The 144,179-nt window shown below is 37.3% G+C and overlaps 1 long non-coding RNA gene across 1 annotated transcript; it reads left to right on the top strand.

Annotated features, from left to right (window-relative positions):
* The first annotated feature begins 49,668 nt into the window (after positions 1–49,668).
* Positions 49,669–139,395, top strand: LOC121662530. The gene is made up of 5 exons (XR_006015318.1): positions 49,669–49,750; positions 118,343–118,391; positions 118,736–118,794; positions 130,289–130,320; positions 138,659–139,395. It is a non-coding gene; the product is annotated as an uncharacterized LOC121662530 (long non-coding RNA).
* Positions 139,396–144,179: the final 4,784 nt, after the last annotated feature.

Raw genomic sequence — 144,179 nt, 5'->3', positions numbered from 1 at the left:
CATCCAATATCTCAGGAAATGTCCCCACTAGAGCACCTCAGCATGTTTGATTTTACTAGTCACACCAGTAGAAGATAAATGCTGAATCTCTAAATCATCATTCAAGGAGCCAGTTCTACTGTTACATTATATTTAAACATATATTTATTTTACAGCAAATTCAGTGAATACCAAAAAAAAAACTTATTCAGCTTCAGGATGAGGTTACGAAAGAGAAAACAATTAAGTGCCTCATTAAGATGCTGCCCCAAATCACAGTCATTTGTATTCTCTTTGTAGGTATTTCAGTCCTAACTTAAAATTAACACTTTTTTTTTTTTTTCCTTTTTATTTTCCAGTGGATGCTTTCTTCTTTTTATTTCCCCTTCGTCTGGTGCTGCATAAGAGATTGATTAAAGGCTCTAATTTTCGCTATACAGAACATCCCTCTTTTGCCTTCTACGAGGTGGTGTTTCTTTGTGATGGGATATTGCATCGTCATCCAGGGCTGTACCATGGTACTTTCGAGGTTTGTATCACTTCTTTACATCCCTTTTCTCAAGTTCTTTAATTACAAATATTAATTAGCACCTTCCTGGCTTCTGGTATCTTCTCCTTCTTATAGGCTTCTGAAGATATAGGAACATAAGAATGGCTGTAAATGGCCAGATTAAAGGTCCACTTGGCCCAATATTTGCTTTCCCTAACTACCAGTAACACCTAACACATGTCCTAGAAAAAAATATGAAGATGATAAGCAAACAGAGGTGCTCTCTTCTTCTTCTTCCCTCCACAAACACCAGGTTATATGCTACTATGGACTATCTGAACCAACAGTTACATCTTTATTTTTAATTGCCTTTGATGAATCTTACTTCCAGGAATCTTGTAAAATATTCTGCATCTTATTCTGAGATCAGTAAATGCATAGATGTCTTATTAACCACTTTCTCTTTTTGTTTTTTCCTCCTGGAACCTTATGTATAGATTAACTAGTCCAGAAATACAATACATTGTAATATCACAACTAATTAGGAATGAGTTGGTTAGATAGCAAAAATCCCTTCTTCCTTTCTCTCTGCTTTTCATATTTTTAGCTTTATGAGGATAATATGTACCTGTGTATAATCCCCTTTCTCATACAGTAATGGATGTCTACCTGCATTAGCAGCAGAGTCATCAGTCCATGTGAGCTTTGTTAATGGAGCCCTGAAACAATGACAATGAAGTGAGATATATCATATATTTGAGGCCACTCAATACACTCAGAATTGGAGTTTACCTCTAAATTTTGCTGTATATTCTTCTGTAGCAATATGCAGCCAGAATGACTGTAAAACTGCAAGATCATTAAAATCACTTATTTTTCAAGCATGTATCAGGAAAAAAATTTGAGTATTTCCTCCTTGCTTTCCTCCTTCATATTTTATTAATGTAGCTCTAGTTCTTTCTTGCTGAAGCAGTTTCCTAGTTAAATTTAAAAATCAGGAAATTAGTCTTTAATTTGCCTTTCATTTACATTCCTGTGTTGCTTGATACATGGTTACAGAGTTCCGGAAAGAAATAGCCTTGATGTTCTTAAACTCCCTTCAGTGTGAACATTGAAAAGATTCATTTCAAGAAGCATATGAAAATAATTTCCAGTTAGAATCTAGGTACATGTTAAAATAAAGATTATTTATCCATTGGTCTTGGTTCCAATACTGATACTTACAGGCCACGAAAAGTGGTATTTTAGACAAATCTGTTGCTCTCTGGGTTCCTTTTGTGCCTCTGTGGGTGATTTTAACGAGTTTGGAGGGGAAAATACCAGGAATAAAAATGGAAAAGCAAAAAAAAACTTCAGGTCATTTTTAAATATGCTTAAATATACATAAAAGGTAATCTATAGAGTCTTTGGATGAACATGGAGACAATCTGTCTAGCTCCAGAAAGGGAGAAGACAAAGTCAATCTTTCCGTAACCCTTTCTCCAAAACTGACTGAGAATTTCAAGATAAAGACAAAACAAAAATCACAGTAGTTCAAAACTAGAATCATCAAGATACGATGCTCTCTGCTTCCAGACTCAAGGTTGAAGAGGAACCAATAAACCTCTCTCTTCCCCTTCTATCCTTCTCTTCAGCTCTTACCCCATGGGAAAGATGCAAACTTTTCGGAACATTGTTTCTTTCTGGCTTGGGGTTTGGCTGGTTTTGGTTTTTTGTTTGTTTGTGGTTTTTGGGGGTTTTTTTGTTCCTGTTGGGAATTTTATAAAAACATTAATGACATATGAGAGGGACCGGTCTGATTTTTATTTATGCCTCGCCATACGCTATTCCTGTAAGAGCTGTACACGTGCTGGCAGCCCTGTCCCGGGAAGGCTTTGCCTGGCCGCCCACCAGGGCAGAGAAAGCTTCCACGCTCGGGCTGTGAGCGGCTCCTCACCAGCCAGGGAGACACAAACCCCGGATGCCGGGAAACCGGGCTGGGGCAGGAGCCTTAGCACACAAACGCAGTTACCTGCAGCACAATGACAGCCACTTGCTTTCGGCTTTTTTGGAGGGAGCTGGGGCTCGTCTGTAGGGCCAGCTCGGCCCCGCTCCCCCCTTCCCTTTTTTCCTCCCTGCGGTCCTGCTTCCCTACCCGTATTTGCTGTGCCCCGCTTCAGCGTTCCTCCGAACCAGCTCGTCACCGCGGCGCCTTCGTGCTCCGCTGCCTCCGCGGCGAGCGGGCCCCGCCGCACCCGGCCGAGCCCGCAGCCGCAGCCGCCGTCCGCCACACGAGCCCGCCGCACCCGGCCGAGCCCGCAGCCGCAGCCGCTTGTTCCCAGCCGGTTCCCCGCCGACGGGAGGGACACGCTGCCCGGGGCCGCTTGGAAATGGCACCCAGGCCGCCACGGGAGCTACGCAGGCGCGGCGCGGTGCACAGCACGCTCCGGCTGCTGACGAAGCGCCCGAGGCTCCTGTGGGAGCGTCGTCGCTGTCTTCTGTTTCTTTCTGTTCGTCTCTCTGCTCTCTGTGTCTACTCTCTTTTCTATCCCCCTTCGGTAGGAACACGGAGCCTTTTCTATCAATAAACGGTTCTCGGATATAATATTGCCGCGCTTGCGCTTTATTTTCGTCCGAGAAACCTGTCAAAAAGAATCCTTCCCGACTCCCCCTTTTATAGTGGAACGGGGCAACATAACAAAATACGTCTACATTGCATGAAACATTACAGCTCCATGAGAAAATTAGCGGGGTTGAGTATTACAGAAAAAAAAAAGTTTTCATATTTATCTAAAGATTTGCTTTAGTTTTATTTTAGTAGAAAAACTACTGTTTTTTCCGTACTTTAATACTTGCCTTTTAGATCTGAAGAAATTTTTTTCCCCTCCTTGTGATACATATTTTTTTTCATTTAGAAGTGCAGAAGCTTAGCAAAAAAATAATGCTTTCTTCATTCTTTGAAATGCCTTGTTAAATGAATTTTGCTTTTTTCTTCAGCAGTCGTGCTGTGACAGCAGATTCTGTAAATCAAAGGATTACAGAAGCTATTAGATAGACTTCAACAATTCTTACTTTACAAGTCCTGGTCTCACCTTTGGTGCACAGATTCAGAATCTGACAACACTTTGTACCCCACGCTCTGCACCTGTTGAGTGTGATGATGTGCTTCCTGCCCCCCAACCAGACCTTTATTTCCCATAACCCTGCTCAAGTGATAACTACCAGTGGCAGTCCTAATGGATGTGACTGGTCATAATGGCTGCATCCCTCTTGAAGTGGATTTGGCGGAGATGGAAAACACAATAGCCAAGGGCTAATTTGGCATGTGCCAAATAAAATATGGCTTGTATGCAACTATAAGACAATCATCTTACTCCATAAATAGTAAGGCCCCAGGGCCCATTTAACTCTCCTTCATGGCTGCAGGCTGCATGCCAGGATCTTCCCTGGAGCAGGGGCACCTCTCAAGGTTATTCCCTCAGTGTGATAGATTCCTTATCGCGTCAGATACTTGTTATGTGAATTGGGAACAAGCAAGCTGGAATTTTGAAATCTTTGCTAAGTGATGTAAAGGACAGATTGTGCATATATCATCCTTTACACAAAAAAACATTGCAAGTCTAGGACTCAGAGTGAATCCAGCTGCACCTAGGCTCTCCACTGAAAAGGAGTTTAGAATGTAAGGGGGTCCTTTTTGAACCTCATGACTCAACAGGAGGATCCCTCTCACAGTTTTGTCTCGCCTTGTCTTCTGTGCAGTAAATACTTGTGTAACTTGCCATCAAATCTCATGACACCACCATTGCATTTACTAATGAGCTTTGTTATAACAATAATGTATATTGTTGCTTCTCTCTCACAAGTGAAGTGCATGACTCCATCTGTGACACTGAGAAAACATTACTTAAATATCTCTCCAAAAGATTCGAGTTCTCTCTGCTTTTCTTCATCTTGAAACTTATCTGGAGCACGGTAAGAAATTACAACCTGTACTAAAAGGTTTTTTAATTCTACGTGTAATATCTAATTCAAAATACACAAGAGTGCTGAGAGTACTACTAAAATAAAATAATCAATGTAAAAGATAAATGAATTTTTGAATACAGTAAAGCTGAAACAATCTGTTCCTCAGGAAAAATCAAAGGAGTGTGAGGAAAACAGACCTGTAAAAAGACAAACAACCCCCGCCCCCCACAACAATGAATGCAGGATAAAGGTCTTACATAAAACAATTAGGAAAAGGCACAATGTATTACTAATAACAGGTGGATTAGGAGTGGGACTTAATTACAGAGAAAATGTTTAATGTCGTTTAGAAAGATCTTCTACTGTACAATGTAGACTGAGACGGGAAATTTTCTCTCAGAAAATAAGTTAAATTTCATTATCTAACTTTTCCAAGTCCTTGTGATAATTTTTACTTTTACCTTAAATTAAATTCTGTACTTACACAAGTTACCACCCTGAATAGAAGATCAAGACTGAAAACAGAAAGTTTAGTGAGGAAAAGCACACACATTCTGATTTCAAAAGCCATCTTCTGGCATGCTTATCTGAGCACTCTACTTTTCTTAAATTCATTGGAAAAATATCCATCTGTAGGAGAATGGATCACAACCATTTAATTTCCCAGATCACTGCTCTAACCACTAGAATTGGGATAATCTTTAGTTGTATTAGTTGTGATAATCTTTACTTCTTTTTCCCCTTTATAAGAATGGTCTCCTTCCTACATCACAGACACTGAGAATAATTTTTTCAACTAAATTGCATTCCCATTCTTTAAGGTTTATACAGTTATATTTCTTTTGACAATATTTCAACATGTTCACCAATATTTCATTATTTAAGCAGATTTTTGGGACTAAGGTGGATGAGTGTCTACAGCAATGGAAAAGGATCACTTTTGTTATTATATCCCTGCTGCAACAGTCAAGACACTTCTTAAAAACGCTGTTTCTTCTGGAAAAGGATTGAATATGTCTCTTAATCCTGATAAAGTGCCCTCAATAACAAGAATTTCTTCTACTTCTTAACACATCTTGCACTTTTCTGTTTATTTCAAAGTAGATTTGTTTGACTTACAAATATTTTTTTGTTGCATTATTTGTGGGGAGTTCGGGTTCCACAGAAAAACAAATAAAGTAAAATATTTCTCCTAGAGCCCTTTTTGGGATAGTTCAGCCATATGTGTGTCTGTGTGCATGTGGACAAATATGGCAGATAAGCAGACACACCTATTTTTGTACATTCCAGGAACTCAAAGATACTTGAATTGTAAAACACTGGATTACTAGTTTGGAGGTAGCTAGACTATTTCAGGCAGCCAGTTAAGCTGTCAAAGAGAAGTATAAAAAAGAAAGCAAAATGAATTCTAGTTCAATTATACATAAAAAGATAGGAGATTGGTTTTTAAATTCTTTGTATCTTGTAGGAGGGCAAGTGTGTGTTCTCTTGTACCCAAACACATCATTAACAAGAAAAAACACATTATGAGGGGAAAGTGTGTGCTAATAAAAAGGAGCTGTATGTTTTTCAAAGACATAGAGCAGAAAAAAAGTGTGAAAAAAAATTATTGAATATTTGCAAGTATTTTAATTAATGAAGATATAATATTTCTTCACGGCATTTCCTGATGTTATTCTCAGTCTGTTTCTCATCTTGAATAAAACTTCATGTTCTCCTTCCTGATAACTTGTTCTGAATCTGGCAATGTGATAATATCCACTGCTTATAACATTTTCCTGAATTAGTAGAAAGATTTCACTTTCTTAATCTAGTCCTCATGGTTAGAAAATCAAATTCATAACTTTCCCTAAATCTGTAAGAATAAGGCTATGAAATGTAGAACTTTGGTACATCCTGAGCATTCAACTGGAATTTCAGGTTTCTATACAGACTTTGTGCATGGAGTTGTATGACCACTGTGAACTGTCTTCCCCATTTAGCTAAAAAATATTTTGATCTGTACTGTCCTGCCTTTATGCAGTGAGGTAATCTCAGGTAAAATTAAATCAAACACATTTCAAGGATTCATTTGATCCCATCTATATCTCCATTTCTAGTTTGGTCAGTGATGAGAAATAAGCACTTCTAGATCGTGATTTGTCTCGACCTAAAACAGACAGCTAAAATAGGTCAGATGAGTCATACTCTGAAAAATGCTGCTCTTTTCCCATTGATTATAAAGAGAGCCTAGAGGAAAAACCATAGATAAAGTTGTTTCTGTGATAGATTTCTAATGTTATATGTGATTAATCCAGTCTTTTATATTTTCTAACAAGCAACACTGACAGCAGGCATGACTGCAAAAGCTTGTCATGTTTTCAAAGAAATCGACATGGAAAAATGAATTTGAAGGAAAATTGCTGATCAGTTCATGATTGTAATCAAGATGTCATGGATTAATCTCAGTGTAAGTCAAGATAAAATTATACCTCATTATTTGAATTATTTGGATATGAAAACAGGACAAGACCAAATGCTATCTGAATATTCAGCAGTTTAAATCTACGTATTTGATTTTGATTCACAGTCCTTCTCTAGCCATTAGGCATCACAACATCCCTTGTGAGCTCTATTCTAATGCTACCGGTTTGTAAGAAAAAACACAACTGCTGCTGCTCTCAACTTTAGCACTTTGATTTTCATAGTTTTAAAAAAAAGAAGAAAATTATTGTCACTTCAGTAGATTTTAAATAGAACATTATGGAACTTCAGTAAATCACATCTATTGAAACGCCACACAGAACAGTACAACAGATGCAAAGTGACTGATACTTGCAAAAGTAAAGCTATTTGCTAAATATTATCTGAAATAGTTTCACTAAACCAATGTAGAGGAACTAGTACATTAAACTCCAATAAACTACTGTAGTGGAGCATTACTAATTTGCTGCTTCTGTGCAAATGAGTTGTACAAGTAGCTAAACTTGAAAGATGATGGAGAATCAACAACATCTGCAGCATTAGGATAAAGATATTAGGCCTGAAGTAGTTGGGTGAAATTATTAATAACAAGGAGCTGAGAAGAATAGCAATTAAAATATAAGATCCTTGCAGAAGAAATAGTGACATCAGCCATGACCTTTTGCTAGTTTGCTAAATGGGGAACTTCACAAGAGAATCAACCTGAATCAGAGTTTCAAAGCTGCTTTTTTTTCATAGCTAATGCTGTCCTTGGGTCTGATAGTTATTACTCTCTTTTTGTCTTCTATCTTATTTACTCTGAGTGGTTCTTCTGTTGCAGCAACTGCCTCCAGAGTATGAAGTCTTACATGGGACTTAAGTGAAAAGATAATGCTCATTGGGCATTTTTGCTAACAAAAAAAATCAAAGAAGTTAATAACATAATGCCAGTACATAAGTGAGTCTTCCAAGTAAATCACTGGTCTGTAAGGCAAGCTTGTTTTGCAATAGTATATATACTATTCTATATATATAGAATAGTATGTTTTGCAATAGTGGTGTAAAATATAGGATAAAGAAAACAGTCCTACTGTATAAAAGGCGTTGGAAACTATGACTTTTTAAAGTGAACAGGAAATTCCTCCCAACCACAGTATTTTCAATACCCTAAATATTAGACAACTAGAAATATTTGTGTATAGAATCACTGGGTGGCTGAGGTTACCAGGTACCTCTGGAGACTGTCTAGTTCAACCACCTTGGTCAGTCAGGGTCACCTACAGCAGGTTGGCTGGGGCCATGTCCAGTCAGGTTTTCATTGTCTTCAAGGATGGAGACACCAAGCAGCCTGGGAAACCTGCTCCAGTACTCAAGCACCCTCTCATGAAAAAAATAGAAAGCTTTTTCTCATGCTTAAATGCATTTCCTGTGTTTTAATTTATGCCCATTGCCTCTGGTCTTGTCACTGTGCATCATGAAACATGCCTGATCCCTTCTTCTTTACCCCCCACTGCCATCAAGTATTTGAACACAGTGTTAAGATCCCTCTGAGCCTTCTCTTCTCCAGGCTGACCACTCCCAGCTCTCTCAGCCTCTCCTGTGTGTTAGGTGTTTCAAGATCTTAGTCATCTTTTCGGTGCTGTGCTAGACTTGCTTCAGTAAGGAACAGAATCACAGAAGATTCTGTTCCTTACTGAATCACAGAATCACGTCCAGCACTGGATGCAGCAGTGCAAATGTTTCTCACTGCAGATGTTTTTTACCAGGGCTGAGTAAAGCAACAGGGCAAGAGAAGTTCACCTCCCTCAACCTGCTGGCAGCAATCTGCCTGAAGCAGCTCTAGAGGCTGTGAGCCTTTTTTGCTGCAAGTGCACATTGCTGGCTCACGGTCAGCTTGCTGGCAGCCCTGACTTCCAGGTCCTCCCCTGCCAAGCTGCTTTTCAGCTGATTGACCCTAGCCTGTCCTGGTGTTTGGAATTGTTCTACCTCTGATGTACTTCCCTTTGTTGAATTTCATGAGATTCCTGGGTGTAACCTCTGGAGGTTCCAGTGAATGTCATCACACTGCTCTGATAGATCAGACACTCCTCATGTAGATGTATCATCTACAAACATGCTGAGGGTGCAGTCTGTCCCGTTATCCAGGTGATCAATGAAGGTGTTAAACACTGCTGGCTACAATATCAACCCTTGGGACAAAGCATTAGTAACTGGCGTCCAGCTGGACCTTGTGTTTCATCACTACCCTTAGAGTCAACATTTTTCTACCCTTAGGTGCCCAACCTACTGCCAGTTCTTTACTGAAAATCTATGTTTTTTGTGTTGTACCCTTTCCAAATATTTGTATTGTGCAAAAATTCTTTCAACATACAAACTTAAAACAATGGCTGGATCAACCAAAAAAGAAACAAACCTGCATTGAGTTTAATTGTTTAGGAACAAATCAAAACAAAACCACATAGGACTTGAAGGCAGAGAATAATTAGGTGACATCACAGTGAAAGCAAAACTGAAGAAACAGATACACAAAAGCATGAATGTCCTACTACCCCAGGCTCCACCACAAAGAAAAGAGACAATTGAAGGTCAAATTCCATCCAGTAGAAAATAGTTTTACTTAGCACAGAAACTAGAGGTTAAATAGCAAAAAGATTAAAATCTATCTGATCTAAGGCATAGAGACTGTACACGCATTTCTGATAGCAGCAGCTGAAATCATATGGGAAAAACATCATTATACCTTTTTAAATGTATCCAGAAACAGGCCAGAAACCAGGATACTGTTTATGATGTTCAGGTAAATAAGCTCACTGGTTTTACAGTGAAGAGTATATGTAGGTTTAAAACAATTCCCTTTTAGTGGTTTTGTGTGGCAAGGTTTTGGTAGCCAGGAGGCTGCAGGGGTGGCTTCTGTGAGAAAAGACCAGGGACTGCCCTGTGCCCCACACAGACCTTTCAGATGGCTCCAAACCACACCCGCTGCTGGCCAGAGCTGAGCCCATCAGTGATGCTGGTGGCCCCTCTGTGACAACATATTTAAGAAATTATAAAAAATGTTGTGCAGGAGCTGAGAAAGGAGTAAGAAAAAATATGGAAAACAGCCCTGCAGATCTCAAGGTCTGTGAAGAAGGAAAGGAGGAGGTGCTCCAGGTGCAAGGGCAGCAATTCTTCTGTAGCCTGTGGGGAAATCTGTGGTGATGAGGTTGTCTTCCAGCCCATGGAAGACCATGTCTGAGCAAATATTCACATTTCAGCCCATGAAGGACCCCAAAACAGAGCAGATTGACTTGCCTTCTATATTCTCAATAGCCTTGAGTGAATGAGCAGATAGAAGTGTAATGCAAGAGTAGCGGAGAACCACAGTATCATTGAATGTTTGATGTTGGAATGGACCTCTGGACGCCCTTTAGTCCAACCCCCATGACTGAGCAGAGTAAACTAGAGCAGGTTGCCTATAATACAGACAGCTTTTGAATATGTAGGCTCCACAATATCTCTCGTTAACTTGTTCCAGTGTTCGCCAAGGATGATAAAAACAGCAAAGGGTGAAAATACTGTTGCTTGTGAGTGATGCCGGACTTCTGCACGAGAAAAAAAAAACAATTCTTGAACCAGATATGCTCAGACAACTCGAACTGCTATGATATCATATAAATCACACTTGTTTTCAGTGTATTCAACAGTGGAAAAAGCCCCATGGGTCAATATGGAAACTGCCTTGCAAATGCTCAAATGTGGAATTACAATACAGAGGCATAACATGTTTCTTAGACTGTACCACAAGTACAGAACATTGTTAATTATCTTATCTTGAGGGACAGGATATGACCTTTTAATGCCCCTTGCAATTTAGACTTGCATAATTTAAAATGGGACTCATTATTCTCTGCAGTTGAAAATAGATAATTGTACATTCAGAGAAATATGTTCACAGGGAACTTTCTCAGGTCTGCATGTGCAAGGTCAAGAGATGTGTATTTTCTTTGGGTACAAAATAGACCAAAGAAACATATTTGGTTCAGATGCTTTTGTATTCTTTAACTTGTATAATCCCTTTGGCCAAGGGAATCAAAGCACTTACATTGTGAGAACTTGCATTCACATTTAAATTGAAACAATAATTCCAGTATTCCATAGAAAAGGGTTGCTACAGAGCTTTATTTCCTTTTACAGTCAACATCCAGACTGTGCACAGCCTTTGCTTTTGAATTATTAAGCTGCCTTTACCTTGACCCACAAAGTTCTTTTCCCCTTATGTTCTGCCCCCCTCTTCTGCTGAGGAGGCAAAGTGATAGAGCAGCTTGGTGGGCACCTGGTGTCTAGACAATGTCAGCACACCACAGTTCTTTTTGGTGCACAATACAGGGCACGAGGAGTTTGAGATAAGGATAGTAATTGGGAGAGCCAATGGGTAAAACATGGACTGGACACAGCTAGACAGTAAACAGTGAAATGATGATGGGGAATTTTGGTTGTTGTCATTGTGGTGAAGAAATGAGTGGATTGTGCGTCAATTCGTCAATTTTCCACTTTCAGTTGGTGATGTGATAATGCTGTTTTGATTTTGGTGTGGGAGATTATTTTTTTTTTATGTGAGTGAAATTCATTAAAATGGTGATGATTGTGTAATAAATGTGGATTGTAATGGTAATTCCTAGATATGTGATTCACAGAGATGGAAGTGGAATGTATTGGCTTACATGGCAAGATTTTGGTAATGTGAGGGCTGCAGGGGTGGAGTGTGTTTAAGAACTTGAAGACAAATGGTTTGGGGCTTATTTATTTTGGGGGGTTTTGTTGCCTTGATGTTTTTGGTTTAGTTTTTTGTTTGTTTTTGGTTTTTTGTTTCGTTTTTGTTGTTGCTTTTGTTTATGTTGGTTGTTTGTTTTTTTCCTGACTCTCTAACAGTGCCATAGGAGCTCTGCCTCAAAGACTTTAGAACAGAATAAACAGAAATTTATTTCTTCTGCATTATAGAAGAGGACAAAATCCTAATGTCAGTAATTTGCATACTTAATCAATTTGTGTAGTCTTACACAAATCATTCCTAGAGATTGTCTAGAGAGGCTCTTAGAACAAACTCCTGTGATAGGTGTCGTCCAAAATCAAAATTGCACAGGATCACCATACAAATAATTTAGTTTCTCCATAGTTATTATGTAGTAATACTTCACTGTATGCCGTCATCTTATAATATATTTCCATGTAAATCATGACATCAGTTGTAACTTTAGTTTCATTACCAGGCTCTGTATAAATAGACTGAGATTTTCTGCACCATTTTGCTAGTAAGCCGTGATTTTATAGTACGCTCTTAATTGTACAAGGTGAAGTAGAATTTGAAGGTCTTTTTGATGTTTAAGATGGGAACATGGAACAATAAATATGAAATCTTTGCACTTTTTTCAGCTTCAAATGGGAACTTTGCAGCTACAGGGAAAGAAAAATGTTTTTCCCCCAAAATGGATTTTCTTAAGATTGAATATCAGCATGAACTCAGAGCTATCTTTTATCTCATGTGAAAAGAGTCTTTAGATTCCAACACACTAGGTGCTTGACACTGTCCTAGTACACTAAAATACGAACTGTGGATGTAACAGAACAGCAGAATTCTGCAGAAGCCTGTTAGATGTTTAGGGAAAGCTCCATCCAGAGAGCATTGAGCAATTTGTAGTGCATGAAGCAGAAGATCTAGCTACAGATTTAGGTAAGACAGTGCTTTTTGACAACTGTGGAGTTTTAAATACAATTTCTTAAGATCATCATACAGGAAAGGGTCAAAGGGAAAAGGAGTATACGTTAATAGATAAGGATCAAATAATTTTTTAAAACTTGTACACTGCCACACAGTGTGAGACTTCATGTATTCAGGCACAGCAGCAGTCCAAAATAAATGTACCTTCTTTCCTTTGTACAGGCTGTCTGGAAACATTTGTTTAAGAAATATTTCCAGGATTTTCTTTGCCTGCTTGTATTGCTTGATCCATTGTGTAACATAATCCATGGAACCCTTGATTTACAGATCTTTAAGCACACTTACATTAAATATCTAGTGACACAATAAGAGGTAGTTGGCACAAACTGAAATACAGGAAATTCCATGTAAACTTAAGCAGAAAAAAAACATGCTCTGAGGGGGATTGAACGATGGAAGAGTTTGCCCAGAATGGTTGTGGATCCTCCATCCTTGCAGACACTCAAAACTGGGCTTCGAGTAACCTACTCTAGATGATTCTTCTTTTAACAGAAAGTTTGACTAGACACCAGAGGGGATATGTACCATCTTTTTCTAGCTTTCAATTTAAGTCTACTGCCAGGTCATTCGAGGGAACCAGGAATATGCTTGTCTTTCTCAATTACTCAACAACAAATATGGTTAAAAGACAAGCTATCACAAGATTGTCAAGGCTGGAAAAGTTTAAAAGACAAAAAAACCCAAACGAGCAACATCCACACAGACACACACAGACACACGCACCCTCCCTTGTGATCCACATCCAGGAAAGAAAGAAGCAGACAGATGGATGACAGTTAGGAGGGTAATGACAGGGCAAGAAAATGAAAATTCTCTCCATATTAATAAGAAATAGGCTTCCTTTTAAGTTTAAAGTTATGCAGCTAAATTTAATCTAATTTTCAGATGTAGTAAGTACTGTTGCTTCATTAGCTTCAATATGGGTGCTCAGCCTCCTGTGAGAGTAAAGTCACCTTTCGTTAGGTACTTAAGTATGTGTTTCATAGAGATGTTACACACCCATAACACCCACTGAACTCAGGAATTCCAACACATGTGAAAAACAGGATGTTTATGTCTACTTCTAAGCATGGAACTTTGTGATTGATGCTGATTAAAAAAATTACTCACACAGTTGTGAAAGAGTTGATTATATGCAAGAGCAGCTTTTCGAGCAAATTTTATATTCTCATTATTCTGTGAAAACAAAAACCAACAATGTTTAAGGTCATTTTTCATTTCAAGTGACATTAAATCTTTCTGATTAGTCATACTTCTTCCAAAAAACTTTGTGAAGAGTATTTTCAACCTAGCATAATATACTGCAGAAAGATTGAAAATAGGTGTTACTCATTTTGGACTTAAAGGAGGACTATTTATGCTTGCACAAATTACTGAAGTTCATAAATTTTCTTTAATGGGAAGGACTTTATTTGAACTGAGGGAGCTCTACTAACCCTGAGTGGAAAATAAATTGGAGAGAGAGTGATTTTGGGTAATCATTTTACCATTCGTGATCATGTGTTGCCATGCTGAATATAATTCCAAATATAGTTATTCCTTTGGATAGGATGAACATCTTCAAGGTTCTGTATATTTCATGTAGACCATTAAAAATACTTATACTTAAATTGGCAGACAAAAAATCAAAGTATAAAAAGTTGGAAATTTATGCCAGTCTTATTTATGGACTGCTATAGGAGTTCATTGAATTTTGAGTATGCGTCATAAAGAACTTAGCATATCTATCATACTATAAATTATCACACAATAGATATTGTCAAGGGGAAAAATAGGAGATCAAGTTTAAATTCTCTTTCATTGTTCAAATGCTACTTACTTCTGGACTAAGAAACATATGTATATGAGTGTCAATATATTTAAAAAGGAGTGTAATTTCCCATAATGTAGGCAATGGAGATGAAGCTAATTCTGAGCTGGAGCTAGAATGAAGATACGGGATGATTTGACTCATGTTAAAGCACATTGTTGGGAATATATCCACTTGCTAACATACCTGTTCAGTGCTTGTATGGAGAATTTGGAAAGGAATTTTTAATTTTAAAGACCACACAAGAAATTTGAAAGATCCTGTGCAATTCTAGACCATAAGCTGAAGACCAGATAGGATGCCCCTAGAAATTAAAATGTCTCTGCTGAATCAAGATTTTTTTTCCAGGAGAGAATTTAGTTACCTTAGCATAGGTGTCTAACATGTAAGGCATAATTCCTGCACTGCATCTACTAGTCAGTCATGAGCAGATGTTTCAGATACCAGGGCACTACTCAACTTATTCACAAGAAATTAAATTTTCTCCCAGGTACATGGTCAGTTGAATAGCCAAGAAGGCACCAGTGAATATGTTGACTAAATCTTTTTGGCTGTAGACCTAGATTTTACTCTCTTCATCTGAAAGTTGGCCATGCCTTCTGTTCTGAGAATTGTTCAAATTCACTGACATAGGTGTAAAACAACATAGATTTTAATTAAAAAGTTAAACAAAAAGGAATATTTATGAGATTTATGATGTAACAATATATGCGTGCAACTGATCATTAAATAACTTTTCTTATTGCTTATAAGGCATAGAAATGCAATTCCTAACAGAAGTTCTACGAAGTTCTAATCATTTTACATTAATACTGAAGGCCATTAGTAGTTCCTATGATATGGAGCTCTAGAGGATCTTTAAAGTCCCTTCCAACCCAAACCATTCTTTATAAAGATGCACACTCTGACAGAATTGTGTTAAACCTAATGTTATGTTCAATACCATTTTTTCCCCAAGTGACACCACGTTTTTCCCAGGTGATCTTAGTTTTGCCTTAGAAATTTTTTTCACAAGACTCTTCAGCAATAGTCTTGAAAGGATATTTCTTAATACTTTGCAATGGTAAATCAGTAGCTGCACCAACATTTCGCTCTCAAGTCTGCAATGCTGTCTTAGTTATTGACTATTCATGCATTTAGCATTTGTCATTAATGCTTACTTTTAAAGAAACAGAATTGTTTTTAAAGGAAAGCTGTTCAAGACAATGAAGTTCTGCAGTGATCAATGCCCAGAACACTTAGCTTTCTTCAGCAGAGTAATAAATATATTGTCATAAGCAGAGAGCTTGCATGCAATAGCATTTATTTCATTAGATATGCAGTACTTATTGCATGCACTTTTACAAATACATTTTAGCATTGGCATAATTCTGCAGTAATTTATGTGTGACTCTTATTAAGACTACTTCTTTATGATTGAGTTTCCAAGAAAATGCTCTGACCTTTTCTTGTAATTCCTGAAATGGCTTATGGCTTCCTATTCCTGTATAGTATAGAACTGGGACTCTTTATTTAGACAAATTATTTATCTTTCTTTAATGGCCTTTATAGGAAATGGAAGCTAGAAAGCAAATAACTTTAGGAAAGCAATATTCTTCTTGATATATATCATAGCAGATAGACAAAGAACAGAAATCCACCAAAAGTTCTTCCTTAATGCACTATTTCCCCTAGTTATTGTTTAGTGGTTGTTGTGGCTTATTTCACTGTTGGTCTTTTGGGGTTTTGTGGGTTTTTTTGTTTGTTTGTTTGTTTGTTTTTTTTAAATTTCTTTTGGGGTTTAATTTCTTTTTTTTTTTTTAATCTTACTCAAGCACAAATGGTGTTAAAGCAGAAACTTAAGAAAAGATTTTGAACAAAGTGATTTATTAAAACTGAATAGTTGCCAGGGGGTCTATATTTTTGTATAAAAATAACTTCTTAAGGCAGACATACAAGCTCTGTGGTTGTCAGGATCCATAGACAAAAAGAGGAAGTTTAAATACTGCCACCTCTTCTAAAAATAACTGACCTGTAGCCCTTATATACAGCTAGAGTAACAGCTCTATTAGATGCCAACTGAAAAGATTTTGTAGACCAGCTGTCTTCAGAAGGGGACTGAAAATATCCTCATGGTGTACAGGGCAGTTGTGAACACACACAGGAAACTTCCATTTACATGGTACCATGATACTGAGATTATTTGTATCTATCAGCCTCTCATGGCACAAATGAGTTCCAGTCTTGAATGACCTGCAGCTGCTTATGTTGCAACCTTACAAGAGACAAGTTCTTATTCCTGCAAATGAACAGTCTATTAACTTAAAAAAAAAAAAAAATTACAAAGAAAGAAAAGTATGTGTGGACAAGGAAAGTATTACCACCACCATATGTTCATAAACTGAGAGTAATCAGCATAGTTTAAGAAAAGATTTGATGTAGATGAATATTTTTTTATGAGTTTGTTTTTATAGTGTTTCTTTATAGTTCCTTTTGGGAAGTATCTCCAAAATCCTGTGAGCAGGACAGGAGGAGCTGTTCAAGAACAGTGCTGGACTAAGCAGTGGTAGATTCTGACTCCAAGGGCTCATGCTGTATTATAACTGTCCACAGGAAGAATAGTGCTATAAAAGAAGGCTGTATCTAGTGATTGCTTCAGGAAATTCATGGCCAATGCTAGACCAAAAGTAGGATACAAGCCAAAGAGATACCACTTGTAATGTTGATAGCAGGGCTGCCTAACTCATGGGCTTTTAACCACCTCATATCTAAATTGTCAGAGCTGCTAAGCGCCTTGACTCCAACCTTCATGTGTATCAACTTTGTGTCTGAGGTGACTTTTTTTTACATTCTAGCTTTAAAAGTATATTTGCTAAGGTTAAATTTGCAGGCTCCATACTGGGGGAAGTCATAAATTTTTTCTGTATCTCTTTTTGTTTCAGATGGGAAAAAAGACATGTCAGTTTCCCATATTAAAATTACATCCTTGTATTTTCGTCTAATGGAAAGGCACACAGCACACCTTTCTAGCTTATGTAGAGTTCTACATTTCCACTCAAACCACATTCCTTTCTCCATCAAATGATCTCAGGAAAAAACCCTACAAATATAAGTAGAGCTTGATTTAGAAGAACTTGATCTAAATCTAAACTTTGGAGCTTTACTTCATGTATAGCCTACACATTCCCAGATATTTAAGACCTAACTGAGCCTGACTGGAAAAGGATTCAGAGAATAAATCCTGTGACTGTTGCTGGAGGTTGTCTGTCTGAAATTTTAGGTCAAAGAGTGAGGCATGGTACTTGCACTCAGCCATGGACATGAAGATGATTGCTGTGGTTTACATAAAGCAGAAAAAAAACTCAGCAAAACAAAACACTATGAATCACATTCAGACGTAAAATTATTTTAAGAATACAAAATTATTGATTGTGTACCTGTGACATTAGAATCTTTTATCCAATATTTCTGCTGCTTAAATTATTCTATTAAGGACATAATTATTCAGAATATTCCTTTGATGTTGAGAAGACACTGCAAAAAATGTGGTTATTTTTTAATGATCGATAGGAACATTTAATCATGTTAGCTCTATCTACAATATGTTGTATTTAAATTTGCAGTGTATTGTTTTAGTCAAATTTACTGGTATTATAGCCTAGGGTTGGGAGATATTTTCCCAGTCCCAAAAGGGAAAAAGCTGTAAAATTCATCATTAAAATGTTGAAATCTCATCTTCAAGGCAGACAACTTAAATTAGTTGTCCAAATCTTCTGATTAGTTAAGTAAAACTTGTGTCGTTTAGAGCAGTTCTGTACAGTTTATTTTAAAGTAAATTCCAGTACTTGGGAGATATATTTTTAAAAAATCATTGTTTATTTTAAAACAAATTACATATTTTCAAGGAAGTGTGCATATATCTTTTTTTCCCCCAGACACTCCTGACGTTAAAGAGCCCAAACTTTTTTTCTATTTTGGACTGCAGTTTCATTTCCTTGAATAATGGTTCCATCCATAAAACAGAAATTGTAATGCCTTCTGAAACTTCAAACACATCCACTCACACATAGACAGAGTCTTTCGCTCAGCGCTTTGAATAAACAGTCCTGTGATGAATTTTACACCTTGGTTTACAAGAAACAGAAAAAAGTTGGAATAAAATTTACTTAGAAATATTTTTTGCATATAAAAATGTCATAGAAAAGTGCTCATTAATAGGAGAAGTCAGGAAGATTTCACACTGTAACTTCTTTTTTGTAACATTGCTCATTTATCCCAGAAGTCCTGGGAAAATGTTTGGTGTAAATGTTTCAGTTATCTCCACTGAAGAAATTCAGAACCAAGCATCAGTTATTATATATATATTCCCAGAGCTCTTATTCAAAAATGGTAACTCCAAAGTGAAAAAAATAAAAGGAAGAGAAGAAAAAGAGACCAGGCTTGGAAACATGATTGGTCGAGCAATTGACTCTCTTCATTAATTAAAAAGAAAGGTTACATTAAATATTCTTAATTCAAGTTCACCATTCTTCAAAATATCCTACTGAATAATCTTCAGCAGTGAATGATTCGAACCTGAATGATATTTGTAGAAAAACCTGGCATTTTTGTTTATCCCCATTGAGGTCTAGTTAATTTGCTTCTGTAGTGTATAGTGGATTTGTGCTATAGATGAAGGAAATTCAAAATACTTTGATGTCAGCTTTGAAATGACCCTTAGTTTCTACATGACAGAGAGCAGGAGACAATGATTCCATACTGTAAATTCTTTATTTGTATAAATTTGGGATAATCAGGTCAAATTTAATGGCTTTTCCTGACTTGTTAAATTAAAAGAAAATTCAAAATCTGATTAGTACTATATATGCATTAATACTAGGAGAAACAACTCTTAGAGGTTTTGCTTTTCCGCCCTTCCTTTATACTCTATAAACATTGTTTGGGTAGATAGTGTAATGTGACTTCAGATCATTAAGCATAATTTTTGTGTTTCTTCAGGCTTAAGAAAAAAAAAATTCTACAATAGGGCCCAAAACATTTGAATTCTATGTGTTTTCTGCGTTCAGTACATTGTTAGAAACATCACCTTTCCCTGATGCCAGTATTCATGTTGACTGAATCTTATTTTGAATCCTAAGTGACAATAGGTATAAGTGACAATATTTTTTCTGCTTAAATGTGCTTAAGAAAACCTCAGAATCCAAGAAGATGTCTTAGAAAAAGATAAAGATTCAGATTAAGATTTTTAAATTTGCATTATTTTTTCTCAGTAAGGTTGTCATGATTTCATTATAAGGTCAGAGCCATTACCTATGACACTGAAAAATATCTAGCATATCTGGATCACAGAATCACTGATTCACAGAATATGCTGAGTTGGAAAACAGATATTTGCTAAATCTTTTCTGCATTTTCTGTGTATGTACTGGTTTCAGAGTATAGGAAATTGGAGGACAACAACATCTCTGAGGAAAGGGCTGTCAGAAATGCTTAAATCCTTTCTGATTTCTGTGAAGTTCCAGGCTCCATTCAGGAGCATTTATGACAGTGCAAACCTGAAAGTTTGAAGTTTTGAGGACAAGGAATCTGTGATTGGATTACTGTGACTCTTCCTTTCAGAAACAGCATTAAATATACAACAGGAAGTCCTAAAACTAAGTCTGTGGAATTGCTCTGTAGCTGTCTAAGTCTAAGTTTTAAAATATAAATATTTTGACATTTTTCATTTTAATGGAAAACATTTTAAAATATCCTCCCCAAAAATACTTTGTGTACATCTAGATGAAAAACATATTTGGTTACTGAATTCTAACCTCCTCAAGGAAATCTTAACAATATTATGAGCAGAAAACAAATAAATTTGGGGGTTCACACACTTGTACCATTTTTTGAGCACAGAAATGGAAGACATCAGAGCTTTTGAGAATGCTGTTGCTGGCTATGAGGAGTGCATCAGCCACAGAGTTGAAAAAAGCAGAGTCATTTATAAGTGCTATGACAATGATAGCAAATATGAATGCTTGATGAACTGTTTAAAAGGGAATCAGTACAAAAGATAATTTCTAAATAGCATCCTAAATAAATAACCTGGTTGTCAGAAATGTTTAACATCCAGAAAGTCTTAAATAATTCCTTTCAAAATCCACATGAGGGGGTGGATCTTTTTTGAAAAATCAACATGACTATACAAACTTTATTGTTCATTTTTTGCATTCATTTTATTAATTCTGTTCCCTGTAAGACTCTGCCTTCATTAGGAATATTTGTGCGGTCAATTACAAAAGAACTTTCAAGCTTTGTTTTTAATGGGTATATAGTACTGATATAATTATTGTCCCTGTGTATATCTCTTTATTTGCCACATGCAAATCTGTTTGCTGCTTTGAATCAAAGAGTTAGCTAATTTTAGGGCCTTTTTTTGTGGGTGTTTTTTTATATCTGTGAGGTTTTTTGGTTTGTTTTTGTTTCTTTTTTTGTTGTTGTTGGTTTTTTTTTCCCTTTTCTGAAAAGCCAGAATAGCTTATACAATCAGGTAAAACAGAAGATTGACAAAGGCAATGTAAGCTAATAACTGCAAAGAAGTGGAGTGGTGCTGTTTTCCCAGCATTCTGGAGCTCTCATCAGGGACCTTATGGCAGTGCAAAGTTTTAAGTATGTGACATTCTGCTCATCTAACTATAGATACTGAAATAAAATAGATCGTATCCAGAAAGAACATACTTTATTTATTTTAAGGAAATATAAAATATATTGCTCAAGTAATATGCCTGCATGATTCATACCAATTTTGTAGATATTATTTTATTTAAGTATTTATTTCTTGTAGTGAACTAAATATAGTCTAGCAGAAAAAAAAAAAACAAACCCATGTGTATTGCTTTTGGTGCTCTTTGCAGTTTCCAGGAGCTTCAAACACAAACAGCTGAAGAAACTAATTTTTAGAGCCATTTTACAAATATAAAACTCTTTCTACAAATGGAATGGAACATGTGATACCATTCCAAGACATGCAGGTGCCAGACATGTTAATTACTTGGAAGGATACTCAAAAAGACACAGACAGAAGCTGAAGATATCACTGAACCTGGAATTGTGCCATTTTTCCTTGAGAATGTTTCTCATATTTCCCTGCCACACAGACTGCACTTTTTCCTTCAACAGTAAATATGATTATCAATTACCTTCCCAATTTCCCTCAGTGCCCTTCCCAGTCCTTTTAATAATAACAAGTGCTATATTAATCGTATGTTCCCTCTTTCAGGAATGAATGAGCTTGATTTGTCTCCTGATGTCCCTCTGCATATTCCTCTGATGTTAAGTATGGACATGAAAACTCAAAAATATGATACCCGACCATGATAGCTTGTACATTAACTATTGCAGAAAGCCACTGAAAATTACAAATACTAATGAAGAGTTTTATTTCCTTGAAGTATTAAATGAAACACGACTCTTTCTGTTTTACCTTTGCTATATTCTAAATACAACAATTGCATTTGCAATTCCATTTCTCAAGATGCTCTCATCTGAGGGCAAAACTCTACCTGATGTAAGTTTTAGTGAAGACAATGATGCACTTATTTTATTGATCTGGTCTGTAACATCAAAAGAATCCTTCCTAGGTGTTTGCAGTGTTTTAACTGCTGAAGTTTACAGTCAGTAGTGTATTTTTAAATTTTCATATATCCTCTAAGATTGAAAAAGAAGATGTTTCTGTACTTCACATTTATTTAGAAGGTTCTCAAAACAAAACATAAATAGGTCACAGAATTTGCATTAAATCTGTAAATTCTCAGTTTGAATTAGGAGCTGACTCCTGCGGTAATGTTCAGTTACTTACATTTAAACACATACTGCCATGTGAAATATTTGATTATAGCAAAAATATCTTCAAGGGTACAGAAGATATGACAGATCTTCTGGAGACCTGCAACCTTTTGAACTGGTCACAGAAAGTAAAGAAGATGTAAGTCCAAATGCATGTGAAGGGCACTAAGCTGCTCAGGTTTAGGCAACTGAGTAAATTTGGAATGTATTCTTTTTAGTCAGGCTTGAGGTTTCTCTATTTAGACAATTGAATCGAGCATATGGTACATTAAATTTCTAGTGGGGACTATATTCCATGGACGATCTTTCCATATCTAAGTGGTATCATGAGAGGAAAAACAATGTTGCAATATTATGTGGCCCTAGAATTTCCCATAACACACTAAGATGTACAATCAGTCACCGTGGAAAAGAAAAATTATTTAACATAAAAAGGGGCACTGAGAAACCTTGGATATTAGATTTTCTCCATGTTCTATCTGTAGACAATGAATAGGCCAAGAACTACTTTTTTTTTCCAAAACTTGAAAATGATTGCAATCTTAGCTCTAGTCCCAAATGAGGATTATAAAGGAAGAGTAGTTTTTTGAAAACTCAAGGCAGGGGTGTATCAGTTAAAGCTGTCCTGTGATATTGTGTAAAAATTACAAATTTTGTGGGAAAGTCACAACATAATTTGTGAAAAATGAAATGTGATTCATTTAAACTATTGACACCTTAAATCAATTAAAGTTCCTACGAATAAATTGAAGGAAAGGTTAATAATTAGATGTCTTAGTTTCTAAAAAAATTTGCAATGTAACAGATACAAACATAACATTTGTTTTCTCACCCAGTTTTAGAGGTCCCAGAAAGCTGAAACTAACCCATACTGGAAGACTTTTTCTTTCAATAGAGGATGATTGAAGAGACAGGCTTTACAGGACTAATCAAAACTGAAACTACAGAAGTTTCTATACTTTGGGGGTTTTTATGACTTAAGCACATAAATCCACATGCAATTAATGTTGTTCTTCTGCTGAGAAGTGACCTGGTGGCAATACTGTATGGTTTCCCAATTGCCTACTGGGAGCACTAAGGCCAAAGGTTTTTGTCAAGTGCTTCCATGTGTGAATCCAGTTTGAAATAAGATCTTGGAAGTATGACAGCACCTGCTTTCAGTCACTGCAGGTCATTGGAAAACCCTAAAATTGCATAGTGTAGGTGCATCTGATTTGTGATGTAATGTTTTCATTTCCCAGGAGTAAAACTGACTGTAATCGAACTGCAACTGGAGAAAAAGCTTTGGATGGAGGAAAAAGCAGTGAGGAAAAATGGTAGTTATTCTTTCAGAGATAACAGGCTTATACTGATTTGAATAGAAGCATTGCTATCTCTTAATATTTTGTTTCTTTCCTATTATCCTTTTTTAATATTATTATTTATTTATTTTTATTTTGCAACCCCATGTTTACGAAGCTTGCTGTTTTAGAAAGTATGCCAGACCTCATAATAGGAATGAAGAAAAGCTATGAAATATGAGGCTGAGATCCTCAAAACTACCATGAAATGGAACAAAGTGACCTAATCCAAGTGACCTTTCTTTAATGTGTGGATTTTATGAAAGCAATCTGCTCCTTTGGAGAGTTCAGAGTGTGCTCCTGAAATATGGCACACATCAATTAACACATCATATTATTTAGCCAATGCACAGTAGATATCTTTGTGCTGGCTAAGTGGAATTTAAAGATGAAGTGTAGATTTCACCCATGATCATGTTACGTGGTGGCTTCCATTTTGTTTTCTCCTGCAAATTCAGGTGCTGATTTTAATGTTAAGTACTGCATGGTCTAATATAAGTATTTGTTTGGTTTTACCTTTGTACTTTAGCAAAGGATTAGCTGATATATTAAGAGTGGCTGTCCCTGAATTTTCATATGGAGATTTGTTTATTTCTTTATGATCTACATCATGGGGGAATTTAGGTTGAGGTAGTAGCAAAAAATAGAGTAACTTCACTAACTGGTATGAATTTTAGGTTTTTGTTTAGTAAAGATCATAAATACAGAAGGTGGATAACTTTCTATTTCAAAGTAGAGTTGGGCAGGTGTAGTTAGATGCCTCAGTCATCTCAGCAATACTTTCAGTCAGACTCCGTGGCAAAGTACTATATATAGGGAAACTTGGTTGAAGCTAGACTTTTACCTTAACAAAATTCAAGAGGGAACTCTATACCATCTCACCATTTATTAGATCAGAATATTTGAGTGTATTTGTATGTTGAACTTTAGATTTTTTTTATTGAAATGTCAAACTTGAATTTCAGGCACTATGAGTAAATCACAATGATTAGACCCCAAATGAAAAACTAAATCTTTTCAATGAAGGGTGCTGATTTCTGACTAGCCATCCAGAAGCCTTCCAAAAGGAAATAACACCATCTTTAAATTTTAGTACAAAAACTTGGACAGGTGGATCAATATTTTTACATTTTCACACATCTAACATCCATTTCTAGGGACTGCTTAAAAAAACCCAGGCAACCCTGTCAGCATGGCATTACTAGCAGGATAATGTTTATTTACGGATAAAAAATTCTCTAGTGTAATAAGCAGAACCATCTTTTGCTCTCTTTCTTAGGAATACCTTTAGCTTTGTTCTATCCACAACACAGCTCTTAATCACTTGCCAGTGCAACGGGAATTCTGTGTTTTAATGACACCCTGTTTTCCTTGTACTGTTTTCAGCATTATATAGCTGACTACAATGCTTTCATATATGTTGATTATTTCACTTTCTCACTAACAGTAGGGGAAATCAATAACAGAGAGCATTGTATTGGGTCCATCTGAGATGGAGTTCATTTTCCCCACAGCAGCCCCCACCGTGCTGTGCTTTGCACTGGTACCTGAAAGGAGCTGATAACACCCCACTGTTCTGGCTCCTGCTGAGCAGTGCTGGCAAAGCTTCAGGGCTGTGTCTCCAACATTCCCTCACCAGCAGGCTGGGAGCTGGGGGTAGGAAGGTGTTGGGCAGTGAATTAGGCAAGATAACTGACCTAAACTGACCAAAGAGATATTCCATACCATATGATGTCTGCTCAGCAATAAAAGTTATGAGAAAGGAGGAGAAAGCAGGGGTATTTGTTATTACATTGTTTGTCTTTTGGGGCAACTTCTATATGTCCTAAAGCTCTGCATCCTGGGAAGTGGCCAAACATTGCCTGCTGATTGGAAGTAACAAATAAAATATTTTGTTTTCCTTTGCTTTTACGTGTGACCTTTTTCTTTGCTTTATTAAACTGCCTTTATCTTGCCCTTTATGAAGGTTTTTTTCCATCTTATTTTCTCCCTTCCCTGTCCTGCTGAGTGATAGAGTGGCTTGTGTTGCCAGGGTCCAGCCAAGTCAAGACACAAGTATGAAAAGAACAGAGTAGGTATTAGAAAACTCAGTCAATTAAAAAGAACTTAAATTTGTAGATACTGTGACTCCCTTATGGTCTTGTGACCATTGTAACATTTGAACTATTGAAACTATAAGCCACATGATATGCATCAGTAATATTAAAGTTAGTATTGATGCACACCTGAAAATATTTCTGAAAAAGTAATAATGATCTAGTGCTTTCTCAAAACCTCTATATATTCAAACCTGATCTTTATGTACAAAATAGATTTCACATGTTCTAGAAATATAGGGATCTTTGTGCATGCAAAGAGAATAATTGTAGCTAAAGTTCAAGTATATGTGTGACAGTGACATATTTTCCTGGAATCATGGATTATGCTTGGGTTTATGACATTCAAAATTCATAAACAGGAGTTGTGCTTAGCCTGATGATTTACCTATGACAGCAGTAGGATTGTTGAAAAGACAGACTTGAAAATCTTTGTTTATAGTTTCATGAAAAAACATGGATATCACACTGTGTGTTATCATAGGCTGACTATTAAGAGAGAGCAGCTGTTTAATAACAGTCCCATCACTTGCATTATTGACTAGTCGAGTGCTTTTATTGAGTCAGGTTTGATACAGGTGGTTTTGAAAATCCAGATAGTTCTATACCCTAGGGGAAGGTAAAGGGGCATATGGAAAAGGTGAAGAACTTGTTTTGGAGTCTCATTCGATATTTAGTATAAGAGGTCTCTTGGGATGTTAATAGGGATACAAGATAAATTCCATCCTTTCTTGTTGGGGTTGGAAGATCATCAGATAAATAATCATAGACAAAGTTATTCCTTTCATTTCATTTTTTTTTCTTTTTTTCTTTAAACAGAGATGTGATTGGACTCATTAATGTCCCCTCATTTTCAAAATAAATTTAGATTAACATTCAGTTCATCCAGTAGGTCAATATCTTCTAATCAGTTTTTCTATAAAACGTTATTGTAGTATGAGTTTTCTGTATTACCAGCATCATAAACATCATCAGTATTGAGTCATTTCCTTGCTTACACATGTAAAAAATATTGCATTGAGGTCTCTTAACAGCTACTGATTACTGGTATTACATTTGGTTATGATATGCAATAAAGAAATGATTAGAGGGTGTTCATGTGAACACCTTGCTAATATGTTATTCTCTTTCCCTCTTCAGTCTTAGTAGAGTATGTCTGAAACACTCCAAGATCAATTAAGCACTCCAAAACAGGCCTTACAACCTGTTCATAAGTATACTCTTCAAAATATTGCTTTCTGTAAATAAACCGGGGGGGTTGAGCAGCTTGATTCTAAATTCGCAACAGAAACTTTCATGAAAGGGAAAATAGTGACTGACTACTCAACATGTGGCATGTTCCAGGTAATTCATTTAGCTAATTGGTTTGGACAGTGGCCTCTTTCTTTTGATTTTTGTGTTAAAATAAATTTATTTTGTGCAGGAGAAGGTGACAATACCCTACATATTTAAAAAGAGAAATCTTTGGGGTTGCTAGGGATCCCAGTAATCTTTAGTTCAACCTGCCTGTCCAAAATTGTTTCAGGTGAAGCTGTCTGCTCAGGGCCAAGTCCAGTGAGATTTTGGGTATCACTAATGATGGAGAAATCATCATATTTCTGGGAAACTTGTTCCAGTGTTTAACTACTCTCACAGTCAAGAAGATTTTTGTATATTTAAATGTAATTTCCACTGTTAATAATATTCTATTCTATTCTACTCTATTCTATTCTGTTCTATTCTATTCTACTCTATTTATTCTATTAATTAAATTACATTATATTATATTTATACAATATATATATTTATTATATATCATATTTATTATATTATGATATCAATTACTACATATTTTTCTTATATTGCTATTTTACCATAGATATTAACATAACTAAGCTGATGTACACCAATTAACCACTATGGAAAAGTGATGAGATGTTATTCTGGTAGTTTCAGTGATGAGATATTCAGCCTGATGAAAACATTAGATCTACAATGAAAGTACTATATATTAGTTAATAAAAACTCTTTGTATACACTATTAACCTTCAGCTGGAAAGATTTAGAAGGGCTTATGTCATTGCCTGAATCTGAATTCTTAGTGAATAGCATAAAGCTGACTCTTCATTAAAATTCATATGTGAAACTTATACATCTAAAGATACAGCTCTATGTGCAGTACAGGGAGTGTTGATCGCCAAGGAATAATAAAAACCTGTTTGAATTTTGTACTAAAAACTTATACCAAGATACCAAGACACCCATAAAAATTGATTTCACTTTCTTAATATGGCTGATTGTGAAAAAAATTCCATCCCTAACACCTGAACTGAGTCCTCCATCTCTTCAGTTGTAGTAGGCACATATGTAATTCTTCCAATGTGTAGCTGAAGTTTAACTTTACAGATGCTAAATTATGATTGTATGCTGAGAGAATATGTGACGTCCCTATAAACGTCAAATGAATTCTTTATGATCAGTGCTATTGAAATGAATACCAAACAATTCTGTCATAATTAGTGCTCTTATAATGAATACCAAATGAATTCATGATAATTAGCTGCTGTAACTGAATAAGAAATGAGCTCAAAATGGGAGATTGGAGAAATCTCTTGAAAAGAAGCTTTAAGCTTCCTGTGAATTAGCACAATTTTATACTTGCCTAATAACAAAAGGATGACCACACTGCAAATGCTGTCTTCAAAGCAATGTGATCTGTTTCACCCAGGCAATCTCAAGAGATGGACAGATTTTTGCACAGGACAGATTTTTGGTGATTTTTGTGGGACAGGACATAAACAGATGACAAGAGAGGTCCTTCAGGTGTCTCTATGGCCTCACTATGTCACACACCACACTGAAGTTTGGAAAGAAATCAGTTTTTTTCTAAGACATTAAAGTTGTGTAGGATCACTGACTAGATTATTGGTATTTGACAAAGAAATTTAACAAGACTTCTGAAAGAATTTCCCTCCGTGGTGTTCTATGTTTTTATTTAAGTGGTGCTTAATCTTCGCATTTTCTTCTGTGGATGTCATTTTTCTAAAGGCTTCTGAAAATGCTTTCCATGTTCCCATTAGTTTAGCTACAGCAGTGAGAATAATTATTGTGAATGATTGTTCTGTGTAGTTATGGTGGCTATTCATTAGCTGCAGTTATTATTATTTTATAAAATTATTGACTTTCATGGTACCTGGGCAAAAATGGCACATTTTCATAGATCCTGGAGAGAATTAAATTTCCATACAAACCAGTGTTTGTTCATCCAATGCTTGTTTGTTCCACATGTTCATTCTATGGTTCTTCAAAATCTGTGTAACTGCTATTCTTTGTTCAAGCAACAGTGACAAAAGTTTATAACAGAAACAAATTAGCATGTCTTTCATTTTATAAAACAAGAAAAGATTTCAGAAACCAGACTGGAAAAGTCAAAGGCAAATGGATTAAAGTTGGATTGTTTTTTTAAAGAAATCCCATGTGTCTGCATTTATGTTTGCATCTTCACTATTCCAGCTGGCTTTTCTGAGAATTGATGTGGGAATGAAACTTTTAAAACAGAATCAGAATTTTCCTTCCTCACACACACTTTATTTGAAATCTTTCATTCTTAAAGGAAATCAGATAAATAAAGAGGATCACGATGAATTTGTAAGATATAATTTATAGGATTGCATGAACCCTATAAATAGCCCCTTGATCAAGACCTTAATTGAGGAAGCATAATGCATCCCTCTTGGCAGTATAAAATGAAGGAAAACATCATGAGCAAAGTGAACTGAGCAGGCAAGACCTTTAGATTGACTTTTATCAAACAGAAGGTTTAATCTGCACTGTGACATGTCTTAACAATTACCCTGAGATTCATCACATGAATCCAAAGGCCTAATTTTCCCTCTGAAAGAGAATATGTCATCTCTGCCAAAACAGAAAAACAAAAGAAATTGAAATATAGATAGAGCAAGAAGTGGTCTTTTTTGTGTAAAAGTCAGTTACCACAGCCCTTGTACTTTTAACTTGTGCCAGAATAGGAGCAAAGCAAAATCTAACTGATAAAAACCAAACCAAGAAAAACCACAAACCCCCGCAATGTTAAAAACCAAAACAAGAGCTATGAGGTATTTGACTAATGTGAGGTATAGTTACATCCCTTGTGGAGGAAATAAAGGAATGATAATAGCTTTCAGTAAAATTGTTGTCAGAAATTATACCCTAAGTTTTTATGGAATTTATAGCATTGCAGGATTTTTGGAGGCTAGAACTAACGCTAGCATTAAATACTGCTTGATGATTGCTTCTTTGTAAGGTAACTCACAGGAAAAATTATAAGCTAATGTTGAAGGAAGCTAAAGAACTTGCACATTTAGGTGTTGAAGTATTTTGCTACACAGTGTGGAGGAGAACATATTGCAAACTTTTAACTGATCAGATAGGAGTAGCTGTATGTGGGAAGTGAAATAGTCTAAGATAAAAATGATTGGGAATGTTCTTATATCTTGGGAAATTTAGGATTCTTTCATGTAGATTAAAAAAAAACCAACCCTGCTAAATGACAGTATCTCTGAAGCAAGGAAATGGCTTCCATAGTAAACCTGTGCCTTGTGTTCTGGTTCCTTCTGTATTTCTGTTGCTCCACCCAAGTTTAAAAATTGCCACATAGCCTCTTTTTTCCTACCATTTTCTGTGGTAAATGAAAAGGTGCTTAGAGAGACGTGTTTCCATCCTCCTTCTTCAATCAATGGAATTTATATCAAGACAGGCAGAAATATCAAAACATTTATGCTACTCTGTGCTTCTTTTACTGAATCTTCCACCATGGGATGACAGTTTCTTAGGGCTGGCTCACTCTAAGGAAAAATGGAACTGATCTCATTGAATACAGAAATATAGGTGAAGTGTAACTCCTTACAATGTGCAGGATTCCTCAGGGAGTTCAAGGTTTGGAGCAGAAACACAGCTGTCTGTCCAGTGAGATACAGCACTCAAAGTAAGACAATCTGTTTTCTACAATGTGAGAGATTAAAGTTTTATATCTGTGCTGCTAGATAGGACGGGAAAAGGACTGTTTTAGCTATTGTTCTGTCTTGTGTAGTAAAGACATATCCATTATTTGGACAGTGCGAGTAACACTTCTAAGCAGTCATCAAGACAGACACATTTCTGTTCGTGGACATTTAAATGTGTTTTATTTTAATTTTTTTTCTCAGTAGTACAGGTACTAGTCTTAGACTCCATGCATGTGTAACATTGCAGGAGTTGTAGGATTGGTTAAGCGTCCAACATAATTCTTTTTTCTCATGGCATGAAAGTGATATCTCCAAGTAAAAAGACACCCTACCATGTGTACTGTTGGTCTTTTAGCAAAAGACTGGGAATGCTGGTGACTCTTCATAACACCAGTCCCTATTCTGATCCCTAAATTAAATAGTTCTGAGTAAGACTGTTAGTATGACTCTTAGTATGACTCTTAGTATTTAAAATAATGCTAAGTTATTTTTACATCTTGATTAGTTATACAGACTTTTTCTACATTAACAATAAATTCTTGCCTTCATAGAATCACAGAATCACAGAAATGTAGACATTAGGAAAGACCTTCGGAGTTTATTTAACCCAGTCCCTGTGAACACAACATTTCCTTTATTTTCCTTTTATTCTGAAGACAATGTCATTTGATTCTTCTTCCTGATCATGTGAGCTGTAGTGGAAACCAACCATAATGTTGCCATGTTACGCTAATCTTAACCCGTAAAATCTGTTTTGGTTCTGCATTCATCCGTAGCAGAGCTCCATGCATTCCGTGCATACAAACACCTAATTCCTCCTGATTGTCTTCACGCTCTGTGCATTAGCACACAGACACTTCAGAGAGATACTCAGTAGTGCACATTTCCAGGAACAAAAAGCATGAGAGCCAGCACCACCATGTTTTTTGTCATTTCCATATTTGTGCATACACTTGAGATGGGTCTTGTTTCATCAATTATGAGTTTTCTCCTGTCCACATTACCCAGTATCCTGTGCTTTCCAAGTTGGGTCACCACTTCCTCACTTGACTGTAGGTCATATACTCCCTCCTCTACTGTTCTTATTTTAAAGTTCTTTTTACCAATTTGACCTTCCTGCTTGCAAAGAAGCTTTTGCCCCTCCTGATCAAGAGGATCTTGTTGCTACCTAACAACCCTCAGTCTTTAAAGGAGGTCCTGTGGCTATAAGAACCAAATCTTTGGGTTTGATACCTGTTTCACTACCAATGTTGACCATCAAAATCTATCCACTCCATCTCAAGCCCTTTACCCTAACAAGAACAACTGAGTTAAAAAACACCTGAGCCCCCAAGCCCTTGACCATCATCCTGGGCACCTGTATTCACACTTGATATGCTGCAGGTATTCCCTGACGGTGTCCCGAGGAAATCATTATGTGTGTTTCTTTTCTCACATTAAAAGGTTTTGAATGTAATGAACAAATAGCAGGGTTTAGATTTAGTTGTTCATGTGTAGGCACATCAGTCTGCCATGGCCTGAGATTGTGTGTTTTATCTGGCCTTTGCTACTTTAAGAAGCACCTCTGTTTCTCATAGATTTGATTCCATCTGCTGCATCTGTCAATTTGTAGGTCAAAAGTATCAGCCTACTCCAGATATTTCAGATACCCCAGAGTACCAAAAATGGCATTCCAGCCACGAAAGTTTAGAAAATGAATCAGTTCCCAGACCACTGAATAGCTGTCCTGTCTCCCCTGATGGTAGAGACTTGATTCAGTGGCTTAAATATGGCATCTAGTAGCATTCTGGATGCCTCATGCTGACCTCCATCTGCCAGCCATAGAAGATGCAGGTCTCATATGTTCTGGGTCTCACTAGGGTGTTGCAGATACACGTAGTTCTCTCATATGATACTAGGAAAATTAATAAATTCCTGGATCTCTACCGCCTATACAGGGAATTAAGAAACATAGCACACAAACTTATTTTATTTTACAGTTCTAAACCTAAGCTTGAATCCTATCCCTGCGGTGTGTGTGAGATATACTTGGTGTTGCACATTCACAGTGTGAGGAATTGGGTATCTTGCATGTCAAAGTAGACACAATATGAATGCACACCATCTGAGGCAGCCTTAGGTTTTAATAGTGTAGATGTTGTCCAAGATGCGCTCATGGGGTCAGTAAGCAGTGCTCAAGTTCTGACACAAAAATAATACAGATATAGCCACTAAACTGAGTGGGAACTGTGCCAAAATTTCACCTCAGAGGGAATGTCGTAATCTTCTGTAAAATATGTGCTTTTTTCGGATTGCAGCCAAAAGGGTAGAACTGAGCTTGTAATGTGTGACAGTTTTATGTAGTTACACCTGTCAGAAATGTATGTAATAAATTGATTAGTTTACTAATATCACAAGGGGAATTTAAGTAGAGCAGGAGAGTGCATTATTTTTCTTTGTCTGCTATTTAAAAAATATATTCTGAGTGAGTCTGCTTGGGATGAAGTTAATTTTCTGCATAGCAGCCTCAATTGTGCTGTGTTTTCGATTTGTGACTAAAACAGTGTAGAGAACTCAACAGTGTTTTGGTTAATGTTGCAGTGCTTTCACAGCATCAAGGCTTTTTTTATTCCTCACTCCACCCTGCCTCCCACTTCTCCCTGATAGGTCAGCTGGGAGTGAGCAAAAAATTACAAGGAGGCATGGCCAAAAGAGATGACCTGAGATGACCAAAGAAATATTCCATATGGTATGACATCGAGCTCAGCAAGAAGTAGTTTGGGAGAGGAAAAGGCATGGGGGATATTTTTGGTTGTGGTGTTTGCCTTCCCAGCCATTGTCACATGTGCCAAGGTCCCACTTGCCAGGAAGTGGCTGGACATGCACCTGTTGATGGGAAGTAGTAAATTTATTACTTTTTTTTTTTTTTTTTGCTTTGCTTTGCTTTGCTTTGCTTTGCTTTGCTTTGCTGTGCTTTGCTTTGCTTTGCTGTGAACTCAGCTTTTCTTTGTCTAATAAATTTTCTTTATCTCAGTCCACGAGTTTTCTTGTCTTTGTTCCATTTTCTCACTGTCCTCCAAACAAGAGTCCGTGTGGGTGCTTGGCTGCTGATTGGGTAAACCCACTACAGTTTGAGACTTCTTGCCATAGTCATAGAAGCATAGAATGGTTTGGGTTAGAAGGAACCTTAAAGATCAAGTAGCTCCAACCCCCTGCCATGGGCAGGGATGCCACCCTCTAGATCAGGCTGCTTAGAGCCCCATCCAGCTTAGCACTGAACACTTCCAGGGATGGGGCATCCAACAGCTTCCCTGCACAACTTGTTCTGTGCCTCACCACCATCACAAAGAATTTCTTCTTATTATCCAATCTAAATCTCTCCACTTTAGTTTAAAACAATCCTCACTTGTCCTATCACTATCTGCCTATGTAAAAGGTTCCTCTACACCTTTTCTGTAAGGCCCCTTTAGGAACTGAAATGCTGCAATGAGGCTTCCCCAGAATCTCTTCTCCAGGCTAAACAACCCCAGCTCTCTCAGCCTGTGTCCACAGGAGAGGTTCTCCAGCCCTCTGATCATCTTTTTGGCCCTCCTCTGAACCCACTCCAACAGGTCTATGTCTTTCCTGGGCTGAGGACCCCAGACCTGGATGCAGTAATCCAGTTGGGTTCTCACAAGGGCAGAATAGAGGAGAGTCATGTCCCTCAACCTGCTGACCACCCTTATTTTTATGCAGCCCAGGATAGCACTGGCTTTCTGGGCTAGGAGAACACACTGTTGGCTCGTGTCCAGTCTTTCATCCACCAGAACCCTCAAGTCCTTCTCCTCAGGGCTGTTCTCAGTGAGTTCATGACCCAGTCTGTACTCATCTCTGGGATTTTCCCAACCCAGGTGCAGGACCTTGCACTTGGCCTTGTTGAACTTCATGAGGTTCCCACGGGCCCACTTCTCAAGCTTGTCCAGGTTCCCCTGGATGGCATCCCATCCTTCTGCTGTGTCGACTGCACTGCTCAGCTTGGTGTCATCTGAAAACTTGCTGAGGGTGCACTCAATAACACTGTGTACTTGATCCAATTGTTTGTGACATTGATATTAATCAAGGATATGTCAAAGGATATTAAAGAGCACTGACTCCAAGACAGAGCCCTGAGGGACACTACTCATCACTGGTTTCCACCAGAACATAGAGCCATTGGCCACAACTATCTGGCTGCATGCATGTAGACAATGTCTCATCCTATCCTTAGTTTGACTTCTGTCAGGAACAGTAATTATATTTTACTTTAGTCTGTTCTCAGCAGAAAGTGATTTTACAGAACAAGCATACACTAACATGACTTTAGCTGAGTAGCTGGCAAGAAATATTTAATACAGTTCTTTATTTTTATTAACTAATTATGATTTCACCGACAGCTTTTATTGCCCTATCCTTGAGCTCAGCAAAGTAACTCTCACCTTGGTAAGAGCAAATATGAAGTTCTTCCTAGTAGCTATTTTTCTCCTTGCAAACATTTCCCCCATGACATCTCTTGGAATTGTGAAACATGCTCACATGGTCTGTCTTTGCACTTCTATACTCATAACACTAGCAATGACACTTTCAGAAATCAGTAACTGAATTAGTTTGAGAAGTGTGGGATCAGCTGCAGAAGCATGTAGGGAAAATAGTCCAATTCTCCTTCCTTTGCCTTCAATCCCTCATCTTCTCAGGACGGATTCCAAATGTGAACACTGAGAGCTGCTGAATTCCTGCCAGCTGGAGTACAGCAGAAGACAATATTTGCAAAGTGTGAAAGGAAACCAGGGAAAGGCAGTCCAGATATCAGTGGGAGTGAGGATGGAGGGACGGGGAAAGAATAAAAAAATAAAAATAGTCACTTCAGACTTGGATATGGCACTTCAAAGACTTTTTCTGAGCTAAGCTAAATACGCGTTTAAAAATGAATTGTAGCTGTGAAAACAATTCGTAGGTCATAAAGTCTTTCTTGTTGGAATGAGTTTTGAAATCAGCCTAGTTCAATTCATTAGCCTCATGTCACATTTAAGCTGTCACAAATCCTTCCATTATGTAGGAAATTAGTTTACCCACTGGTCAACCAGAGGGATGAAACATAGGAATTGTATAACTAGAAGTTGGACTCTGCAGAAAAACTGACAGGATTTCTTGATAAAGTAGGTGAACTTCTCTGGGGATTTGTAAATCCTTCATTCAGTCCATGCCCCTGAGCAGGAGCAGGTGCACTGTTCTGACATGAAGCAAAATTTCAAAGGTTTAGTGCCTGAATGGGAGATCAGGCCTCAGTACATTTCAAACCCAATGAAGCTGCATCACTAATCATCTCCCCTCTAGAATACTTTGACATTGGCTTTGACAATGACTAGAAAGAAGGATATTCCCTGAAGTCTGATTAGCATAGCAGGCAATTGATGTAATGGAGGACCACCCAGAAAATAATTAGTAAATTATCATGATGGAATTTTGAAACATAAATCAGTATGTAGTAGAAAGGTAAAAAAGATAAAAAGATAAAATTAAATATTGACTTTGCCTCACAGAGCACAGCAATAGGTACTAAAAGCATGAATATGTTGAAGATACTGCTTTTCGTGACAATTGCAATTTCAATTAAAAGCTGTTCAATTGCTAGAGCTAGTAATACATGAAGGGCCTTGAATATTAATCACATCTTGGTGAGTAGAAAGCTGACATACATCTGCTGATATGTGATTACTTACTCGGTAGATGCAACTCAGCCCAAAACAAATACGATGTAATTCAAGCTAACATAGCTGCTAATAGCAAAAAATACTCTGAATTCAATTATCTTGTATTTGCCATTAACTAGGAGCACAAATATTTATTATTTATGTATTATGGATATTTATTGCAGATTAGTAAATCTCTGCTCTTAGGATAACTTGGTCATGTTCTCCAGTATTAAGTTGCATTTGTGGTGTAGTATTCAGAATTTATTTATAGTCAGTCTCATTTTATCTTTCTTTTCTTTTCTTTTTTTATTTAAAGCAATATGAAACTGAGTCAAAACTCTTAACCATATGTATTAAAATATTTAAAGTTTTTAGATTCTCTCATTACTAAATGTTGATTTTTATCAGAAATGGCTGCTTTTATTCTTTATGCAACCATCTTAAACGATTGTTTGGGGTTTTTTTGTGAAAATCAAAATATCCATTCAAATTATTTTACATAATTACTAATATGTTTTTCTGCTGAGAACAATAAAATAGCCAATAATACTAGCAAAATATTTTTATATGCCCAGCCTAATGTGGTCTAACGTGCCATTAGAAATGGTCCCCCCATCATGAATGAAGGTGAGGTATGACATCACCTAAGGGATCTGAACATACATAAGTCCATGAGACTAGATGAGATGCATCCCAGGATCCTGAAGGAATGGGATGATGTAGTTCCTGAATCACTTTACATCATATTTCAAAAACTGTGGCATTCAAGTCCCTAGTGACTAGAGAAGACAGACTATTGCCCCCATTCTTAAAAAAGGTAAAAAGGGATACCAGAAAATTACTGACTAGTCAGCCTTTCCTCTCTGCCTGGTAAGATTATGGAACATCCTCCTTGAGATATGTCAAAACATATGAAAGACAGGGAGGTGATTAGAGACTGCCATAATGCCTTCACCAAGGGCAAATTGTGCCTGATGAATCTAGTGGCCTACAATGGAGTCACTGCTTCTCTTGAGAAGGGAACAGCTTTGGATGTCATCTACCTGGATTTGTGTAAGATCTTTAATGCAGTCCATCACAATATACTTACCTTTAAATTGGAGAGTTATGATTTTGATATAATGTGCTGGTTGATCATTCTTCAAAGTAGCTAGTATGGATCAATGTTTTGGATTGTGCTGAAAAGAGTGTTGATAATATAGAAACAATTTTGTTAGTGCTGAGCAGCACTTGAACAGCATCAAGGACTTTTCTACTTGTACTGCCCCACCAGCAAGGAGGCTGGGGTGCTTAAGAAGTTGGGAGGACAGGTGACCCCAAATGACCACAGGGATATTTCAAACCATGTGACATCATGCTCAGTACATAAAGCTGGGGAGAAGAAGGAGGAAGGGAGTGATGTTCAGAGTGGTTGGCGTTGTTTTCCTAAGTCAGTATTGTGTGTGATGGAGCTCTGCTGTGCTGGAGATGACTGAACATCTGCCTGCCCATGGGAAGGGGTGAATGAATTCCCTGCTTTGCTTTCCTTGTGTGTGTGGCTTTAGCTTTACCTACTGAACTGTCTTTACCTCAGTCTAAGAGTTTTCTCACTTTTACCCTTCCAGTTGTCTCTCCCATCCCAGTGGTGGAGATAGCGAGTGGCTGCATGGGGCTTAATTGCTGACTCTGGCTACACCACAACATGTATGAACTACTTGCTGGGCTAGGAATTGTCTGGATGGCTGTGTCCAAAGAGTTACAGTCAACAGCCTCATATATGGGTGGAAATCAGTAACAAGTGCTGTCCCCCCAGGGTCTGTACAGGAACCAACACTATTTAATATCTTCACCAGTGGCACAGTGGGATCAAGTGCACCCTGAGCAAGTTTGCAGATGATACCAAGATGAGTAGTGCAGCTGATTTTCTAGATGGGTGGGGAGTCATTCAGAGGAACCTTCAGAGGCTTGCAACAAAACCAAGTGCAAGGTCCTGCACATGGGTCAGGGCAATCTTCAGTACTGTTACAGACTGGGGAATGAAATGATTGGAACAGCCCTGTAAAGAAACTTAAGGGTACCCGTCAGTGAAAAGCTGTTCATGAGCTGGCAATGTGTGCTTGTACCCACATCCTGGGCTGCATGAGAGAAGTGTCAGCATGATGAGGGAGGTGATGCTTCCCCTCTAGTCCACTCTTGGAGACCCCACCTGAAGTTCTGTATCCAGTTTTGAGGTTCCAACACAAGAAAGAGGTGGACCTGTTGGAGTGGATCCAGAGGAGGGCCACAGGGATGATCAAAGGGCAGAATACCTCTCCAGTGAAGTCAGGCTTAGAGAGATCTGGTTCTGTTCAGCCTGGATTAGAGAAGGCTCTGAAGAGACCTTATTGTGACTATTTGATACTTAAAGGGGACTTACAAGAAATATGAAGGAAACCTTTTCATCAGGACCTGTAATGATGGGACAAAGGGCAATGGTTTAAAACTGAAAGAAAGTCGATTTAGGTTGGATATAAGAAAGAATGGGTTTTTTTATGATGACACTGGAACAGTTTTCCCAGACAACTTGTGGATGTCCTATCACTGGAAGTGTTCAAGATGAGGTTGGACAAGACTGAGCAACCTGTTGTAGTGAAAGATATTCTTGCCCATGGTGGTTGGACTAGATGACCTTTAAATATGTTTCTGTGAATCTAACATTGTATAACTCAATCATTCTTTGAAGTTGTCACAAAAAAACCTACTTTTTATATCCTCATAAAGTTTTGACAAACTTGAAATATTTTAAGAAACACAACTTGGGCTGATAATTTCACCAGTATACAAGGCTATTTTCAAGACTGTCAGCTCTCTGAAAAACTCAAAGCAGTATGAAAATATGTAAAATTTAAAAAACAAATGAGATGGGTTTTTTGGTGTTTGGTGGTGGATTAACAGATGGCTGGTGAAAGAATGCAGATACTTAGTATGAGTGAATGTGTTTGAATTTCACGAAAGAAAAATTAGAAAAAGTTAGAAAATGGGTGAAGGGTGGTGCTATAATAAAAATAAGACCTACAACAGATGTTCCTGAATTGAATTGTCCGGTTTTGGGGGAATTTTTTTTGATATTGAAATAGAACAAGAGAGGTACATTGAAAATGTAGAAAAGGAAAAGAATAAGTGAAATAAAAAATATTAAAGGATATCAAGTATGTTTTTTTCAGATGTCCTGAAATAATAATTTTCTTTTTCTCATTTATATATATCTAAGGGAAATTTTGAGGTGGGTGAATGAGTTTGTATAAAACCAGCGTGATTCTTTGTATAGATACAAAATGAAACCAAATCACAGACAATCAGGTAAATTAGAATGTGATTTTGAATTCAATGGACCTTTTGAAACACACTAGGTTAAAATCTTTTCAGTCCTTCCGAAGTTTGACTGCATACTTGAGTAAAGTGTATTATATCTCCCCATAAAATATCTTCACTCATAGCCTTAAATATACCTTTAATCACACTTTATTGCTTGTATTCAGGAAACAAAATGCAAAACCAAAACTGCTCCAATACCATGAGAATAAGTACCAAAAGAAAAATCCTCACATATGATGAGAGTGGGTACACTGTAAAAAATTGTGTTAAACAAGAAGAAAACCTACTGTATTATGCACAGAAAATATTCACATATAAAAACCTGATTTTTCAGAATCAGTGCATGTTAAAAAGAACAAACTTTCAATGGTTAATGTCTTTACAACATAAACTTTGGAGACAAAATAGTGCCTGGCAGACAGAATGATGGATTTTATCCCCTGAGGTTCAGAGGAAAAAGGTTTTATTTAACTATTTAACTCTGACATTACATGCTGAATTATCTGGGTTAAGACAGAAATCTTCTGGGAAGTAGTATACTATTTACTGATTGTAGGATTTAAAAAAATATTTATATTTGTTCTATGATATAATACATTATAGATACAAATGGCTAATCCCTGTTTAATGGTGTACTTATAAATGCAACACTTGAAAACCAGGGTGGAACATTAGACTTAAGCAAACTTATAATGTTCTGATCTATCAGGAATCCACATTTCTGTGAATCAGCTATGACAATGTATGGGCTATTGAATGACATCTGGAGATCACGAGACTGAAATTGTTTCTAGAATGAGGAAACTGAAGAACTATACATTGATTGTTAAAGCTTAACTTTCCAGCTGGGAAAATGTAATGAAGGACGGATTTTGATGCTAGTCTGTTCTCTGAGGTACTGTATTCCCTGAGTTAAATCCTGCCAGAAGTTCAAAATCTGTGGTTATTTTACCTTAAAAAAAATCCTTTCCTGATTGGAAAACAGAGGATCACCACAACTCTTGATAAGGTATTTAAGAAGTCAAGTATGTTAACTTTTAAAAGAAATGGGCAACTTATTTCATTTTGAAGTTAGCTGCAATTTCTTGCCATATGACTACAATGTGTTAGGTTCTAAACTAAAGGGCTTTTTATTAGCAAGTGCCTATTTTTTCTCTATTAACAAGTGTAAGCACTCATAGACCATAACAGTCATAACCATTTCTCTGATAATATAATAGACTGAATTACCTGAGTGTTTCATTGGAATGTATTTTATAATCCTTCATGTATTTTGGTTCTACTCTGAGCCTTCTTCCATTTTTCTGTAACCTTTCAAAACATATTTCAGAACTGGCTATGGATTTCTGGAATGTCACAGTAGGACCAAATAAAGAAAAAAAATGTTTAAAGATACTCAATAGTTACCTCTTTGCATATTCCAATGGCATATTAGTCCTGCTGTTCAAAATATCCACTTGGAATATCATGTTCAGTTATTCACCAACCGTGATACTTCAGAACCCTCCCTGTGCCTCCTCCATTCCCTAGGCATCTGTTTCTCAAAATCTTATGGCATCGCCCCACTTAGTCAGGTGTGCATATCTATATTTGTCTGTAAAAAAACATGCATCCAACATGTTATGAACTGATTCAGACCTGACTTTTCTATTACTTGTTTTTCCTTCTGTTTTGATGTTACAGTGCAGATACTGCAACACGTGTATCAGACAGCGAGGCCCATGGGAAAGAAATATATATGGACCGATTCTTGGTAGATGTTTCAGAGATGTTTATTTCTCCAGCCGCATGGCCGGGGCTCTGCCGAGGAACTGCTCAATCACGGGACCCGAGGGTCCTTGCCGGGCAGGGAAACACAAACCAACCAATGGGGAACGAGGCTGACCAGGGGCAGGGAAACTCCGTGTCTCCCCCCCAGGGCCCCTCTCCCAGGACCACATGGCAGGGGGGAAGGTACCCCGACATTTTGATGCCTTCTAAAAACTTCATCTGTGCCTATTTAATGTATTTTGAGTTGTTGATTAAAATATTAAGCCAGAAGGAATCAAGAAGGGCTTTATTATCATAGATTCCCAGTTAGGCGTTTCACTGCAGAAAGCATCCCTTTTTTAAAATAAAAAAATTTATTCATATTATCCTCCTAGAAACAAAACTTTCATAGTAACAAAGAACTCATCCTAAAATTTATAGATACTAAGCAAACACATATAAAAAAACATTTAAAAACCCCTTGTATTTCATGACAACTAACCTAATTAGTGACAGCCCTGTACCACATAAATTTCAGTTATTAACTGCACCCAGTTTGGTGTATGACACACAGTTCCACAGCAAAACTATTGCAGGTCTAAAAATAGTGCTTCTTCTCATTTGTTCTCATTACTTTTTATAGTATTTCTACTGCAGATTTGTGCAACACACCTGTATGATCCAAGTGAACAAATAAACACAAGGATTGTGATGCATATGGATTGAATGCAATGCATCCGTGGGTTCTGAAAGAAATACTGACTGGAAGTATCAACAGTGCTGTTAGATATAGGTAATATTCTCAGCATATCTTCTTTCTCAGTACTTAAAAGTAGTGGGAATCATACATTGCATATCTTTTGATCTTTCCTTTTTCCTGTGGCAAAAAAACCCAACCAACCAATATTTTTTTTATTACTTAATTCATGTCAAAGAGGAATAAAATGGAAATAAAGACAAACACACACACACACATATCTATATCTATATCTATATATCTATATCTGTGATTCCTGCCTGTCCCTCTATGTACATCTTATAATAATCTCACTGATACTTTGCATATCAAGCTCCTGTTCCAAACATATTCTTGTGAAAATGTTATGGTTCATTAAAATATGGATGTGATTCAGCTCAGGAATTCTTTTTGCAGTACGTGAAATTTGTCCTTTGTCTGTCAGCTCAAACAAGAGTTTCTCAGTAAGACATGCTTAGACTTTACCAGTAATAGCTACATCTGACTTAAAACAAAATTAACAAAATTAAGGTCAGCTGCCCTAAAACTCCTAATTGTTCCACATTTTTAAGAAACCATCAGCAGAAGCGTTATTGTTTCATATATGCGCAATAGCCCACTTACTGTAAAAGTTGTGAAGTTACCTCTGTTCAATATTCCTGTTTAGAACAAGCCAAAAGTTTAATTTGAAAAAGGAAAGTGATTTCTCACAGTTACGAGTTAGGAGTTGAGGCTTGCAGGAAGCTCAGTTACACTGAGATAATTGTAAAATACTTTCTTAGGAGGGTGGATCTAAGCTTCAGCCTCTCAGTGACATAAATGGCAAAAGATAAACTTCAGTATTCTGAAGTTAAGAAAAAACGATATTTCTTCTGTGAGTTTAAAAGAAAGAAAAATCTTTAAATCTAAAAATGTGGAAAGGTAGTAGTCAAAAAAATTATTTTATTCAATGGCTGATAAAATTTTGTTCAAATTTCTCCTTTATTTGTGCACACTGAAACTTATTTCTTCAAAACCAGAAACCTAACTATCATGATAGTCACAGCTCGTGATAGTCTTCCATCTCTCTTCAACGCGAAAGAAATTCTGTTTTGCATTTGATAGTGTTATATTCTTCTGAGCTGGTGATGCAAGGCACATTTATTCTCTGATTCCTTGAAACCGAAGGCCTTAAGTGATGGCTTTTCCAAGTCTCTCAGAAGTAACTATTCCAAAACTTTTTATGTGAAATTGATCGGCTGCTTCAGGAGGGATGAAGAGGTATCTCATCAGTCCCTGCCAGAATGCTGTATAGAGCAGCAATTTAAGTTTGTTCACTAGAAAGAAGTTCAAATAGTCTCAGGCAAATGAGAAATGAGCCTTTGTTAGAAAGAAATTTAAAGAGTCTCAGGGAGATGATGGCTGAGTCTTTTCGCCCTCCATACTTTGTGAATGAACTGATCATATACCATTCTTGTTCTGTGTAGGCTGAGGTAGTCTGAATGCACACTGACTGCATCAGGCTCAGCAAGAGAGATTACAGAAAAGAAAATAACTTCATCAAGTATGTCATACTCTTAGTGTCAAATCAAAATCTTAGCTAAATCAAAATCTTGGGGGGAAAAATAGGTCTTATTTCAAGGAATGGGGCTTTTTCTGATTGCTGAAAATACAGAAATGCTGGAAAAAACAATTTCAGTCTTTATTTCATTAAATAATTTCCCACTAGTTTGACACCTATCTGTGGGCAGACACTGGAAGAGAAAAAATACGTGACTTATTTGATGTAAATTGTTTATATGAAAATCTATAAATATCTGAAAAGCCCATTGCCTAATGGCCACAATGATTGTGTCTAACCAAGTTATAGTTGATCAATTAAGAGACATGCCTTGTTTCTAAATACTTTTCAACTAATTGCACTCTCTCTCCTATTGCTGCACAGACAAGCTCTCAGTCACACTGTTAGGATTAGAAGACCACTCCTCATGTTGGACAACATGCATTACTACCTACAAGAGACTGAAGCTACATATGATGCGACCATTCACTATCATACTCGTGTAATGGCTTGAGAGAATTACATTCTCCTTAAGCTTCTGTTATGATCTGATTATTAAGAGATGCCTCTGCCCAAATTAAGATGCAAACAAAACCATATGCCAAAGCCAATAGCAGGGATGTGAGTAAATGTGAGGTAAAGAGATAGAAAGAAACAAGAAAGAGAGGGGCAGAAAAAGAGAGAGAGAGAAAGACAGACAGACATTAAGTAGAAAGATATCACCATCCAGTGGATCCTGTGGCATCCTGCTTGTCCTTCATCCTGGTCTCCTTGGTGGTGAGGGACTGGAGTCATTCATCTGCAGGTACCACCATTATACAGTCCAAGTCTTGGGTACCCACAGGGTGGTCCCAGATGTTCCCACAACTTGGACTGGGATGGATGTAAGCTCTTCCCTTTTCTATAGTCTGCACAGTGGAATTTTTGGCTGGTGTGCTAATTCCAAACCTTTACCTCCATTAGGCTTGGAATTAGCACCTTCCAGTTTGCAATCTGCACTTATGTCAAGTTTCTGTTGTGGTGGCTTATCTTACAGAAATTTCCAGCTTTGATAGTGTTTTGAGACATTTGTGCTCTTTAAATCTGTGCTAGTTTGAAAACAAACCAGTGGGAGGCACCAAGTCAGAATAACAATTTAATGGAAATTAAAGAAAAGGGGAAAAAAAAAAAAAGGTAAAAGAAAACACTGTCAAACTGACAGAGTCAAGGTACAACCTGACACCCTGTTAGGCAGGGTGGTGGTAGCAGTCTGGTAGAATGGTGGCTGCAGTCCTCTGAAGCAGTGATCCTGTAGTAAAACAGTCTGCTCTTCCTCAGGAAGTCCAGTGGTGGCTGTGTAGCTCCTGTCCTCTGGAAATCCAGTGGGAAGCCCGTGTCTCTGGTGTTCAGCCTCAGATTATATCCACGATGGGATGCTTAGTTCCTCCCTCTGGGCGGAGCATCTCACAATGGGGTAACGAGTCATGAGGCCAAGTGTTGATTAGGCTCATTAACAGGAGATAGTCCGGAGGGAGTTATCTCTGAGTCAGGCGGCAGGACAATGATGGGCCATTAACAGAAAGATAGTCTGGGGGGAGGAGGCAAGGAAACACTGCCCTACCTGGTTTCAACGGCTCCTGAGGATGGTAATAGAATACACTGCAACCCAGGACAAAATCCTTACAGCTTCCCCCTGTGCAATGGGTCTAAATAATTACATTAAAAATATAGTCCATTTTCTCTGCCCGTCATGTATAAAGTATGATACTGAATTTCTTTGTCTTTTATTGTTGAAAACAATGCAAAAGCAGAGTTTAATTAGTCCTAGTATCCCAATTAAAATAATACAATTATTTTACTGAAACCTGTTATCTATTGTCAAGTCTTCACTGAAAACTAAAGTGAGACAATTGAGCTTTGTGAGGCAATTAGCAGGTTTTCAGAACAGCAATGTGAGAATTAGTTGCTGCTTTTCACATTCAGCTTCTTTTTCTATTTCTTGCTGCGTGAGAGACTTGTGAATGGAAAAACAAGTGAGCTGAACTGCTTTTGTACTCCCCAAGACTTTGGGAAAAAAATCCAAAAAACCAAAAGAAATTACTTCATGTCCCTTTAGGATCAATTACTAGCATTGCCAATAACATTTCTGTATCGGTTTAAAAGTAGAATCAATGAGAGATGAATTTGGTTTACAGGTGAAATTCTACCCTAAGTAGTTCAAACCAGGAGGGGAGGGTGGTTATTAACTCTATGGTGTTGGAATTCTTCGTGTGGACTGTAAGGTCTTTCAAGAGTATCAATTCATACTAAAATTAAGAAAAAGAAATGTATCTTCTCTTGATACAAGGTTTTTTTAGTTCTTGTCTATATCAACTTATGTTGGTATCTTTGAATCACAGCTATTTTAACTCGTCATAGTATTAAAAACATGTGGATTCACAAGGTTTTCAACTGGGAGCTCCAAAAGCATCTCACAAAATGGTGCATGTTTCTAAACATGTTCAGAAGAAATGTAACAAAAATATCAAAACCAAAGGAGATCACTTAAAAGAGAAGAACTTGGGGAGGTTTTCAGTAGCATAATGAGAAAAGTGTAGCATCACAGAATATAACACAATATGATGATACTCTTTAGAATTCACTTACATGTGAAAGAAATCACTATGTGGGATGATATGCATTGCAGAGTGGAAGGTGCTTTCTAAAATCTTCTAAAAAACTTCCTTGGATTTTTTTATTTTTTTTGTCCTAGACATTGCCAGAGTGGTGGTCTTTCTGTGTGTATCCCTAGTCCACAATGACAAGGCTTTGATTCCATTTTGCACAATAGCTCAGTGTTACGGCATGGGCAAATGCAGCAGTATGATAATAATGGAAAGGTGAGAGAGTGTAGCAACAGAGGTTCTGCTACACTTCCATTAACAGTTGTTCCTCAGGCTTCTTCAGACAGGAATGTTCACTTGAGGAGTACAGAAAAGGAAGTAATCACCAATGGGTTGCTTTCCAATATTTAGGAAATATGCCTGTATGAAGTGGTATTGTTTTATATTGTCCCCTTCCAATTGATGCCACTGCTTGACTTAAAAACTCACAATATGGGGATTATCCAAAGAGAAACCGTCACTGAAAAGAATATCGTGAGAGAACAACTTTCCCATTCTCTGTTGGCTGCAAAAGCAGTGTTTTCTCTATGCTTCTGGTCCTTCTTTTATTTTACAATAGAAAACCTGGTAAAATAGCAGGGGGTCTTTCACAGCTGAGTTAATTAACATGTTGCCAGTGCTGATGAACGAAATCTGATAAAAAGCACACACAATCCTGGAAAAAGCACTGCAGGAGCTCCTTTTAGTTCATGGCGACTCAATAATAAAAAAATAAAAAAAAAAAAGAGAAAAGGAATTTAAATGTAGGATTTAGCAGAAAATCAAATATCTCAATTAATATTAATTAATTATTGAAAGAATAGTCAATAGACTGTTGGAGCATTGCTGATTTGAGTTTTGTAACCTCTGTATTTGTTGAGCCTTCTTTGATCTACTAAAAATTGTAAATAAACTATTTGAAAATTGAAACACATATAGACATAACCCATCAAAATATGTTTATACTTGGAAAAATGGTTTTGTTAGATTTCCACAATGCAAAGACTTCATGTGTTTTGAATAAAATATCTGCCAATCTAAAAGGTTGTCATTTACTTTTTAAAGTAGAAGTTGTTTATTTTTCTCCCAGCACAGGTCTTGACTTAGCATCCAGATCATACCTTTCTTTATTTTTCATTATCCCCCAAAATGTAGGTTTTGTAGGCAAAACTTGGTCTTCTGGGAGTAACCAGGTAATTTTATTGCCTGCTGTTTACACACTGCATGAGACTGGAAACGCAGCTCTGCCATGGGACTATCCTCCAGCTCACTAATCCTAGAAATGCTTACTCGGAGTGCTTCTCTGAAAAAGACAGCAATAGAAGATACATTTTTCTCGCTCAAGGACACTGAGAACAGAAGGGACCAGCATTCCCCTTTGAAGGGACCATCTGGCCCTGTGCTCTGCCTCTACAAGCTGGAGAATTTCTTCCAGAAACTGGATTAAAATATGTTTCTCAGAGAACTATCTAATCAGTTTTTAAAGACTCCAAATAATAGTAAGTCCATGGGCTGCTTCTGGCAAGTTGTTCAAATAGTTAATTATCTTCACCAATGCATTTTACTGCATCTTATTTCAAGGCTGAATAAGTCTAACTTTAGTTCCCATGCAGTGCATCTTCTTATGCCTTCTTCTGCAAGATTAAGGCACCTTTTTCTATCAAATATAATTTCTATGCTTAAGTATTTATATAGCAGGATCAAGTAACTTTTTTTTCTCTTCAATAAGCTAGTAGATTGAATTCCATAAGCATCCTGCTTCAAGGATTAGTTTAAGCACAACTGAGTCATTTTTTGAGTATTCTGAATTCTCTTCACTAACTTCAGTTCTTCCATGAAGTGCAGACTTCAAACTGGGTAAAGAAATCTTCAAATTCATACAAATGCTGAGTACAGATGTTATCTGGCTCCTTTCTTGATATTTTAGAATTTCAGTGACAATGTTCGCTGAACTTTATACCGAGCTTCCACATTGACCCTGTTCTCCCTGTTAACATTTTTTCTCAAGTTGCTGCTTTCCAGGAAATAATCTCTCATTCTGCTTCTGAAGCCTGCAGTGCTTCCCACATGTAACAACTTGCAGTCTCAATGCTGCACTGAAATGTATTTTGCTCAGTTATGACCTTGTACCTGGGATCCGGAACACTGTAAAATCACCCTCTTCTCATTGTTTAATGCTTCCATTGAGCTGTACAACATACTAGCAAAGGCCTTACTTGATCATCCAGATACAACAATATCATTACTGATTAAAACATTGAGTATTATCAGATCCTGAAGAATTCTCAGTGCTCCCAAGTATCATTGACTCTAGCACTGATTTTTTAATCTTTAAGGTGCATTTGCTGCTTCTAAATACCAGCTAAAGCATGTGACCAACTGATTATATACGCAGCATGCCTCTCAGAATACGGTATTATATAGCATCATGTCAAAAACTTTGATTTATTTGAAGTGTGTAATTGCTTTTATCAAGTTGTTTCATCACCTGATCAAAACGTATCACAACATTTTTGTGCTCTCGTTACATTTTCCAACAAAACATGGCAATTGTGTTTTTGTACTAATTTCTTTTGGCTTATTGCATGTGCTCTGAATACAAATATTTAATGAAGAGAAAGAAACAGTTAAAGTTCCAATATGATGTTAAGGGTTCTAGCTTAAGTAAGGTTGTTAGAATCCAGATTATATCCTGCTAATCAGGATATAATAAAATGAGAAAGATGAAATTGCTCTCCTGTCTCCAGGATGAAACACGTGGAGACCCTTAAAGATATAAAGTGAGGATCAGTGATGTAATTAGCCCAGCAAACAGCAGCATATTTGATGGAATACAGCATTCTCTCTCTGCAGTGATTGTACTGATATGAATATATATGAACTTTAGTTCATATAAATGCAGTCTATAAGCTAGATTTTCTAAAAAAATCTTTGTTTCAACCTCTGTAAATGATGCTGAGTATCTTCATTATCTTTTGCTGTCTGGTCTGCATTTTGTCTTTCATGTGACCTTAGCTTACCAGACTTTTCCTTTTTTATCTCCACCCATTGACCTGGGATTTTTTCTGGGATAGAGTTAATTGTCTTCAAAGTAGCTGTTATTGGGATGTTTTGGATTTGTGCTGGAAACAGAGTTGATGACAAAAGGATGTTTTAGTTGCTGTAGAGCAGGGCTTACACAGAGTCAAGGCCTTTTTTGCTTCTCACATCCTCAGTGAGGAGGCTGGGAGTGTACAAGGAGTTGCTGGGAACACAGCCAGAACATCTGACCCAAACTTACTTCAGGAATGTCCCATACCACATGACATAATGCTCAGCAATAAAAGCAGGGGGAAGAAAGAGGAAGTTGGGACATTTGAAGTGATGACCTTTATTTTCACTGTTAATGAAGCCCTGTTTTCCTGTAGATAGCTGAACATATGCCTGCCTGTGGGAAGTGGTGAGTGAATTCCTTGTTTTGCTTTGCTTGTGTGCACAGCTTTTACTTTACCTATTAAACTGACTTATCTCAGCCCATGAGTCCTTTTTACTTTTATTTTTCTGATTCTCCCCCACCATCCAGCTGTGGGGGAATGAGTAAGCAGCTGTGTGGGGCTGAGCTTACCATGGCATTAAACCATGACATTCATGCGAATCTGGCTTTCTGGCTAAAATAAAGTCCCTCAAATGTTTTTTAGAAGCTTTTTATTTTCTTGACATTATTTTTGGCTCTTTTAAAGTTCCAGTTGCTGTGTTCTTGAGAGGCATGTATGGCTTCTCCTCTGGTGTCTGGAAGTACTGACAAGATGATGAATATGAGCAGCTGAAAATTTCTTTTACTTAGTTTGTTCTCAGGCTCTTTTTGGTCCTTGCTTTGAAAACTGAACATAACTGAGTTGACTGAGGGTCTTTCACTCTATGCTACCATCGAATTGAAGATCTTTTTTGTGCAGTTGCCATTTTTATGCTATGTTTAGAGAACAAGTCAAATATATTTATCTCCATCCCTTTCTTGCTACACACATCAAAAGAGTAGCAGTGAAAATTCAATGAAGGCATTTTGGAACTGTATATAGTATATTTCTAAGGGCACTGTCCTCCAAAGCAGCTCTGTGAATTTAGGCATACTGATAAAACTTAATAAATGTGAGCACTATGGCAAATGTTTGTTTTTTGTATGGGCATATTCGTTCCAATGGCAACAATTACCATGACTAAAGTAATTTCTTGTTTTCCTTTCTGAGGAAGATGCATAAGTCTTCTCTTTCCCACTATTTTGTATTAATCATTTTTCATTCCTAACCATTTGAAGGTGACTGGTGATGAAGATAGCATGTTGAAACAGCTAAGGTAATTTCTATCTGTCTCAAAGGCTTTTTACGCATCGACAATGCACCAGCAGAAATGAACAGAAGTTTCATAAGGCTTTTTATTATTTAGAACACATAGATCTGTGCATAGTATGTGCAGCTTTACAATCTAAGAGTCAGCCTCCAACTTTTGGGTGACCTGCCAGCACACCCTGTCTGATCCTGCACCAGTCGTAGACTCATAGAATCTCCTCTTGTCTCCTGGCTCTGTTTTAGCAGAGAAATGAGTTTTGTTCATGATCTCCCACAGCACTGACAATGCTGTGCCTGCATCCATGCACCAGACTGACACTGAAACCTGCCGACTCTGTTAGTATGCTCTGCCACTGATTTTTCTGCTGCAGGTTTATTCTCTACTGGCATTTTTAAACTATACCTACCTGCTGGCATGCCAGATGCGAGAAGGTACTTTCTTTATCTTTTCCCATAGCATGGGCCAAGTTACAGTTTTGGCATTAAATACGATTTCTCTCTTATTATGTCAGTTAATTTCTCTTTATTTGACAATTTGTTAGTGAGTAGTATTTTTTTTCTTACACAGCATGAAGAGAATTGGCACCAAGAAATGGAGGAGATTTTAATGCCTTTCAACTGCAATCAACCTTTTTATTCAATCAAAGAGTCCAGTGAATTAACAAGCAATGACTTCATTTCTCATTTGCTTTCTTGTTATTATTTTTTTTATCAATGCGGTAGGGATACTATGTGAGAGTAATGATTTCAGCATACAAGATGAACTGTGTGTTCTCATGACTTTGGAAGTTAAGCTAGTAGAATGCTGGATCTCACAGTTTAGAGAATTTGAAGAACAGTGATCAAGCTTCATCTTACAGCTGATGATTCTGTAACAAAACTATAAAAATAACATTATTTTTAAAACTAGCTTCTGGAATCTAATTTAAAACTAAATTCTGGAAAAATAGGAATGGTCATATAATTAAATAGTCACATTCTTGGTACAGTGGTAAAGAAATATGGAATTATTTGAATATTTATTAACCAAGAAATAGAACATTTAATCATTCTGTGGTGAGAAGTATGATAAAGCCAAAAGGATAGCCAAGCCTTCGGTAAAATATTGTTAAAGAAATTTTTCTGTTTGACTTGTCAGAAAACCTGTAATCAGGCAGTGTTATTGCTATTCTGCAAGTATTATGACAGGATAACAAACAATATAATAATGAATAAAAAGCAAAAAAATCTTTGACCTTAAAATAGTAATTTAAAAACTCCATAGTAAAACTGAACTGGATAAACAAGAAATCAAGGCTGGTTTGATTAAACTATTTGCCAAAGTCAAAGTGGGTTTGCAAAAGCAGTGCAGCAATCCTAGTCTCCCCACTCTGCTCCCTATCCTTGCATCTCCAGTTCTTGGAGCTGTGAAGACTGAGCTGGTTTTTGCATTTCCTCTTCTCCTTCACTGCTATATTCCTGTCCCTCTTTGTCCTAGTCATCAGGTAGCCTTTAATTCAGCATGTGCTGCTCTGCTGTAAAGGCTTCTATTTTCCACACAGTCCCACCCCCTTCCTTTCCTTAATTGTATGATATTAAATGGACAGGAAGTACCATAGAAGTATGCAATTTTCAGCTACATAAAATGTCTCGAGATACAAATTTTGAAAAGATTTGGAAAGCAAACCCAGAGCAATAAAGCATGAAGTATTGTAGTGGTGAATTAGTAAAGAATGCATGATTAACTTAGACACTGTACAAAATTGCTTAATATGGACAATTAACACAACAAAATGCAAAAATCACATATCCCATTTGAAAAATAAAACATAATGCAAAGTGTCATATGTCCTTCCTTATAACAACTTATAAAATATAATATTTAATACATAAATATTGCTATTTATGATGAGAGTATAATGAGAGAAAATCACCTTTTTTAATTAAAAAGGTCAGTTGTATAATGCAGTTATTGTGAAATAAGCTTCATTTATACCTTTAAATTTTTACAGATTTTAAGGCATAGCTTGGATGTACTACAGGCTACAGGATGAAAGAATGTTCATTATAGTATTGTATCTCTATGCTATAAGTACCTCTTTGAATCTCTGTGCTGATGCAATGCTGTATTTGTATTCACAAAATCTAATACGGACACTAAAATTTCTGCTGTTTATGATGTCAATATAGGAAAAAAGTAAAAAAAAAATTGATCATCTACAGGACTTAGTGATGTAACTGAAGGAGAAATACCTTTATATAGTCATGATTTGACTTATTACTGAAAGAACTGAAGAGAGAGTTATAAAGATGGTCAGAGAAATGGAAACAGGAAATATTGTGCTGAAAACTCATATTTATAAGCCAAGAGATATGAAAAATAGATTTAGTCATCAAACATATTTGAATGTATTTCTATACTCCGTTTCAATGCCTGGGAGCAATCTCTCACCAGCTTCAAGAAGGAACTGGAGACTTGGGTGGAGGGAGAACAAGCTGATATGAAGGATATTGGCAGTGGCCATCTCTTAGACATCTCTCAGACAGTAACTTATCATGTTTAAAGAAACAAATTCACAATGGTGAACAATTGCATCTAGTGCAAATCGAGACTGGCAAAAAAAGTAGAAAGACAGATTTTCTTATTTGAAGGTGTCAGGAAATTATTGTTAAAAAGTTATAACATTTACTTCTATCTAATACAAAGCCAAGCTGACAGTACATAGAAATACTGGCTTTTCTTCTGCAGGAATTCCTCAGTGAGAAGGATGTGTTTTAAGTCTACATTTCAGGTCATTATATCTGGTTTCTTTTCATATAGATGTGAGCTCTGGGATCTTATTACTGAAAAGTAAGATAGATAGATAGATAAATACTTCTGAAAATAAAATAGTGGGACAGATTATAGGGCCAGGAAAAGAAAAACAAAACCTAATAAGGAATTGTGAGAAGTCTACAAACATCCAAATAAAATAAGCACTGTGACATGTCAACAATATCAGTAGGTAGACCATATGATTATAGTGAAAAGGGTAGACTAATTATTTGTCTTTTGAAGGAAAAAGAAGAAGAAAAGCAGGATAATAAGGAAACTATAAAAATTCTCAGTGTGAGATTTAACAAGAGAAATAATAATCCTGCCAGAACAGGTGAAATAAAACTGTGAGAGTAGCTAAGGGTTTAAACATGCACGGGAGTAATAATTGCAGCACTTCATGAGGCAGATGTTGCACAGGGTGAATTGCTTTATTTTTTCACCCATTTAGTATGAGCAAAGAATCCACATATTCAGAGATTCAAAGAATCTTGAGAATTTTCTGCAGGCTTCAACAAAGGTGAATCACCTACTTTAGGTATTGTTGCTTTGCTTGTGTAACTAACAATTATTTGTTCTGGATAGTAGATCTGTCATTCTTGTTTTCATTAATTTTAGACAAAAGTTGGGGCTTCCAAATTTTGCATGCTTCCTGTTTTGCACTCTGCTCTCTGGAGTTTGGGTTGTACATTACACCTCCCTGGCGGTGTAAAGATGAATCCATCATACTACATTGCCATTTCTCATTTTCTTCTGTAAAATTCCAGGGAAGGCTTGTCAGCACTCTACTGATTCCTCCACAATATCAAATTGGTGCTCAGTTTTCTGCATCTGTGCTGCTGCCTAGTTTTTCCATCTTGTGATAGCCTGAACTGTTCAAGTCATTTGTTTTAGTAATTTTTCATTGCATTAAAGTGAGCTATGAAAAATCTTAGCCTCTGAACCATTTTGCTGTCCTGCCTTTGCCTTCCCTTACTCTTTTTTTTTTCCTATTTGCTACCTTTAGTATAATAAATTTATTCCTAGAATTATTATATAATAATCTAGGAAAATAGTATAATCTGTTGTCACTTAATCAGTTGTCAGTTTTCCTCCTTATGCTTATAGGTCTTATTTGATATCGAGTCTTGCCTGCTTATGATTTTCCTTTTATATTTTCGTCCTATAGATTGCCAGGGTATTTTTTTTATTGCCTTTGAATACAGTGTTTATATATTGAAATGATGTAATCATATTTTTATTAAGTCAATTTAATAAACGTTTCATACATGGGTCTTTATCTTCTCAAGTTTAATTTCTTTTCATCACCTTTTCTTTCAATTTGGATTATAGCTTTATTTCCAAATTAATATATTTGAAGTGTTATTGATCAGTAAAAGTGAAGACAGAAGACTGAAGATGATGTTATTATTCAGCACTGATAAGTATACATTCAATTAAAATAAACACTGGCATGCCAAAAAGGCTACCGGGAAAATTCTGAAAATTATGTAGAACTTGGAGGAAGGTAACAACTTGTTTATGAGGAATAGTCAGGGATTCAGGTTACTTTGATTACATGTTGCCTTACACTACAGATCTTTTTTTTAAAGTTAATGGTACAAATTTGGAAAACAGCATAAAATTTCTCATATAATCATACATGAAATTCAGTTTTTGTTAAAGATTCTTTCATATTCAACAAATAACTTCCTTTAAATACACATTATGAATACGCAAAGTGAACAGCTAACATTAGATAAACTTTAACTGTTACTCTATTGCTTTTGTCAATAAGTATATATATTTTCATTTATGAAGATACCCTTCCAGGCCTTTAACATGCTACTAATCTGTCAGTAAAACAGCATACACCTGATTTTCCTTGTCTTTCATATAAATAATGTAACCACTTCTGATTTTGTTTGTTTGTTATTTTGTTTTACTAATTATATAAAGAATATTTTCTGTGACATAGATATTGGTTTTTGTGGGTGACTTTGCAGCTACAGAGCATTGACAGATACCAGGAAGATTATTTGCTCAATGAAGAACTTTGCTTTTTCCTTCATCTGTTATCATAGACTTGTATGTTATATTGCTGAAGTGTCTCATAACAAATAATGGCAACAAAACATGCCATATGTTTATTCTTTTTAAAGTAAAAGACGGCAATGCTGTCAATTTATACAATCTGATCCTCATTAGCCCTGGAAGTCTGTATTTTTCTGGCCAAACTTACTACCCTTAAAGGTTTTCTTTCCTAATTGGCAAGATTAGGTCACAAGTTATGTGACTTCTGCTTATTGAACTTTGAAAACTCTCTACAACTACAGTGGCACTGGGAATAAAACCTGTCATTCAATTCCAGGGACCTGTAATCTTCTGCTCACAACCTGCCATCTGGTCCCATGTCCAATGTCAGCTCCGGTCGGTGTTTTCTGCATTCCTGTCACTCTGAGGCACAGAGATAGCACTAGGTCCTCATACCATTGAAGTCTTCATTTCCATTAGTACCACTTAATTGAACTAAAAAAGAAACCCCAAAAAACAGAAGATGGTACAGAAAATAAGTTTTAACTGCCACCTAATCACAAGTATCTTCATTATTTAGCTTTCAGTCATACCCAGTCATTTTCTGTTTAATTCTTCAGTTTGACTGCAATACTCTATAAACATTTTATTTAGCACAGTGTTGTGCCATGTAAGAAATTCTCAATTTGCCTTTGAGCTAGCTGAGATAGGCAGCTATGTGAGACATGGCAACACTGCTCTGTGGTTCCTTAAATCACAGTAACAATGTTAACGTGTAGGCATTCAGAGAATAACAATCGAAACTCTAAGCAGAGCTGCTTAGGCAAGGCGCAGCTCTGCAGAAAGCTGCCTTCGACATTTTTTTAACAAAGTAAACCTAACTATGTGTTTTGTTGTACATTTCAGCATTTATAAATAGTAATAAATCATAGTAATTTAGTATTTTTCAAGAAAATATATAAAGAAAATTGAAACCAAAAGTGGATGGGAGAAAGGGGGAATTCAATGATGCTGTACCATTTTTGACACTTTTCTAAAAACAATTCTAGTACATTTTCAAGTGCTCTTTTTGTGCAAGAAGTTTGGGAAGAACTTATTTATATTTAATCTTTAAGTTTACTGTACCAAATTCAGGCACAATTTGGTTTTCAAACCCACATACTTAGAAGTTACAGTTGGTTTGTGTTTATCCAAAGAACTGACTGTTCTTGCCAGGTTCACCTTTTCAGTAAACCTGTTTGCATTTTTCCCAAAATAAACAATTTATGGCAGTGGAAAATGCTCTTCCTAAAAATCCCCCCCGTAGTTAGTAGAAAAATACCTAAATTTTACTATCTGTTAAATGTATCACATCATTATTTGAGTCCTTTTCCAGATCATTTACTGAGGATTCTATGATATTTGTTAAATGCCCTGTGTTCCAGAGCCCAGGGTACCCTACCAGAAGCCTTCACCTGCTGTGAAAATTGGACATAAACTTCTATTCTTTATTTCTGATATTTTTAGCCACTCACTGACCTACAAAGTGCCTTCCTTCTGTTGTTCATGGTTTTTTTAGCAGCCTCTGGTGAAGGTCTGAGGGAATGTCTTGTTAAAACTTCTGAAAAATCCAAGTACACTCTTTGGGCTATCTACATGCTTGTGATCTCTTTCAAAAGCTGGTAATATTACTTCCATCCAGAAGAATGCCCATCCTATCAATTTCATGTCAGAAGTGTTTGGTGTTCTTGTCTATACTTTGATGGGAGTATTAGTAATGGGAGTAGTCAGTATATAAGCCAAAACAAAGAAATTAAGTCATCAGTCACAATGGCATTTAAGAGTTCACTAGCTTCTTATGATAGCCTGTTCTCACAGATCTTGTGGTGCCTTGTTTATCCATTTCCTCCCTGCATTTTTTTGAAGGTCTTAATATTTGAAATAATGACTGTGAGGCAGTGAGACCTCTAGGTAGAGAGAAGTGGCATAAAACTACTAGAGTGTAAGAAGCACGTGAAGAAATTGACCTGTGAGCAGAGAATCAATATAGAACAGGGGTGTAGCAGGAGATGGAGTGGAAGTGAATAGAGGCAATTTGTCAAATTGACTTTCTCCCATACACTCTTCACCCTTTATGGATAAACATGATCTTCCAACATAAGTACCAGGTAAGCATAATCACAAACGGTGGGTGAGTTAATATGATTTGTCCATTAGATGCTGTTACAATCCGGTTTAAACTCAGAAAAGCAAAGAAAGCTAAGTCTCTGTGCATAAACTGGAAAGAATTTAGAAGGTTCAAAATATTCCCAGAAATGAGATTAAAACCAAGTGAGGCTAGATGTTGATGCCAAAAAATTGATGTATTTTATTTAATAGTAAAAGAGACAAAGAGAAGGGAAGAGAAAAGAAAGGAAGAAAGAGAAAGAAAGAAAGAAAGAAAGAAAGAAAGAAAGAAAGAGAAAGAAAGAAAGAAAAGAAAGAAAGAAAGAAAGAAAAAAGAAAGAAAGAAAGAAAGAAAGAAAGAAAGAAAGAAAGAAAGAAAAGAAAGAAAGAAAGAAAGAAAAAGAAAGTGTGCATGGGGGTTGGGGGGACAGGGAGAGGTGACAGGGGTTAGGTGGAAGCAAATCACCCATCCGAGGGTCCCGACGATGCCTCGTTGCTCCCCTCCATCTGCTCTGCTGGTGGTGAGGGTCCCCTGTTGCCATTGTGGCCATGCCACCACACGCTGTGCCAGGCCGCCACACGCCACCACACCACACGCCAAGGAGTGCAGAATCCCGTGGATTCATATACACTTTGGGCCAGGTGGGTACCCCCATGTGTCTCCCCTTGCAGGGGCCAGCTTGGCACACTGTCCCTTTCAACACTGAGGGTCTGTTGCAACATCTCTGGTGCTCTGGTGCAGGGTCTGGTGACCCCTTTGAGGGGGGCCCCTGTGATGGGCCATGTCACCCCTTCTGCTGTGGATAAGCTTCCCCCCACCCCGGTGAGGACCCTTCAGCTGGGCTCCTCTGCACAGTTGGAGGATGGGCAGTCACTGCCCCTCTGACCAGAGGCTTTTCCAAGATACCCAGAGCCTCTCCTCCCTCCACCCTTTGGTGCGAGGATCTGTTCCAGCCTGGAAGCTGATAGCCCTGGGGCTGTGGTCTCCACCTCGGAGGTGTTAAGCCTGTGCTCAGTGAATGTCCCCAGCCCTGAGCTGTTACTATATCTTATCTTCATCATCCAGCGGTGTAAGGCCTCAGTCAGGGCCCCATCCAGGGTGTGGAAGTCTCTGCAGCTTTTGTAATACAGTTTAAAAGTCCATCAATAAAATGTTTAAATCATAAATTATAATATTTCAGTCTCTGAAAAAAAACCTTGGGCACAAACCTGAGCAGCATGAAAGAAGGAATGACATTGCTTGATTAAGCTAAGGGGCAGCAAAGAATCAGAGTGCAGCAATAGTAATACTTTGCTGAAATATCTACAGTGGGAGAGAAAAGAGATTGAATGAAAACTTTGGGAGTGGTTGAAAAAACTGGGAAAGTAGATGAGTCCTGGAAAGTGATAGTGAAGATTCCAACTTGATGGAGAAAACTGGAGGCTTCTATGCTTTATCAGGGCTCTACATTCTGTAGAGAAGAGGACAAAGGAATGGCAGAGAAGAGAAACAAACTTTGGAGAAAATGAAAGGAATGTGTCTGAATAAAGTGTGAGACCACCACAGAAAACTTAGAACAGATTTAAATGCTCCTTGTTTCCAAGTTTACCAGTTACATCCAAGCACACTTTTAACCAGGGTCCACAAAGTAAGTACCTTCATAATTGAACAGCTCTCAAGAAGAAGTAGTTGGGATAGAAGCTGTCTTGAAGTAATATGTAAAATTTTCTGGTGTGTCTTCTCTGATTTAAGTCTTAACTCAGACACTGTAACCTGGGAGGTTACAACCTACAAAGGAAACCAACACCAAATAAAATAGTTTCCCTCCAGCTGCATATTTTCCACCCCTGTCATGAGAGAAAAGGCTGTGACTTAATAAAATAAAATTAAGTAAAATGAAATGAAATAAAATAAAATAAAATAAAATAAAAAATAATTTTAAAACTGTAAAGTTCTTATGTGCAGAAACAGGCAGTTTCAGTAGATTATTCGTTTATTAGTCTCATTTGTTAGCTATCGTGTTCCTCCTCTTATGATCTTCTCACCTCTTTGAGTAGCTTTTTGCTAGCTGTGGAACAGATAATGGGTTCTATTACTTCTTTATATTTTAAAAAGAAATGTAATTTTTAAAAATCTGCACTTTCCAATCTGTGAATAAAATTTAGGATAGGTTTTCTAATCATATAGCATTTGTCCCTCATCTCTCATTGGAATTTTTATGGTGACTCTTCAGGTTCATTAAATGCAAAATTAAACTATTAACTGGGAAATATTATGAGGAATTAGTAAGCCCACCATTCTTTCAGGGATACCCTGTATCCTTCAGTGTACCATTTCAATATGCTCACTGTTGTAGCATTGGCCAGAAGACATTTCCAAAGACAGCACTGCTACTTCTGTATCAGACTTTGGAATTTTCTGGTTAGTTCTTTATTTTCCCTAGAAATAAAGATTTATTCTATCTCAGTTTTGGAGTATTGGCAACAGCAAAAGAAGAGAGTTAATCCATTAATGCAGAAGTGTGCTTTATAATGATCAGGGTGACCTTGGCTTCTGATTGCATGCTGAATTTGAAGGTGTGAAGTTTAAACGTACTTCACATACAAAACATTTAATTGGTAAGGGACTAGAAAATAATTTTCTATTGACTGAGACATCACACAATATTAACCCAAACATCAAACAAGGAAGTAAATGACACAGAGCCTTTGCTTGGGACAACAAAGTAAAAGATATCCAGGATGCATAAAATGCCGGAAAATCACAAAACAAGTATTTATAATACAATAACTGCTGTGTAAACCCATTGAAATAACATCAGAATTAACACCATATTGATAATGTTGTGTTTCACAAAAAAGAGAAAGAAAGGAAAGGAAGGAAGGGAAGGAAGGAGAGGGAAGGAAATAGTTAAAGAAAAAGGGAGGGAAGGAGGAAGGAAAGGAAAGAAGCTTGATTCCAGAGTTACCCAGAAATAACTAGTTTCCCAAGATGTTAAAATATTTTGCTGTTATTCTTTTAAGAGAATTTATTTGGAAATCTCTAGCTGTGTGTAGGGAAAACCTCCATTTAAATGCATCTAGCAGTTACATATTGCCTAACACAAAGGGCTGGTAGCTGGGATTTAATGAGCTATGTTAGGGTCCTTGTGGTCACCATCCCGAAGAATTTGGCTTGCCAGCAAGCACCTTATGGATAGAACAGTTAACTTCCATTACTTTCTATACTGATTTCTCAGCCATCTTTTCATTCCCCATCAACACTGAAATATCAGCTCAACCTGATGGTCTTACAAATCCTCATTAGACATTAGACTCCTTTTTTTTAATTCTCTTAGGATTTTAAACCTTTTCATGTTGATGTTTCCCATCTTGAATCCAGAACTACTAACATTACTTGTCTCAGCATGTCTTTGTAATTTTACATTGTATATCTTTCTACAGACTTTATCACATGATTTGTCTAATGGGTTTCTCAGCAACTTTCTCAGCAGCTGAGGCCAAGCAATGGGGTTATATCAGAGCTGTCCCTTAGCTCCGGGAAATACATAGATCCAAATCCTGAGGTGGCTGAGGGGAAGCTTATGGGTGGGTTTCGAGGGAAGGAGGATACAAAATTCAGGAAGTATTGTTACCTGTTTCCAATAGACATTGGACCATTAGCTTTTCTAAAACTACATGAATTTAAACCGCCTGAGCATCCAGTCCACTGATTTGAGTTAGAAAACACAATTAAGCAATGTGTAAAAGTCCATCTGCAATAATTTGGCATCAATGTGACAATATCTCCACAAGAAGTTAGTTCAGATAAGAAAGCTTTCTTTTGTGTTTTTGCAAGAAATTTAAAGAAAAAAATCAATAAAAAATTCAAACCACACCAAAGGAAATTTTATAATGAAGAGGAATTTACCAATCCTGGTAATACAGAACTCTGTAACTGGTCTGCTTTCCAGTGGTCATGAAACTAAGGAACAGTAAGCCTTCTGTGTTCAATCCTCTGCAGTACCTCTGTTTGGTCTGCTCTGCCAGTTTGGGTAGAATGCTTTTACTGAGCCTGTTGTGGCTCAGTGATGTGAGCAAGATAAACTACTAAGGTGTTTAGAAAATGTATCTTCTTTATATTCTGAATTGTTATTTGAATTTCACAAGTCCAGAGATAGAAATTAAAGACTCAGTTTTGAGAGTGATTTTTATGGTGTTCATATATTTCAATGTAGCTCTCTGCAGATGTAATACAAGTGCAGCGATTTTCTGGATTGGGACATAACTGGTTCTTAAATCATAATGCACTCAAAGAAATGTTGAGAGCTAATAGTTTCTCTATCTTGTTGCAAATTCTGCCTATGGTAGATGTTGATATAATATAGAACATGCAATAATTGTCTTCTCCAGATGGGAAGTCCTATGAAAAATAGTTTTATTTGTATTCATCAGTAATACATCTGTTTCCAGACACATTTGTTTCAAAGACTTTAATGTTCACATCATTAATTTCAATCCTTGTGGAATGCCTAAATGAAAATAAAAATACTTGTCAAAATTGTAACTATAAAAATTATCATATACAATCGTGTATTGAAATTTGGCGACTTCTGTATTTGGTCTCCCAAATTTTCAGCAAAGCAGATGGAATTAGGTTATCTGTCTTCTAGAAGAAACCCTGACATAAATAAGTGTGGGACACTCAGTGGCCTTCTGGAGGGAAATTACCAGGCATTAGACAGAAAATAGAGAGAAAGCAAATTTTTTTTCCCTCTGTAAAACGAAATAATCATGTTTTGCGAATCCTAGAATATTTGCTGGTATTCTATTCCCTGCAAATAAAAATATGTCTTACTCTGCATGATTGTTTTCACAATTGCAGAAACACTGACATAAAATTTCTCTCAAACTTCCCTCATTCTTTGGGAATATATTTTTTATGATATTTCTAGTTTTTAGACTTCTCACCTGTCAATCTTGCTAGTTTTGGTTTTTTTTCCAAAAATTCCAAAATTGCTGGAATAAGACATTTTGGGCAAAAAATAAAAGTGACAGAGACACAAATTCTAGTCTTTCCTCACGTGCAGGTGAGTGTTGCAGAAATGACAATTAATTCGGATGTTTTAGAGAATTATTCTGGGGTGAGCTCTATGACATCTTTCATGTAAGACCTTATCAGGGAAGAAAAAAAAAAAGAAGTATATAAACCTAATATTTTTCTCAAAATTGATTTTGTTCTTTTGAGTCAGACTTTGAAATTGTTAGCTTGTGCTTCTGGAAATCAGAATAAAGGGAAAGAAATGGTTTTATGCAAGGCTGTTATATTTCTGGATTTTCTAAACAGCTATGAAAAGCTCTAGATACTTGCAGACCCATACAAATTAATGAATTAATAACAAGTACTATACTCAGCATGCAAGTCATGCTTTGATGCAAAGTCATAATCTGAAAAAAATCTGTCATAGTGCTGAACAATGGGCCATATGCCATCATTAATATCTTCCAGATCGCTATGAGAAGAGGGAAAAATACCTCATTTGTTTTCATAGGACTCTGAGTCAGCAGGATAGCTTTGAGACAGAAGTTTCTAGACCTTCTTTTTATTCACCCAAAAACCAGAAAGTGTTTTAAATACACCCACCTCAAAACAATACTGAACCAGATTTTATTTGAGTATATATCAAAAATACTTGAAAATAAGTGACTGGAAATTTGCCTTTTGCTCGCTATATCACCGAAGGCAAATTCTTGCTTGTGGCCTTTTCTTGCAATTGATCCAGGTTACAGGGTATCAGAAACATCTTTTCAGGTACCTCTGCTCCTCAGGAAGTACTGTCTGCTCCCCTGGTGGTCTGGCTCTTGCTGTCTCATTTTCAGGTCATCTCTAGGTCTCCCTCCATGAAGTTCAGGCTCCTGCCTGTATTCTTTGCAATTCTTTGCATCTGTGTCTGTAATGTCCTGTAGATTCTAGGGAATGCCCTTTCCAATATCTTTTGGTGTTCACAATGTGAACTGTAGTACACTTCCCCTCTTTTAGAGTTTCAACTGATCTAGTTATTTCTTAAAGAAAAATAGTAATTAACTATCCTGAATAAATAATGCATGTATCCTCACTAACTAAAACAAATAATTTCCAGGCTTGGCAATATTTTTTTTCCATCTGCGCTTATGTGCAGACTGCAAGCATTTGCTCTCCGTGTACCATGCCACATTATTTTTGCTTTTGAAATCTCTGGACAGAATGGCTAGAGGGACAACAAAGAAACTGCAGGGAATCCTTTGTATACTAACATGTGCAAGCAGCTTTTGTTATCAAGACAAGTGTACCTCCACTACAAGGAGTGCAACAGATTTTTTTTTTTTTTCCAAATATAAAATTAAATATTTTTTAAAAATTATTTTCTTCATGGATATCTGTAAGATGTTCACTTTCTTAAACTTTCACTCCCAATGTTTAATAGAGAGACATAAGATAACCATTTGTAGTCTCATTGTCTGATATTCTCGGTATATTATTCTTGGGTAGTCAAGACCTTTTCTGCTGGTCTCTGACAGACTCTAAGCAAGACAGAGCCTGGTTTGGTAACCTTATGATTAGTGAGGCAGGTACAAGGATGCTCTGGATTTCTCTGTGGATACGATAGGTGAATTTTATTAAATGGCTAATAGTCTAACACATTTGTTCTGGGAAATTTTTAGCGGGCAAAGAAAGCTCCTTATATTAATGGTAGCATAAGGCAATACATTTAATGACTAATTAGAGCAGACATGTTCCTCCTGTTGTGGTTCCACTTCAGGAGAGTGTCTGTATTTGGTAGAGGTAAAAGGAGGACAGCTAAGGAAAGAACATTTTAAACTGCCTTGCCAAGATTCACTCAAATACATCTATCAGTGCACCTATCTATGGCATCTATCTATGGCATTTGCAGCAGTTCACATTGATTATTTGGAGCTGTACATTGGATTTCATTGTTTTGACTTTCTAGGTTCCTAAAGGCCAAACAATGTGCACTATAAAAATGGCAATCTAAGGAGTTTAATTTAGAAACAAGGGGGGGAAATTATGCAAGGTTATGAAGAATAAATCCACCCACCAATACTAATTCTCTAGTTTTTATTTGTTAAGTAAATGTGTATCTGACAGAGGAGCATTCTTCAACTTCACCATTTCAAAGAAGGTACTGCAGGATTTTACTTAAAGGCAAGAAGCTGAACAATATAGGGAGTGAACAAAGCAAAGTGAAAATACGGTTCATTGTATTTTAGGCCACATCAGCTGTGGTTTTCATCACTGTCAGAAAAGGGTTGGTATGCCTGCACTTTTTCATCAGACATGCAAGCAGTTCACTTAAACCTTTTGTTCAGTTTCAAAGAGATTTCATAAGTGTGAATGCTCTCTCCAGTATTTTTTCCTTTCTTCTCTCTTTCTTTTTTTTTTTTTTCTTTCACCATGTAGATTTGAGGTGCATATTATCCATTTCTAATATGCTGTGGAACATTTACTTCATAGAAACTCATCAGGTTTTGATTCAGTTATGGCAGTCCAAAGATTTGTTCTTCTCCACTCACACTCCATTTGATGTAGAGAATAAAGTGAGGACAGTTGGCAACATGGGGCTTGGTATGATTTACTTCTGGAATTGTGTCTTCTTACTCAAATTTCAGGTTTTATTATGTTTTGTATTATTTTTTTTCTTATTTCCTTTAAAAAATATGAATATATGTGTGTCTTGCCAGCCTCACTTTGAATCTTGAATAGAAAGAAATAATTCTGGTTTAAAAATATTGATAAGATCTGAAAAAAATATTTAGAGGCATTATCTTACTGATATAGTTGGGGAGGTGAAAAGGACGAAGTGCTGTAAGCAACAAAAATTATCAAGTTTATATTTATCTCCCATGTTACTGTTATTTGGAATATTGTCATCGATGATAGTTGCTACTTTGGGGCATTTCAGATTGTAGGAGTAGATGATCTAAAAATAAATTGTCTCAAGTCTAATCTAAATCTCCAAGGAGGTTCTGCTGGGCAACTGTCTTGCTCTTGGGCTCATTTACCCTTTCCACCCTTCCCCACTGCTACGTTTTTTTAATGCTTCTCCTGTTTCCTTCACTAGACTCCTTTTAATTTATCAGACTTATCTGAGAAGAATATATTTATTCTTTTGAATCCCATTTCACAGAATCACAGAATCATTATGTTACAAAGGACCTCCTGAAATTTTTTATGCCAGAGTCACCCACAGCAGGTTAACTGGACCATTCAAATTTTAAATATTTCATTGTTAAAGACTTCCCAGTCTTCCTGGGCAACCAGTGTCAATGTTCAACCACCCTCATATAAAAAAACAAGAGTTCAAATGGGATTTCTTGTTTTTTAATGTGCTCCTGCTGTCTATTGTCCTGTGAGTGGGTGCTGCTGAGTCTGTCTTCTACACTGTCCCATCAGATTCTTCAACACATGGATGAGATCCCTGAGCCATCTCTTCTCAACGCTGAACATTCCCAACTCTGTCTCTTATCAGTCATCACATGAAAGTGTTCCAAGCCCTTAGTAATCATGTGCTAGACTTGCTCCAATAGGTCCATGTCTATCTTATACTGGACAGTCCATCACTGGACACAGATGTCCACATGTTTCTCACCAGGACTCAACAGAGAGGGAGGGTCCCCTCTCTTGAACTGATGACAACACTACTTAAGCAGCCCAGAGAGCTGTCAACATTCTTCACCACAAAACATATTGCTGGCAGCTGCTCAGCTTGTCCACCTCATCCCTCTCTGTCAGCCTGTTTTCCAGCTGGTAAAGCCCAGCCTGTTCAGTTGCTTGGAGATCACACTGAATGATCTTTAAAGGTCCCTTCCAAATCAGTTTGTGATTTATTCCTCCCCACAGGCTGGAGCTGTCTTTTCCCCTCAGAGATTACTCTCTGCTCACATCTCCATGTCAACTCATCTACTCTATAAATTAGGGCTCTTGGTTTTGCACCACCCATGAACTTGCCTAGGGTGCACTCCATCCCATTGTACAGGTCATTATGGAAGATGATAAACAGTACTGGCTGCAGCATTAACCTCTGGGGTACACTACTAGTGACCAGTCTTCATCTGGACTTTGTGCCACTGGTACAGGATTTTGTGTTGTGTTGTGATACAGATTTTCATTGTCTCTGTCAATTTTCTGGTGTGCTTTATAGTTTTCCAATAAGTATTTCTATATTGACAGTATGTATTCCAGTCTGTAAATCTTGTTTGACTAGCTAGCATTTGATCTTTCTCCTAGAATGCATGGTAACTTCCACTACAATGGTTTCAATGAAAGAATAGCAAGATACTATTTTCCCAGATGTTTGCCAAATACCATGCAAATCCCCCATAAAATTAGTTATTTCTTTAGGATGCCAAGACAGATATGGAAAAGTTATAAAAAATCCTGTGCTTGGCAAGAATATTAAGAGGTTTAAAAGATATAGTAAGGTTGAAAAATAAAGGGCATTTAATCTAGGCAGAAGACAGGGAAGAAAGATATAGTTACAGTTTTCAAATCCACAGAAAACAGGAAAGGAGTTATTTTTCATTCTATTCTTTTTAGAGTGAGTACAATGTAAAATCATATATTCAAAAAATGAATACTTCAAGGAAAAATGTTTTATTGTTATAAGAGGGGACAACCGGAAAAGTGATTGTAACCTTTAGAATTTAAGGCTTCAGAACAGGTTAGGAAAATATTTCGGGGGAATGGCCTAGTTATTAGGGGCAGAGACACTCTCCTGAAGACTGATTTGACTTTAATTCCTATGCTTATGCCTGTTTCCATTCCGTTTGTTGTTCACAGCTTATCACTGCTTTTAATTTTTGAGAATCCTAATTGTCAAGGGTAATCTTAGAAACTATAAAATGACTGAAAAGTTAGAGAAAAACCCAGCTCAGACATTTTTAGAGTAAATTAGAAGTTATGGCAGGCTTTTTTTAATATGTCCAGCATCAACATTTTTTAGCCTAGTAGCTCAAAATTTGGAATAAACAGAGAGAAATTTATGTCCATCTTCCAGTCAGAACAAGACAAAATTACTGAAGAGTATAGTTCACAAATTTACCTGAGATTCAACTTTTTTACTGCTAAGCATAATTCTGCCTGAGATAATCACCTCTTAACATTCTGAATGAAATGGGCTGTACAGAGACCTCAGGTTTTAGTATGTAGTAAAAAAAGCAGAAATCAGATACATGTTGAAACAGCAGAGTAGAGACAGAATGTAGATAGTAGCAGTTAGGAACTTCAATTAAAGCTTTTAAGGTTACAAGAAATGTTCGACTCAAATAAGACTTGAAGTGTATTCAAATAATCTTAGATTGTAGAAAAATCAATGTAAAAAATTATTTTCCTTCACAGACACATAAGAAAATGAGCATAATGCAAGATATTTACTAATAGCAAACAAACCTGTAAATGAGATAAATGAGTTATTTATTTTTCATGCTGCAGTTTTATTCATGGAATGTTTTCTCAGAGAAATCATACTTTCTACATGGCAGTTCAGGGAATATGTTTATACTGCAGATGAGTTTGCTTCAGATGCCTTTCTTTTCAGAAATAAAAAAAACCCAGAAAGGTTAAAAGTTGATTTCAAATAGAGATACAAAACCACTTACATGATACAAAGTTAACAAAAGAAACAAACAAAATTTTTCTTTTTTTTAATATCAATCCCATTGTAACCATCTTTCCCCTTTGTCAGTGCAGATGCAGCGCAGTGCAAGTTTTTACTTGCTCCTGTTTCCTGTCCCTGTGTTTTTCACATCAAGTCTAGACTGCAGTATTTGTCTACTCCTTCTTGAACCTGCATATCTTTGCTGTATATATGATATCTCTTTGTGCCCCTAGGTACTTGACATGTGCTTCTCTTACTCTAGTCTCCGTATCTTCCTACCTCACAATTCGGTGTCCTAAAGTATCTGTCTGCATTTAAAGAATATGCTAATTTAAAGGTTCAAGAGGACAGGCAAGTTTCTGTAAATCGGGGAACCCACTGCTTGGTTAATGAGCTACCATGATTCTCCTTTTGTATGCTCCTATGTTTTGCAAATATCAGGTAATTCACTCAGCTTTCCTCACAGTAGAAACTGTTGATCTGTGGCAAGTGACTTTGCATCTCCTGTGGGTTAAAAATGGATGCAGATTTACTGTGCTTTCACTGATGGCTCTTAAATTTCTATTAACACTTAATGGGAAAGCTTCTTTGACTTCCATTCCAAAGATTATCTCTGGGGCCAAAAATGGATGAATATTTTCCCCCCATTTTGATGGCATTAAAATTAAAAGAGTAAAATGAGCTCTGCAGATTTTGATCAGATCTCTAATGCTGAGTTCAGACTTGTATGGCAACCCACAATGACATCCAAAATATTTCTCATAAGTGGGGTTTCACTCTTGACCTTTCATGATAATCAAACATTTCCTTCTTCCAGGTCTTTCCCTCAAGGTTTTAATCTTCTCAGTCTGATCTAGTCTTACAATCACAGTATGCTAAATGCTAGCATTTTAAATTCTGTTTTACATCTTCTACTTTCATTTATTGTCGTAAAAGTTTCACCAGTTACCAAAACTGCAGAAGGGCCTCCCTTAGTTGCAAGCTTTGAGTTCCAGATGTTTTTCATCCATGACTATCTGTAGGAACATATGCAGAAGAAATACAGAGTGGGATGGAATTCAGAAACAGGTTTATATAGGTATTTTCTCAGAAATGAAAACTTTGCCGAAAGGCCCACAGAATTTTTAACCTACTTTCTATGAGAGAGATTCTATTTCTAAAGAGAGAAAAATGAAAATTAGGTCTCTACTTGATGTTGACCATTGGACACACGCATCCTGTAAGGTAGAAAACAAGATTTTTTTTAAAAAACATTTCAAGATTGTTAGTCTAGCTCAAGTTGTTGCTGTAATAAGTAGCTATGCAGAAGTCAATAAGTGTGATGGTATACTCCCTTTAACTCTATGAGTGCATGAAATGCAATTTACTAGCTTCTAATACTCCATATCTGTTATTCTTCCCCACAGCCTCATTATCTTTACTTTGAAATTTTACTCAGGGGATGACATGATAAATTTGGAAATCTAATTCAATGAGTATTCTTAGGTTATTAACTCCATGACCTACTCAGGATTAGTTAACCTTTTTGTTTAACACTTTTCATTAAATGATGCAGCGCTGACTTTAACACATTTGATTTAAATAAGTGGCCTGTATGCAGTGGATGTGATTTTGCACTTGTCACAAGGCATAAAGCATTACACTAATTCTTAAAGGAGATAAAGACTTTTCTTCAAGCAGGCTTCCTTACAAATGTGGATTCTATTCATATAAGGCCAAATTCTTCCAAGGTATCTGTGCAAAGTTTCCAGGGTGTTGGTGCCAGTTCTCCAGATGAAAATTATGTTGGAATCTTCAGAGTTCACAGGTTGTATTTTATTTGACTCAGATGTATATCTCCTGGACATACATCTTGTATTTGACTTGCATCATGTTAATCTGAGTCCACAGCAGACAGCCTCCTCCTGGCCATCAGTCTTTTGTGTTTATTACTGTGCTATTCATTAACACCAGCAGCTAACAACATAAGTAGCACTTTAGGAATTCCTTTTCTTTCACATAATGCCTTTGTGAAGATTTTTGTCTAGAGCAGCTTGCTTTCTTTCCATCCTATTCTTGCCCATAGTTTAAGCTGTATTTCCTGCTTAACTCCTAGTTCAACATTGCTGTTCTCTTGTACTCTAGGTATCAGACTGAGGTAGCGCCAAAAGCTCTCAGCAGAGAGAGGCCTCTTGCTACTTTTGAGGGTGATTTTGATGGTTGCAAAAGATTGTGGGGCTTGAAAAAGGAAAGAGAAATCTCAAGAGAGACTGAGTGTGCAGCCCTGGCATAGAAAGAGACTAGTCACTCTAAGAATGGATTATTAATCAATTTGGTGACAGAATTGTGAGGATGCAATCTTGTAGAGCAAAAGCTTTCAGAGACCTTAACTTCCACAAAATTTTGCAGGTTTTTAGTGACATTCAAGAAAAGACAACCTCTCAAATTCTGTTTCTTGAATTTGATGCAAAGAGATTTATTATTTTAAAAATGAGAGGAAGTGTTTTGTAACATGAGGTTTTGTTTTGGGTTTTTTATTATTTTTTAAATTATTCTTGATTTCAGGAGCGACATAATTTTTACTAATGCTCATGAACATATTTATCTTCTGTTAGATTTAACCATAGCTACAGCCTCATGGTTCACTTACAATCCAGTAGGAATTGATTAAATGTTTCACTAACAAATTAGATTAAATAAATAAACAGTTTTGTAAGGAGATGTTGGTATCCAGGTCTAAATTTCTGCTACTATCTTCCCCTCCTCCTTCCTTTTGACACATGCTTATCAAGTCAATCTTGTTCTTTTTTACTTTTGACCTTACAAACCTTCAGCACTTCCTATAAAATATTACAGTTGGAGCAAGAGAAATGCATTCTCTCCTTAATTCTAAAGCTTCTATTACACATATATAGAGCTTTGAGTTGCAGTTGGCTACTTGGCAGATGGAAAGAAAGGCGAGTTAAAGCCCTTGCAGAGAGATGAACTGAAGTCTCTCACATTTACAGTGAGGGAGATCCTGTTAAATTAAAAATATAGGGCTTTTTTCCTTCCCTATCCATGCCAGCGTATAAAAAGAGAAGCATGATCCTTGTTTCCATTTCTGAAAGAAATATTTAGGTATCTAATTGCACAGAGTGTTTTGGAGATGCAAATTCCAATCAAAGATATCAGGTGGCTTTCCACAGCTTGAAGTTTGATTTTGAGACTCAGTGAAAGGATCTAATACACATTTTTGTCATCAGCATTCTTTATTACTTGGATGATCTATGCCTTCCACTCATTGCACTGGCTCTCATGACTTTTTTTTCCCCTTAACAGCCCCCAGTCACCGAATTAAGAATTCCATCCCAGGAGTTCACAATCCTTTGAGTAAGGCATTGCAATATTCAAATCCTTCAGCGGATTCCTTCTGGTTGCAGAAAGTGTAACTCTTCTGGTAGCAAAAACCATTCAGGAGATGTGGTCTAATACAAACACGAGACTAAAGGTCAGAAATCACTGGAATAATGAGGGATACATGACTTTTACTGAAGAAGTGTAATGAAAAAGAAGAAATAAAAGAGTCATCCATAAAGAGAAAAAAACCCCAGAAGTCCAAACTCTGAGATCTAGGTTTCCTTTTACACAACTCTTATTACCTGTAGGCAAAAGGGAAAGGGTACTCTGGGAGATCAAAAAGAGAAAAAGCTAGGTATGATCTCTGTCTACAAAAATGAGGCTTAATTATTATCATTGGAACATTTTATGTAAATATACACACTAATAAACAATTACCAGATTATATATATTTGTATCTTAAATAGAACAAGTTGTTCTTATAGCTTTCTTCCAATAATTCAAAGAATTTGACTTCTGTTATCTAAAACCTTGATTACATTTTGGTTAGTGGTTTGAAAGTATTTGGCTAATTCTGTCTATTCATCATTGATCATGAAAGATAAACACTTTGAGAGATCAGCACCTCAATTTTTCTTGTTCTTTCCAAATCTCAGTTTTGTGGAGGGAGAAGTAGGGCTCTTGGTACTGTTGATAATAAGATAATTTTTAAAGTGTAAATTGTTTGCATCCTGGAGTCTCTTGAGGCACTTACAAGCAGTAATTCATCCTGTCCTAAAGTAAACTTCTAAAATTCATCAGGGGACTCATATCCCATTTACTTTTTTGCTGTAAAAGAAATTCAGGATGACCCAATGCAGACTTCTTCATAAGAATCCCATTCTCAGTGTTTAGGAGTCTCAGTTATTACCATTTTAAGATTTCAAAGGAGATATTATTAATCAAATGGCATTAATGATTTCTTCACAATCTGTAACAGTATTTAATGCTGTTGCTTAGACAATGACCCAGTCTAGAGGTGGATGAACAATTGCATCATTTGCACAATACAAGGGACAAAACCAAACCATAATTTCCACATGAAAGTTATGATTCATACCTAAGCTCTATTTGTTCAAGAAGTGCACCATTTTCTTTCACAATCTATGGATGACACCATGTAAATATGTCAAAAAAACATATAATCAAAGAACAACTGCTGGGGGAAGGAACCTCAGGAGATCTAGCACCAGCTAGAGTGCATTCAAATACAACTATTTGCTGTTGGGTTCTGTATATCTTCAAGGACTAAGACTCCACAACCTTTCTGAGCAACCCATTCCAGTCTTTGGCCAACCTCACCAGAAAAGTGTTTCTCTTTCATCTAAGTGAAATTTCCTGCATTCCCTGAACATATATTGTGCCTTTCAGTATAGAGTATGCTATTTTTTTCTTTCCCAGTATTGAAATTACCTCAAATAATACAAATGCATATTATAAATCAAAATATTTAATATCCATTTCTCTCTTGAAATGGATTGCTCAGAATTGGACACAGGACTCCAGTTGTGGCCTCACCAGGGCTGACAGGAAGTATCACCTCTAAAACTCTAGGTAATAGTTTGTCAGTTCAACCCATTAGTGTTTTTTTCTGGCAAAGACATGTTGTTGGGTCATGTTCAACTTTGTGTCCACCCCAACTCTCAGGTCCTTTTCTGCCAAGCTGCTTTCTAGCTGAGTGGTCCCAATCACAGATTGGTGCCAAGGGTTGCTCCTCCCCAGCTGAAGGACTTTGCATTTTCTGTTGTTGAACTTCAGGTTCCTGCCAGCCCATTTCGCCAGCCTTTTGAGCTCTCTCTAAATGGCATCATGACCATCAGTGTATCATCCACTCCTCCCAGTTTTGTGTCATCTGCAAGCATGTCTGTGCATATATAAGTGCTGTATTTCTAGTTCTTTTAATGGTGTCTTGATATTTCTAGGAGCACAGTTATTTAAGTCTTCTGATAAAAAAGGTACTGCTTTTCTTGTCTTCATGACGAAGAAAAAAGTTTACAATTTTATAGAACCTTTAATTTTTTTAAAAATTGTCCTTCGTGTTGTCATACAGCTGCCTTCCATTTTCCTGTTCCTTCTTAAATAGAGATTTTTCATGGATACATTCTCTGTACTTTTATATTGCCTGTGTTTTCTAACCTTTTTTAAAATATTTATTTAAAATAAGTAATTCATTTCCATTGCAAATGTGAGAGGAGAACTGCTACTTTCACTGGCTCCCTTGACCCAGATTTTTTAATAGAAGTCCTTTAGGGGATTGAAAAATTGAGAATTGTAAAAAAAACCCTAATAAATAATTTTTAAACATTTATCAATCATTCATAATTTTCATCAGCTTTGTTGTTTTGGTCTTCTTTCTTCCCACTGAGTTTTGTTCATTACTGTGTTTGGCTTACGAGATAAATCTTTTTAATGTGTTATGATACTGATTCTCAAAGTCTTTTGGATTTTTATCTCTGTCTGAAATAATGGGAGTTAGTTGCTTTGGATGCACAATTGAAAAAAGCCTTCTGTCTATATCTTGTTGGTTAGAATATTCTGCTTGAATGTAGGAAACAAAAATTAGTCCATGAGCACTTGAAATCACCTTGCCTTTAACTAAGTCAGAGAAGTTTCTAATAAAAATGTCATTTTAAATTTTTTTTTCCAAAACACTGTTAAAAATATCTACTTCAAATATTTTTTAAAAAAATCTGTATTGCTCATTGTTTTTTTAACCTTGCTAATATTTTTTGAATTGTCTCAGATTTCCAATCTATCTCATGGCAGGGAGATGTGATTCTGTGTGGAAATGCAGTGTGTGGTTTAGGTTTAACATGCTTCATTACCATCTCACTTGCCCCTCCTTTGAGGGACAAAGAAATGCCGTGCTACTCTGCTGAAAGCCCTTTGAAGACTTGTGTTCAGCACTTCCCTCCTGAGCTCACACAGCACAGAAAGCCTTTTACTCCTTTAGGAAAGGCACATAACATACCAGGTGAAACAGTCTTGTTTGTTGACTGTGAATAAGGGGAATGTACCTGTCCCTGTCACCTGGAGGACTGAGGGTAGTCAAGGTCCTCCTCTACGGGTTTTTAAGTGATAAATCTTGCCAGACAAGTTGGATTGCTTTTTGATGTTATTACAAAGCTAGAAAATGATCTTACTCTCAACATTAATTAAAATCAAATGGAAAATTACTCTTTCATATTGACAGGAGCTAACTGCAGGGCTGTAAAACACAGTAATGACGAATAACAAGGTTTCAAGTTTTGATGAGGAGTGGTCCTTCTTTGATGAGTCCTCTTTTAACATTTTCATTAATAAATTTACATGGAGCTGTGGCATCCCTGAAGTGAAAGACAAAACCTACTGTCTTTGAGAGTCTAGGTTGTGTAATAAAATGGTACATTGATGAAAGTCCCATCTGATATTTAGGCTTCAAATAATGTTGAGGACAGAAAATACATTAAAAAGCCCCTGTTCCAAACAATAAAAAGAGACATCTGAAAATAAAATTAGCTTTGGTTTGAAAATGTACTTTCTCATTAGTGTGTGAATGGAAAAAAATCCCCCAAAATAAAATCCTCTATTTGTCAGGGGGAGAAGGAATAGAAAAAGAGAAGACCCTGCAGAAAAGTCGTAAAGCTGTCAGAAAGACGCTAGGGTAATATTTAAAAATATGTTTGTAGTTTATATGGGAAACATCTGAAATTTTGTATAACACAAAGCTGATAATAACATTATTTATTTAGTGGTTATCTGATCATTTCACATACATGTAGATTAACACCTGCCATTGTTTATGTGGAGTAAAAGTTGTTGGTTTTATTTGTGTCCTTAAACTCCAACAGAACAGAAATAAAACATACACTCTAGGAACCTGACAACCTTATTCAAGCATCTAATAAACATATTAATCTGTATAATTAAGCAAATTATGTAAAAGATGGTTAAGAGAAAGACTGAGACTAGCATGTTCTATATCTGAGAAACAAAAATATGACTGTATGTCACTAGAAATGCTAACACATATTTTCCCTTCATTTAACGCAGAAAATGCAAATTCTATAAGAAAACCAAGTATCAGTAGCATGTTAATACCAGCAGCGCCTGGACATAACCAGAGAAGAAATCTGGATTGTTAAACAAGAATTCTATTGATTTACCTAATCAATGTTCTTAACTAATTGTTAACATTGTTAAGCTGATTAAAGATTTGCTGAAAGATATTTGTCTGGTAAATATATTCACATTGGCTTGCCCTCACATCCCTCCAATATTCTGTCCTATGTAATTTCATGTCTTAATTAAAGGTAAAAAACCCCAACAACAAAACAAAAAAAGCAAAACCAAAAAAACAATAAACAAACAAACAAATCCCACCAAAAGCATATATTCCTAAAGAGAGAAATTCTACAGACATCTTTCATGTGAAGAGTTAATATAATTATCTAACATATATGCAATGCTTCTTATCCACAGATGTTAGACATATTTATAAAGAAAAGAAAGTGGTAAGAGAAACAAATCCTAGGAAGCTTAAAAACTCTCCTAGAGATGTTTCAGGAGCAAACAGAGTATTTGCAATGGCCAAAGTAGAATACTTTTTAATCTCCCTTTGTATGAATTTAGTGTATTTTGGAGTGAAAATCCAAAATCCAGGCAAGAGCACATATTGGTCTCACGAATAAACCTGGCTGAAAATCAGTGTTCTAGCTTGTGGGAAAATTGAGAACTGTCAGTCTTGTCAAATAATCTAGTTTCTGAGTTAAAACCCAAGCCCTGATCCCTTGGTCTTGAACACTGCATAAATGTTAATTTGTTACTGAGCTCCCCTTTGGAGTACTATCCATCAGTTCCCCATGACGCAAAATCTATCTGTTCTTAAGGAGTGAGTTTTCTATAGACATTTTTTTCAATTAAGAGAGTGGATGAAGGCTGCAGTTGATTAGGTTTTTTTCCACTTTGTAACATTCTCCAACATTACCTGGTGAGTGCTGATTCTTCACAATTAGCACAACTTCATGTGCCTTGCCTTGAGGCAAGCAATAGACATCCTGATTTTCATGTTGTAAAGGCCTCTCCCCTGGGACTAAAACCAGATTTCTCATTTTATCAGAGCCACACTCAGGCTAAAAATAAAATTGTGGGGGCAATGTACATGACACAGATCCGGGGCCAGGTGTTGTATGGCTGTGGCTCATCTACTACAAAGACATCTGGCTCTGTGGGGTGTTTGTGTGTGCCACTGCTTGTGTTCACTGAGGACCAAAGACTGCTGGGTGTCATAGATGCATTTAGCAATGTAGATATGTACTTTATTCCTTGGAAAGTTTGATCTAAATCAAACTAAACCCTAAGATGCTTGAATTTCAAGCCATCCACAAGTAACAGTGAGAACTGCTTGTGCCTACAGTAGTAGTACACCCATAAGAACACCAAAGCCAGTGGCAAGACGTGCTGCTGTCTATGGTGTATTGACAGACATGGCACCTCTTCTCACAATGGATTCTTAGGAAGTTCTTTGAAGCCAAGGTTTTCAAATGCATGCATAGGACCCAGAGGACTGAAACCACTCACGCATACGAGTTCACAAGGATCTAACAGCTAAGATCAAAGGCCTCTAAAGGTGTTAAGATATTAATAGCCTGGGACACTTAGTAGTTGATCCAGCCCACATGTTGGCCCTGTAAATTTCTGATATGTGCCATACTCAGTATGTACTACTGAATCTTATTCTTCCTTCTACTTGTGTTGATATAATACTAGTGAGTGAAGTGGCAATGTTGCTGGAATATGTCATAAGTACAGTCCAAAAGCAAGCATCTTTACAGTTTGGGATATTTTAACAATAGCAAGAGTAACAATAAATAAAAACCAGCTATTCCTATTGTTATTGTTGTTGTTGTTGTTATTATTATTACTATTTGCTACATGCCTAATAACTGGGTTGCAATCTGTTATCACCAATCAAAAGAATTTAAAATGTTTGACAGAACATTACACTTGTGAGAGATGTAAGGATACAACCTGCATAAGCGTGTATGGATATGTGTTAGCATTTGTTTGAAAAAAAGTGATGGGAGCACTGAATTATTTTTTTCCTCTTGCTGTATTTATGGACAAGAAATTTACTGAAAATATTAAAGAAGCACAGCAGGTGGTAGGCTGAAGGATTCTGGTTACTCAAACCTTCATATTTACTGGAAATACAACTAAGAAATAATCTGAGCTGGGACCCCATACCAATGTTATGCTTCAAAATCTCAGATATTCTTTATAGCACAAGGAAGAAAGCCCTTGAAATTTGATCCTTATTAAATACAATAGTATGAAGTTTTGAGGTGGGAATTGCCCCATCTCTCTTTGTTAGGGACAGTGATACCTGACACACGAGCTGGAAAAATGTGCTGCTGATTCTTCCCTCCATTAAAATGATTGAGAAAGAGATTGGCCTGACAACAACAGCAAAGAAGTCATTAAGTCCCACATTTTGTTGTTGCTAAACAAACAGCATTTTGAAATAAAATAAAGTTGTGTCTGATTACATCAAGGTTTTGAGAAGGAGGTAGATTACTTGCCCACTAGATAAATTCTCCTTTCATAGTTTCTTCTTTTGGTTCTCCAGCTCGAGAAAAGGAGCAGGGGAACATTTTTATATATTTCAGCATTTTGTAGCTTGGAATGGCAAACAGATTAATTCTGACACACATTCCCCCATTATTTCCTTTTCCCACTAATCTGAAATTATTATTGTGAAATACCAACCCACTCCTCTATTCAGATTCAAAAGTAATCCTCTGTGTGCTGGATGCACCAACCCATTTTGCTTGATGGGCACAAACCACACGGATGCCTGGAATAGCTATAAAACTGTACTGGTGAATGCAATATTTGATGCACTTTCTTCCGCAAGACCTGGTCACCCATTAAGGACTTTGCTATTACTACAGTAAAGACCTCCTACAGCACACTGATAAACAGCAACACAAAGCTGTAGGACAGAGAGGAAGAGCAGTCACTGCACAGAGGTTTTGTTCCAAGAATGTCAGCTGTAATACAAGATCTTAAAAGCCAAATGGAGAAATATATAAAATTGGTGGACTTAACATTGGTTTAATTCTTCTCTTGCTGAAGGAAATCATAAAATTTTTTGTAGGCAATGTTAATTGCCTGTAGGGCAGAGACTTCCAGCCATCGATGCCTTAAGAAGCCTCCTAGACAGAGACTGGACAGGAGTAAAAGAATAAAATAGGTATTTATTTGAAAGGCCTTCAAAGGTACACCCTGGGAGCCACAGGCTGTTGCCAAAAATGGACCCCAAGATGGACGACAGGTCACGAGCTCCCCACACCTCCACAGGCTTGGTTCACCAGCATATCAGGGCCAACTCTCCAATTAAAGCTTCAGTTAATGATGTAATTTCCCCTCCGCTGGCCCCCCTTAGAAGCTCTTTGGATTATACTTTTTGGGCCTAGGATGGTCTGGGTGACCTTGGAGAGCAGGTCCAGAGAGGCTTTGTTATGTCTACCTAGCACGTGAGCAGAAACTAGCAAGCTACAAGAAACCTCAGAGTTACACTCTAAGCAGTACAGAATCAGGAAAATATAAAAGCTGAAACCTAGGTATCACCATGAATTTCCTCCATGTAATAAATGCAGCTTTTTTTTCCCCCAAGTGGATGCCTCGCATTTACACTAACCGAGGCTTTCTGCCCTTAAATGTTGCAAGATTAAATAAGAATATTTTCTACTATGCAACTGAAATCTATTAGGTTTCTCTTAGAAGCCTTAGCTTGTGTGTGCCATGCACAGTGTAAGCTTGGAGGTAACCAACAGTAAAAGGAAGCGAAAATGAATGTTATTCATCCCTTTTCCCTTTAGAAGGAATGAAAACAGAACCCTGCTTTGCTCATGAAAGCCCAGCATTCACAGCTCAGCAGTTAGTCTTTGATTTGGAGCTGGTTTGCACCAGGGGTGACATGACACTGATTTTTATTTGGGGAAAAAATGAGGATAACAAGGCACTTAATAAGATTAAGTGATTTAGAGATACATCTGCTAAGCATAGTTTAAAAACATTGGGCATTTTCTTTTTCTTTTCTTTCCCTCTTTTTCATCTCCTACACAAGAACAGAGAAACAGACTCCTGAAATGCTATTTTTACTCTCACCAAACCCTATATATTTCTATTTCTATTTCTATTTCTATTTCTATTTCTATTTCTATTTCTATTTCTTTCTATTTCTATTTCTATATTTCTATTTCTATTTCTATTATTTCTATTTCTATTTCTATTATTTCTATTTCTATTATTTCTATTTCTTTTTCTATTATTTCCCAAAAATTCTTTGCAACTAGTCGACATGTCAGTCATAAAAGTGTATTAAAATGAGCATAGAGAAAAACAATGAAATGGTGCACAATTATTTAATGACGATTAAGAATTAGAGACACAGTTAAAAACCCCCATACAATCAAGCTGATCCTGAAATAATTAGAATTAATGGCACCCAGTTGTCTGCAGAATTGTTTCTAGCAATCTGGGACTAGTCCTGTTCCCCTCTGTGTTCAGCCATCCACCCATTCTCAGCCTTCTTCTGTGTCCTCATACGCAAAGCACCTGTTGCTTTCTCCAATCCCCTGTTTATTTTCCTGGCTCACAGAGAGCATGTGCCCTGGCTGATTTAAAGGTTCACAGTAGATTCACTCTCTTAGATTGGCCAGGTGGCTTTTTCTCCTTTTGTCGGATAGTGCTGATGGAAGAAATGACAATGTACTATTAATGGTATTCATGAGACCTGAAGAAATTTTGTCTCTGTAAGACCTCATCTGTTATTTTCAATGCACTTGAAAGCTGCTTGATGATTTCAGTGCTAGTAGAGGAGGATTGACAGATACAGGCAGTGTGATCATAAAAACATTTTCTTTAGGAAAACGTGCTAAAGGATACAAAGATAGATTATTTCTGGGTTTTGGTATGGCTTAGTGTTGCTTCCAGAAGGATTTAACCTTAATTCAACTCCAAGCTTCTCATTGTAAGGACATGTTAAAGTTCTTTATAAAATCTGAATTTTAGTGATTTCTTCTCATAGAATGTCTTTCAAATAATTTATTTTCAGAGTTTTGGGGTTTTTTTCAGTTGTACTCACAGATAATCTCAGATGATTGAAATAAGAATGTCCACCCTGAAAAGAATTGTTTCTCTTTTGAATTAATATGAATTAAAATGTAGAAAAATAAAAGCATAAACATGGGGGGAAATTCTGTGAAATATGATCAGAGAAATTATATTGTTTCAAGTCAGATTTTTAGTCCTGAAACAACAGGTGTTCCTTCTAATGCCTGGAAACTGTACGCTTCCCTGTGCCAGCAGACAACTTCATAGATTGTTAACTATGACAGGGCCTAAAACTGGGAAGAAACTTTAGTAATCATTAAGGAAGCTCTGAGATTTTTTAGGAAAAAAGTCTAGTGAGCACAGATCTATTAAGCTGATGGTTTCCATTCTGAGGATACTCAGCTAGTCTAATCTGGTGGAGAGTCACAAATGGATTTTTAAGATAAGGCAATAAAGGGAAAGACTTTTCTCGGACTACAAACTGAAATGAAATAGCATTCTACCTTCAAATTAATAGAAAATTGATCCCTCTGGATGCCAGCATGACCCTCTGGCCTAAAAGTCACTCCTACCAGTTTGATGCATTCTGAAATCTTGCTGCGAATACACACTTCCCCATTATCTAGGTGATTAAAGATCTTGAACAGGACTAGGCTCAGTAGAGACCCCTGGGCTACACCACTAATTAGTGGCCTCCAATTACGCTTTGCACTGCTGATCACCACTCTCTGGGCCTGACCATTCAGTCATTTTCAATCTACCTCCGTGTCTGCTCATGCAAGCCATATATAGCAGCTTATCTGTGGTGGTCTTAAAGCAGGCACTGCCAAAGGCCTTCCAGAATTCCAGACACACAATATCTGCTGCTCTTCTCTCATCTAGCAAGCCAGTCATTTCAGTGTAGACACTTGTTAAGGTGGTCAAACATGACTTCACCTTGTTTAATCCATTCTGGCTATATTTATATTTATATTTATATTATTTATATTTATATTTATATTTTTTATATTTATATTTATATTTATATTTATATTTATATTTATATTTATATCCTGATTCTTTTTTTGTCCTTACTGGGCCTAGAAATTCTTTCCATGATTAGCTGGTTCATCACCTTTCTGGAGATTGAGTTAAGGCTGACCAGCTTGTAGTTCCTTGGGTCTCCTTATTGCCCTCCCTGGAGACAGGAGTTACAGTCACTTTCCTGTGGTCTTTGGTCACTTCTCCCAATGTCCATAAGCAATCAAAGATTACTAAGAGTGACCTTCCAGTGATATCAGCCAGCTCCCTCAGCACTTGAGGCTACACTCCCCCTCAAAAATAAGACTGGATATCTACTGACAACCAATATAGTGAAGGCTCAACAGTCCTTCTATCTCAGTTACTACTGGCAATTGCGCTTCCACGTCTCTTAACTCTCTGAACCGCAAGGCAAGGAATGAATGAAATGCCTTCTAGGAGAAGTTGAGGTTCTGGGACACTGGGGCTACAAAAGGAATGCCTGGGAGATCATGATAGGGCACTAACATTGCTGTCCCCACACCTTCCTAGTCTGGGCCACTCAGAAAAAAAGGTTAAGGATGTTGGGGCTGTTTAGCCTGGAAAAAAAGCTTTGGGGAGACCTTGCTGCAGCCTTCCAGTACCTAAAAGGGACTTAAAATAAAGATGGAAATCTGCTTGCCCAGAGAAACTGGGAATGCCACATATTTGGAGGTATTCAAGGTCAGGTTTGTTTAGTCTTTGAGCAACCTGATGTAGTGAAAAATATCCCTGCCCATGGAAGGGGGCTGAACTAGATATTCTTTAAAAGGTCCCTTCCAACACAAACCATTCTATGATTCCATCAGCATGTATGGGTTTATATATGTACAGTTTTCTTAAGTATTCCCTAACTTGATCTTCTTCCACCAGGGTTAGAATGTCTTTCCTTCATCCTATCCCCCTGATCTCTGGGATCTGACATTCCCAAAGGCTGGCCTTGCTATAAGGATGGAGGCAAAGTCAGCATTCAGTATTTTATCCTTTTCCATGTTCTGTTTAAGCAGGTCCCATGTCTCATTGAGCAGTGTGTCCACATTTTATCTCTTCCTTTTGTTGCCTATGTGCTTATAGAATCCCTTCTTGTTTTCCCAAACACAATTCCATTTAGCTTTTCTAACTTCATCCCTGCGTACTAGGACAATTTTTCTGTATTTCATCCAGGTTACCTGTCCTTGCTCCCACCCTCTGTATGCTTCTTTTCTGTGCTTGATTTTTACCCTCCTCCCTGCCTTCATGTTTCGGAACTGCCCCCTTTCATGGTTACAGCAGCCAAGGCTGCCTTTGACTTTCACATTCCCAACATGCCCTTCCTTGTTGGTGTCTATGAGGTCATGCAGACCACTGCTTCCTGTTGGATCCTCTATCACTTAGAGGAGGAAATTATTGAAGGACTCCAGGAACACCCTCAACTGCTGTTGTCCCTCCATCAGATATCAGGGTGGCAGAAACTCCCCATCAAGTTGAGTGTCTGTGAAAGTGAGGCTGCTGCTATCTCTCTGTAGAGGGTCTGATCCACTTGTTCTACCTGGTTAGGTGGCCTACAGCAGACACTTACTATAATGTTGCCTTTCTCGGTCTTTTTTATCCTCACCCATAGCTGTTTGTTGATTCCTCATCAATCCCCAGACAGAGCTTCATACACTCCAGCTGGTCTGTCACAATAAAGGCAACACTTCCTCCCCAACTTCCTTTCCTATCTTTTCTAATGAGTCTGTATCCCTTTTCTGCAAGATTCCAGTCATGGAAACCATCCCACCTCACCTCCATGACCCCAAGAATGTAGCACTGCAAATACATGCATACCTCTTAATTTATGTTTAACTTGTCTTAACAAGTTAATAACTTGTGTTTTTTCCCCTGTGTATTGATGAAGCACCTTTAGAGAAGCACCCCAGTATGGTGAGTTGCTGGAGAGGGTTTGGCAATATTTTTCCTTTGTTCCTTGTAGACACTTCTTTGCTGGCACTTTAAATGCTGGGGATGACCTCAATTTACCCCCATTTTGTTGATTTTGTCCACTCCTCCTGACATATTCCCCCATACCCTTTGCTCATCTTAGTATAAGAAAGAATTTATTCTACTGTGAGAACAATCAGTCACTGGAACAGCTTTCACAGGAATGTGGTAGAGTTCCCATCACTTGGGATTTTCAGGAACCAGCTGGACAGGGTGCTAGATAATCTCATCTAGACTTCCTTTTTCATGAAAGATTGGAATAGAAGATATTTCAACATGTCAATCCCTTGCAACCTGAGCTGCTCTATGATTCTATGATCCTGTTTGTCACTCTCTCCCAGAACTGCTGGTTACTCTTCCCCCCCCGCCCATTATTCTTACAAAGCCCTCCCGATGAGATTGGACATGCCATTGACAAAAACAGAGAGGTGGATCCTGCCTCACAAGTAGAAGCTGACCTGCAAATAGGATCCCATGACCTGCTGTCAATGTGAGCTCTGCAGCCATATGAGTGCAACCAGACTCTGGGATATTTTTAACAAGGGCACGCTGACTCCAGGGATGGTCTGTGAATGTCTCATAAACCAAATGAAGCCTTTCTCATTGATATTTGGGATGTTTCTAAGAACTTAATTTGGTTCATTTTTCTGATTGGAAGATTTAGATAGGTTTATACTATGATATGGAGGGAAGAATCAAAACCAAAAATTTCAAAGCCTGTGTATTTTGCACTCTGAAAAGGTTAATAAGATTAGTACTGGCACTTGATATTTCAAAAGTTGGAGTAAATACAGAAAATATGCGGATCCAAACATTAATTTCTTTTCGTATCTGCCACATTTGGAACTATCCCTGAGTTATACAACATTTCTTAAAATTAAAACATTTCTAAATACATAAAGCAGCTTGCACTGGCCGAATATCATTTTTTATAAACTGTCTTCAAAAAAACACACCCATATGGATCTGGCTTTTTTACAATATCTTTTACTGAGCCAGCTCTCTTTAAAAAAAGAATTAGAACAATAATAACAACAAAGAATGTTGTCAGTTTTTTAAATGTTTTGACCCAAAAGCATTTAACATCAGATGTATTAAAAACGAGAAAAGATTTGAATTGATCCCATTGCCTTAGAGTTCTGGTTACATTTTGCAAGTGTATTTTTGACATTTCTGTGATAAGTGCACACCTTCTAGGAGATTAAGAGAAAGAAAAATTGTTGATTACATCTATGTTACTGTCATTTTTCAGTTACTGTCAATAAAATGAAGTCTGTTTGTGTTACTGACTGAAAAACATAACGCTTACTTTTAGAAGGTCTGCTTTCATTGCAAAAATTGAGAACAAAACTGCTGATTGTTCAACTGACAGTGTTTTTACTTATCTGGAAAGGTGCTCATTGCAAAACGTTAGATTGATTTAGAAACACGGGCTTGAATTACCAAGTAAAATTATGGATAATTAAGGGAGTATCTTGCATCCAAGATGAAATGTAGTTTCTTTGTAATGAATAGAGTCTTTGCTAGTGGTAAGAGTGAGGCAAAAGTTCATCCTTATATGTCCAACTACCACCAAAATGATTTAGACAAGAATCTTGAGTAGTTCTGTGATGTCTTCATAGAAATCCACTGCCTGAAGATTACTTTTTCACAACATACAGCCTAAAACATAAACAACAAAATTGCTTTATCACCTCACCTATTTAATAAATAGGTGCAATATTAAGGATTTTTATCCTCTGCTTCTTCTTTTTTTTTGTTTTCCTCTCAACTTGTTTAATAATTGTGATTATATCCAGATTTGTAGATTTTTAGCTGAACTTGAAACACAAATCTTCTTCCTTCCTCCTGTGTCTTCTTCATTAGAGGCATGGCTTGCAGAGAATTGCAGTGTCCTTTGTGACCCAACACAGCACTGCACCATGCTCTGCAAAAATGAGACTTAAGGAAACTGAGTTCAGATCCTTGATACTGTTTTGGGCAGCTGTCACCAAGATAAAGATGAGATATACCTGCATGTTCCTTTTAGAGTCATAGGTCTTACTCTGCAGAGCCTGTACCTAATAGGTATCAGCTACCGTGGAAATAAATATGGGTCTGCAGTAACTAATGTTTCCTATAAAGAGTTATGGATTGCATAAAAGCTGAGTTATGAATCTTGAATTTGTCTGAAAACAAACATTGTTTCTTTTTCAGTCACAGAGAGAACCGAGTAATGATAAGCCCTAGTCTCATCAAAATTCATTTTCTGTCTCTCTTGCTGTGGAGCCTCCACTGCCATCTGGTATATTTTATTTTCTTCCTCTTCAGATGCATATTCTTAAGAGCCAGCTGCTATACATCCCTCAATCTCTCAATGTCTTTGTCCAAAACTTCCAGGCTTCAGTTATGCCATCTAGTCTGTTCACTACTGGGGAATCTTTAACTTACATGGGCTCACAGAACCCAATATCAGAGGTTGTCATCTTGGCTGAAATGATAGGTTCTTAAGCCTAGTATTATTCAAGGTAAATGTGAACCAGGTGACTGAGCAAAAAAATCAAAACTCAGGTATTTATAAAAGAGTTGGTTGAACTTTATTCAAATATCTCAGAATCCATCTCTTATTAGTTCTGCATGAATGCAAGAATGATCTTTTCAGCTTTTCCAAAAACTCATTTTGGACCCCAAATATTCTACATCAATTAGTGGATGTTCAGTGACTGGTAGAATTGCTAAGAAGTAGATTTTAATTTACAATATCAAATTAACTTCAACTGATTTACCATGCAAATGAAAAATCATAAGTCATTTGGCCTGTTGCTTTTGTCTCTTCTCCTCCACACTGAAGCCATTTTACATCAGTGATAGTTGCCTAGGCACTTACACTCTAGTTACCAGATGTCATCCCTACACTGATGACACTACGTAATGGACTTGGCCCAGCACCTCAGGAAATTAGATCACCATTGCAAGCTGACTTTGGGGTATTTCACAAGTGCTTGATGAGTAATAAATTAGCGTTAAGTTTTGAGGAAAAGTTGTAAAATTCTCCTTTAATTCCAAATTAAGATCATTGGTTCTAACTCTGCTTTTAGGTAATGCATACATTGATGATTTTTTTTTTTTTTTTCATTTTGAGCTATTCAATTTCTTTAAATAGTCTGTTATTTTCCCATCTATATCACTTTTTACCTGACTTGAAGTAGGGAATTTCAACATGGAAATTATATCTGAATGCATTATCACTCAAGAACAACTATCACTGTTCTTCATGTAATCATTAGAAACTGATTTTCTGAGAAAATTCAAATAAAAAGCTTCAGACCTAGAAATCACATATCTATTAATAGAGAGAGTATTCTTACTCTCTGAAACCTATTACAGTTGTTTAAACATTTTTTAAGGTAATGCCCACTGCACACCAAGAATAGTTTTGCTGTCTTAAAGATCTGTGACATGTCTGGTCCATTTGTGCTCTCCTTCGGATGTGGGATGTGCACACTTCAAAGGTTCCTCATCTGTGAACAGGTCTGCAGGATTTCTGTTTTGTCTTGCTTAATTTTCAGTGCAGTACATGCAGAGATTCCTGGTCTCTGCTTCAGAACTTCATATGGTGTCATGTTGGATGAAGACAAGTTTCAGATGACTGTTCCTTCTGTGCTAAAGTAGTTTTTAATTGTTTTGCTGGACGTGTTGATTAAAACTGGTTTTCTTGGTACTGGTATATCTCTGCATCTCATAGTATATATTAATGACTTGCATATGTTTAAATCAAAAGTACTCTCAGTTCATGGGGTATTTCTATGAAGTAGTGGTAAAATTCCGGAAACTTTATTAATGCAGATAAATTTTCTGTATTTTCACAGAGGATTCTAACCCATACAATTTTACAAAATAAAATTATTTATGTAAACACGGCACATTTTTTCTTACTCTATTTGTTCGCTGGTAGGCATTTTCTCTAGGTGCCTGATGATGTTAATCATTGCATTCACCAAACATATTTTAGTGATATTTGTGACAATAAATTTTTGTGTTGAATATTGAATGTGGTGGTTACAATTGCACTGCCCAGGCAGGGCATATTTCCATACTTAATACAAAATTTCTTGTGAATATTTTTTCATTATTTTAAGGAAATCATAATTTTTGTACAATGATATCAGAAGTAATAGCTTTAATAGTAATGGAAGGGTCAGAAATAAACATGAAAAAGAAAGAAAGGAGGAAAAAAAATAAAAAAGGAGGAGGCCAAAGCATTTACTCTGAGAATAAGGGGATAATGAGTTGACAAGACAAAAATCTGTGTACAGGTATAAATAATTCTTGTTCAGAGGGATTTACTATTGCATTTACAATCCCAATTTTATCTACTCTCATGAAAGCCCCAACAGAAGTATGAAAACTAAAAGGAATGATGATCAAAATTAAAACTGATAATTCTGCATATGTCTTTACAGGAAAATGGTAATAATAAATAAATTGAAATAATAATAAACCACAAATTTCTTAGTGGAATTAGACCTTAGTCATGCTACAGGGAATATGGCAATACAGAATACATCTGCATTAACAAGTAATGTAGTAAGAACAAGAATCCTTTTTTGGCACAATCATAGTAGGTGTGTACAGGAGGAGGTTGAGAACTGCATTGAGAATTGGACCTATATGTGGTGAGTGTAGAAAGAAACTACTGCACTGAAAAAACCTAATAACGGGAAAGGCAAATTTTTATAAGCAGAGGTAGCAGCATATTGAATAGGAAATAATGAAATATCAGTAGCTACTGTCCATGCATATTCAAGAAAAAATAAAACATTTCTTAGGAAGTCAGGCTTCTTGAATGCAAAAGCCTTTAAAAGCTGGTTTTTTAATTGAAAGGGCGTTTGAGACTCTTTCTGTCATCCTGTGTCTTTTGCAGGTCAATGTTCTAGAAACAATGATTATAGTAGCAATAACATACACTTTTTTTTTTTTTTTTCTTTTCTTAGCTACATATGAAATTACTCCATAGAAAACTATTGGAAGGTCCTGAAATCTAAACCCTTGGGGGTCTTTAGGCAATCAAAGAGCTCAGGACAATAAAAGATAATACTATCCCACAGTGGATCAGGCATTTTCTGGGCTCACCCTGTCCCTCAGTTTCATAAGATACCCGTAGCATTAGTTCAAAGCTCATTCTTCTGTGAATATTTAAAAGTTGTATACCACAGTTATTAAATACAAGTAATCAGGAAGGCACCCACTGCAGGTTTGCTGTTATGGAAAGTACAATAACTGTCTCATCTAACTGAATTAACTTCCGTATTTGGGTTGCAGTTTTCTTATTGGAGGAGGGGGAATTTTCCTTTATTCTTAAGAAAATATATTAAGAGGACTAATTATGAAAGGTATTCTGGCTATCCTTCTGTTAGCTGCCTGGAGAGTGCTGAGGGATAACAGGAGTATTTATAGGAGAGAATTTGAGGCAATCCTCTAATAGCTGTGACAGAAGATTATCTGGATGCAAGTGCCTAGTCAGAATAGATTTTCTGTCTATCAAATTAGATCCAAACCAGTTCTTTCAAGAATCGTTAATTCTCATAGCATTCAGGCTTTTAGTTCACCAAGCACTGACTAAAAAGCTTTTTATAGGACTGACCAGGATTTTACCAGCTCTAAAGCTTTTATCAGTAATTAAACAGACACATACAGGTTGAAGGTTACCATGAATGATTGGGTTATGATTTTCTCCCCCACCATACATCTTTTTCTTTTCTTTTTCTTTATTTCCTTTTCTCTTCTATGGGTAAATACAATGCTTCAGTATGATAGGTAAATTGCTGGGCATGTCAAATTTTGTTACCTTGACTACTGCAGCGACTTACTTTATAACCTTTTGTTTCTGTTATTGCAGCCCTCACCTTCATCTGGCAACTGTCACTAAAATAATTTTCCTTTGTCAGTTCTAAGATCATATCATTCCATGGCCCTGTAGCTCCCTGCACTGCTGTCTTATCTTTTGAATCAGAGCTATATGTTTTATCTCAACTGACAAGGCATTTTAGAAACAGCTTACATTTCCATTTTGGATAATAATTAGCTGCCTGATTCAAGTTTACTTTTCTCTGGGTCACCTTTCCCAGGCATAGTTGTTGTGAAGTTTTCATCTCATGATGAACTCAGTCCCAAATAGCTGGGAGATGGAAACACACAGAGCATCTTTACTGCATGCTCTACCCTGTGCTTCATTCTATGAAGCCGAAGAAATTCCAGGAGTTGAAGTAAACCAGGATAAAGAGAACCCATATTACAGCTGTGCAGTTACTGATTTTGCCTATTCCTTGACTAACAAAAATACTGAAAAGGAAATATTTGTGACAAACAAAACTTAATGTTTTTCTTATTGTGATGGCAACAAGAAAAAGAGACAGTTCTTTCTAGAGCAACAAAAATTTTTCATTTGAACAGTTGCAGCAGAGCTATAGGGTTTTTTTGGTTTTTTTTTTAATGGAGGGAAAAATAATCACCGTGTTGAAAATAAATATTTTACTTTTTCAGCTTCTCATCCATTTTCATTTGGGGTTCTTTTTTTCTGACTAATCCATTGCAGCACTCAACAGAAATTTGCAAGTAGCCACATTTTTCACTGAAATAGCTAAAACCAGATCCATAGATAGTTTTAATCTGTATAACAGTTTTGCCTGAAGATCTGACTGTGCATGCAACTCTTCCCCCTAGTAATGATACTTAACACTGCTGTGCAGCAAGGAGTACTGTTCCAGCATCTCGGACTAGTGTGATTTAACCTGCACTTAAAATAGACTTGTGTTTTACAGGGCTTAGCAAGCTCAGCAGTCACAGGAAGACATAAGCACTTTGCTTAGATGTTCATTTACCCCCCTTCTCTCAGCGTGGATTTTTTTCTTTACTGAACCAATCTTTTGGGTGTCTTATACCACCCCCCAGAATCTCATATCCTTTCATGATACTTTGCCTTGAGGAATGACTGGAGCTCCTTTGGCTATAAACCAGTACTGAGTGTTTAACAAAACAACAGCCTAACCTACAGGCTTCTTTATTCATCCATAGAACTGTCATTAAAAGAAATAACCCTAAAAATTACCTGCAAAGTGTAGGAGATGGAGAAGTTGTGCAGTTTGATATAGTGCAAGGAAAGAAGGGCTTACAAGCAGCGAATGTTACTGGGCCTGGAGGTATTCCAGTCAAAGGCAGCCGTTATGCACAAAATTATAAACAATATCCATCCCAGCAACTTCCCTACCCACAGCCTACTTTCCCCTTTGACCCTATACCCAATATGAGCCCCTTCCTAAATTTACCCCATCCCCAGTTTATTCCTAATCCGTTTTTCACCCCATGGCTTCCCTATATAATTCCATTTCCCTACAACTCCTCTCCGATGCCGAGGGGGTGCTGAAGAGGGGGAGGGAAGAAATTAAACCCTCTCCTGCCTCAGTTTCCCCACAAAGCATGCCCAGACAGTTCTGTCTCCCTTCTGTCAGCCCTAAAATGTTCCAGAGAATCTGTTTGGACATTTAAAGACTCAGGAGGGTGGCTTGTTGTCTTGAAACTGTTCTTGTTACGTTTATCCAGTTGTTTTCATTCTCCTTTTATTAAAATAAAATGGGTGAGATGTTGGGGTCCCTCCCCTGCCATGGAGCCCTGGGAGATGGGCCCTGGGGGGGGAGACACGGGGTTTCCCTGCCCCTGCTCAGATTCATTCCCCATTGGTTGGTTTGGGTTCCCTGATAAGGCCAAGGACCCTCAGGTCCCGTGACTGCGGAGTTCCTGAGGAGAGCCCCGGCCATGCGGCTGGAGAAATAAACATCTCTGAAACATCTACCACGAATCTGTCCATATATACTTCGTTTCCACGGGACTCCTGGTTTGAAATATACTTGTTGCAGTAATCCCCGCAGCAACAGGCTTCTGAATTCCTTCTCTGAGGCTTTTTTGAGTACATCTGCCAGGAACTTTTGTTATTTGCCTTCACATACTTTTCTAAAAGGGGAAAAAGAAGACTTTTTTTTCTTTTTTTTATCTGAGAGACAGCAAAACATTTGACAAAGTTTGCCCATGTTACAAATAGATAAGCAAAGAATCGTTAAAACAATCTCCGGATTAGACATTTTGGAAGCAATATCTAATCTTAGAAAGTAAATTACAATGGAATCCAAGATGACACAGATGAATTGATTTTCATACAGTTATATCAGCATGAGAATTTAGACAAGTGATAACATCAGAAGACAATTTACAACTTTAAAAAATACTTTTCTTGATAGTAGCACACGTGAGGTTTAGGAGTCAAGTGAGGTGAACCAGGCAGATGTGAGAGGGTTTTCTGCTGCTTTTTGGAGGTTGGGGTTTTTTTCACTTTTTACCAGGTGGAACAATTCCAGAAGAAGTTTTAAAAATTAATTTGACAATCTTTTCCTGCAGCATTTGAAATAATAGAGCAAACTGTGGAAGAACAAGCAAATCCTACCACATAACTTGTAGAAGATTATGGAGAAAAAAATCCCCACCAAACAACTTTTTGTATTTCCAGAAAAGGCAATTGTTAACTCATTAACTTAAAATTTAACCAATCCAAGGATGGTTTCTTCTAGACCAAGCCATGATAATAAATCACCATTCTAGCTGCTGTCCCCCAATGCCCTGCTGGAAACTATTGCCATCACTGATCTGTCAGGAACTTAGTTCGTAAGTATACCTCGTAATATGCTTCAGGCAAGGACAGTCAGACAATCTGGAACCACCATTATGCAGTGTTTAGGGAAGCCTGTCTGATTTTAGCCTGAAGCTAATGAAAGAGACTTCTTGTTCTCCTGGAAATCATGAAGAACTGGAAGTAATCACTTCCTCTGGCACATCTGTGTCAACTGGGAACAAATTTGTCCAGTGTTGGAAGGGAGCTTGATTCTCCTTCTCTTGCTCTGACAAAGTAATCCCATATTATGCAGATATTTTCATGAATTGAGATAGCACTGTCTCTTTAGACATTTTGACTGATAGCAGTCACCTTTACATAACTGCTATCCTGTGAACTATCCCAAAGGTGTCAGTTATCAGAAACCTGAATCAGAATTTTGACCCTTGAGTACTACGGTCAAAATTATTAGTCAGACATAAACAAAACAATGAAATCAGGGGAACCTTCAGATATTAGGTGATAGTAGGCTTCAGAAAGTGCATACAAATCCTCATTTTACTGGATTTCCACTTTTACTGACACTGTATATGGTGTAGGTTAAATAGATTAGTCTGGCCCACCACAGATAAATGCAGAAATCCCTGTGTTCTTCAGTTTACATCAGGGCAAAGAATGTTGTATATTATGGGCTTCTTTGGTGGAGTCAGCTAAGATTTCTGAAACTTTAAGAAGATTCCTGGGGTTTTTTAAGTAGAAAGACATAGTCTATCTTTTATTTAGTATTATAATTAAAAAAAATGGATTGCAGGGAGCATGGACGTGAGAGAGACAATGAACAGAGTAAATATCCAAGGCCCTGACTAAACAGAAAATTTTAGGATCATAGGATAATTTCTCTTGGAAGAGTTCTCAGGGGACTTGAGCCAAGTCCAATCTCCTGCTCAGAGCAGGTTCACACAAGTGACCATAGCAGATTGCTCAGGGTTTCATCTGGTCAATACTTGGAAACCTCCAAAGAGGGAGACTGCCCAACCTGTCAGGGCCACTTCCACCTCTGCCCTACTGTCCTTATGGGGCAAGAAAACATAGCCTTTTACCCAGTCTGAACCTCTCTTGTTTCAGCTTGTGCCTGTTGCCTCTCTGGTTCCCTGCACAGGGGTGTAGAGTGCACTGTCTCCACTGTCTCAGTGACATCCCCACTGGCACTGGGGCTGCAGTTAGGCACCCCTACAGCCAGCTCTGCTCCCGGCTGGCTGAGCCCAGCTACTCCAGCTGGACATACATGCTCAGCTTCACTATTGGTTGGACCTGAGGCCATGGCGTTGGGACACTTCCCCTCTCTCTGGCTGTTGGGCCCAGCCTGATTTCCCTAATATTGAACTGTGAAAAAACTTTTTAGAAGAAGTGGTGAACACTGTATTACTGAAAATGTGTCACAGGGAACCATCTGCTGTATCAGGAAGGTGGTTTGATAACATAAACAGCCATTACGTAGCATTTTGTTTTGGGCAGTAACATGCATTTGTATTTGTGATTTTTATTTAAAAATCATTGGGTTTACCAGAGGAAGATTGACCTAATTGTAGAAAATTTGTGCATCATAAAGGGATATAAGTCAACAAGCTCTCTCAAATCCCATGTATATATTAGACAACATTTCAGTGTCATTTTCAATAATATGATCTTTGATCAAACACAGGAGGTTGGAGGTATGAGGGAAAAAAATGTGCTACTATTTGATAGGTAGACAAGTGGATTGTACTTTTCTCCTGGTTTCTAATTTTAAATAATTGAAAGGGAACCGAGACCATTGCAATTGTTGATTTTTAGGTATTATATCTCTGAATGAATAGATCTAAAAATGTATACACTAAGAAAAGAATTCAAGCTTACTTACCATGCCCTCTAATTTCTTCATATTCACTCTACCATGAAGACATTGAAAGGGATTCTTTCAATGCCTACTTTCAATAGCAGAGTATATTCTGGCATGTGAAGTGCATTTCAGAAACACAGGAAACTAAAACTGCGATAGATTAAATTGTACCCTGAAATCAAATACTACTGACCTAATTAACAAGTTGAATTAAGAGTCATCAAGTATTCATCAAGAAGATTTTCCTTTTCATTAATCTCCCTAATCACGTAATCCTCTGAGTGCCAACTGAGTTCCTTGGTCACATCAGATATTATGAGGATAATTAAACTAAAACAAGAACTGAAATTCTTTTTAGTATTCACTCATTCCAAAGTGATAAAACCTAGTAGTACCAGTGTTTCACAGTAAAATGGTTTCTAAATTTCTTAGTAAAAGTTATGAGCCACAAACTGGGTGTCTCCAAAATTCAATTTCCTCCACTACTTGGCAGAGGCATTAGGACCTCCCAACTGATAGATATGGGTTTTGCCTGGGCAATAAGGTTATTCATGTTTTCTAATAGCTAAAGAATGTCTTATTCCCAGATCAAGATGCAATCTCTTTGCTGTAATCTTGCTATAAATTGCAATTTTATTGGATATCTATATTCAGATTTGTAGGTGTTCACTCTGTCTTTCATTCTCGTTTCCAACAACCATATGTAACTTTCCAGGTTCCACAGGTTGCTTTCTTTAGTCTCCTTCCAGAAACCAGAAATTATTTTTTCAAAAGTATACAGCTGTGCACTCAAGAGACCCAATATACGTACAAAATTTATGAAACAAATCAGGAGCTAATGTGATAAAGAAACCCCTTATGATGAGCCACTTCTTTCCTAATTTCTCAGAGGACCTAGACATCATAAAAACCCCTGTAAGGTTTCCTGCTTTATTGTGTCAGCAGTGTTTTCAAATATGAGTTTTACTGTCTCACCCATGTCCAGCAAAAGGTAGTCAGGTGTTCAAGTGTGTCCTTCCCCTCATGCACAGCCTGTCTTCCTTTTGATTGTCTCTGTTGGGCAATATGATTTGTCCTCATATAAGAACACCAGGTGGGAATTATCCTAATATAAAAATATTAATTATGAAGAAAATGCATAATGAATACATTCCAGAGACAGGGAGCTGTGATGATTGACTTTGGTACACATTGGTCTGCAAAAGCATATTAAAGGCTGCTAAAGACAGGGCCAATGGGGCAAACTGGTCTCCGGAGGTTGTAGGAAGTATTCCCATGTTGATCCACACCTGGCCAGGATGCCTGCAGGGTATGTCCAGCCTGAAGATGTGTACAGTTACTTTTGGACTGGTGAGTAAAAGCTCTAAGATCTGGTCACATACAGAGATAAATAAAATCCTAAAGTAATTTCATCATAGAATCATTAAGATTGGAAAAGACCTCTGAGATCATCAAGTCCAACTTTTGAATGAACACCACCATATCAACTAAACCACAGCAATAAGTGCCACATCAAGTTATTTCTTAAGCACCTTCAGGGATGGTGACTCCACCACCTCCATGGACAGCCTATTCCAGTTCTTGACAACCCTTTCAGTGAAGAAATTATTCTTAATATCCAGCCTGAACCCCCTCCAGCACAACTTGAGGCTGTTTCCTCTTGTCACTTGTTACCTGGGAGACTGACCCCACCTGGCTACACCCTCCTTTCAGGCAGCTGTAGAGAGCAATAAAGTTCCCCCTGAGCCTCCTTTACTCCAGACTAAACAACCTTAGCTGCTCCTCATCAGACTTGTGCTCCAGACCCTTCCCCAGCTCTATTGCCCTTCCCGGGAGACTCTCCAGCACCTCTTTCTTGAAGAGAGATACACAAAACTGAACACAGGATTCAAGATGCAGCCACAACAGGGCTGAATACAGGGGAATTATCACTTCATTAGTGCTGGCTGGATCTTAGTGCTTTTAAAAGTGAATTTAGGATATATTGATCTCAGTGGACAATAAAAATAAATGAAATGTCTTATAAAATAAGTAAAAACAAAATAAAATCAAGTGTATGTTTAAGGGACTAACTGAAGATTGTCTATTTCCTTATTTCTAAAAAAAATTGACACAGTAGTGGTTTGTCAGTGATGTCATGCTCAAATAATCATGTGTAAGTAATAGGCCTATATTTTTTTTCTAATATCGCTTCTACTTCATAGAAACTACAATGTACTCCATACATAATATTCCTACAACATTAAGAAATCTAACTCCTAGTTTTTGCTTTTAGCAAAGTCCAACATCTTTGGTAATGTCCTCTTAAAGTAGCTATCAGTACAGTAATATATTAATGTAAATACAATTTGCATTTTATTATCTAAATATTAAATGAAAGGCACATTTTTATTTTTCACAATTGTGGCTACTTTTTCCATTCCGTATGTCAATGAGTTGTAAGTTAAAAATGTGTCCAGTTAGGACGTGTATAAGTATTGTAGGGAATGTTTAAATTTATAACACATTTTAAAACTTCATTAAACATCTAATACAAGCCTTGGATCAGGTACATTCATGCAAGTCACTGTATCTTCCTTTTTTAAGTAACAAGGTGGACGTGAACTAGCTAGGATATTGTGCTTAATATTGTATCGTTCATGCATACACTAAGCCTGGAGCTTCTATCTTGGCTCATCTAGTAATTTCTATGTGATACTTTCCTCTGAGAGGCTATAGAGGGTAAAAAGTGTTTATCAATTTATCCAGGAGAGCTGAGAAATTTAATGATTTTTGACTCATTTCCTAATCTCTCTATATGTGAGGATTTTTTATTGGCTACAATACAGGTTCCTGTTCATGGATATTTTGAAGATATATTTAATATCCAAGCAAAAAGAAATAATTGTATGTGGGAGTGTGTATGCATGTAATTTAACATGAATATGTATGTGTGTATTTGTGTATGCATATAAAAATGTTTTGTAACCAGAGCTTTATTTTTCACCCAAATCAGAAATATCAGTCTTCTGAGTTTCATTCACCTTTTCCTTCTCCCCTGACCATAGATCAAAAGAATTAGAAATTGAGAAGATATATCAGTTCAAGTACTTCAAACCCTTGGGACGAACCTAGGATTGTTGCCTACATTATATCTCATGCTACCTCTACTCATTATAAATGTTTCAAGTGACAGAGTTTGAACATTTCCCTTGCAAATTTGTTAAATAAATTTAAATCTATCACTGGCAAGTAGTTTTCTTCAAATATAGTATTTTTTCTGTCTTTAATATCAGTTTTATTCCTGGTAATCACACATAGTATTCTCATAGATCTCTCTTACAATCTCTAACTAGTCATATCTTTCAAAAAATGTGCTTTCCACTAAGCAGGCTATATTATTTCAATTTTAAATTTCCCATTTCTGCAAATCTTTTTTTTTATTGTCTTTTAATATAGACTTGGTTCATATGAGTGTGAGTGAACAATTATATCAATTAAAAAAATGGAGAAATTACATGACTTAGTGCAACTGTAAGTTTGAATAATTTGTTTTCAAGTTTTTTCCCAAGTATAACTCAAACTCTGGTATGATCCAATCAATCAATAATGTGAATTAGATGCTGTATATACACGAAACTCCACAAAAAGTATCTTCTATAACTCACTCCTGGTATCAATCTTTCAACTCTGTTCATTGTGTCTCTTTCTACTGTTGACATCTGTTTACAATGTGGGAACTTCTTAAATAATGTTTTAATCTCTTCTCAGCACTCATCTCCCTCTGAAAAAATATGATCATATTAAAAATCTTCAGTGGTTACAAATCTGATTTTATAGATTTATCGGTGTAATTACTCAAATTTTAGTTATTTCTGAGTTGGTTTTGTGAGAAAATTTCTTTATTCTGATGAACTGCATGTTGCTAAATACTATTTTGTTGCTACACACATTAAATAAACTAATCCCCTGTAACCTTTAAACCCACAATACATGTGGTTATCATTTTAGAGGGAAGCCAGAGGTTTTGTATTAATTTAACAGTATATGTCTCAGAAACTGCGGATCTCTGTCTGGACCTGTATGGTCCTGAGTTAATTCTAAGCCATCTACTCTAAAATAGCAAAATTTTATCTGTGATGTCATCAATATGTGACTTTTTTAGTATTATTTTAGGGGGTTTTTTGTAGTTGCAAAGTTTTACCCTAAAACTCATACAAACTATTGCAGTATTTACTGGTAACTGACTGTGTAGAACAACAGAGAAAGAAGCATTAACAATAGATCATTTAAAAAATCACCAATAACACTCAAAGAGAAAGAACCCTTCATCTTCAAGTCTTAGTACTCCCAGTGAAGGACTTTGTGTTTTGACAAGCTTCCATAAAAACAGAAAAGAAGGATGAGCACAAAAGAAAGTGGCTGGTATTCAAAAATTTATGCAAATCCTTTTTAATTGCATTTTAATAGAAATTAGAATTAATTGTTAGTTTTGCTTAGGGTATTTTCCCCCTTGAAATGTTACTACCATAAATGTACTAACATAGGGCAAACATCAATTTTTCACCATGTTTTGAGGGTAAGACAGTTCTAAATGTCCTAAGAAATGTAGGGAGAAAGAATATTTTTATCCTAGCCATGAGAGAGAGGTTAACTACAATAATAAGCTAAAATAACAGTACTGGAATGTCATTGTGCCTCTCTCCCTCGCCTGCCATAATGACAGCTGCAGAGACTGAGCTCTTACCTCATTAGCAGTAGTCTCTGAAACCCTGGGTTTTCAGAACTCTGGCATAAATAAACTAGGCAGCAGGCTTGTGGCTGTTTTCCTGCCCTTGATAGTATGCCGTTCTCCACATACGCTTACTTTTTTTTGTGCCAGTGGAGAACTCTAGATATTTCTCATCCACTTCCCTACTCCAACCCCCCTCCCTGCATCTTTGGCATTTTCTGACTTCTCTGTGAGGGTTGTCACTTGAAGTGCCATACAGTGCTTGTCAAACTTCCAGAATTCATCTATATTCATCAAGTCTCCAGGTGACCACAGCTTTTTCCTAGCCTTATCTTCCACTCTACCTCTCTATCTGTGCACTTGCTTTATTTGTGTTTCCATCTTTGTGAAATATTCTCCACCTGGCCCTTCTTTAATAATTTTATAGCCTGATAAATGACTTTATTATTACTCTCTGCATGAAACCATAGAAACCTATGAAATCAACACATGCTTCCAAGACAAATAAGCAGAGATTGCTTCTTGTTATGATATTACTGCTGGTGGGTTGTCCCTTTGTAGAAGATAAGAAGTCAGTTCTTTGTCAGTTCTTTCCTTCTTTTTAGGCATCTCTTTATGACTTTGTCTTCTGAGCTAACAAGTCAAAATTCGGAGAAAAGAATTAGAGAAGTGATCATGGAATGCAGACGAACAGATTTTATAATTTCATATAAGGAAAATCTGACTTTTCTATCTATTGAATGTTGCCTTCTTTTAGGCTTTCTCTGGCTACATGGAAAACACCTGGCCCTAGAGTGCTACCTAACTCCAAAATGTGGTTTTCCATCTTGGCCACATGTTAGGATGAGACCTATATATAGATAATTCCAGTTCTAGTTCTCCCTTCACCTGTTTTAGGCTTCTAAAATTTAAAAAAAAAAAAAAAAAAAGAAAAAAAGGGAACATGGATGGTGAAGTGATGAACTACAGTGTGTTTCAGGAAAAACCTTTTGGAGAAATTAGAAAAATGTCATGAAAAGCCAATGTTAGAGCATGGCCTTCCTCAAGTCCTTGGACTGCAACCTGAGGAACATGGTACTGCTTTTGAATGTGCTCATTGATCCATTTGTTACCATTACATTGAAAGTAAATGTTAGGGCAGGTTTTTGTTAACATTACTACTTATACTTGCTTTTATCAAGAGGAATCTGCCTAAAAAAACCACTAGTTAAGAATCAGAGGTTTTGGGCCATAAGCCCCTTATGAAACTGCACCTTGTCTCACTTAGGTCAGCACTTTTAGACAAGTATTGTGGGGACTGGGTTGTTGGGAGGGTTTTTGTAGATGATAGTATCTAGATAGTAATAGATAAATGGCTGTTTAGCAGAGAGGCTGTTATTAGTAACTGAAAAAAGGATTGTTTTGCAGTCCTTGCTCCAGAAGGTCTTATGAAAGAAGGAAAAGGCAGGCTAATAGACCTTGCTTTGCACATAGAATCAGAAAATTGTTTTTGTTAGAAAAGACACTAAAGACCTTTGAGCCCAACTGTTAACCAAGCACCTCCAGGGATGGGGGCAGGACAAGATCAAATGGCCTCATTGGGAGGTTTGGATTGGAAATTACATTGGATATCAAGAAAAATTTCTTCACTGAAAGCGTTCTCAAGCAAAACTTCTCAAGTTTCAGTTGGAACAGTCTCCCCAGGGAAGAGGTGGAGCCAAGGTCCCTGGAAGGATTCAAAAAAGGGTGGATATGGCATTTGAAGACATGGTTTAATGGTGAATATGGTGGTGGTGCAGGGTTGATGGTTGGACTTGATGGCCTTAAAGGTCTTCTTCAACCTTCTGTGATTCGTATCAATGACAATTGATGCTAGACTTACTGCCTAAAGAGCTAAAGAGTTAAATTTGAACAAAAGTTATTATTTTGTTCTTAAGAAGTTCTGTTTTCTTCATTAGTTTGAAAACCTGAAGAGATCAGGAGAACTTTTACAGAATTTGTCATAAACTTTTTTTTTTTCATTCCTTTTTAAATTCTTGGAAATCTATTTCCTAAATAGAGCAACAACAATATACTGAATTTTTTACATTATTTTTTTCTCCCATGTCAAGCAGTTTAAGAGAATGCAAAAAATAAAAATAATAAAAAAGTTAAAATTTACATAGCTTTTTAGTGATCAGTAAAGCAGGAAATATCTACTTTAATAATAACAATATAAATCAACTGTTGCAATCAGAATATTTAGAAAGAGCTGCAATACCACCAAAATTGTTCAGATTGCTTTATAGTATTTTGATTTCCATAATCTTTTAGCCTGCTGTTGTCTTTGTTTTTACTAGTTTGAATACATTCATTTTCAGCTGGTTTAAATTGGATACTTAAATTAATGCATTGTCAATTTGCTGTTATGGCAGAATGAAATTAAAGTAGGAAACATAGATGTGTTGTAATGATAATATAGTTTTAAAGATGCTCCTGATTGCCAAAAATACACATTGTCGCTAGCCAAATAAACTTAATGACACTCACAAAATAGTACTGGTGAAGGCTATTAACAAGATGTTCTCTTTAAAATCAAATTGTTGTTCAAGAAGAAATTATATTATTGAATTTAACTGGCTGAATGCACACCTATTACTTTTGCAAGTACTTTAGATAAGGCAAATACAAGAACAAGATATAATAGTAACAATTAGTATTGCCACATTCTCAAACACTTGTTTCCTCTATATTTAAGTTTAAAGTTCTTGGGATAAAAACCGAAAAATACTAAAACCTTTATATAGTGTTTAAACATTAATTTTATTTAATGGGGAGGGAATCAGTAGGCAAGAAGCAAGAAGTCTGAAATTTTAAGTGTCACATTTTTTATCTTCAGGGAGCACTGCAGTGTTTGGTAATAGCCTGTCTGATGGCCTCTTGCTCATGCCAAATAGCTGCGTGCACAGCTCCTAGTAGCCATGCTTAGGTATCAGCATTTCAGATATCACTGCTTCTAAGGTCTGAACTCATGCTCTTCATTACTAAATTGTTACCTCACAATGAACCAGTGAAGCTATACAGCAAGGGGAGGGCTTTTTGTACAAGAAGACCCTTTCTTCTTTTTAAATTTCAGGGGGTTATTGCCAGTATCTAGTTGAAACTATTTGAATCATATCCTTGCTTTTAAATTTTCCCCTTTCAAATTTTCTTTTTACCAGTATTTTAAAATTTCTCACATATCTGCTAATTATAAGGTTCTTAGGCTGTCATTAAAATTCTCAAATCTAGGGTTATTGTTCAATTGTTTTGAGTTAGAAATCATTTATAGTAGAAAATTTTACATGCCTATTTCTTTCCGAGAGCATGAGCATCTTCCTATGTCTCTTGTATACAGGTCACACATATGCAGGTCACATTGTGGGCATTTGTGTCAACAGAGAAAAAACTGCATGCCTAGCTGAATTCTGTGTCAACAAAGCTGTAAGAGTGTGGTGCAAAAGTCCTGGAGCAGGAGGGACAAAACCAGCTGCATTCTTGGCACTTCCTCTGTTTTGGTTGTGTCCCTGTGCACATACCTGAAAAGTGCTGAAGGTGTCCCTTTGCACACATCTTAGGAGTGAGCCACCTGGTAAACCTGTTCAAACCCAGTCTCAATTTTGCTGCAAAAGTATTAAAAAGCATAACCCAAAGAGTTTGAACTTACATTTTCAAATGCAGCCTGGAGCATCCCACTTGAGAACTGTTAAAAGGCTGGGGAAAGTTTGAGTGACTGCTTTACACTTCTGGCTGGCACAACATGCTAGGGAGCTGGAGTTCTGGCACCAACAGTGCAATGAGATCTTGGGTTGCTAAGATCAATAAGTATGTGGACAAAACAAAATCCTGGAACCATGCTTTCAGAAAGCAGCTCAATAGCCACCTATCCTTTTTGGCAGACAGTGGAACATAGCATGTAACTGGTGTGGCTTACTTTTGCTTAGTAACTCAGCCGCGCATCTTATCATTTTGCTTCTCCTGCTTAGAGGGTAGAGCGGATCAGGCACTGTCTCTGTAGTTTGAAAATCATTTATTTTTGAATGCCACAGAGCACTATGCACTCTTTTTCAAATTCAAATTTTCTTAATTCATTTAACTAGAGAGAATCATCTTTCTCTGGACACTAGTGGAAGAGGTCACTTCTTTCACATCAAACATTTTAATCATTATGATTGAGATCGTCACCAGTGCTTGCTGCTGAGAATGTGTCATTTTCCTATCTCTAAGTTTTTGTTACTTTAAGAGGCTTATATTCCCATGGTCCTTTTATTGATGTGTTTTGGGGTGCATTTTTATATCTTGGGGAAAATCACTGGTTTGGCTGGGGTATGTGCATGCGTATGTGCTGGTTCTTCACTCAGTATTACACACAAGCAGTTACTTCCGTACGTTGGAGTAGAGAAGGTATACTACAATAAATAGCAAGAATATATATGTGTTTCCAAATGTAGTTAAGTTGGAGTAATTTTCTTGACATTTTCAAATTCTAGACAAATCAGCAAAAACTTTTTTGACCAACTGAGGCGGAAAAAATCCCCATAAATTTAATGAACTTCTGATATGATATAAATAACAAGAATCAGGGATGCTGGAAGACATATCTTGCTACACATATTAAAACTCTTAATAGATAGCCAAAAACTGATATTGCCCTTCAAGTTTATTTTGTATTTCTTATTTTTCCCATGAGAAAAAATTTTTAGCATTAGGTTTTCTTATAATTCTAGATGAATAGTACATATGCACATGACATCAAACTTTTAATCATGCCCAAACTACATATAGAAAATTTTAATTGTATTTGTTCAATGCAGATCTATCAACAGCAGAGCGAGAATAAAATGGGTCTACAAAGATGAGTAAGACAAGTGGGATCCTATTTTATGACAAATTAAAGTGAATCTATTTGAAGCACTGTGCTTGAGTGCTGTAATAGCATGAGCTGACATTTCTAAATGACACAACCTATGTGGCTTCCAGTAGCATTTTATTCCTTTGAGTCAGATCTGGAAGAAGCAGAATAATTGCCTTGGGTATTGTTCTGTACTCTGTGTCTTTTGGCCCAGAGCTACTTGGTTTGATGGAAGTGTAGAGATCTGCTCTGCACTGCAGTTTGTAGTGGGTAGGTCCCAAAAGAATTTGGTTTATTTGTTCTAGCAAAACAGAGGTCAAGAGAGATCAAGATTGCTTGCCATAAATATATGAGGGAGATAAATGCCAAAGAAGGAAAAAAATCAAAGCAGTTTAAGCTAAAGGACAGTGCTGGCACAAGAACAAGCTTGTTTAAATATCCTTGAATGAATTTAGACTCCAAATGAGGACAGATTTTCCAGCCAGAAATAAGGTCCAGAATAGCTTTCTGGCAGCTAAGATAAGTAGGCATAGAGAATATTAGCTAGTGTCAAGATGAAGTGCAATCCATTTATGAGACTGTTTTATGCAGTCAACTGAAATAAAAGAAAAAACATATGCTCTAAAGGACTTCTCCAGTTCTCCTATCACCTCCACCCCATCCCCTCCCAAATGACAGAGACATCAAACCCCATTCACCACACTTAACCTTCAGTACCTAGCAGAATCTGGTCCTTGCAGCTTATTGCACTGACGGTGGAGAGAAGAAGTGATGTGCAGAAATTTGCCCTATTCATTAAAGTTTGATTTGTTCCGAGCAAGTAGTCTCTCTCTTTGCTTTTCATCTATAAAGCAAAGCAAGAATGTATGCTTATAATAAGTACCTACATTCAGCGGTATCAGCCTCAGCATTGTTACCACATTTCTGCTTTTTTCTCCAGCTCTTAGTTAATTTTTTATATATATTCTTATTAAGAATTTGTCATGGCTTCAAGCTTACTGCACTAAAGGCTCCTTCGTAACTAAATAATGGCAACGCACCAGAGAGTTTTGAATAATTACAGGAAAGTGCTATTTAACAGGTAAATAATGGTTATTTCATTTTTTTTTAGGTCGGTATCTTTTTCCTCATGTGGTGTAATATGGCATAAGTTTACACCAATATTTAATGTGTTTTCAATATAATCCTATTTTTCAATGATAAACACAAAAGACAATTTTCATGATGTCTAAGTATTTCATAAGTACAGCATACACTACTGGAAGCCTGAAATATTTCAACATAGCTAAGTTAAAAGAACTGAAAAGAAAATCCTTAGGACCAGAGAATCTGATGAAGCAGCAAATGTCTTTGCAAGACTATAACTGATTCTCCCCAAACTCAAGGCAAGACTTTGCAGCCTGGGTCAGATATATAATAAATAAATAGTGACAGAAGTTCTGCTGGATAAGGAAACATTTCCAACTGTGAATGTTTAATCTCCAATTAAACTTTTAAGAAGAAAATTTTAAACCAGCATAGCATTAAATTTAATAAAAGTAAAAGGTCAGCATTCACCAGACTCATTTGCTTAGTTTCTTTACCCAGTGTACCTTTGCAGTATGTGTTCTCGTCTAGAAACACCACTTAAAAAGGCTCCAGCTTCTCCAAACAGTGGACCTGAAGGGACACAAAATCTGAATAGATGCTAAAATTCTGAGCATCAGTAAAGGCACTTCTCAGTTTTGCTGCATTTCAGTTCTTTCTCTGAGGAATTTACTAGCATTTCAGCATTATTTGTCTGCACTGTTTACCTTTGCTACTCAGTACTCCTGCTGAAGCCACTCTGAATTTGTCTTATAATAAATACCGTGAAGGCTGGCTTCCTAATTCAAAACATAGAGCTGCATTTGCTTTAGAGTTACCTTGCTACCCCCCCAGCTACTTAGGGACATTGTGATACCACCATAGGACGACTATGCTGGGAGCACAGTGGAACTGCTGAAGTGTTTACAGCAGCTGAGGAGCTGGGGGTAAATGCAGACCTGTATTTCCACAAATCTAGACTGGGATCAGATATGATCAGGTATCTCAGAATTTTTATACTGCTCTCAGAGAGATGTCAATGCTAGTGCGACTCTGCCCAGAATCGGTCCATGTGCTGATGTGTCTCAAGTGGGAAAATATGTTTGCACTTCAGATAACACACTCTGAATTTCTTACTAATCTCTTTAACCACAGGAATATGGTATTATTTGGCCATGCTCCAGAAACATTGGTAATAGCTACAGGTGAAGATTTCCCAAGCCTCCCTCAAGACAGAAATTCATTTCCTTATTACTGCATAATGAAAAGTTTGTAAAACCTCTAGGAGCAAAAAAAGGTCTTGTTTTTTCCAAATGGATCTTCCATAAAAATGAACATACCATACACTTTTAAAACAATAATTAGCCAACCATAAAGGAGGAAGAAAAGTATAGGCTCAGAGTATTGGTGCTTCAAGAAACAGAAACAACAAATCATGGAACTTACTTTACAGATTTCCAAAATACAAAATGTAATTATCCAATGATAATTAGACCCTAATATATTATTAAATCTTGAAGCTGAAAATTAATTATTACTATCAAGATTAATTTGAATCAAGGGGAAAAAGAAGGTGAGCTATAGTCTAACAAATTCAAATAAATGTGCTCTTCTTGATATGCTTTTGCAAATAGCTGTGAAAACTTTCTTGCCTTCATTACCTGTTCAGGCCAAATCTATTGATAACTAGCCAAATATGTGAGGAATTTTTTCAGAAAATTAACTGTATTGGCATGTGTGGTACAGTCTTAATACAAAGAAAAGATGCAGAGTCACAGAATAGTAAACCAAGGCACTAAAATGTTAATTGTATTTCCTGCTCTTACAAATCAAATGCAAGGTGGCAGAAGGAATCTAGGTATCTTTCATAATTTTAGATGTCGTTTTCAAGACATCTGAGCCTAGAGGCTGTGCTTTGCCTTTAACTACTGAAAGGCAGATGACCAAATTCTTTCAGGACTCATTTCTTAGTGTGGCTGCTGCCTTTGGGATGCAATTTACAAGCTTTGTCCTACATTCCTTTTTGCATTAGTCTCACTCTGTCACCTATTAGCATGGATTACTGTCTAATTTATCATAGAAACTCTTTCTGAAGATACACAGTATATTTACAGACATATAAAGACTTGCAGATATACAACTTGTGGGAAAATTTAGCCTTTTTCTTCTGTTTTTTAGTCTGCACACAACAACTAAGAAAATGTGGAGGAGTATTTTTATCTTCGTTATGTTAAATAACACTGAAGTATTGTTATAACCAAAGTTATATGTTTATAGACAATGCAGCCTTTTCTTGTAGGGAATCCAGAGTTCCTCATTCCTCTTCAACTGCTCTACTCACCACTCTGCCTCAAAGCAGAATCAACCCATCACAGAGTTTGAAAAGTCCACTCTTTTTTTTTTTTTTTTTTTTTTTTAATTTATGGCACTTAAGTTAATCCTAACTTTCCAGTTCCTCCATGGGAAAGATGTAAGATTTAAATAGACATCCTGTTTCATTCTTTTTTTTGTCTTTCATATTTCCTTTGGGGCAGCAAACAAAAACAATCAGTTTCCATGAGTGATCCCTTTAGCTCTAACAATATTTAAGAGGGTATGTTGGGAGCCAGCCCCTTATGTCCAGGCATTGATTTTAGCCACACTCAGAGCCACTTCTGTAATCATACCCTATTTGAACATCTGAGTCTAGGATGGGCACAGTCTTTGGATATCTTAAAGTACATGAGATATGAGAGTACAAAGATCAGGAAGTCTACACATTTGAGCTTTTATAGCGGATAAGCCTATACTGATGTCTCTTAGAAAAGGGGGGTGAAACAGTGTTCTTAATTTAGCATGGAAAATGAATGGCCCTAGGCATGGGCTGTTTGTTATTTTTCAGATATTCAGGATGTTGTGTAGAGTACACTTTTCACTACAGATTGGATCACTGAGCTTAATGGCAAATACTCCATGAAAAAAAAACTAAGTTATTTCTAGGTTAACATCATTTCATGATCCAATGGAAGAGAAAGAGCACCAAATAACATGACAGTGAAAAGTTCTGCTTTGCAAAATGGGCAAATAATGGGCAGACCATGTCAGCAAAAGATTTGCGTACATTCCCACCCAAATATATATGCATGATTAACAGAAACATGCTCCAATTAACATGCCAGTGAGCTGGTGCAGTCAGGCCAAATGGACTGCCAGACATCCTCCAGACTTGAACTCCCTCCAACCAGCATTCATCTCAGGCTCTTGGGTAACAAGAGCACAGCACCCCAAAACTTCTTCCAACGGGCAAGAGTTACAAGGCAGCAATTAGAAAGGTTAAGAGAAGAAATGCCTTCATATTACACAACTGACATCCTGTTACCCTTTTGCAGAACACTGCTCCCATGTAGCCCATTGACATCAGCCTTCCAGCACTGCTGCCTTGCTTCTCCCTACACCTGGAGACAGGCTTCCTTGCAGGGGAACACTTACTGGCCACATGGTATATCCTTATCAGAACATCCAAATCTTAATTTTTCGAGAACTTCAGAGAGCTTGGATTGGACATTCACTTTTCTTTCTCCTTGTTTCCATTGCAGAAGACAATAAAGAAAGCCAAGTAACAGACAGACGAAAAGGCAGTAGATACTAAGCGTCTGGTTATTTATCATAGGTCATTGTTCCTTCAGTGTCCCAACCCCAGGTCTTCATTCTACTATTCTTTTTCTACCACTGTACTTGTTGGAATTTCTCATAGGGAGATAAAGAGCATTGGAAAAACAGTCTCAAATAAATCCATTTTCTGTGGTCATTTAGAGAGGCTTTAATCTCATTTGCACCCAGTTCTGTTCTGGCATGGACACAGAAATTTAATGACTAATTGTTTTTTCTGTACTCATGTTTACTGCCATTAGCAGGCATGTACAGTGTGAACTACAGACTTTTATGGTGCAAGCCATGATCATATCTGCAGGGTGCATTGTTACAATGCATTTGTTGACGTGAAAAAATAAGCAACTTGCATGATACACACAATAAGTTTTAGTTCCCTGATGCACTGCAATACAAAGTGAAAAATGGACAGTCCTCTAGGTAAATGGAAGCCAAAATTGAACTCAGACCTGCATAGCACAAAGTATCTGCTGCAGAATCTCCTGCTTGAGCATTGATATATATGAATAAGTTAGAATTTCGTTGATTTAGTAGCAGAGGAAGCATAAAGTGACTACAATCTTCATGTATATTCTTTTAAGAGAACCTGGGTCTAGGTTTGCAGAGTTTCTAGGCAGGAGTTTCAGTTGTTAAAGGTTATTTATGTTTTTTTTTTTCTTTTTCTTGCTAACTTAGGACAAGAGTTCTTTTCTATGAAGCTGCATTTTGAGTATGGCAGAATATTTTGGCTTTCACTGTTTAAAATGCTATTGTTTTCAATGGAAAACAATAGCAATGTTACAAATCATACACATATTCCAGTTACATCAGCTTGATCATAACAGTTAACTCTAAGACACGATTTATCCAATATTTCTTTGCAGTGGGACTATCCCTGACAGAAGGCTTAATTTAACAGAAGAGGAAATCTATATCCAAGCTGTTGTGTTTTCGTAAGGTCAGAATCTACAGGGGGGGTAAAACATCCCTGCTTTGGTCTGAAGTGTAAAAGTGAGCAATTTCTTTCATTCAGTGCTTTCCTTCCTATGAAATCCAATAGTTGATTGATGGGAGGCAGGGGGGTGGGTTTTTTCTTTAATGACAGAAATTAATTCTAAGTAACCATCCACAAAACTGAAAAAGACAAGACTGGAATGGTATTATTCTAAGTCCACTAGCAGGTATTGTAAGTGTAAATAGGTTGCAACACCATTACTTTAGCTTCCTTGAACCATTTTGAACCATTGGCAGAATTTTATAGACTTCTATAACACCTCAATTATATATCACCTTAAAATAATTATTCTTAAGCTGTACTGGTGTCTCTGCTTTTTTACATCAAGCCAAAACTAAGGTGGGTATGATAGATTATTACGGGAGATACAAGGTTTTATGGACAAATAAAAAGTGTGTTCATTTATTTGGCACAGCTCTGTAATGTCAGAGGGAGTGTCATTTGAACAGTTTGAGATTTCAGGTCATGAAGTGAGTGACACTAAAATCGCCTGTAAGATAAGCTCATTGATAGTATCTTTCCAAACTTTGAAACACATTCAAACATGCATTTGTAAAAAAAAAAAATAAAGTGCACTTGAAAAAGTATCAAAATTTCTTCAGTACATGTTTAAAAAGACCTCCTTCTATTTTTACCATGACTGCACAGGTGTTTTTGATGGGCCTAGAGAGTTATTTTCCTCTGCTGTTTATACATGGAAGTCTCATGGTGGAATCATGCTCGTGAAGTAACTTCTGACCATAAAATTTATTCCTGGAAATACTGTCTCCCCTGTGAGACTTTCCATGTAATGGTAAAAAAGCGGCTAGCAGTGATGCTATTTTTTTGGAAATGAGCTGTGCAGGCTTCTCCAGATTTTGACTTCAAAACAGAAGTGTAAATGTTAGGCATATTTGCTTTATATGTTTGGCTCTCCTTTGCTCATTCATATACAGATCTGTCACAACATCCCAAGGGACCATAGGATATATTTCTCTTCAGCCTTATACAGACTTCCTCTTTTTACTGCATGACAGTGACTGAAGAAAAAGTAATTTCTGACACTTCCATAAAAGTTTCAGTATATTTCTCTGAGACAACTATCTCTGCTTCTCATAACTAAGAGAAAGTCTCTACCTTCAGTTCATCTTTCAAGATCTCATTTTCTCTTGTCAATTTGTTCTATGGTGTCATAGGTTAGCAAGCATAGTCCCGGAAGGGATGTCCTTGCTAAGGGGTGCTTACAGTTTCCTCTGGGAACTGATAGAACCTATCAGCTGGCCAGTTTGAATATGGACAATTCTCTAAGCCACTTAAAGTTGTGACCGCCTCTGTGATCCACACTTAAGAATAGACAAACTCCCCCTCCAAGCTCTCTCTCGTTTCCGTGCTGGCACAGGTGGCTGCGGGCCCCGTGTGGGGGCCAGCGGGCCCGGCCAGGCCCTGCTTGGGCCAGGCCGGGCCGGGCCACGGCCATCCTGGAGCCGATGGACCTGTTCCAGCTGTGGAACCCCCCCCACTGCCTTGCCGTGGGCAGCCGGAGCGGCTCGGCTCTCCCCCCTCTCCACTGCGATAAGAAAAATTCAACATTCCAGCTGCAAAGCTGCAAGGCCAAGGTGAGATTGACCCTTTTATTGCTGTGAAGAGCTGAAAACCTGAGGGAAGAGAGAGAGGAGATGCTTAAAGCTGAAAGTCTGTTGTGAAGCTATGATATATCAGAGTATCCCGTTGTAATTCCATGAAGATATGGGGGGTGGAGTGTTCAACTCGTAAGCAAAAGCACCTGCGCTGAGATAGGCAGATGCTGATGCAGCTGTAATTTCATGAGAAGTTTGGACAGGGAGAGATGGACCAGATGAGGACTTTTGCTCCAAACGGGAAAGGAGAAAACCTCAGTCCCTAGAGATGCTCCCAGAGATGGTCCTAACAATGAAGATGATGAAGACCCTTTGCTCCCAGGGAAGGAGAAGGGCCTCTGTTTTTGTTTCTGAACAGCTCAACCTTAAAATTGTACCCCAACAAACTTCAAGAGTGGACCCTCGAACACGGGAAAACCAATTGCTATCTGTGTGTGACCTTGAACAAGCTGCAAGTCGGGGGAAGGGACTCACACGCAGGCAGAGAGACTCCTCTTCCTAAATGGACTGAACAATATTTGGAAGTGGGCGGCTGTCTCGTTGTGATAATGTTTTCATAGCACGAGCAAGAAGAGACTTCTCTTTCTAAATGGACTGAACAAGGTTATTATGGAAGTGGTAAACAGACTGAACATCTCAAGGGTTGTCTTTTTACATTGTCAGTGGGAGAAGGGAGGAAGGTGGGAGGAGGAGGAGAGTTCTGAAGGTGGTATAATTTTTTTTTCCCTCCTTTTAGGTCTGTTAATAAACTTCTTTATATTCTTTCAAGTTTGGTGCCTGCTTTGCGTTTCTCCTAATTCTTATCTCACAGAAGATAAACAGTAATGAGTATTTGGGACCAAACCACTAGATATGGGTTCAAAAGCAACTGAATGGCAGCATTAATGTTTCCAAGAACTGATGTTTCTAATTGGGATAGCTCTGATTTTAGGAATGCAAGGAAGGAAATTTGGGGTTTATTTTTTTTTCTTTACATTCTTCATACTGAGCAGTGGAATTATACAGAAGTACAAAATCATGCTAAGAAAAGGGAAAGTGAATTATTCTGACCAGAAAGATGGTCAGTTAAACAGAGACAGAAAATATGTTCCTCCCAAGGGAAAAATATAGAGATATTAGACAGTTCACTTTGTACTGTCAATTGTGAGTCCGGTTCTCCCTTTTGGAAAGGTGAAACAGCACACCTGGAGATTGCATAGGCACAGATGAGCAGGGAGGCTGGTAAGGGAATGTCAGGCATAGAAGCGTGGGAGTACATGCACCTGAGTTACAAAATGTTTCAGGGTTATCTTTCTGTTTTCGTTTTTGAGATGCTTTTAGAAGACTGGAATGGGATTAATTTTATCAGATGCATATATAAGCAGTGTAATTCTGCATCTGAGCCAGCCATATGCCCACTTTAATTAAATAATAGAGAAAACCAGGTTTTCTCAGGTGCAGTTCATCTCCTCCTGCAGTTGATGTCTGAAATTTGTTAAAAGGGAAGCCAAAGGTAATTAACTTAGGTGAACACGTTTATGCTATAAATTTCTAAAGTTAAGTGAGATGAACTCCACCTTACTTTTTTGGAAACATTATTTTCCTAAGTTTTCCAAGAGAAAAGACAGTTTTGAGAGTGTATTTTGGTTTAGTCAAAATCCTAATTTTAGTCAAAATAATTTGATGGAGAACTGTGGACTAGCTCTAAATGGCACATGAAATATATGCTATAACAGTGTTTTATATACATTTGTAAATTTTGATTAGTTGATCTTGCATTTAAACTAATTCAGTTTAAACCTATGGAATCCTAGAACATTTTATATGACCTTAAAGATCATCTAGGTCCAACCCCTACTCCATGAGCTGGTACACCTTCCCCTAGATCACATTGCTCCAAGCCCCATCCATCCTGGTCTTGAACATGTCCAGGAATGGGGCTTCCAGAACTTCTCTGGGAAACCTCTTCCAGTGCCTCACCACCCTCACGGTAAAGAATTTCTTCCAAATATCCAATCTAAGCCAACTCTCTTTCATTTTAAAGCTGTCACCCCTTGTCCTGTCACTACATGACCTTGGGTTTTTGTGTTTTACTGTGTAGATTTTCTACAAATCCTTTTGAACACTGTAAGTAGTTTACCACATTTTTTGGAGCTAAATTAAGTGGTGTGTAATTTCCCACTGTGCTCATGGTTTTTCCATCTCTAGATAATGGCAGTACATTGGCTATTTGCAGGCATAAGGGTCTCTTCTGACACTTAGTGAACTTTACTGCTAGACATTCCAGTTCAAAGCCCACGGTGTTGCTATTCAATCCTGTTTTTCAAAGATGTTAAAAGTGTAAAACCTCAACATATTTGTTATAATCTTCTTAATATATGTACATATGCTTGCATTTATAAAACTACTATTTTACTATTTTTCATTTTGGTGAAGCTTTTCATATTGATTTAAAATAAGACTCCAATTTTGTTGCTATTAAATTAAGTCTCCAAAACCTTACTGTTTTCAACAACGCAAAAGTGGGACCCTAAATACCTCATTTCTTCTTAAGCTTCTGTAGTGCTGCCCTTGTAGTCTGGGCTGAAAACTTGCAATTCAGCTAATCTCTTTTTCAATATCTACTTTTACATTAACTCATCTTAATTCGAATTATAGCCAGTAGGAAGGTATAAGCATTCATAGCTCAGAGCAGTGACCTAACTTAGACATTGCTTCAGAAGAATAAATTTCACTTGAGAAGTGTCAGGCTTTGTTCACTAGGGTGATCCATGAGATTAAGTGAGATGCAGGTATCAATGTCATAGACCCTCAGAGTCAATTCAATTTTCTAAATAGGTATTTAGTAGCAACTGGGATGTCCCAAGGTATTCAGCTGGTCTCCAGCTGCCAGTCCAGGATGGTGAAAATCTCTTTTACTTTGTCATATGTCAGCACCTTACAAATGGCTCAACTACTCTGTAGATGTCTAGATGGATGTTTTAAGTAACTGAATTATACTCCTACTCTTATATCTCTCAGATCTCTCCTACAGGGCTGGCTTCATCTCCATGTTGAGATACCTACGTGTCTACATGCATAGATGTGCATGCAAAGCAGTCTAAATTGCAGCCATCAGCTGGGGTCAAATTTATCTAACATGACAAAGACTGGAGGTAGAGGTTCAGCTCATCTTGAAGTAGATATTTGGGCTCAAATCAATTGCTTCAGCAGATTCATGTAGTCCAAGTTGAGAGCCCTTAGGGAATCTTGTTTGACCATCAGAAGCTGATCCAGAAATTCCTGGTCTCTTTCAGGTCCTGTGACCCAACTGCTACTCTTGTGCAGGTGTACTGGATAGTCAAGCAAATCCACTCTGTCCTCACTGGAAGACAATGTAGTGAAGCTATTCTTCTGTGAATTCTTTTTCTGGAAGAAAACATGTGAATCCCACTCTAATTTGTGCACTCAAAATTAGTTGTGATTTCAATTTTTTGTTTCTAATGCCTAAGTCTATGCTCTGTCACTTAATGGCCTGGCCATTTATTCTATCTTTACTTCCTTTGAATACATTTTTGTCTTTTTTATTATTGGTCTGCTCAGTGCAGTCAGATTAATGCAGGATTTTGAGTGGTTTTAGTTTACATTTTAGCTGAGCTATATTTCCTGCTCCAGGCTTATTCTTAGTTACCTTCAGAAGTGAGCTCTCAAACTTGAGATAATGCCAGCCATAGCAACAATATTCTTTTACTTCTGGGACACTTTTCCTAATCATGTTATGAGCATGAGGTGACTGAGATGTAGTCACCTCATTCAATAGCTCCACAATCACAGCCTAAATTTTGTCTGTGTGTGTCTCTGTTACCTGCAGTTTTACATCATCATAGTGTTTTGCTTAGCACTGAAGCATAAACTACAAACAGGGGAGCCATGACCTTACCACAATGAAAAAAATATCCCAGCACAGTAAGATTCCTGCTCTGTGTTTTTTTCTCACGCTATTGAAAAACAGGTTTCATATGAGAATCCCTTCATCATAAAATTAGATTAAACCTTGTAACTCCTTTCTCAAAAATGGCTGATCACCTATGACCTTACATGGTACCAGGTCATTGTCTCAGAGCTTAGCAGAAGACAGACGTTTGCTGCTAAGCAGAGCTGTCCTCAGCTGAGCCTGAACCAACACTTTGTATATTTCTTGAAAATCATGGAATCATAGAATTATTTAGATTGGAAAAGACCTTAAAAATCATCGAGTTCTATCCCCCCTCACCATGGATAGTGCCATCTTCCACTAGGCCAGATTGCTCAGAGCCCCATCCAGCCTAGTCTTGACCATGTTCTGGAATAGGGCTTCCACAATTTCTCTGGGAAACCTGTGCCATTTTCTCATCACCCTCACAGCAAGGAATCTCTTCCAAATATGTAATCCAAGGTTACTCTCCTTCAGTTTAAAGCCATCAGCCCTTGTCCTGTCACTACATGCTCTTGTTAGATGCTGGAATGTGATGTAAGATCCTTCTCTTCTCCAGGCTGAAGAAAGAAATAGAAAAGAGAGCGGGGAGAAAGAGAGGGAGAGACAGACAAATAAAGCAGAATATACCCATGGATCCAGTGGCATCCTACTGGTCCTTCTTCACTCTGAGCCTCATGAGGGGAAGAGGAAGGGCAGATCTGGATCTCTTCTCTGTGGTGACCAGTGACAGGATGTGAGGAAATGACCTGAGGCTGTGTCAGGGGAGATTTAGGTTGGATATCAGGAAAAGGTTCTTCATCCAGAGGGTGGCTGGGCACAGGAACAGGCTTCCCAGGGAAGTGGTCACAGCACCAAGCCTGACAGAGCTCAAGAAGCATTTGGAGAATACTCTCAGGCACGGTGTGACTCTTGGGGATGGTGCTGTGCCAGGCCAGGAGCTGGAACTGATGTTCTTTGTGGTTCCTTCCAACTCAGCTTATTCTGTGGTTCTGTGCTTCTGTGATTCTTGTTGGTGTGGGTCCCAAGGTTGTTCAAAGCTTGTCACTATTTATACATTTTAGCAAACAAATGAATTAATGCTCATTGGCTACACATTTCTCTTATTCTATTGGTTAAAGGATTCCCTCACTTCTAATGCTAATTAGTGCCATGCTGAGTCTTCCTCTTGAGTCAGTGGGTTTCTTTAGTCCGTGGGTTGTGGTTGGTGGTTGCACTCTCCCCTGACAGAATTACCTCTTATTGAGTCAATTTCAACACAGTTTCTGAGTTGGCTTTCCTTGTGGTCCATAAATTCTGCAGTCTTTGCGACATCAGTGATCCATTCTTCTCCCACAGCTGTGTTAACACTGGGACAGTAGTGCCACCTTTGTCTCTCAAGTTCCTGTCACAGTGGCTTAGAACAGTCCAAGTTCCACAGGGGCATATTTGAGGGAGCTTCGGTGGCCTCAGATGCCATCTGTCCCATTATTTGTGGTGATCTTTCTCTGGCTGTGATATGTGTATGAGCAGTTGATTCTTCACACAGTTTGCCACAGTGGGAATTTTTGTCTGGATGCATTACCCAGGATGTGCCAGCCAGACATTGCCTCTGCCAAGCCTGGAGTTAGCACCATCCTGTTGCTCCATGCTATGCTTCTCTCATGGCAAAGTGGCCTAAACAGTGTTTGGGACATGCAACTGTGCATTTTAAGTCCCTACAGATGGGTCTTTCTTCTTTGGTCTGCAGGACATTGACATGGTTCTACAAGGGCACCTCAGGCTTCAGGAAATATCTTTCAATCTCTTTTGAGATTGCAGGTCCTTGCAATCTCAAAATAGACTTGTAGGGAGAAGAATTTCTAAAGCTTGTTGAAAATCTACCAGTACAACTAGCACTAAAGAGAAAGATTTGGATTGATGCACAGTTTATTTTCTGACTGAAGTTTCTCCAGAACTGTGTGTTCCCCACTGTGCAAATTTATTACTCACAGCCTTTGGGATTTGTTTGTTTCCCTTGCAGTTTATGCTGCTGACTATACTTCAGCTATGCCATCTGTTGTTCTTCTTTCCTCTCTCTTAGTGTTTCTTTTACCTTGTGTCCTCATTCCAGGCTACATTAACTGCTCTGTGTCTCAAAGGGTATTTAGGAACTTTCAGCTGTACTCTGTAACTGTCAGGTGCTGGTGCTGGAGAACTGAGTTCGTTTTCACATCCTCCAAAAAGTATGCAATGGCTTCAAAATATAAATTATTTTTAGCCTTCTGGAGGGTATCTTTGTCTATATTTGGTTCTTGCACCTCTATTGCAAAATGTACATAGGTTTCTTCTTTCTACACCAAGGACAGATTTTCTCAATGTTGACAGGTCTCTGAAAAGGAAGGAGATTTTGTCACAGTTAGGATTTTGTTTTAGTCCTTAGTCACTGAAATCATCTAAAAGCAAGAGAATTCTTAGCTTTTATTTTAAAACATATTTCCAGATCCTTTGTTTGAAGAGATACAGTGGAAATCCTGCCACAAACACACCCATTATGAACATGGGCTGTAAGATTGGAACACTGAATCAATAACTGGAAAGCAACAATTTCTTAACTCTCACAATTTCTAAAAAAATAATTCAACCGAATAATTTTAAAAATATGGTGGATGTTTACCATCCACATTTTAATGAATAAAAATCTGTTCTCAGGTGTAAATGTTGAGGTACAGCTGGAGTAAGACTGAATGATTTCGATTTTTAGAGACTGAATTGGCATCGCACCATGTATGCTCTATATTTAGTCTCAAATAGCTTGCTTTTTAAAGCAAGCCACAGTCATTTTAAACACTTATGAGTGCATGGAGTGCTGGGACATTGTGTTAGTGTGGTAATGTGCATTTACTCTATTGTTTGGATTCTTCTGTGTGCTTCGTAGCTTATATCCTCTGTGCACAGCTTTATTTACCTTTATGCCGTAACTAGGGTGACTTCATGAATCATAGTTTAAGTAAGAGGGAGAACACACTGAGCTGCTTTCATAAGGAGACACTGAGTAGAGAAGCACTCATTTTGTATATAGTCGCACCATAATAAATTTATGTTGCAAATAAATACTCTGCAATTTGGAAGAGTATCACATTTGCTTGTTTTCTTGCTTATAAACTATAATTTTATATTGAAACCCCAGTCTTTGGTGAGAGAACTCTTAACACAAAAAGCCTGGCCCATTCAATCTTCATATAATGACACAAATAGCAACTGATAAATTGCAAAAGATTTGCCACATGGGCAGAAACAGAAGTGATATGGAAGGGTATAACATGGACTTGTGCTATTTACAGGATCTTGTACTGTCATGTGGACTTTTTTTAATGATTATTTGATTGTTTTTTATTGTAGAGATGGAGACTGGTGCCCTTGAAATGGCATTTTTCAGATGCTAAATCATGTAAGTTGAAATGAGTTCCCTCAGCAGAAGAGGATGGCAAGTGTATTAATGCAAGTATCAAAAACTTGGTCAGCTTAACAAGCCAAAATATTTACACTGACTATATAATGTAAGCTCTGCTACACTGTAAATTATTGTCTTCTACCTTTTGAATATGGCAAGCAGTTGATAAAGCCCTCTGAGGAATTTGCTATCCCTCTGCCTATCCATCTGTCCTATCATTTCTGGCTTTTGGAGAAACAGCTGTCTTTAAATATTATACAGTAATCTATGCCAAAGGAATGCATGCATTACTGGAGCTAGTATTGTCTTGTGCATCCTAAAAGTGATTAATTTTTTAACAGGTTTCAAGAGATGCATTCATTTATCCAATAGGCTGAACAATAAGCCTGGACTGTGGAAGGTGGGTTACTTCCTGTGTTTTCAGTTGTTAGGTAGCTGATAAATCCCAATGGAAAAGTAAAATATTTATCCCACAGTGCCTGTCAGTGTCACACAAAATTTCATATACCATTTATAATGAAGAAGTAGTAGCAATGTTACACTGTTTTGAGCAAATGCACAGTGAATAAACTTCAAAGCTCAACAGTTTACTCCAATAGAAAAATTAATTTTTTTAAAAATTGAAGCAATCTTGTTAGTGTGCTATACCATACAATCCATAGTACTTACATGCTACTTTTATTGAATCAGTGTTTCCCAGCTGTGTGGTTTAACAAGTAACAGGATCTGTGAAACACTGAAGAAAGACGATAATTGCTCAAAATATGACACGTTCAGTCGCTTGAATGGGATTCACTACATCTAAAGGTGGAAGTTGACTACCTAACTTAGATAGCTGGGGATTTTATACAAAGTCAAGGGTACTTCCTGCTACATCCTTCACCCATCACTAAAGAATAAGATGAATCTCCCACAGACCCTGTATCATATTTTTGAGCCTTGTGTAAATGTCTTGGGTGCGCTAGGGCACCTTACATGCTGCTACAGAGCTATCAGCTTATGAATGTTGATCTAGACGACCACAGTATAGACATCTGCACTTGACCTAGTCATCCTACTTTACTATTCATGGAAGAAAGAAGCCAAAAAACATTAGGGTATGATTTGTATTACTATGCAGTGTCTAGTGAACTGCCTGCTAAAATGCTTATTTCTCTTTGCTGTATGAGGAGCTCAGTGCTCAGCTCACATACAGATTTACACATGGTCAGATGAATACCAGGCTTTTTTACGAATAAATGAAAAGTGCCTGTTGAAAATATTAAGGCACTGGAAATCTAGATCCTCTTCTTGATTGAAAAGGTAACCCAGAGACACTCTAATCTCAGAAAGCTTTAGCTTCCTTGTCACTGTTAGGAAGAAACAGATCAATCCTGTTATTCGATTAGTATGAAAAGATGTGATAATGTCCACTTATACTATTTACCAGTCCCTTAATTCATCTAAGTGGTTAGTGTGCTGTTGTTCCTTTTGAAAGAAAATTAGTGGGCAGCAGACAAGAGAGTAGTAAATTACCTTAATCTCCTTTTAATTATAAATATGCAGTTCCTGCAGACAGGCATTGAACTGAGTGGATTTTAATACAAGTGCGGCATAAACCTGGTGTGCACATTAGAAATTGAAAGGTAAAATTCCTCTTGTTTGGGCAAGCCATGCTTGTTTTTTTCTGCAGAAAAAAAATCATACAACTTTTATTACAGCTTTTCTTTCTTATCTCATTGTCAGCAGGATCCTTTCCTGGAAACTGTCAGTATAATGGTTTTTCCTAACAGTGAATAATTAAATAATATTTTGCTTTTAAACACTCAGACTGCACTGTTTTTGACTGGGACAGAGTTAAATATATCCATTGTAGCTGATATGGGGCTATGATTTGTGCTGAAGACAGTGTTGATAACACAGGGATGTTTTCATTACTGCTGAGCAGAGCTTACACAGGGTCAAAGCCTTTTCTGCTGCTCACCCCACCCCACCAGCAAGGAGGCTGACAATGCACAAGGGGTTGGGAGGGGACACAGCTGGGACAGATGACTCCAGCTGACCCAAAGGATGTCCCATAATGTATGAGACCGTGCTCAGCAATGAAACTGGGGAGAGGAGGTTGTCTGAGGTTGGCATTGCTCTGGAATGAGCTGGGCATCAGTTGATTGGTGCAGAGCAATTATTTTCTTTTGCATCACCAGTTTTCCTTGTAGTTTCCTTCCCTTCCCCTCTCTTTGTTGTCTTTTTTCATTAATTTTTTAAAAATTTTTCATTGTCCTTATGATCTCAACCCACAAGTTTTCTCATTTTTACCCTCCCATATCTCCCCCCATCTTGCTGTGGGGGAGCAAGCAACTGGCTGTGTGTGGACTAGCTGCTCACTCACTTCTTCCCTCCCCTGGTGGGAGGTGCAGTAGAATCAGGAAAAAAATTTAAAAGTTGAGATAAGAACAGTTTAATAATTAAAACAAAGTGAAATAGCATAATACTAATACTACTAATTATAATATTTGCAACGAAAAGGAGAGAGAGAGAAAAGTAGAACACAAGATGTTTGAGTGATGCACAATGCAGTTGTTCACCACCCACTGACTGATGCCCAGCCTGCCCCCAGCAGCGATCGGTGCCTCCCGGCCAACTCCCCCCAGTTTATACACTGAGCATGATGCTCTGTGGTACGGAATATCCCTCTGGCCAGTTCAGGTCAGCTGTCCCAGCCATGCCCCTTCCCAGATTCATGTGCCCCTCCTCACTGGCAGAGCACTGAAGAGTCCTTGACTTACAATAATCACTGCTCAGCAACAACCAATGTCATCATTATTCCCATACTAAATCCAGTGCACATCTCTGTACCAGCTACAAGGAAAAAAATCTAACTCTATCCCATCAAAAATCAGGACAGCTGCCTACTGTAATTAAACAGTGACATCTGCCCTGGGTTATTGGTTGGTTCAAAATAAGTCATATTCACAGAAGTCACTCCAATAAATTTCTAATTTAGAACAGAGCATTGTATTTGATGGCCATGTTAGTTTGTTCAGATTACGAGTATCTCTGGAGTAAAACCATGTCTTATGCAGCATTGAACATGCATAAAACAAATTAGTAATGTGTTCAGATTTGTCCCTTGGCTATTAGGTTTACCAGTGTAACTAGTTAACAACTGCCTTTTGATGATTATTTACTATGCTGGCCAGAAAGTTTCAATATGATATTTTCAATGAGATTAGACCAATTTACTGGGGTGGTCAAGCAATAATTAAAAGAAGAATAAAGAATCAGGGAGATTTCCACAAGATTTTAATTGAAATTCCAGGTAGATTCCTGACAATACCTAGTCTGATTTTCTGCTGCATATTCTCAGCAGACCCAGTGTTAAGAGTTTCAAGAGGCTTTGGGATAATATATCTGGTAGCTGCTTTAGCCTAATGTATACTATTACATGGACTTCTCAGAATGTCAGCTGGCTGCTTTCCAGTTTGGTTGTGTCCTAATACACCAGCTCAGCAATTCATTCAAATTATCCCTTTATGGAAAAGGGCATCAATAAAATTATATGCTGTTAATTTAGCCATTTTTTTTCCTCAAAAGCTACACAGAACTTAAAGGGATAAAAATAATTATATGTAAATTAATGTTCATATTTAGATGTAGTTAATTAGAATACTTCCTTTATGTACCTAATTTGTTTTTGACACCATAACCTTTTAAAGGCCTGTCTTTAAAAATGCTGGAAGCCTAATAAAAACATTCATTATAATATACCAGATTTTCTTTTTTAAACTCATACCTTGATTATTAGACTGACTGGTACATTTTTATTTCACTTATCTTTGATGACCATTCTCTTCCAATATATAAGTATTGATTAGCAGAAGTGCTTGCAAAACATAGAATAGAGGGAGTTTAGAAAAGTCCTGTAAAATTTGCAGTTTGTGACTCCAGATATCAAATAACAAGATAAAGTTTGTACATAAGACAAGAAAGAACTTCAAAAAATTGTAAATGTAAACAACTGAAAATGCATTAATTTTCTGTCATTTTTATTGTGAGTCTACCCCTTTTTTTCTGGAATTTTCAGACTACTGTCTAGGCTTCTGTTCACGACAACCAAGTGGCTGCTGAACACAGGCAAATCTATTTTACATTGTATAACCAAGAGAGGGGTGTGACCTAGTCATAGTATCTGCAGTGGATTCATACATGAACCAGCAGCTTTATGTGATTTTAGCTCAGACCCAAATAATCCCAGAAAGAAGCAGTGGCCAGTACATCACAGAAGCAACATCTTTTTTTATTTTTGCATGTTAGCAGGTATGGAAATGTTACATCAATAAGTCAAGTGAAGGATAGTCTGTCCTTTTCTTCCCCATGAATCAAGAAGTCATTCATTTCAGTCTCAGTGATCTAGAAATTAATAATGAGCTCAAATCAACATTTCTGGGTTTACTATGCAAATGTTTTAGGCATTTATATAACCACTATTAAGTCTATTTTATATAATAAAACCAATGTTGCTGCATGTTTTCAAAAAATGTAGAAGGTTTTTCTTCATATTTTCCTTATCATGCCCAATAAATGAATAAATGAATGCATGGAAAAGAGACAAAAAAAAAAGACAAAAAAAGTATAAATAGCATCAGCATTATAGGATATGTTTATGAAACCACTGCATTTTAGGAGGTACAAAAAAATGTTTATATCATTCATCATTAAAAAATATCCATAGTATCAAAAGAGTGCAAAGAAAGCTTGTGTTTCTGACAATAATGTTTCCCTATTTACTTTGATAACAGTCTCTGGTAGATACTGAGGCATTTTTAGTTTCTTTTTTAAACTGGTTACCTGGTCTAACAATATTCAAGGAGGGTAAATAATATGATTAAGCTGGGGTTTTTGAACGTGATGGCACTTTGACAAGGGATTTTGTCTGCAAAGATTAAAATGGCAGTCACCCTGGCCTTATGGAAAATGTACCTTGTCAAACAAATGTGGGATCTTTTTTGCACAATAGGTTTGGTTGATAACTGCAGCAGGTAACTGCATTGACATAATGCAGTTATACTTCTATAAAACAGTTTTCCTTGTCTTTCTTCCTTTCATGGGAGATACTGCTATGCAAAATCAATGAAGCTTAAATATCAGCTATGAAAGATGTTTTAGAAAGTAATTACAAATGAAGTATCAATGTCAACAGGATGCATAATCAGATTACTCTGAAAAGTTAATTCTTGCTTTTCAACCTCTTCATCAATGATGTGATCAAATTTGCTGATAATGGATAATTAGTGAGGAGGAATAATGGGGAAAGACCAACTCAACTAAATTATATTGCTGAAGGAAGTAACTTTTCTTTCAGCAATATGTTTAAACAGGATATGTTTAACAAAGCCAATTGAAAGGACATGCATCAAGGAACAAAATGTGTAGGTCACACTTGCAGGATGAGAAATGGAGTCCTGGTGTTCAGTGAAACTGATGGACTTAGAGGAAATAGTAACTATTTAAGTGAGCATAAGCTCCCTGAGCAACACTACAGCTAAGTAGGTGAACATGTTTTTAAATGCATATCTAGAAAAATATTAAATAGAAGTGAAGAGGGTGTATTTGTGTACAGCACTTGAGAGACTTTTACCACCACGCCTACATGCATTTTTTGGAGATGGTCTTTTAAAGGGATATTGATATATTAAGAATATTACAGAGAAAAATTACAAGGGCGGGTCAAGATTTGGGAAACTAGCAAATTATACCCAAGATAAGATTATGAAGTCATTGTCTACAGGTTCAGACATGGGAAAAAACAATTCTGATAGGAGACAGAGCTTGAACACACTAAAATAACCAATGATTGGAAAATAGCTGATTCATAAGACAAACAAGAATCATCTCTTAAAATCATAGATTCATGTAATCATTTAGGTTGGAAGGGATCTCTAGAGGTTATCTAGACTGCTCTCCTGCTCAGAGCAGTACTAACTTTAAATTTAGATCACTTTGAGCAAGGCCTTGAACACTCAAATTTAAAAGTCCCTGAGGGTGAAGGTTTCACAGGCTTGTTAAGCATTCTGTTGCAGGCCCTACCCATTTACTCTGCAATTTTTCTTCTTATATCCCACTTAAAATTTCCGGGGCTTATAGCCACTGCTTCTCATCTATGGATTGTATAGCACTGAGTAGAGTCTGGCTCCATAATATTTTTTATTTCCTGTACATATTAAAAAGAGGATTAACGCTACCATAATTGAAAATTAAATGTGATTTGGTGAAAAGAAAATGCCACTATTTTGCAAGTGATATGGATGTGGTTTCCAGGAGGTGTAGGGTTCATACAAATCATGAGCCTGATGCAGGAGTTGCTGGATGAAATTCTGTGATTCCTACAACTTAAGTTAGCTAAATTAAGTTTTAATTTAATGTAAAAGTTCATGCTAGACATTAAAATCATGATGCTGTGAAGTCAATCAATTGCAAAAATAGTCTGGTTGAGTAATTAACAGAAGTAAAATGTTTCTGGATAGCGAGGGAATAAAGTCCTTCCCTGTCGTACTAGTGATGCTCATCATTCTCCAAACAGTGTTGAGCTGGTAGATTTATTATTGATTTTGACTCTTATTTATTAGCCTTTATACTGGTATTTACAGTCCTATGGATATTAAATTATAGGCTGAAGTTAATACTTGGAGCATAATGTTGGAACGGTACTTACCTTCTTTTATATGTCTGTACAACAGACATTCACACCTTTTCTAGACACTGAATATTCTCTCTTTAATCAGTGAAGCGAAAAAAGAATTTCTAGTGAATAAAAAACCACAAACCGGCAGCTCAGATTAATTTTTGTAGATTAATTTTGCCTCAAAGTGCCTTCTCCTATGCATTGATCAGGAAAAGGAATAGAGGTAAATGATTCAGAAGCTGATATGGTACATATCTAAGTAAGTATCTTAAGTTGTGTGAGATGAGTTCTGAGAAAGATTGTGTAAGAAAAATATTCAGAAAGAAAAAAATACACATAAACCCTGAATTCTCAGTTCACAAACTTAATCTTTATATTATTGTTCTCTCCTAAGAAGAGCAACAAAGGTGATGAAAGGGCTAAAGGGCATGACTTATGAGGAGTGGCTGAGGATACAGGTTTGTTCAGCTCAGAGAAGAGGCTGAGGGGTCACCTCTTTGCTGCCTATAAAAACATGAAGGGAGTGGAGAGGGAGGTGCTGTTCTTTGGTGGTTTTTTATAGGCTACAGGGGGAAGGCTGAAAACTGTGTCAGGAAGAGTTAAGTTGGACATTAAGAAAAAGTTCTTCACTGAAAGTATGAACAGTGATCAGAAAAAGCTCCCCAGGGAACTAGTCATGTCCTCTAGCCTGTCACTGTTCAGGAAGCTTTTGGACAATGCTCTTAGACATATGGTTTAACTTTTAGATTTCCCTGTATGGAGTTTGGAATTGGACTTGAAAACTCTTGTGTCCTTTCCAGCTCAGGATGTTCTACGGTCCTATGAATCTAATCTTACGTGATCATGCATTTGGATAGATTGACATTTCAGCTGCTATTTATATTTCATGGCTCACAGTAACATTTTGAATAGAGACTCTGCTAATACATATACAAAAGCATTGTACTTCTGCAGGATTTTGATCACAATTTTATGTACATGCTGGTAATTATCACTTTGAGTATTTCAGAATCTATTTAAAGACAGAATCAACACTTTCATTCATTTGATATGTTTTTGCAAATATTGATTCAGTTTTGATAGGGTTTAGTGGGAGATCAACTTCTGCTTCAAATGCCTACCTTAACTAAAAATGTCCTTTATTTCCTAGAATAATGTTTTAAATATTGCATGTTCCTGATATTAAAGCTGAAGTCTTCATTGGTACTTGACATCTATAGAAGGTAGTGAATTTTGGGATTTGTTCTGTGTTTTGATTAATTTTTTTTGAGCCTCGTCTTGTTTAAAAAGTGACTGCCCCATAACTATTCTGTTTTGTGGACCTACAAACCAATATTTACATTTAGTCTGCAATTAAATGACTCCTTTCAAATAACTTGTATGAGTTGCAGATCAGTAACTTACCCATGTATCTTTCCCAGCATGAAGCAAGATAATACAGAGCATTAAAGAAAGATAGTGTTTATAAAGTTGCACTTCAATCAACATACAAATTCATAGAAGTAATAAGAACATTTTTGCATTTAAAGACTCATTTAATGTGATTTTTTTTTTTGTGGTCTTGATTTCCAAGGAATATCCTTTAAAACAAGTACAGTTATGTGTCATATGGATTATGTATCATATATAATTACCTGTGAACATTCATCAAAATTTAGTAAGTGCACTTAATCACCTGAAACTCTAATAGACAACAGTTTAAACCAATGATTTTTTATAAATACTTAGACCACTGTGTAATTAAATTTTCACTGTTTTCATTGTACAATGTGTAAGTGTATGGTCATACAGTATCCAGGTAGCATACACATATAATTGCAGCATTGCTAAGATTTACCTCAAATATGCAAAACCAAAGATTAAAAACCTAACTTTAATTATCAAAATGTATAAAAGATTGCAATCAAACAACTAACTATCTCTTCTCTGGACATGCGTAAGGCACCTTTCTTTAACTTTCTGGTTTCTTAGAAGCAGTAAGCTAGAAGTGAAGCTGCTAACTTTGTTACAAAGAGTATCAATTCTAAATTGCAACTCTTGCTTGAGTTCCAACAGAAGACAATATGAATTAGCAAATATTTTTGTGGAAAGTACCCTGTTGCAACTTCTGTCTGCTTTCCTGTTTCCACCGATTCTTACTTTCTGTCTCCCTTTGCATATTAGAGCCTTTCTCTATACTTCCAGATTATCTGATTCTGGTGCACCCTTTCATGATATTTACTACATATTCTCCTCTCTCTCATCCTCTCCTCTGAACTTTGAGACAGGGAATGTGGCTCTGTTAACTTGGGAGTTGAAAGGCACCATGTGCCTCTCCAGGCAGAATAATCAAAACATTTGTGTATCCTTGCTCAGAGCCTGTGCCTAAGTAAAATTGTGGGGAGTTCTGACATGCTGTCTCACCATCTACCCACTGGACTGTGTCTACAGATGGCAGGTATAGTTTCAGAAGCTTTGCATGCTACGTAATTAAGTCCTGGGTAGACCATGGAAATAACCTTTTGGGACTGTGATTTATTATATTTCTTTTGCAGTTATGGCAGCTTATACTTGAAAGTGACCCCAAGACAGAGATAATTCAAATGTTGAATTGGAATCTTTTTACTGAAATGAGAATTTAAGAAAGCAGATGACTGGAATATCTGTCTGGCAATACTCACTTAAGTCCATCACTGAGCATTTAAATACACAACTTTTCTTCAAAACTTTTCTTCTTCCTAAACTCTACCTGATTTTATGTAGAATTTTTTGTTGAGCAAGCAGAAGTGTACTCGAACAAAGGTGCTTCTGCAAGTATATCATCAGCACATTGTTTTCTTTTCACTTTCACAGGTAACGTCACAATTAAACAGCTTTAGTGCATTCTGTTACACAGACCAGAATGGTCACCAGTCTGTCCTGTATAACATCTTGCATGCTGTACAGTCATGAATGATTTTTACACTGCTAATTAATTTGTAATGCTAATATTTAACAAAGGATGATTTTTCCAGCTGGAAGCAAAGTTATTCCCTAATCCCCATCCTCCCTAACACCACCACAATCATGTCCCTCGAGCTGATATCATGAGATCTTTATCATCTCAAAATGATGTTAAAAATAAGCAGATGGGACATCATTTTAATATCTTATCTGGACGATAACATCTCCCAGTAGTGTAACTGCCCTCCTAATATTGGACCTTGACATCAACACTCTGCAGAAACCCACTCCCAATGTGCAGTACTTTCTGTGCGCCCTCATTAGAGGTCTTTTGTTTTCCTCCTTTATTCAGAGTTTCATCATGACAACTGAAAGTGACATTTGAAAAGCTAAGAGGATTTTACATAACAGGACCCCTATTGTCATTCTCCATTTCCTTTCACTTCGAACACATTTGCTGCATTTTCATTATGTAGGAGATCATGCAGCATGTCAGTGCACAAAGTCTCTTCCTTCCTGCCGGCAAGATATAAGAAGAATAAGTCTCAGGGCCAGAGAGTTATTCTTGCACAGAATACAGAAATGCCTTTTATTAAGGGAGGCTAACAGCCTATGCCAAAAAACTAGTTTGACATGAACAGAGCAAGAAACTAAGCAAAAGATTATGAATTTTGTCATATAGAATGTTCATTATGACAACAATGCAACTCGATGCAGAGAAGATGCAAAAGAAATATAACTGACTATGTTAACTGGCACAAAAGACCTACAACTATAACAGAAGTTTGGGGCTCATGTCTCATCCATCACCTCTTAAACAGGTTGAAAAAAGGGCACTTAGATGTGGACAGAGCATGGAGAAAATTTTGGGAAAATACTTCTGAGAAGAGGAAAATTATTAGGCTTTTGCATTTCTCTGCAGATTCTATCTTTATGATTTAAAGAGCTCCTTGACCACCAGTTTGGTGCTCTAACAGGACTGAAAATGAGCAGTACACAGTAGTGCTGAACTAATTGAAGCCCTGCTGAGAGTCCTGTAGAATCTACTTTGCCCCTGCTCCACTTGTGAATTCTTTTCTGTTCTTCCCCTTCTTCTTTACTAGGAAAAAAGAAAAGTCTGACTGTTTAACCAGCAGCACAGGAGTAGATAGATTCTGTCTCTCTATAAGAAGAAACAAGCCCAAACAGAGTATCTCAGATTGAGGAAAATGGAGGAGGAACCAAAGTACAAAAGTAAAATCTGTTGCCAGTCTGTTGTCAAGGCCCTGATAATCTGAGGATATAAACATAAACCCATATGTCCTTCTATGTCCTCTGTATTTCCTACTGCTCCTCATTTTCCCTTTGAATTTGTCTTTGAATGTCTCACCAAATAGGAAAAGTGAATCTAAGTAGCAGAATTATCATATTCTTACCTGCTACAATGATAGAAGGTGTAACCGAAATCCCCAACCTCTAAAGGGAATTTAACAGATTTTGATTTATTGCTCTTCCCAGCCATCTCAACATACTCAGTGCTGCCTTCTGATCATTTTCTTTGTCTGATCTACCTAACACATGTACACTTTGTGATTTTCCAAGCATTCATAAATACACAAGTGTTCTTGCCATCTCAACCGTGCAATTTATGATCTCCTCAGAAGTCTGAATCTTGTCTGTTTAATGCTGTACTAAAATAAATCCCATTTGTGATAGTATAGTCTGCTAATATCTGTAATAATCAGATTACCACAAGTGATATTCCACAAGAGAAGTCCCTGATCAAAAATAATTTGTGCCTACTTTCCTTGATGACACCAATTTACGGTCCAGGGGGTAAATCACAGAATAGTAGATTGGTTTGGGTTGGAAGGGACCTTAAAATTCATCTAGCTCAAATCCCTTTCCATGGGTGGAGGCACCTTCCACTAGACCAGGTTGCTCAGATCCCAGTCCAACCCGGCCTTGAACACTTCCAGGGATGGGACATCCACAACTTCCCTGGGGGACCTGTGCCAGCGTCTCACCACCCTCACAGTAAAGAATTTGTTCCTAATATCTAATCTAAAACTAGCCTCTTTCAGTTTAAAGCCACTTCTTCTTGTCCTATCACTGCCTTCATAAAAAGTCCCTCTTTAGCCTTCTTGAAGAGAAGAGATAGAGTGAGGGGTGTGCTTACTTCCTATCCATTAGATATTTGGGAGCATTACTTAGTAAGGAATGATTCTTTATATTGATACATATATACTGGAATTTTCCCAGACTATTTATGAAAATCATGCGGCAAATACAACCAGGTCCTGAAACAACTGACTGTTGTTTATTGCTTTAGGTTTCAGGTTACAAAATGAATTTTGATGCATGGTAAGTACAACTCTAAATATACACAATATCACCAAAATGTTTTGTGGTCCCAAACCCAATGTCCCACAGTTCCCACGATAGTCTGTAAACACTATTACCTTTTCCAGGTAATCTTTAGTCTCTTTCAAAAAATAGGCAGAAGAAAGTAGTAGATAAATCTAGTTTGTCACAATCCATTTTATATATATATATATTTGGGGGTTATATTTGGGTTTTGTTTTTTGGTTTGTTTTGGTTTGTTTTGGATTTTTTTGTTTGTTTATTTGTTTTATTTTACTTTATCTTTTTAGTAGTCAAGTCCAAGTCAGCTATTGACCTCAGATTAATGCTGGCTAACAGAACTGTAATTATCCAGGTAACACATCTTGGTTTTCTTCTAATTAAATAGAACACACTCAGTCTTCTCACTTTTCATTCAGAGTTTTACAATGACAAAAGGTTTTTTTATTTGAAATTTAAGCACTTGGACATCTATAATTAGTGGAGATGACTGGATTTCATTTAAAGAAAAGAGTTCAGGTCTCTCAATGGACCAGTACTCAACTATGTATTTTCAAATGCATCCCAAAATCTCAAAAAGGCAGACAAGCAGCAAAGAAAGCTAGGAAGTATTAATTTATTTTTATATACATGGGCATATATTGTAATATCTATTATAAATAAATAACAAGTATCTATTATCAATATAATTTATATATTATATATATATATTTAAAACTGGTCACTCAAAAAAATTATCAATCCTTTCATGTAGTACATGAAACAAAAATCATGACCTTATAAAGCATGTCCTTCTCCTCTCTTTGTCTTCTGTTTTTTGTAAATCATGAATTTTTTTAGTTTCTGCTAGTCTGTGTATCTCTTTTTTTGCTTTCTTCACTGATTGCCTGAACAGAGACTATGGAAATTATTTGGAATTGTTTATGTCTGTCTCACTCTAATTATGTCTTCTAACATCTCTTTTAACAAATCTGATTTGTGTTGGTATACATGGAAAACAGAAGACGTTTGGAAAGAGTTATTTGAAAAACGTGTCATTATATATGCTCATGCACAACTCTGCTTTTGCCTCCATATTATCTGCTTCCAAAGAGTCATCTTTCCCTCAGACTGTGCTTCCTCAGTTTAGATTCCTCCTTAGATTCTCTCTGAACCCAGTTTCATTTTTTTTCTCAACATTTTGCTGTTGCACACTGCTTTTCCACTCTGAAGTTTTTTAATTGAATCAATATGTCAGCAAGCTTCTTTACCCTACAATAACTGCTACATTTATAAATACTGAACTTCCAAGTCAAAATGAGAAGACCTTCCCCCTGTTTTATTAATTGTCCTGCTTTCAGTGGTATTTTATTTCTACAACGGTGATATAATTTTCAAACACAGGAGTGCTGACAACTTAAAGGAACTGCCTTTTGTGAAGAGATTTCACTTTATATATAAATTTCTAAGTCTGGAAGAAAACCTCAGGTGGATTTACAATTCATTCAGATTTCTTTTTTCCACCATCCTTGGTTGCTAATATATTCTTCCAAGCAATTTATATGCAAATATCTATTTAAAGAAAGGAGAGTGAATGAGGTAAACAGACAAGCTGCACCACATACATTACAGTATATTTTCTTAAAAATTTTCCTTTCAGCTAAAACAGTGGAAAGAAATAGCAGCACCAGTGGCTCTGATGTAGGACATGTTGGTCTGTTTCCACACCACTGCATTAGAGAGCAAACCAGGGGGCATGCAGAGCTTTTGGCCAGGTGAGATGTAGTACCTTTGTACGTTTGTACATGTTCTCAAGCCACCTTTGGTCAGTTAAAGTCCACATGGCAGCTGTGGTGACCTGCATGGGCCACATCATCCCTACAGGCTGCATAACCCCTAATGCACTTAGGTTTGGGGTTAGCCCATATAATCTGTACTTAGTGCCTGAGCTAGTTTTGATCTAGCTTACCATCGCTGCAATCGCACTTCTGATTGCAGCAGGCTCGTGGTTCTTCATCGCCATTGTATAAGGTAAAATGCTGAACAGATTTCTTAAAGCAGTGGGATAAAGGGGAAGAGATACCTCTAAGGTTTGATTCTCAGGGGAAATATGGGAAACAGATGAAAATGAGGCTTTGGAATTTCACAGAATCACAGAATATTATGAGTTGGAAGGGACTCACAAGGATTGACTCCAATGCTTAAATGAATGGTGCATATGGGGATCAAACCCACAACCCTGGCGTTATTAGCACCATGCACTGACCAGCTGAGCTCATGTACCAACACACACAAATTCTTTATCCATCTATATCATACCTGTACACATAAGATCAAAATGCAACTCTATATACTAAAATGAGCTGTGATTCAGGAATGAAGCACAAGAAACACTGACCAAGTTTCTCAGAAAAACAAAACAAAACAAAAAACCAAAATAATATTCTAAATTTTGTCAGCTTTGAGAACTACATAAATACAGTATATAGTCAGCTTTGCATGTAGTGTTACTGAAACTGCAATTAAAACAGCAATGATTCCTTTCCTTATTCTCACTGAGGAATGAGTAATAAATGAAACTAGTCCTTTTAGAACATGTAGTAGTTTCAAGATGATCTTTTCAATTTGAGAATTGATAACTCCGGATTTTTTAGTTGTTTCTCTACTAACATGCCAAAACATATCACATGCCACATGATGTGATGCTGAAAAAGAAAACACCATTTCTGAGTCCAAAATGTTCCACTTTAGAAGAATAATAAAAAAAATATGATGAATATATTAGCAACCAAGGATGGTGAAAAAAAGAAATCTGAATGAATTGTAAATCCACCTGAGGTTTTTTTCCAGACTTAGAAATTTATATATAAAGTGAAATCTCTTCACAAAAGGCAGCTGAAGTCTTTTGGGATGATGTTTTCTACTTCTACATTTATAAATAAAAAAACCTGACCCTGACCCTTATGTTTAAGCTACAGATATAAATGGTGAAGAAATTAATGACATTGAGCTGCTGTCAAATCTGTGTTACATGATCATTAAGCCTTCTCTCCTAAGGTTCTAACCTGATATCATTCCTTCGAGTTCCTTGAAAACATAGCTGGGAGATCTTATCTCTCATCCTCAGAAAATCCTTAAATTACATTTTTATTTTTGTAGTATTTCTTTGAAATATTTTTTTGGTAAGTAATTGTGCATCTGAAGCATCTTTTCTGTTACAGTTTAAAATTGCTCTTTCATAGTCGTGGTTTTGCATGATTGTTTGAATTATTTTACATCGTAGGGTGAGCAATTGTATTTGATGCATTTGAGAGCTCACTCTTCAAAGAGTTTTTCAAAGGCACCAAGAGCCCTGAAAATTTAATACATTATTTTGAAACACAAAAACCATCTGAGCATTAGATAAATTAAAAAAAAAAAAAGAGAACACCTCCCCCTCCCCCCAAAAAAAACCCCAAAAACCTAGACTAAACAAAACCCAAAAGTATGGTTTAGGACTATTTTGGCTTTAATTTTAAATTCAGGGCCTGATTTCCCTCTTGACAACATGGAGATGTAGTGTGGGAATACAAATAAGCTGGTGATATTGTAGGGCTGTTCTTGATGGATGTCAGTTTTGCTTTTTGTCTGCATAGAAGTAGGATTGAACAGAATTAGTTCCAAATGTAATGAAGATAAATCTATGCAATGGAAATGACTTTGATTTTTTTGAACAGGATAACATTACTTTTATTTTTTACAATTCATTATTTTTTGAATTCTTCTATGAACAACTTATGTTTATGCTTCCATATGGAAATGCAACTTTTCATAGTCTAGGGATTACATTTGGTTTTATAATTTTAAGGCTAAATGGCAAAATTGAACTCGATGAAAGTTCAGTGCTGTACTTGGTTTGCATGATAAGATTTTGGTAGTGATCAGGCTACAGGGATGGATTCTGTGATGATCTTGTGTGTCAAAAGAGCCAATGCCAGCCAGCTCCAAGAAGGACCCACTGCTGGCCAAGGCTGAGCCTATCAGTGATGGTGGTAGTGCCTCTGGGATAATGTATTTAAAAATCACACAGTGTAACAGCACCCAAAAGTGAGGAGTGAGAATGTGGGAAAGAAACAGCCCTGCAGACGCCAAGGCTGGTGAAAAAGGAAGCGGGGGAGGAGGTGCTCCAACTCAGTCCATGGTGCAGAACATGGTGAGTCAGGCTGTCACCCTGCAGGCCATGGAGGACCCCATACCAGAGGAGAAAGATGCCAGAAGAAGGCTGCGACCTGTGGGAAGTCTGTACTGGAGCATGGCAGCCCATGCTGATGTTCCTGGTAGGACCTGTGGCCATGAGGGGGGACCTATGCTGAAGTAGTTCATGAACTATAGCCTGTGGGAGGGACTCATTCCTGAGTTTTGAAGTTCTTGGAGGATTGTCTCCCATAGGAGGGACCCCAGGCTGGGGCAAGAGAAGAGCATTGAGTGTCACCAAAACCACTGGGAAAATAAAACTCTCTAACACTATGATTTCAGTACTAGAAGGCAGGCATTGCTTTATTTCGGCACCAAGTGCATGGAGGAATCGCTCCTCTTAACATGCACACCAATTATCAAAACTTTTAACTATTTATACATTTTAGCAAACAAAGAAATTGTTTGTTCATTGACTACAAGTTCTCTTATTAATTAGCATTTTATCTTCTATTGGTTAATGATTCTCTTGCTTCTCATGCTAATTAGTCTGCATGCTCAGTCTTTCTCTTCTTTTTGGTCAGTGGATTTCTCAGATCAGTGATCTGTGGGCTGCTGGCTGCAGACTGCCCCTACCAGAATTACCTTTTACCCACTTGGAGCTGATTCCAGCAGAATTACTGACCTGGTTTTACTATTTTTTTCCTCATCTTGGGAGAACTGCCAAATGTTCTTGTGGTCCATAAACTCCTCATTTCCTCCCAAGCTTTCTTAGCTCCTCCCCCTAAGTCAGATCTCGTTGAAGCATGTCAAGCCCTAAACTTTGATTTGTTTTTCTAACACATGGATATCACTTAGAGCTTGCTTGTTAGCTGCTATCTGTTTCATGGATTAAATCTCCCTTCTTGTTGATTAGGCTTGTAAGTTATAAAGATGAAACATTAAAGAACATCCTTAAGAAAGTTTTTACATATTCCACATTTTGCAACAACTAGGAAGGACCTTGTTTCTCAACCCCCTTCTCATTTCCTGTAACTCCCTGAGCAAATGGTTAACTATTTCTGACTCTCGAGATGTCAGCATCACTAAGACTAAACACTATTTGTCACAACTAGAGTTTTTCCCAACAAAAGGAGTCCCCCTTTGAGGAGGAAGGAGCAGGAGACACAGCTGTGATGAACTGGCCGCAAGCCCCATTCCCCAGTCCCTTGTGCTGCTGAGGGAGGGGAGGAGGTAGAAACATCAGGAGTGAAGCTGTGCTTGGGAAGGAGTGAGGGGTGGTGGGAAAGTCATTTAAGATTTGGTTTTATTTCTCAACCTACCCTGATTTGATTTGATTTGTAAGAAATTAAGCTGATTTCCCCAAGTCAAGTTTGTTTTGTCTGTGACAGTAATTGGTGAGTGATGTCTCCTGGTCCTTTTCTCATTCTACCAGCTTTTTGTTATAACTTTTCTCCTTTGCCCAGCTGGGTAGGGGAGCGATGGAGCAGCTTTGGTGGGCACCTGGCATCTAGCCAGTTTCAACCCACCACAAGGGCACTACACTTATTTAAGGTCACCCATTTCTCAGAATTTTTTTATAAAAAGACAGCTTTTAAACATTCGTTGTACTTTTAATGTGTAGAAGGAGTCTGAAATTTATAAACAGGATGAAAAAATTGTTTTGGGTTAGACAAATGCAGTCTAGCTTAGTTGCCCAGGCTTCCTTGCCTGCCTGGCCTTTAGCTTTCAGCCTGAAGGGCTTGACCCAGGTGTCCCCAGCTTCCTAAGTCACAGCTTCCACCCCTGTGCAGATGCAAGTCTGAAATACAGTTTGCTGCCTGTCCTTGAAAACAGGAATTAAATCTGTACATGTGGTAAGCTGAGTTAAGGTCTACTGCTTATCTTATCTCCATTGACTTTAACAGGAGGTTGCACACGTGCACATGTTGGCAACTACTGCTTCAAGAATCAGAGCTTTGATCCCTATTGTACTGTTTTGTGTTAACCTCTGGCTCTTGAAATGTCTGCTCCCCCGTGCAACTTCTTTTTCCTCAGTCCTACCATCTTCAGTCATTTCCATAAGAAGTTCTTCCTTCTCCATCTGTACTCCTGGAACTAATGGTTTGCTAAAAAAATTTTTACTCCAAATCCTTGTGGGATTAGCAGCTCAGAAAAAAAATGCAGATTTTGCCAGATACATGACATTTTATCACACATCACTTTGATAAAGATTTTTACCACATCTGGCAGCTCAGAATATGCAGGAAAATTTCTGCTGCAATTGAGCAAATTCAGTTCCAATCGCGCTTAAGCATAAGAAAGCAATAGGCATGCAACTCCTGCTCTGTTCTTTAGTTAAACATGAAAAGTGTGCATCTCAATTTTTCTGTAATCAATACCCACTAAAATGAATCACATAAAGTTAGCGGAACAGATTATTTTCTCAATAATTATGTCTTTAAACATATGTTTTGGCCTTATCACCCCCTTTTTAAGTAAAACAAAACAAAACAAAACAAAACATTTTAGGCATAAAGAAAATAAAACCATCATGAAAAACTATCAGACACTTTCAAACAAATTACAGAAGCTGCAGAACAAAACCTATATACCTAAAACGTTTAACTGCAAATGTAAACATCAGAATTGCTGTTTGTAAATAGAAATATCCCAATATAAATGCTAAAAGGTTTGCCACATGAATAGCTCTAAATGTACCAATAAACTCATTAGGTGAATCAGAAACTTTCATTTTGCCATCAGTCTTTATTAGTTGCAGTCAAGTTCTGGTATTGAATCACAGTAGATTAATTCAGCTCAGGTCACAGGTATTTACATGCCTGAGCACTTTGTCATGTAGATAGATTAATCCACTTGCAAAAATTCAAAAGCATGCCTATAGGAGAGGTTAAAAATCCCCAATCTTTTTACATCACACATTTAAGCACAAATTACTTTACAAACTACTGCAGACTTCAGGCTACTGTAATATTTTATATTCATCCTTCTCTATTAAATATATCTATGAGACAACTAGTTAAAAGAAATGCAATCAGAAACCCTCTCCAAAATTATACTTCTTTAGAATAGAAAAAAAGTGTAGACTAACCGTTGGGAAAGAAAGATTTTGGCAACGAACTGCTTCAGGAAGAAAGCACAAATACATACACCTGTCATTCTCTTTCTGTACTGGAAGTTAGAGCCATGTAAGTGATGCATTGGCTGTCCCAAAATTTTACATACTTATTTCCTGAAGTCATTGTTTCTGGTCAATAGCTACTCCTAGTATCTCAAAACAAATATCACCTTCACTAGACATGGAAACAAATATCACCTTTGTTAGTCTTTCCTCAGGGTTACAGTCTTCTTATCATTGAACAGGCTGCTTCTGTTCAGTTTTGAGGGTATTGAGATCTGCACATAACAATATTGCCTTAGAACCTCCACACTGGTATGGATTAGTGGAAAAGACTGATCACTACAAATTAAATATTGAAGGTGGATTTTTTTTTGATTGAATTAATATAAAATTATTTTTCAATGCATTATTTATTCAGTAAGAAAGTTTGGATGACAGTATATTACTTTGGTTTTTAGGCTGTCAATCCAGGGTACACAAAATGCCTGCTTTTATTTTTAGTTTTATAGCCACATGAATACCATAGATAAAGAAAAGATGACTTGTACAATTTTGCTGGCAGTATTAAACCATCAGATATTTTTCTTTAATGAAATGGACAGATCTGACTTACACTGGATCTCACCAGTGAAATAGCTGGTTAGTGCATGAATGGAAGACCTCCAAGTAAAGGGCACAACAGCTGAAATCCTGGCCTGGAAGAGGAACAGATACTCAGTGAGTTCAGAAACTCAGTGAGGTTAAGATTTCATCTGGTCAGTTTTCTCCAAATTTACCACTGTCTTTGTAATAAGACAAATAAGTTCCTAAACAACTGTATTATTAGCAGATGACTTTTTGCAAAAGCTGATGAATTTGAATGGGTCCTGATCAAATTTCTTTCTGAGTAATTGTAAGCTGTCCTCACACATTTGAATTAACCTTTTTTATTCATACTCTCATTTTTCTCCCTTTTGCAAACAACTGTCTTACAGTATTGTCATGCATAGAGTTTATGTCTTTTGTCTGCACTTTGAGTGCAATGGCTGTCTTCCTGTCTGTCATCTGTCTATTCATTCCCTTTAGCATCTGTGTAAGTGAAGATCCAGTTTCCCAACAGATGATGCAGTAAGAAGCTAAATCTAGACATTTTTTTACTTCCAACAGCAATCAATACAAGCTCAATAAAGAATTTATAGTAGGAATCTCCTTTATATAAATATCTCTCTTTGGGGATACAATTTCTGATAATCCATTTTTTTCAAACTTTAATATCACCAGTCTAAATCTATATTTGGAGCAGAGCTTATGATCAACTGTATAATATTGCAGGTGATATGGCTTTAGTGTGTATTGCTTCAGTCTGCTAACAAAATCCAGCTTTTTTACAGGAGATCTTAGTGCTTTCAAAGGCATGAGAAATCTGAACAACTGTATCAGCCTCTGATGTAATCACTGAGGTCAGTGACATTCAGGCTAGAAGTCCACTGAAAACAGTGACTAAGTTTGCAACAGTGTATTGGTTATCACGTTCCCTGTTAGGATAACTGTATTGTTATCCTACTGATAACAATGCTGGGCAAAGCAAGTATGAGCTGTGAGATAAAGATTAATTAAGAGGAATACTGGGCAAAGCAAGTATTAAGTCATAAGTAGAATGAGTGGGAAACATATTATAATTGTAGTGAACTGTCTAGGGGTGGAATTTGGTGTAGAAGTTGAATGTAATTTTGATAATAATTCTTAAATGTGTCTTCATAGAGGTGAGAGGTGAAGAATGTCATAGGTTAGCAAGCATAGTCCCGGAAGTGATGTTCTTGCTAAGGGGTGCTTACAGCTTCCTCTGGGACCTGACAGAACCTATCAGCTGGCCAGTTTGAATATGGACAATTCTCTAAGCCACTTAAAGTTGTGACCGCCTCTGTGATCCACACTTAAGAATAGACAAACTCCCCCCCAAGCTCTCTCTCGTTTCCAGCGCTGGGACAGGTGGCTGCGGGGCCCGTGTGGGGGCCAGCGGGCCCGGCCAGGCTCTGCTTGGGCCAGGCCGGGCCGGGCCACGGCCATCCTGGAGCCGATAGACCTGTTCCACATGCAGAAACAGCCCCCCACCCCCCGCCTCCCCCCCACAGCCCTGCTCTGTGCAGCCAGAGCGGCTCAGCTCCCCTTCTCCACTGTGGCCAAGATTCAGCTGAAGCTGCCCTGCCGTCCAGCAAAACATCATGTGAGCAACAGCGATAATCAACATTCCAGCTGCAAGGCCTAGGTGAGATTAACCTTTTTAGTGCTGTGAAGAGCTGAAAACCTGAGGGAGAAGAAAGAGGAGATGCTTAAAGCTGAAATTCTGTTGTAAAGCTATGATGTATCAGAGTACCCATTGTAATTTCATGAAGGCATGGGGGGGTGGAGCATTGAACTTGTACTTGTGAGCAAAAGCACCTGCGCTGAGATAGGCAGATGCTGAAGCAGCTGTAATTTCATGAGAAGTTTGAACAGGGAGAGATGGAAGCGATGAGGACTTTTGCTCCAAATGGAAAAGGAGAAGACCTCAGTTCCTAAAGGTGCTCCCAGAGATAATCCTAGAGATGAAGATGAGGAGGACCCTTTGCTCACAGGGAAGGAGGAGGACCTCTATTCTTAGAGATGAAATGCTCCCAGAGATGGGTGAAGAGAACTTTTGTTTCTGAACAGCTCAACCTTAAAATTGCACCCCAGTAGCTCAAGATTGGACCCTTGAAAGCAGTTGTGGGGAAAGCTGTAAGTCATGGGAGGGGACTCTCACATGATGCAAGCAGAGAACCAACCCAGGCGGCTGTCTCGTTGTGATAATTCCTCCATAGCACAAGCAAGAAGAGACTCCTCTTCCTAAATGGACTGAACAAGGTTATTACGGAAGTGGTAAACAGATTGAACATCTCAAGGGTTGTCTTTTTACATTGTCCGTGGGAGAAGGGAGGAAGGTGGGGGGAGGAGAAGAGTTCTGAAGGTGTGAAGGTGTGGTATTACTTTTTTTTTTTTTCCCCTCTCTTAGGTCTGTTAATAAATTTCTTTATATTCTTTCAAGTTTGGTGCCTGCTTTGCGTTTCTCCTAATTCTTATCTCACAGAAGGTAAACAGTGATGAGTATTTTGGACCAAACCAGTACAAACAGCTGTGTTATCAGTTGGAGAACAATAAGGTTTGTAAGCCAAAAATTGGAAAGTCAGGGAAATATGAAGGATGTCTCTAAGAAATGAAGCCTGAGTAAAGGTGGATTAATGACACATGTAAGGAAAAAAGTAGCAAATCTGAAATATACTTTTTCAAGCATAGTATTTGCAAAGTTACTCCAGAAAATGGGAGCTATCTTACGGCTCTTTGGTCTTGACTCCTCTTTTGAAGTGTGAAGCGTTTCATAAGCGCTGCTTGAGTGGGTTTGTGCAAAAAGCTGCTTTCTTGCAATTCTTATGAGCATATTGAGAGTCTGATCAGAAAATTTGTTATTCAAAGTAGGCAATAGTATGGTCCACATGTTTTGCTTTGTTTTGTTTCTTTGTTGTTTTGGATTGCTAGTTTTGATTTGTTGTTGGTTTGGTTTTGACCTGTTCTTGGGAAAAGGCAGGTGGTTGAACAGCTATAAGGTACAACCAAAGAAGATTTATCACATCTTTCCTGTTCCTGTTGTACCTGAGAAGGTAGACAGAGAGTTCCAACCTTCTTGCTCTGCAGATTCCATGACATTCTGTAGCTCTGCATACCACATACATGAGCTAGAAAAAAACCTTTTGGCCTCTTCTGTGGAAGCCAGTTAATATTTGTCCGTTGTCTGCAATGTACTAATTGAGAAGTGACTGAAGGGAATCTGCAATGATCTAGAAGTGAACATTGAGAGGTATTAGTTGTTTAGCTTAAGTAAATATTATATAGAAGGAATTACACGATTAAAATACTGTGTGATTTAGTATGCTGTTTGCCTTAGCATGAGTAACTTGGTTTGGTGAAGCCTTGGGCTGCAAGCTGTGAACTTACACTTAGATATGCTTTCATCTGGAATAGAATTAATTTTCATACTAACTTTCCTAGTATCTAGTAGAGTGATGTATTTTGTCTTTAGTATCAGAAAAACATGATAGTACACAGATGGTTTGGGTGTTGATAAATTGTGTTTATCCCACATCCAGGGCTTTTTTAGTTTCCACTGTTCTACCAGAGAGCAGGTGCAGCAGCGGTGCAAATAAGACACTACAAATGCCAGCAGAAGCTGTAACTCCAAGAGGTAAGAACAGTGAATGACCTGCCTGCATGGACAAATTGAAAGAATCCAACAAGTTTTTAAAAGGCCCCAGATCAAAAATCACCATTAGACCAAGGAAAACATGCAAGGTGTGGAAAAAGTGCATGAAGGGTGGGTGCAGAATTCATAAGGGTATAATTGCCTGGGAATTTCTTTGTTCTTTGTCCCTCCCTGGAGACAGCCCATTCAAGCTGACCTTCTGCCATGGCACTTTAATAATTTATTTTTATAAATCCAATGCCTGAGACTCTGCTATGGGAAAGCTAAGGTCAAGCCACAGAAGCAGGAAGCATGTCCATGAGTGTGTGTGTGAGCAAGGAGTTGGCTCACGAGCCATCTGCTGTGAAGGGGCTCTGGTCTTAGCAGTTGAAGCTTCAGGTGGTATGTGTGTGAGGATGCCCAGGTAGCATCTTCTCCTTTAACAGTGAAACTGGTGCCAGGTGAATGTGTGTGTATCTATATATTTCATTGGAATGCTTCATCAAATTTTACTCCATCAGCCAAGCATACCAAGATAATTTTCTCTTAATCATGCATAACATAATATTTCTATTCATTTTATTATTTAATATTAATGAATTTGATTTCATTTCAAAATGCAAACATGTTTAAATTCATGGTGAAAAATAATTATTGCAATTCCTGTGCAGTGACCTTCCATATAGCAATCTTAGCATATACTAAATAATTATTTTAACCTCAGAAGAACGTCTGTCAAGTACTAAGCAGAGAGAAGACAAGTGACTTGTTCAAGCTCATACAGAAATAGAAAGCCAAGAGTAGAAATCCAGGAATAGAATTCATGGGACAGAGTAACAGCTCTAATTGAGGCAGAAACTTGGCCTTTACTCTTCAAAACAGGTTTACTTCTGTGGTTGACAGGAAGAATTATTGATTTCACCTGTTTATTCGTTGCTAATAATAAAATGTCATATTTGAAAACCCTTCTCTATTTAAATTGATGGAATAATAAAGTGAAGAGGGAAGTGTAACCACATGTCGGTTTTATGAAGCAAGCTCTAGGTAGCCAGGGGGTGTTGAAGGGCTGGCCTCTGTCTGACAGAGACACTAGCAGGCTCCTTGTCAGACCCACCACTGCCCAAAGCTGAGCCATCAGCGACTTTGGTGGCACCTCTGTGATAACCTATTTAAGAAAAGTTAAAAACACTGAGCAACACCTGTGAGAGACAGAAAACCCTGCAGATACCAAGGTTGGAGGAGAAAAAGGAGGGAGGAGGTGCACCAGGCTCCAGAGCAGAGATTCCTCACTTCCATGAGCCCACGGAAGACCACAGTGTCTTAGACATCCACGATGCAGGCCGTGGGCAACCCCACACCAGAGCAGATGGAGATCCCATAAAGGAAGCTGTGACTCATGAAGAGCTCAAGAAGAAGCAGACTCTGGGCAGGACCTTTCAACCTGTGGATAGGAGCTCATGCAAAAGTCGATTTTCTGGCAGGAGCTATGTCTTGTGAGGGACTTACCCTGGAGCAGTGTGTTCATGAAGGACAGCATGCCAGTGAGTGAGGGGCAGGGAAAAAATATTACAAGTGAAGTTCAGCTTGAGAAAAGGGGAGGGATGTAAAGAAGGTGATTTTACTTTTGTTCTTATGTATAACTATCCTACTCTGTTATTAATTTGCAATAGAGTAAATGAATTTCCCCAAAGACTGTTTTACCCATGATAGTAAGTGATGCGGGATCTCCCTGTCCTTTTCTTGCCCCATGAGGTTTTTCCTTCTCCCCTTGCTCCACTGAAGAGGGGGAATGATAAAGATGTTTGGTTTAGTTTCCCAAATTGTTATTTCTGCTCCTGTATGAATGCTTTAAAAATAGAAATTTCTCTCTGGATCTTGCAGACTTTAACTGAGATTAGGCATATTCCTTCCTGGATTTCATTCCATTGAGATAAAGTGACTCACATGAAATCACATGGTAGCAGAATGATGGAAGATGGCAACAAAGAAAAAAGTCTTCCTCAGCTGTAAACACTTCTGCTCAAGCTCAGTTGTTTTTTCTTTACAGATTAATGGAAGGTAAGTCATGGTATTATCCGTGATATCCAGCGCAGTGTATTATCTTGAAATGAACAGCTCACAGTATCACTGATGCTGCCTTTTGCATTTTTCTCGTGCCTGGGCTTTGGTCAAGTTCCAGTGAAGGAATTTGACAGATATAAGCCAGAACCACACAACTCTTTACACTTTATGAAGGCGATGCCTTGAGGTGCCCACCTAAAAACAGAGACTAGACAAGGATAAGAGAATAAAAGTAGGTATTTATTTGAAGGACCTTCAAAGGTACACCCTGGGCAGTCAAAAGGCTACCCCCAA

This window comes from Corvus kubaryi, unplaced genomic scaffold (genome assembly GCF_017639235.1).
Source record: "Corvus kubaryi isolate FWS band 111438036 unplaced genomic scaffold, C.kubaryi_AGA036_p1.0 37256, whole genome shotgun sequence".
NCBI lineage: Eukaryota > Metazoa > Chordata > Aves > Passeriformes > Corvidae > Corvus > Corvus kubaryi.
The sequence above is the reverse complement of the archived record's forward strand: the minus strand, read 5'-3'. Positions and strand labels throughout refer to the sequence as shown.